We start from the raw sequence: 144,179 nt of genomic DNA, 5'->3' as shown, positions 1-144,179 counted from the left end.
GAGAAAACGATAACTACAAAACGTAAAGAGTTAGACGAATAAAATTTTATGCGCAGTTTTAACATCTGAAGTACAGATTTATATCAAATTTTAAGCTTAGACAGAGGAATTTTCGTATATGAGCTTGTTACTAAAATAAAGTTCTCTATCAAATTTTGATTAATACTGATAGACCAAAGAAAGAAAAAAATTCTGCTGAAATTGAATTCTCTCTTTTTTATTCGCTGTACTATCAAGTAGTTATGCGAGACTGAAAATAAAAATCCGAGCACTCGTGACGTTGCCGCCCTTTCTCAAGGTCCACAATTTTTATGCTGTAGGAAGGGGAGATGCATTCACGTAAGAAGATTTCGGCAAGACCGCTCTCGCTGTTTCATCGTGAAATACACTATAAAAATATTTTGAGAATCAGTTGCTTCAAAAATTTTTTTTACTTACTTTTAACTGACTTGAAAAGAATGACTGATGGTTGACATAATATATATATATATATATATATATATATATATATATATATATATATATATATATATATATATATATATATATATATATATATATATATATATATATATATTGCTTTTATTTTCCCATGGAAATTGTAGTGGCAACGGTTGTAATGAATTTTAGTGTCTCCCTCTGTTAAGTTTATGTAAGTGGTCTATGTAAAAATGGCCGCTTGCCCATTGTAGTTTGATTCGTTTATATTGGATTGCCCCAAACGTCCCGTTCAGATCGTAACGATTTTTATACCTAGTAAATTACAGAAAGAAATTTTGTTAGCCTGTCTGTCCATCACTCTGTTTTTCGTTTAGTACTTCCGTCTGTCTATATGTATTATAGCAAATCTATATATTTCTTTCCTTTTTTTTTTCTCCTCCACATAGCAATTTTTCGTATCACTCACAATGCAATGTACAGACGAACCTCCGAGCACTATAGCGTTAGCAAATATGCAGAGTATCCATAAAAATGTCCCGGTTATAAATTTTAATAGTATTAACCACAAGCGCTGTAGAGTGTTGATTCAGGGTCGCAATTACAGAGTAATTCAAAGATTTTTTGTTAAACGTATGCACGAATACTACACATGCGCGAAAAAAAAAAAAAAAAACCAGTACTACTTTGCTATTTTCTTGCTTTACAATGCCACGTATACAAAATGGCGATTCTTTGTGAGCAGAGCAATTTTTGTTCTGAAGTTTACTAAAACTGAATCTGTTATTTCAACTAAACATTTATTTCCTTTAAATTTTAATTGTGCTTCCTCATGTGGTAAAAACATCCACCGATAGTATAAGCAGTTCGAAGCAACGGATGTATTTGTAAATGGAAAAGCACGGGATTAACAAAAACACAGGAACATTGACCGTGTCAGAGCATTTTACCTATTTAGCCCTAAGAAATCTGTCTACAAAACAATTTTTGAACTTCAGTTGTCAAAAACGACGGTTTGGAAAGATTTAAGAATTGGTTTATATATCCGTCCATACCAGTTACAGTTTGTAAATGTTTTAAAGCCTTATGATTATGGTGTACGTTTTAACTTTGAAAGGGAAGTGTTTGATCGGGGAGATTACTTTCTTAACCTGTGGTATTCAACAATAAGTCATCTAATTCGGAAGATAATTACCCATAGTTTCATATTTTGGGATCAGAACATCCTCATGAACTTGTACAGCACAAAAGAGATTCCTCAAAATTAAAGTTTTCGGAATTAAAGTTCAGACCATTTTGTTTCTCTGTAGCTGCTGTAACAGGCTTATTTGGTTATTTGGAAAAAATAGTTCTTTCCCCAATAAGTAGATGGTGAATCTTTAAACTTTATTTGGTAATAAGATAAAGCTCTACCCTTCTGGAATCTCTTTAAATAAGAATGGTTGAATGTCGAAGTCCCAGGCAGTTGGATTTGTCATAATGGTCAAGATGATATATCTTTTCTTTTTTTTTTACTATGCTCTATATTCATCTGATATAACTTCATGTTATTTTCCCCTTTGATTGTTTTGAATATGTTTCGCCGCTATCTGATAATAATAAATAATTCTATATATCAACTTTGATAATTTAATCAGAGTTGAGATATAGAATTGAACAGGCTACTGCTTTTACTCCGGATTTATTAACTAAAGTATAGGAAGATTTGGACTTTAACGCTAGAACTACCGATGCTAAATATATAGGGTGTTGCCGAATACGACCGACAAATTCAGAGGGATGATAATAGGCATAAGGAGGATAAAGAATCACCATAGAACATGGGTCCCAAACGACTGAATGTTTAATTGATGAAAATCTCAAAAATATAGAGATTCGGAGAATTGTTGGAAATTGTAAAAAATTAATAAAAAATGACAAATGGTGTTTCAAGTACGAATTTTTTAAAAAGAAAAGCACATTCTTATAGTTTTTTTTTTTTCCATGTTGGTAACATGCGGATTTAATGATCTAGAGTGGTCGTAAATCATTGAAAACGAAAAAGTAGTTTAGAACTCATATTTGCAAAAATATTAAAACGAAGAAAAATAAGAACTTGAAAATATAAGAAATTTTATAGTCTATAATTCGATATAAGTGTGCTGTGTGTGAACTGCAGAGTTTTAAAGATATTCAAGAAAAACTAAAATGGGAACCAGAAAACATCTCTGCAACATCAGTACCGATATTCGCAGAGAGCGTTGTCAAATTCGAAAGACAAATTCAGAGCAAGGATAGTAGACATTAAGTAGATGAAAAATTACCAGAAAACATAAGGTTTCCGATAACATTTATTCAGTGAAAATCGCAAAAACAGACGTCGAAAAGAAAATGAGCCTGGCGAAGAGAATGGCCCTATGAATGCGAGGATTAGGAACAAGGCAATCGAAAAGAAGCCTTCTCGTATGTAAATTTTTCATTCGTTCGAGAAACATAAAAGCAGCGAGCAAGCATTCATTAATGAGCTTTGTAGAATTGATCTTCGTTATACTGCATTCGCAAACAAGTCAGATTTCACGAATGTAACTAAAATGTGCTGGTGCTACATTATGCATTTAACAAATTGTCGGTGTTCCTTGCAATAAATCCGGAGGAACGTGCTGGAAGGAAACAAGGTACATTTTGCCGCTGAGGTTTTCGGGCAGAAGATACGGTCCAAATAGTTGACTTTGCCCAGATGTTAATATCAAACTTGTGTTGCACGTTCGACGAAATAGTAAGGTAGGGATTTTCGAATGACTAAATATTTGCATTATGCGTGTTGAAGAGACCTCAAGCATCCAGCGTGTAAAATCCACAGGATTTGTGATTTTCATTGAAAAACCTGCGACCCTTGTTTTCTGGTAATTTTTCATCTACTTAATGTCTACTATCCTTGCTCTGAATTTGTCTTTCGAATTTGACAACGCTCTCTCCCAACATCGGACTGATGTTGCAGCGATGTTTTCTGGTTTCCATTTTAGTTTTTCTTGAATATCTATAAAACTCCTCAGTTCTCACACTACACGCTTATATCAAATTATAGAATATAAAATTCCTTACATTTTCAAGCTTTTACTTTTCTTCAAGTTTTAATATTTTTGCAAATATGGGTTCTAAACTACCTTTTCGTTTTCAGTTATTTACGACCCCCTAAATCATCAAATCCGCATGTTACTAGCATGAAAAAAAAAACCCTTTAAGAATGTGCTTTCACTTTAAAAAAATCGTAGTTAAAACACCATTTGCTATTTTTTTATTAATTTTTTACTGTTTCCAATAGTTCCCCGACTCTCTATATTTTTGTGATTTTCACTAATTAAACTTCGTTTGGGACCCCATGTTATATGGTGATTTCTTTATCCTCTTGATGCCTACTATCACCCTTCTGAATTTATCGGTCGAATTTGGCAACACCCTGTATACCTAGTTTTACAATACTCATTGAATTGATGGATTTTTGATCATCATGAATTGTATTGTAATTTTTTGGCTTTGTTTATGTAAATAAAAATATATAATTTAACAAACACAAAATTTAACTTTATAATTAATTAATTATTAATAAAAAATCAGAAAAAGTTCTTATTTGCATTTCTTGGGTATCGAGTTAGAGCTTTTAGTTAAACTGAATCATAATTGAAATAAAATAAATCCCATTATAATGGCTGCCGAACACGTCGGATCAATCAATATAATTTTGTTTGAAAAATGTAATTCAAATTTTTCCAGGAAATGCCTGAAAGCGATATATAAATGAATGTTAATACGCATTGAAATCCGCCATAGCATAGAAGATCATTAAAATATAAACTTTGAAACTGCTAAAGCAATCATCTTGGCAGATCTTGGCTTTAAATAGGTATATCGATCATACTGATTATAGAAGTTAAAGTGGCTGAGTGGAAATTGAATAGGAATATGCAATTGTTCTTATATTTCAATAAAAGTCGTCATGAAGTTTTAGAACAATACATATATTAAAAATTTTAAGTATGAAATTTGAAAACTATCACCATGACAGTCTTGGTAGTTCTAGTGTTAAGTTGAATGTGTACCGTATTACTAAGAGTACTTATTTGTACATTTAGTTATACGACAAAAATAGGTAACTGATGTACAAAAATACTGTAAGCTAACAAGTTTTCTAGGAAAAACTAGATTATTTTACTTTCAATTAGATGCCTGATTTATTATGATAAGTCTAAATTAAACTGTTATAATATATCTTAGAAACTGGGACATTCTTTTATGGAGACCTTTTGCTGCAAGTTCTGGTTCAGTCAAACCTTAAGCAGTGCCGGAGTGTTCTAATACATATGTTCCGAAGAAGAATGAATTGTAATGAGTGTTCGTGAAGATCAGCAGGATTACTTAAAACTATTTTTTGCATTAAAAAGTATAACTATTTCATCCAGATATTGAAAGCACGAACATATAAAATTTAAATAATGGGAACAAAATATAGCTTGTTGTTAATATTTTATACCCGAGTATCCGGCCTAATGTGGCAAAAGAACTGGCAGGATAACAAAAAAGCCGGACAGACTAGAGTTCTATGAACTCATTTTTTTCTACCAGTACCAGGTGACAAAATTTTTATACTAAAACCCACAATTGTAATGTGTATTTTCACACTTCTTTTTGAGTACAAAGCCCTCTATTTATCGTAGATCGTAGAATCAGCTGCCAGTAACATGTCGAATTAAAATAGGAGGCTCTGTGCTAGAAGCTTATATACGTTTATATACTGCACTGCATATTTCAAAAATCTTTACTGTGATACACTTAAATAAAAATTAAGCTTACCCAAGAACAATTTATGAATACTAGACGTACAGTGCAGTTATAATCAGGAACAGCGGCAACAATTGAGATCCGTTACACACTGACGGAACAATGAACAACGAGCAGAACGCTGCTCTTTTCTTGTCACAACTTGTTTGACACATAGGAGGATCTTAACAGACCCCCCCCCCTCTTCTAATGACTTGGCTATATTGTCAATGCAATGCCTTACCTTCCTTATTTAATTACGAAAAAAGAAAACCAGGCTTGATAGTACGGATATCTGATAGACGCGAGCCGGAACCTCGAGAGTATACTGTATTTTGATTTTTATCGAGCATTCAATAATTCAAAACATGAATATAAAGAAAAGGCAAAATAATAATTGTTTAAAATTAAGTTAATTTCTAGCTATACTAAAATTAAGAAGTTTCGCGGAAAAACGACGACTAGGCTTAGAAAATATTAAAGATTTTTCAGAATGAGTACATAAATAAAAGAAATTGAATGTTTGTAACTTCAGCGCTTTTAAACAGCTCCCCATCTCAACTCCTTGCTCGGCTTATTCATATTGTAACAGTAATCAGCGATATACAGTAATCTGAAGTATTAAACATAATCTATTAAAACAGTAAGGTTAAGATAACCTTACTGTTTTAATAGTTATCATTCAATAGAAGATATGCTCATCTAGATCGGCTGAGATATTATGAGATCAGATCTGAGATATTGTTAATATCTCAGATCTGATTAAATGTCACTTGGCTTTGTCTTGCCACCCATCGTTCTATTCTATCTCTTATTTTCTTGCACAAGAACCTTTATTTGAATCATTATTCAACAGTATGAGGTTCGTCCCCAAATAATCAGGACCGTTAATCTAACTAAAATGTGAAATGTGGAATCAAACGGTTTGATATAAGAGTTTTGGATTTACATTTCAAAGGTTTAGTTTAGTTTAGTTATATTAAAGTCCGGTTTAAAGCAACACTAGGGCTTTTTTGGAACTGACCTCGTAATTTTGAAAAACGGTCAGATGACGAGGACTGCACCTCAGCTGGCACCCCCTCTCCAAACTTTCATATCATACCAGCGGGAGGACGTTTGGCCTTGACGGATTTGACGTACACCAGACCCGCTTATGTGACGGTTCTTCGGTGGAATCGGATCTCGAACCCTGACATTCTTCGGTTCCGAAGTCGAGACCTTACTACTTTGCCACTACGGCTCTTAGGTTTCAAAGGAAAAAATATTAGATTTTTTTTTTCGAATGATTTAAATCTTGTTATTTTTTCAGATACCATAATCTTTGTCTTGCCATTGGTTTTGTTTCGATTTAATTGCTTTTAAAAAAAAAAATTTTTTTTTTCTTCTAATCACTACACAAACCGAAACTTTAGTCTAGAAACGTGGTCTAACTTCAAACTAGATATCCGTGCAATAATTCACAGTGAACACTTAACTTTAAGTAACACACTTCCTCATTCTTTCGATTTCAGGTGCCACCGATCAACAGAGTTTTATCTAACGAGTAACCTTCTGCAATGTTGAAAGCATTCTTATTCAAACCGGATAATCGAATGTTGTGAAATCTATCTCGAATGAAAGGCATCCAAAGCTCTGTGCATCGATGGGAGCGGAGCGGAAAAACCAAAAGATTCAAAAGTGAGATAACTGAGATTGACCCCGAGAGCTCTACTGACCTTATCTGAATATTTGCGAAGAGGGAAAAAAGGATGGTTTGAGTATAGGCCACTGTGTCTTCCAGTGATAAAGGTCTTATTTTTCTAGAATCGTAAATGTCAGCAGATGTCGTAATTCTTCGATGCCCCGAGGACTTCACAAATCTTTCTTTGTAGTTATATAAGACAGTTTAGAACATTATAGAAGAACTCGGTTCTGCTGAAAAACATTCTGTAATCAGTAATGTGTTACAAATTATTCACTATAGAACGCCCATCAGTGGTAGAGTAGAGTGATTTTCTCATTTCAACGAAATAAAGAACTGCACGTATTTCTAAATAAAGACAGGCTAAACCTCTTCGCACATGCATTGATAGAATTACTGAATTTTTAATTTTAAATCTACAATTAAATGAGAATACTGAGTCATTTTAAATGCAAAAATCTCTTAAGGACATTTTAATATCTCAAAGGCCTTTATATTATTATAGGAATTGATATAATAATAAATATTCCAAATAAGATACAAAATGTAATCTAATGTATGTCATTTAATTAGAATGTATGTCGTTTAACTAGGAAGTTATGTAGTAGTGGGTTCATTCGTATGTTAAGTGATTAAGAATTAAACTAATACAGAAATGAATGGTTCTCATTAAATTATCTCTCTGTTTAGTAATTACTAAACGTCTTTGATATCTACCTTGTTTGTCCATCGTTGAAATAGTATTGATTTAGTCTTGTCAAATAACAATAAAATTTGCAACTTTTCATTTTTAATAAACTGAAGTTACTAATAACTAGAGTATTCAATTAAAAAAAATAATGCCTTCTAAAATAAGTTAATAGTTATTTACAAATTGATATCCCATATTCTTTCCAAACACATTCATTTAAGGTATGACTATTATGCTCACAGATTACAGATTCCAAGTCAATTATATAAGTTAGTTAGTCATTATATAGTTTACTTCGTCAAATTATTTTGTCAAATCTTGCATTATATCCATGACGTCCATATTCGGAGTGCCTATTCCAGGTTGTTGTAAATTCCAGTCTATAGCTACGTCACTATAAACTCGTTGGAAGCGATATCACGACAGAGTCCCACCTCTAAGATCCAAGTTTAGATACTGAGATTTAAATTTCTCTGCTTTTCTGGTATCTGTCGTTTGTCAAGCTTTTAGGTGATACCCACGTGTTTCCGAAGAATGCTCTTTCTGAAATAGATTCTTATCCTTTAAAACCTCCACACTGGAGCTCCAATACTTCTTCACTACTTGCAGTGGCACACAATTATCCTTCTGAAAAATCTAACAGCGCTTGGGCTAAAATCAGAAAATACTCCGTTGTTTAATTTTAGATAAATTCTAGAGTGACTGCAAGCAAAAAGAGACTACAAGCACTTTCGTAAACAATCTCCTGTGTTGGTTCATAAAGATATTGTTTTGAATTCTCTTCTCCCATTATAGAGATACTTTTCAATTTCTTAAATCCCTATTCCTTTTATGTTGGTTAGGAAATTACTGGCACAGATTCTGCATTACTTTTTCTGTTTTAATTTTATTTTAAGTTTGTTCTAAAATTTCTCCAATTTTATTTTATTGTTTTATATTATCAATGATTCTTTTTTTTAATTCTTAAATTGCTTTCTCCTCTTTGCTTCAAAAAATCCAGTTTCTCTAAATTTCTAGGATATTTCATCTACTTTTCTACCATTTCTTCTCTTTTTTCCGTCCTCATTTTATAGCTATCTTTTCATGTCGAACGGTTTTAATCAAAGTTTCAGCATGTTCCTCTAAATCGAGTTTAGTTTTCAGCCTTTTTATTAAAGCCGTATTATTTCACAATACTTCACTGGAATGATTGCACTTCCAAACCGACCGTCAGTACGAAAGACCAGCCAGAATTAATATAACATAAAGGGAAAAGCTGTATATTCAGCACCTCCTAATTTTCATTAGTCCATTTCTATCACAACTTTTGGAATGAACCTTCACTCAATGTCAGTAGGGAGATGGAAACTTGAATTGCATGATAAGGGAAGTGCTATGCCATACTCTAAAGTGGTGCTCATGTAGGTCTGGGAGTGAAATTTGCGTGGAGTTTTTGGATTAACAACAACGGGCCAAACTGTATCGCCAAACTCTTTTCAGGACTTTTTTCTGCCAAGAATACCAATCTGTCTAAAATCATTATTACAAAGGACACAAGAATGCAAAAGGACATTCAAGTGCTTCAGTTTGCATATCATCATTCAAATACATATTTATGGCTAATGGCCTTCTTACATGTTAGACTTTTCCCTTCAATCCCTTGACCTACGAACTTATTTAAATTCCTAATTAAATGACATATCCTATTTGGACATTTATTATTATTTTAATTCCTATGATAATAGAAAAGGTTTTGAGATAGGGATGCGTTTTTAAGTGTTTTTTGCGATTATAAATTACCTACTGTTCTGACTTAATTGAAGTTTTAAAATTAAAAATGCAGTAATTTGATGCTTATGTCAGATTCGTCATTGCATGCGAAGGGACTCATAAAATGCCACTCGCATTGTCCTTAGCTACAAATGAGTTTCGTTAGAATCATCTATACTTATAATAAAGCTCAATGTGTGTGTGTGTGTGTGTGTGTGTGTGTTGGCGCTCTACAGGTCAGGTCATTTGACATACAGCTATCAAATTTGGTACATGTATACCTTAGAGGTCGGGAATGTGCACCTGGGGTCCCTTTTTTTGAAATTTTAATTAGAATTTTAATTATTAGTTAAAAACTAACTTTTCCGCCAAAAAAATCTTCCATTTTCCCCACCGCCAACTTTCAGTTATTTTTTTCTCCCAACAGAATTGAGGCTAGGGTTAACATTTTTCGGCCGATTATTTCAAACGATTCTGTTTATTTTCTTAATGTTTTATGCATTTAAAATTAAACATTGTTAATGAATCAATCTTTCAGATTCATTCTGAAGTACTTTTGAATTAAAATAAAACAGAATAAAGGAAATTAAAAATTTCTAATCCGCATAGCGTTACCCCAACTGGCGTAGAAAAAATCACGTATTTGCGTTACGTAACCGGCGAAGAAAATTCACGCATGCGCATTCTGTTCTGATTGTTGCCATGACAACGTTATCAATGGATGATTTAAATTATTTTTGGGTTCGTTGCATGCTTTTGTAAGTAAATTGTATTTATGTTAGTTATATATTTTTTGTATATGCTTATAGTTTTAAGTAGTTTTTTTAAAACCTTGTTTTCAACCGTTTATTTTAAACTATTCGTTTTATTTTCTTAGTGTTTGATGCATTTAAATTTAAACATTGTTAATTAATCGATCTGCTCATAATGAATCTAAGAAAATTTTGTTGACCAACTCTTGAGATATTACATAAATTAAAAAATATGTTCTTTAGTGCCCATAAAGTTTAAACGCTGAGTGACTCTATTTTCAGTTATCAGATTATAAAAAAATGCTTTGTTTCAGTAAAAAATATTATTATATTAATTGAAGATAAATTCTTTCCACTTTAATTTAAAGCATAAATTCTACCGTTTTCAACCGTTTATTTTAAACGATTCGTTTTATTTTCTTAGTGTTTGATGCATTTAAATTTAAACATTGTTAATTAATCGATCTGCTCATAATGAATCTAAGAAAATTTTGTTGACCAACTCTTGAGATATTACATAAATTAAAAAAGATATTCTTTAGTGCCCATAAAGTTTAAACGCTGAGTGACTATATTTTCAGTAATCAGATTATAAAAAAAATGCTTTGTTTCAGTAAAAAATATTATTATATTAATTGAAGATAAATTCTTTCCACTTTAATTTAAAGCATAAATTCTACGGGTGCTAACAGAAAATGAGAGAGATACATATTACGTTATGACTGAAGGCCTTTATAATATTATGAATGAATTATATGATAATCAAAATTTGAAGTTTTAAAATATTTTGATGAGGAAGTTATTAAAGTAGAAATTGCATAAAATATTTAATTATTAAAATTTTAACGAACATTAAGATTGGCGATCCGGCTGGTCGCCAAAGGCGGCTAGTTATTAAATAAAGAACAATTCTTATTCGTGGAAATATTAGTGTCAAATTTACATACTCTTTCATTTATTCAGGATCCTTTTATTTTGGAATATATGCGTATAACCTTTTTTTGATTCCTGATTTCTATACCAAGAACATCAGTCTCGTGTTAATAAGTATTATAAATATTGAGAGTCTTTTTTCTGCATTCAATTCCAACACCAATATCAATTCCGTCTCTGAATCGCTTTCACTGCAATAACATTGCAATATATTTACTTAGGTATATGCTACTTGAATCGAATAGAATTCATATAAAATTATCTGTATTTTCCCTTTTTACACACGCAGTTAAGGTATATAAAATCCCAAACACTACTGTTATGATATTTTCATGATTTTATACACTCTTCCAAATATCGATAGCGTCAAAGAGATACCGCATAATATCTCGTGCTAATAGAATATTTTCTTTGATTATGTTAAGCGTTAGAAAACCTGATAACCACCATTATCTTAAAAGTGCATGTTAATTATTCCAGGTAAGTATTTATTTGAATTATTTATGAAATTTTCATACAAGAAACCTGTTTATGGTAGTCGTGAAATTAATTTGTATTTAAATTAATTATTACATTACATATTTCTTAAACAATCAGCAAGGATATGTAAGTTTAAATGTTTAGAAAGAAAAAAAAACCTAGAATTCTTCTCGTTTTTTGAAATAATATCGTCTTAACTGGTGTAAAAGTAATAACAGGCTTTGAATTTGAGATGCAGAATTTTTTTTAAGGAGGGAGGAATGCATTCCTCATCGATAATTGATTTAGCAGAGTTAGCAGATTTAAGCAGGATATATTTTGTGCATTTTCAATATTATTATAATATGCTTCGTTTTATTTTAATATTAATTAATTATTTACATTTTCCCTTTAATATTATTATATAAACTGATTGAGCTAAATTTCACAATCAATTTTTAAAAATAAATCTGTTATGTTTAAAAACGTTTCGTAGGTTTAAATTCTTTTACAATTAATCTAATAGATGGCGCTGCTATTCTCCGATGTTAATTGAATGTTAGTTACTAGAGGAATGATAACAGTTTAGTCCTATTTTTCGATTTCTTTAAAATTACTCATTTTTCGCCATCTTATTATTATACCATATGAATATATTATCTATCAATAACGTATTATTCCATATCCATCCCTTTACTATGACACTCTGATTTCCCGAATCAAACTGAATTCTTTTCCCTAGGCCGATGATTCACTTCAGCAAATTCTATTAATTATTCAAGTCTGTCTGGAAAGCAGATATGAAGCGAATATTAAAATTTCCTGAAAGGTAATATAAATATTAACGTTACTTATAAATTAAGAATATTTCATGCATTGTTAATGTTATTTATCTTAATACTTCAATTATTTTTTCTTTTACTATTTAAATTTCGAGATGTATGTTTTGTCCGAATCTTGGATGCGTCTCTCAAATTTGCCTTTTCATTTGCGTATAATATTTATGGTCAAAAAATTCGTAAAAGATTTATTTCTCTGAAAATAAGCTTTCATCGAATTTATCTGAAAAATGATTCAATTTTCAAAAGTAAAAGAAGCATTACGGTTTTTCCAAATAAATAATTAATAAGAAATTTTCATAGATGCTTTTGACGATTTTCATCGGCGTTAGCCAAGATAACGTTAACGCATCCTACTCATTTTTAAAATTTTTTTATCCATAAATACGATAATGACAGAGGTGGCTTTTATGTATTGTTCAAATCGTTTTATATTTGAAATGTTTAAAAAAATATATAAATTCAAAAGGAGTAGTTTTTTTTTAAATTTACATGGATAATACAAACGTAAAATTTACATGGATAAACAAGCGTTTTCTTTACAAATTTGTAAAGAAGGAAAAAAAATGAAAAGCGAGAAAATGGAATATTTTGAAGGGGAGAAAATGTAAACGGTCAATTCAGTAATCCTTGGAAGTCATAGCCACAACGCGCATGATTTAATTGGTTTAGTTTAGCTATATTAACATCCTATTTTAAAGCAGGGCTAGGGCTATTTAGGGACGGATCTTGTCATTTTGAATCGTGGTCAGATGACGAGGACGACACCTGAGCTGGCACCGCCTCCTCCCTAAACTTCCACACCACGCCAGCAGGAGGACGTTTGATCCCGACGGATTTAACGTGCACCAGACACGCTAAATACAGTGTATTTCAAGGTCTTCGTTTGTAACCAACGGATTTATTTAATTTCGTATTTAAATGACGCATCTTATTTGAGACATTTATTACTCTTTTAATTTCTATAATAATAAAAGGGCATTTAAGTTAGTAAAGCATTTGAAATGATTTTTGCATTTTAAATTACTTAATACTTTAATAGTAATTTTAAAATTAAAAATTCAATCATTCGAATCGCGCGTCATTGCACGCGAGTTAAAAAGTGATTATCACATCCACCCACAGTTATAAATGAAATTCGTTCGAATTTTTATTAAATAAACGATGGTTCTCCTTCATGGAAATATTACTGTCCAAAAACACAAACTCCCTAATTTATTCAGACTCCTTTATTTTGGAATGAATGCTCACAGACTTCTTTGATCCATCAATTCTATGCCACAAGAACAATATCTTGTGCTAACAAGAATAAGTAGTGAAAATATTGACAGCAATATTTCTCTCAGTACAGAATTAAATTCAAAAATGTAGTCTTTTGATGCGCGAGTCAAGCTCGTTATTATATGCGAAGAATACTACGATAGGATGGGACACAACTTTATTAGAAAGAGTCAAGTACACAGTAAACAAAACAGCTGCAAAACTACACTATCTACCAATAAGTATTTAGACACCCATGCAAAGGAGGATATCTGGGTGATCTACGTCACGCCTTCTGCACTTAATATTCGTGTAGAGAATATCGTTGGCATGAGTGTTGAATGTTGCCACAAAATTCCGATCTGTCTGACTTCGAGAAAGGATTAGCTGACAGATATCATAGAAATAGCCGATCCTTAACCTCACGTATCTAGTGAGTTAAACATTCCAAAATCGATAGTGGCTTTTGTGATTAAGATGTGAGAGGTGAATGGTGATTGTCGATATATGCTTCGACCCGGCAAACTTACTAAACTAAAAGGTAGAGACCGATGAGGGCCGTCCATAGAAATTCGGGAAAACGGCACCAAACCGAAGGTCACATACTCCAGGAGTTCCAAAGAACACCCGGGACTGTTGTTCAGACAAATACCATCCGTAAGAATGCACATTTGCTTGGTTTCATGGTCGTGCTGCCATCCATAAACCTTTGATTACAAAATCCAACCACACTGCTCGGTTGAAATGGTGCAAGGCACGTCGAAATCGGACTGTAGAAGAGTGGAAACAGGTTCTCTGGAGTTATGAATCAAGGTTCAATCTCTACCAGGCAGATGGAAGAGTCTGGGTCTGGCGTATGCATGGAGAACGCCTTTTGCCAGAATACATTATGCCTACAGTAAAGTTTGGCGGAGGTGGAATGATAGTTTTGGGATGTTTCTAGTGTTTTGGACTGGGAAACGATACCAATTCATAGTAAGCTCAACGCCAACCATTACTCCACTATTCTAGATAACAGCTTCTTACGGATTGAGGCAATTTTACGGGTTGTATTATTATTTCCAGGATGAATACGCCACCTGTCATACTGCGAGGTCCACCATGGATTGGTATTATGACACTGAGATGAACCGACTGGCCTGCTCAGAATCTAGACTTAATTCCTATAGAAAACCTCTGGGAAGAGTTGGATCGCTGAATAAAGAAGTGCAGCAACCATCCAAAATGGGCATATCTTCTACAAGCCGAGTGGAAGAAAACACCACTCTCCCTCATCCAAACACTTGTGGGAAGCTTGCCCAGAATGTTAAGGCTGTAAATGCCTCAGGTGGAGACTCTATTAATTATTGAATATGAATAAATTGTTTTTAACTCTTATCACATGGCTCCAATTACTTATTGGTAGATAGCGTATTAAAGATGCCGGCTTTATTGTCTATTAGACTTCGATTCTTAAAAATATTTATTGAGCTGATCATGAACATCAACTTCTGCATAAGGGATTTAGTTGAAATAAAACATAATCAGTAGCTAAGAGTGCTCATTGGTAAACAAAGGAGGCTACTTTAAAATGCGAGGAGTCACAGGTTGCAGTGCTGCCAAATGCTTTCATATGTATTTCCATTCCATTTACTTTTATCCATTTATCCAATCCATTTACTTTTATTGGTTTCCATTCCTTTCAATATCAAATGAGATTACAGCAGAAACTGTTTGGTGATGTGATGCCAGCGTTTCACGGCAAAGAAATGTTGAAGGCCTAGAACGGAAGAAAATAATTCAACTTTTGCTTAAAAGATTTTAAATTATTAACTAGTTCTACAAGAATTACTTTTATTGCTTAATAGGGGAACTGATCTCGAATTAATTTGTTTTTGAGACTATTTTCTTAATTTTTGCAAAAAAAAAGTGGTTAAATAGGGCAGGGTCACTTCGTGTGAAGTTCACCGAGTTGCTAAATGAGAAAAAGGCGGAAACTCATTTTCTTCACGATTGATTGACAAATAGAATTGTGTTTGTTACGAATTTTTTTAAAAATTAAAATAACATGAAATACGCCGCTCTCACCTACCAACACTCTCACTTACAAGAGATATATCAAGACAAAATATAGATAAAATAATTTATTATTCAAGAAAGCATTTTAATTCTTAATACAGAATACTAGTTTTAACAATACTCCGTTATCAATAGATTGATTGGAGGTTTATCTAGTTGAAAGCAAGAGAGGTCATTTCAAGAGGAAATTTTATTTCACTGTCTTTTCTCTCAGTTTTGATTAGTTTTATTGTAGATCTCTTTTTATTTTTACTTTCTCGTATACAAAGTGCACAAAGAGACAGTTTTGGCGTCATAAAAATTCGATCTAGAGATTTTAATGAATTTTAGTTTCAATTCTCCCCGTTTAGTTACATTAACGTCCCGTTTTAAAGCAACACTAGGGCTACTTTGGGACGGACATCGTCATTTTGAACTGCAGTCAGATGACGAGGACGACACCTGAGAAGGCGTCCCCCCTCCACACTTTGATATCACAACAACGGATGGATGTTTGTCCTCGACGAATTTAACGTGCACCAGACCCACTTTCACGACATCCTTCGGTGGAGTCGGATCTCGAACTTGAAGCCCTCTGGTTCCGATTTCGAAGCCGAGGCCTTACTATCAAATATCCCTGGAACCAAAACAACCATTCATGGAACTATGCCCGTCTGTCTATGAACACGATAATTGATGAAATGCGAAAAAACTAGAAGAATAAATTTTGCATGCGATCTTCCCATCAAGACTATAAGTTTCTGATCTATTTTAGACTTGACTCGTCAACGAAACTCGAGACGGTCAGTCTGCTTTCTCATTCGAATGTGCATGAATAGGATAACTACAAACACACAGAAAGATGTGAATGAAATTTAGTATTTTGAATCAAATGCTTCTAAAAGAGGGTCGTCTATCGGTCTGTATATTTGCGTAAATTGCAAATGCAACAGCTCAAAAGCACAACAATTAAGATAAATAAAATTTGGTATATGTTCTTGCAACGAAACGTGTGAACATGTGTCACATTTTGGATTGGTCAAAGAAAAGGTTTCCAAAATGTTTACTGGGTTTATATTATTTTCCTCAGTGCATCATCCCGGTAAGCCCGATGACGCACGAAGATAAGTGGATGAAATTTGGTACGCCAAGACTCTTAATATCAATAAGATGTTAGAAGAAAATAGTCTCTGTCTTTGTGCATGTGAACATTAAAAAGCATAAAACTGATGTAGATATAACTTGACACGGTTTTTTTTAGATGAATGTAATGTCAAATTTTAGAAAAAATTTGTAATTTGATGAATCGTCTATCGATATATTTGTTTATTCCTATATGAGCGTGATAACTCCAAAAATCAGTAAGCTAGATGAGTGAATTTTAGTATGTGAACCTTTCACTCGAAAAAATTGGCGAGCTTTGAATAATTTTGGCCTGAATCTGTTAAAAAGATAATTTCTTTGTTTGTCCGTATGCATATGAATCCATACTCAATACAATAAACAAAATAAATGAAATTTGTCGCATTATCTTGAAGCCCAAACTCTAGATCCAGGTGAAAGATTGGTTGAAGTTAAAAATAAAATTATCCATACTGTATACAAAAATAGTACACAAAAATATCGCTGAAACATGCTTATTATAATAAAATTGCATTTATGAAATCTAATTTTTCTCTTTGCCATCAATGATGAAAAAATAAAGAAACTTTATAGCAACTGTTTCATCCGTACATCATCTATATCTGTCTTGATTATGTAATGTTTCCCCGTTTTCCTCACATGGTAACCTTCCGATCAGATGTAACGTCACCCGTTTTCTCACACATAGTTAAGTGCATACGGATTTCCAGATGTGGATCTTTTTCACTAGTCGAGTCATTGGGTCTGGTCATTTGTTGTATCCAGGTGAAGGGCCACAGATGTGTGTCTCGTCGTTTCAAATAGATCCAACATGTCTTCAAGGGAGAGGAATGTCAAAGCAACCAGATGCTAATTTTTTTTTCCTTTGAGAAGAGATTCCTTAAGAAACGATCGATCACCAGCAACCGTTGTCATTAAGTTCAAATCCAGGCGCACTTCAGCTGATGTTAGCTACGAATTGATTATAATTAACATGTGTTCAAGCGGTGTCGGCCACAAAGGTAGATCTTTAACTCCCACTCCCACGATCGAGTTGAGACAGTTAAGAAAGCGTTGCTGAACAGCTATTGGGTAATAGGGAACTCAGGTTCACTAATAAGAAACCAGAGGCGGATCTCTGATGGAAATAAAATGCGGTATTTTTTCCCAGAGAATAGGAGTAAAAGGCTTCGAATTAGAAAAAATTGTTCCTGATTTTTTGAAAAACTCCGTGTGATCGGTGGATTTCTGGAGAGACCCTAGAGTAGCCGTTTAGAGCTAACAGCCTGTTGGCGGTTATTTTGGTGGCTTATTCTCCGATTTGATCTAGGAACTATTTTGTAACTGAACTGTTGTTTGTTTTTTATAAATAATATTAATCTATATGAGAACAAGTTATTTTTTTTGGTACATATATAAGGCTGTAACTAAAAGAATTATTTTGTTACATCACTCTCTTATTTGGTCGGGTTTGGCCAAGATGTTATAATTGCATAAACTGTTATATTTTATAAGTGATGATTTTTACATCACGCAGTTTGATGAAAAAAAAATGACAGCCTAAATGTAAATATTAGTTAAAAGCGAAAGCGACACTTCTACTTTGGAATTGTCCGAAGAATGCGAACTCTTTTTAAATCACAACTTAGGAAACTTCACAACTAAAAAATTTGATTGAATACTGCAATCTGTTTAAATCAGTTTTGAAATAAAAATAGTATAAAATCAGTTTTGAAAAAAAAAATTATTAAAATAATGAGAAAAATTTGTTTGGTAATAAAATTGTTATCAACAGAAAGCTAATTTTTTAAATTTTAGGATGGTAAAAAAATATTTATTTTTTATTATACAGCCCGGAATTACTGCAGAAAAAAAGCGCTAAAAATGCAATCAATTTTTAACTAGTGAAGAAACTAATAAATATTTACAAAGCGTTTCTTAATGACTTTCTACTACCAAAAAGCAGTTACGGCTAAATATTAATAATTCTAAGTTTACATATCTGACCTGAAGAGCGTTGCTTTCTATACGATATATTTTTACATCACGAAATTTAATGAAATTATGCTTATCTATAAACAGGTTCAAATTCAAACAAATGGAATTATGAAAATATTGCGAAATTAGTCACATTTTCAATTAGTTTTATTTTACTCTTTTTGGAGTGATTATATATAACTACTTCATAAAACATTCAAAGAAACCATTTTTAAAATAACTCAAACCTTGCGGATATAATTGGAACAGGAAATAATGCATTCATCTCAAAACTGACAAATGAAGAATGTAGAAGTTTCAAAACCGTCGTTTCCGTTTTCAATTCGCTCTTTTACCGGTTATTCAACTCAGGCGTATTCAAAACTTCTTTTCTTTGTCGACAAATTAGCATTCAATTCAATGCTCGTATGCATGCAGTTTTATTTTCCATAAAAAGAGATATATCAGTTACAGCGCTTAAGATGTGGCATTTCCTTTTAAGGCAGGTGATTACATTGAAAAATCAATTGTTTTGCCAAAATATAAAATATTTTTTACACAGTATTCATAAATTTTTGAATAATCATCTTCATAAAACAGTATGATTTTTATTTCTAAGCTTTCAACCTGGATGTTATATTCATTTTTATGTTTAAGTAATACATATTTTAGTTTTATTTTTCATCTTTAAATACTACTTTCTCAACTTCTAAATTTGGTAGAATTTTTGCACGGAAAACATCGCAAATTAAAATATAATCCATATTTTTAATTCAAATATGATATAATAATTTTTCAATACGTTCTGCAGCTCTTGAACTAGAGAATAAGCAACCTGTTTATGAGAAAAAAAATTGAAAATTTCATATTATTCGTGAGCCGAACCCTAATATTTCAAGATTAGAAAGAAGAAAAGTTTCTTTTTTAGCTCAAGAAGTAGGAAATACATTTATTAAATTATCTGCAAGATTTTGAGCAATCATTTGATAAACTTTTAAACTAAAAGGATTTTGATTCGTACTTATTTAGCCCCCCCCAGAAAAAAACACCCCTTTTTCAATTTATATATATATTTTTTTACATTTAACAGGTATATTTTGGTTTCATTGATGTTTTTTTAAAATCTATTTCATGCAAAAATTCAAAAATATCACAGTATCGAGATGGATTACGTAAAATTCCTAATGCAAGCGTGACAGCAACTGTTAGCAGTTCGTTCTTGACTATTGATTTGTTCTTGATTATTGTTAGCAATTGACTGTTGATGTGTGCTTTGTATGGGCCCTACCTTACCTTAGCATGCTTTACTGGTGACATTATTTTACAGTACAGTGGCTGTTCTTAAGCAAACCTGCTTGTCTTATGTGCAGAGCATATGACGGGCAGTTATGAACATCGAAACTGACAGTTTACACGCAGCAGTGGAAAAAGTCATACACCGCATGCAATATGTTGTACACAGGGAAGATCAGCATATTGAAAATGTTGCACGGTTTCCAGGGTATCTTAATATTGATGAATAAAAGATTATTTTCTGTGAGTTTCATGGATTCATTCATAACTGTTCTCTCACAGCGCTAGAATTTCCTCTATTGGCAACTTTCAGTACCAATGTTTTTTTTCTGTGGAATTCTTCTTCCCATGCCTTCCACGGTCTGTATATGAAATGTGGTTTCATTTCGTTCATTCGTTTTAGCTGCAGATACCGTCAAACAAGGAAAGTTATTTTATGGCCACCCTGTATATCTTCACTTGTAAATTTTTCTAATTATCGCAAATACGGAGCATGCAATGTGAAAGTCTTGTAGTCGTCAAAAAAATTTGCACTGCAAATCTCCACGTTTAAGACTTGCCAGAATCCGAAGAACCATCTTTGGAGACATTTTGATCATATCAATGTAGATGATCTTCACACCAAAACAGCAAATATCTATTGAATTGTGAATGAAATTCATCAACAAAAAGTCTAACAGTCCTTTCGACTTCAAAAATATGCTTCAACAGTTAAGATTATGAGGTATATTTGGACAAGTTCGTACGACATCCTGCAGAATGGTTTATTCATGGCTATCTAATCAAAATTACTGATGTGAATGGAATAGAAATTTTTACAGATGGTCCGAAAGACGATAATAAAGTTGGAACTGCATTAATAATTTGCTGCTATGGGATAGAGATAGATAAAAGTCTTGGGAAATTATCGAACCATGCCACAAGTTTCCAGGCCTCTAAAGATGGCCATTGAATATTGTGAAAGGATGGACGACTGGCAGAAATGCTCAATTTTTTTTTTTCAGATTCTCTGTCATTCTTGTGAAATTATAGAACCGTGCCACAAGTTTCCAGGCCTTTAAAGATGGCAACTGAAAATTGTTAAAGGATGGAAGACGGACATAAATGCTCAATTTTTTCAGATTCTCTGTCAGTTTTGTGAAATTACCGAGCCATGCCACAAGTTTCAAGCCTTTAAAGATGTTAATTGAATATTGCTAAAGGATGGCGGATGCACAGAAATGCTCAATTTCTTTTAGATTCTCTGTCAGGTCCTACAAGCCACACAATCATTTCACAATTGTAACAGGGAAATATAGACCATAGAAAAAAAGATTTTAAAAAAATGTAAAAATTAACAAGCGGATAGAGTTAAAATGGATTAAGGCCCATATTAAAATATATGTCAATGAAAAGGCGGATCAATGTACAAAATTTGCGGGGCAGAAGGAGAGTGTTGATGTAATTGTCCCTAAATCAAATGGTGTCTTAAAATAAGAATTGAAAGAATAAATGAGGCTACGATGGTTTAACAGATAGTATAAGTCCAGAAAAAGGAAGAGTAACTTATGACTTTATTCCGAACTCAGAAATTAAAATAAGAAGATAATATTCACTGATATTCCAAATTATGTCCCAACATGGGAGCTTTTTTGTATACTTCCAAAAAATTTGAAGAATTCTGGAGAATGAATGCATCTGTGGAGAAATTGGAACTGTTTATCATTATTTAAAAGATTGCATAGAAGTCTTGAAATTTAGAAAGAATCGAAAAATTGAAAATAATGACTTAAGTCAAACAGCACCAGAAAATTTTAAAGCACAAAAAACATAATATTACCAACTTATTAAAAGTTTTAAAGTATTTGCCTTTCTTTTGTTGTGGAACGAAAAATAGGGAGTAATATTGAGAATTTTGAGGAGATTTTCTTAAAGTAGTGCTTGCTCTTTGTTTAACTGGATGATAGGTAGGTGTACGAAAGGTGAGGAGGTAGATCAGAGATTGGCCACTTTGTGGTTGGGGATCAACTGCCTCGAAGAGAATGTCAATTCGGTGAATCAGCTGGTGTTATGATAAAGACAGAAGTTGGCCACAACAAATCCTGTCGATACTGCTTCGTTCAGTGGTGGCTGAGGGGTCGACTTTACAGAATAAGGAGCCATTTTGTCGTCATCAAAGAGAATGATGCGCCCCAAAAATGGAGAAAACTTCTCAAATGAATTCATCATTTTTTTAAATTATTATTTCTAGAACTGCAAAGCTATATTAGGTTTTGGAGCAAACTGGCCAAAGGTCAAACAAAAAGGGTGGCTTTAATGGTATAACAATGCTCTTTCCCCCTCTTCTGTGGAATTGAAAGGGGTGCGTGATAAAACTACTGCGAGTGGCCTTCCCAAAAATTTTTCACGGGCTATTTCCCTCCCTTCTTCATAAAAACGCAAACATGAATGTTTTGCACTTTGCAGTTTCGTGATGAAAATAAAATATGCATTTTGGAGGCCTTTTTACCCTAAGCTAAAAATTTTAAAAAAATTGACACTGAATTACAATTTTAGCAACACAATAAAAATATAAAATTTCACATATCTAAGTCGTTGCGTTTTTTGAGTTATCATATTTACGAATGTACAAGCCAAAAGAGGATTAACCCGTCGATGACTTGTTTGATAAGGAGGTGCTTTTTACTCTATACGATAAATTATATCCATCTAGCTTTTTGTGTTTTGTAGTTATTGTGTTCATTTGTACTTATTTATTTATTCTTTTTCTGTCAGAAAATGTTATAAAAAGAGGATAAACTATATATTATTTTTGTCATTATTCCTTTTTATCTACTCCTTTATCAATAGATATGAGGTTTTACCGATGTTGGATATAACACACTCATCCTGTTAAAAAACTGATTTTGATTCGAAATTTGGGCTAACAAGCATTTTATTTCACTTGTGCCAACTTACCTAAGTTAGGTAAAACGCTTTGGAAATGGAAGTGAAATATTCTGTAGGGAATGATTTATTTAATATAAATAATAGGCAAAGTGATATAATCCATGAACGCGTGAAGGCAACTCATTTTTATAACGGAAAGTGGATCCGCAAAGCAGAGGATGACCACTAGTGAATGATGCTGTCAATCTTTTGCCAGTACATGAAGTTAAAGCGTATAATAAGGTTTAATGAAATACAAATTTGCTTCACAAATGTACGAATGACATAAAAAATGGAAAGCAGTGTGAAACGCACAACGTCAAGTAGGACGTGTATCAAGAATAAACCTTTGGACTCACTCGAGTTAAATTTTCAAAGGATGGAGTTGTTGCTCTTTTAACGTTTTGTATTACATTCATAAATCTGTGTTATTTGTTTTATCTGGCTTACAATTTTTCCCTTACTAATTCAATGTCAGCGAGTTCTCAGAAGGTGTCATCTTTGTGACCCCGTATTAATCTATTGCAACAAGATGTCTGTTATGACGCATAGATAATCCATAGAAGTTTGTCGGTAGAGTTCCAAGACACCCTGCGCACTTCGTTGAGTATTTAATTTTAATAACCCAACAAAAGATTAAATAATTTTATGAAGGTGGGAAAAGCAGGTTGAATGTGCAAAGTTTTCGTTGGGTTTTACTTGCAATCTTAAGTATATTCTTTATAGGCATGCTGCCTATTGCAATAGTTTCTAAGATTAGTAACATAAACTGCAGATAAGAAAACTAGTATTAAACAATAAGAGGATAGAAAAGCCAATGAAATTTAGCAAATCGATAATCTCTCATAACAAATAGCTTTTGTACTGAATGCTTTTCCATACCTAGAATTGTTTAGAAATGAGGGGCAAAAAGGGGACTTTTTTGTACCCCACCTTTGACTATCTTTAACATAAAAATGCTTAAATAAAGGATATTATATATTAATTATGTGATGCATCGTCATGGGATATACACGATGCAAAAAAGATTCAGAATCTTTATAAAGTAAATCATTTGTTCTATACTTACCAAATTCAGTCTACAAATACTTCTTGGATAGTTGGAACTCACTGAGAAGGGGTTTTTCAAAATTCTCATTAAAATTTTAATCAAAAATCTATCGACATTTTAACGTTTTTATTCAATAACTTGTGAGCATATTATCATACATAAATAGAGCATCAGTGGCATCAATTTTATTTTCAAAAATTATTTCGTTTCATTTTAATAAATGTTTAAACATACTTTTCATTGTTTTGCATGAAAGCGTTAATTCTATATTTTTTTATGTGTTTACGTATTTGTTGTGATAATTAATAGTAATTTTTTTAAAAAAATAATAGAATTACAGACGAAGCATTACCATGCTATTATTATGTTTCGATTCAAATCACCTCTGAATTTTCTAACTTAAACAGAAACAACTGTTTAAAAAACTCTCATTACAGTACACTCTCGAATATCTGGCCTAATGTGGCTGAAAGGCAGGCCGGACAACAAAAAAGCAGGATAGGCCGAAGTTTTATGAACTCATTTCTTTGCCCATCAATATCAGAAGACAAAGTTTTTATACCAAAACTCACAGTTATAATGCGCATTTTCTCACTTCTTATTGAGTACGAAGCACTCCACTTATCTGTAGCCACGTAGAATGTGGACGCGACAGAGGCCCGGTGAATCATAGAAGCAGTTTCCGGTTACGCGTCGAGTTCAAATAAAAGGCTCTGTACTGGCAGTTTATATATGCTTGTATACTGCACTGCATGTTTAAAGAATTTATGAGAGAAAAAATAAGTTAAAGGATATAAACTGTTCACATTTCACCATAAATTATGTAATACCCAACTTAAAAGCAGGAAATATAAACAAAGCTTTAACTTAAATTATAGACCTAGTTCTTAAGAAAATTGACTGAAACTGATTTTATTTTTTACTGATAAATAATCACATAGAATATTGTAGACAAATACTGTACATACTGTGCAGTTAGAATCAAGAACAGTGGCAACAACTGAGGTCCGTTGCTCACTGACGAAACAATGAACAATGAGCAGAACGCTGCTCTTTTTCTGTCATAACTTGTATTTTGCGCACGTCATGTCCGAAGATCGTAGCAGACGTCCGCTTCCAATGCCTTGGCAATGTTGCCAATGCAAGCCTTGCCTGCCTCATTTAATTATGATAAAATAAAAGAAAACTAGGTCGATAGTATGGAAGGCGGGTAGCCGCGAACCAGATATTCATGAGTGTACTGTATTTGCATTCTCACACTCCCTCTGTCATCGACATAATTCCAACTATTTTGATATAGCAAAAGAAAATAAAGCAAAAATGATATTAATTATTTTGGGGCAAATGATATCTGCATTCGCCTTGCATTCAATTTTAAATATTATTTAATGTTATTTATATTTAAATATTATTAAATATCATTTATATATTATTTATATAAATTCAAATTAAAATATTAAAATTTAACTCACAGTGATTCATTTCACAAACATGAGTAAGAGCTCAAATGGATTTCAACGTGCTCCTAGAATGACGAGTAGAAATGTTAGTGAATAGATGATGATAGGGAATTTGAAGAAGCAAATAAATAATAAAATATCCCGCTTTGTTTCCTCCTGTTTAAAAGCCACATTCGTAATAACATAGCTTAATCACCTCATTTTTTGCTTACTAAAACTATTAAAGAAGGCCTTATTAAACATGTGCCAAAAGATGATATCAGAAGATTGAAAAATACATCCATTGATATCTGGGTTATCAAGATTATGCAAACCAAGAGCACTTTTTGATACTGGAAAAACCTGAACGATGCAAAAAGAATGGAGAAAATCCTCATCTTTGTGTATGATGAATAGGATGAATCACGTGATAAAGATATGTATAATAAAAGTACACAAGTGAAATGGGATATATTTGTTAGTTTCAAATAATCATCCACCAAAAACCAAATATTAAAAAAATTATCCAGCTTTCACTCAGTTTAGCTCACTTTTCCTCAGTTGAAACTGCGACAATTTGACATCTATTATTTTAAAAGCATTCGCACATTTATCAAAATTAAAGAATGCAAGTATGATTACAATTCACATTTGACTATTATCCAATTTTAATTAAGAAATTGATTTTTTTTTCGGAAAAGTTTCTTCCATGGATTCCTGCTTGAATAGCTGCATCCAATCGCCATTAAATTGCTTTAGTATATGAATAAATTCATCAGGAATAAAAAAAAAGTTGCCTTTTCATAAAAATATGCAAGAAAGATGAAATTGAGTAAACTGTTTTTGTCACGTTTTCAACGTTGGTAAGGTGAAACTTATTTTTACTCAGTATTTTCATGTTAAACCTCGAAATTTTAAACATTTACGTGTGATTAATGACAATATACTATTTCTATATTCTCAAAATTTAGTCATCAATTAAACGATTCCTTTAATTAAATTTTGCTCCCAAAAACTTGGGGCCACCTGGAAATGAATCCAAGAAATATTTGGTTTCAAGATTTGGTAATATTTGTAAACTACAAAACGCTTACTAAATAGTTGCAAATACTGAAAATAAAAAAAAATCACGTTTATTTAACATAATAATAAAAGTGTGCATTTAATTTTTTTAGTAAATTTATTCTTATTTTATTGGTAAAAGCATATCAAAATTGTAGTTATTTGATCTTTTATCTACGACATTTAGAATATTTTAGTACTTCATTACAGTGTAGCTATAATACATCATATCTATATTTAATTTATATTTTTGAATTTCTAAAGATGAAATCTGAAGATGTCAAATCAGACGATTCAAGGAATTTCGTAATGTTGAAAACAATTAAAGAATGAATTCAAGAAACAATCAAGATTGTTTTTAATTGATTCAAATGTAGATCAATTCTAAATAATCAATGCAAGAAGACTTCTTTGCAGACACATTTAGCATGAAAACTTTCAGGTGTCTAGTAAATTTGCTGTTTAATTCAAGTTTTGACCTGATAATGTTTATAAGTTGAATACGATAAGTGGATGACTTAAAGTGTCACGTAACATGCTTGACACGAAAGTTGTTCAAAACTTTGGGCAGGTTTAGTAAAGGCTTTTCAAAATTGCAATTAGATTTTTCAAAAAAAAAAAAAAAAAAAAAATGTAAACTTTTTTTTTCTTTATTATTTTAGAATATATTAACTTAGCTTTTAGGTAACATCAATTTTATTTCCATGCAATTATTTCTGAAATTTTAATAAATGCTTAAACTATTTTAAGTGCAGTTTACATCACTACTTATTGTTTTTTTTATTCTACATTTATATTCACGCGTGACAAGAAGATATTAAATATTTTCTTCATTCAATGACTACTACAAATAAGTTTTTAGAAATAATATTAAGATTGGAAAATCAAGCTTTAAATATTATCGTGTTGCGATGTTTCGAACTCTTTTTTGATCGAAATCGAGATCGAAACTCTTTTTTACTGCCATTTAATAATTAAATCTTCCTTCAGACAAAATTTCAATGACTTCGTTTTTATAAAATAAAAGAAAGCACAAAAAACAAATGTACAAAATATGTATCTTTATTTTTTCCCATAACGAAAAGAGCAATATTTTATTTTATTTTTACAACGGCAGAGACATGTAAATACACACAAATTATTTTTTAACAAATAAATTAGTTCTTTAGACAAATGTACATTGTAATTCTTCAATATAATATGTTATTGTACAAATTTTCTTTACAGGAAAACAGTGTTAAATTTAATATTTTTAGTAGAAACTACATTTCATGTAAATTTTTCTTTGCAACATTTTTAAACGCACGATTATGTCACACATTAATCTTAATAGCTTTTTGATCATAGGGAAGACTGTGAAATATCCTTCTATTGCATCCATTACAATTTATAACATCGCTTCTCTAAAGCTTTTTATTACAGCAGTAGTAGAGAAAATTCAGTAAATCGCAAGAGTTCTGAACATAAAAGCCATTAAATAAGATTTTGAAATCATATTTGAAAAACTTCGAACAAAATGCATTTTAATTAAAGTCGAAAATTTAAATGTATCTTTTGCATTATAAAATATTATATCATTTATAAAAAATTAAAAAAATGAAGGCGATGAAACTATGAGAAACTTTAAAAAAAACTTTAAAATAGTAATAAAAATTTGCACTGTCATATATATTTTTAAAACTGCATATCAAAAGTCTATTTCTTATAAAACTGATTATGATGAATATGCTTTTCATGACATGACTTAAAAATATTAAAAAACACTTAAAAAAGTAAAAGATTTTCATTTTGTTTTAAATTGGAGCAATTTACCGTAGTGTTGTTGGTCGAAAATGATTACCATTTTAAAATGGCCATTTTCTGAACACTAAATTTTCTTTTCCATCTCTAATATCCATTTCTTCGATAAAACTATGGCAATTTCAGCCACCATCTGTAAATTCTGCAATCATCGAGGTAATTCATATACATACCTACATGTATATATATATTACCTACTCATATCGCTTGAGTGCTGTTCCCGATGAATTCAGGAACACAACACACATATTTTTTTTCGAACAGCAATATATTGAAAGTGACAAAATGCAGAACGATTCAAAGCAAAACACAGAAACCTGACTCAAAACTATCGATATATCCAGAAAAAACTGGAAAAGCATCTCAAGATAGGGAGGGAAATGAACCGAACAGTCAGTTAACAGTTTCTTGTGGCACATCACTGACGGTAGATTTGAAGGGAACGAAAAGTAGATCAATTGAATCTAATACTGCGTATTTAGGGGGAGTCTACGGAATGGAGATTCTACAAAACTATGCCTGTAGTCCCTGGGATCGACTGGAAGATCGAAGTATCCCGATCTTCTCCTTTCTTCGTTCGGTGGCGGTAGATAAGTAGGTCTAGCACTTGGATAAGGCTCTACAAACCTAGAAGGGAAAGCTCTTTCTTGTCGAATGTCCGTAGAACTGAGCTGGCGTTGTCTTGAATACATATCGTGTGGGGAAGGTTGCCGTTCGGGGGACCTGAATTGCCTGACACCTACGGGGGACGAAGATAAGGGACGGGAGTCTCGGAAGTCCCTGTCGCGGCTTGGAATATGGGAAGGGGAATGTCTGTCACCATATCTATCATAGTTGGCCGGGTACCTTTGGATCGGATTAAGATGGTCACCCATAATGTCCTGCGATGGCCTATCCCCATAGTTCTGACGAGGCATGACGTCCATATACTTGGTACGATGGTCACTTGCAGGTTCCAAGTTAGGTCTGGACTTACTCGGCCTTGGTGAAACTGGATCGATGACCGCAGTGGGGTAGGAGACGGGTCTAGATTCTCGCTGAATTTTCTTTTCGAGAGGATTGCTGTGTCTTCTGTATACTACGTCGAAGTGTTTCATGTGCTCGGGTTCTGGCATTGAATTGTCAGATCTTCGTGGAGTGGCAGGCATTTTGACTGGCGTCCGATGAAGTTCTTGACTGGCAGGCGTTGGAGATACCGCTCGACGTTCGAATTTATCAACAATCCCTCGCACTCCCCTGTGTACCCGATTTATCCTATGATCGTCCTCGTCATCAGGGGATGATCGACTACGCCTGTCCCTTGGAACACCTGAAGATGCAGGTGCGTATCTAGGGGGTCGACGCCATTCATACGAGGGAATCACTTCCTCTTCGTCGTCTTCATCGTCGTCATCATTGAGCCCAGAAGCATCCGGCCAGTCTTCCTCGTCATCCGAGCTCGTGTCTGGATCGATTTCTTTGCTTTCGAAATCCGGATGAGAGGAGACCTCCTGGATTGCTGAACTAAGTGCCTCGTCTGATCCGATCCCGCTACTAGATTTGTTGCTGGATTTGCCACCAGACGATTTTGCACTCGTGGCGTCTTGGTTCTTGGAAGGGGATTTTCCACCGCTCGTCTGATGGATGAGTGGGGATGGCGTTTTGGTCAACCCTACGAGATTGTAGTTGGTACTGCGTCGGCTGTCTATTCCATCTAATTTCCCTTGTCGTCTGCTGACAGTGTCATAATCTTTTGGAGGGAGGAGGATTGGACAACTGTTGCGATTTGTGAGTCGCTCCCGCAGTTCGGCAGCTAAGGAATCGTAGAGGCTGGCGATGTGTTCCTTACGCACACCTACTTCCCTTTCAGAAGAACCTAGAAAAAAAATAATACATAGTTATTTAAAACAACAGTTATTTTCGTTTTTTTTTTTCAATCAAAAATCAAAAAAATCAGTTCTTAAGTAAAAAAAAATGTTTCTGCAATTCATTGTTAAACTAATCCAACAATTTCTTTTGATTCATCTGATGCTTCAGAAATAAGTCAGACAGTGGTGTTAATAGAATAATCTATTTTATCAATAGTTTTTTGATGTGGTTCGCATGATGTGTTTGTTGTCAATGGCGTGGTACGGTTAAATGTTGCCTAGAATATAATATATTTTTTTTCTTCGTAGTCTTAATCAACGGCATAGCAAAGCTAAGCGGCGCTCGGGGTATGATATATTTTTTCGGTGTCTAATTTTATTCTACTTAAAAAGGGACATAAACGCGCTAATGTTTTTTGTTTGTAGTATCTCTGTCTATCTAGTCCCCCTCTCCTTCCTCCTATCATTAGCCATTGTGTATTCTTATTTTCTGACTGAAAGAGAAATTCTGTATTATGCAACTAATAATGATGAATGCGCTTGCTTTAACTCTAATGAAAAGAGTAAATTAATTTTACAAAGACAGTACAAAAAGGAATAGCACAAACATGTTCAGATTAGAACTAACGAATTTGATAATGAGGAAATTTCTGGTTCTTTGGAAATCTTAACAGAGAATTTCATTTCTAATTATAAACACATGAATATATCATTAATATATAAATATCAACGTACTGAATCTTACTTCACATTCTTTTAATAAAAACTGGTACATCTTAATAGAATTAAAATATTATTCAATCATATTAATTGCATTTTAAAAGAAGCATTTTTTTTTTTTTTTTGCAAAATAGAGAAAAAAAAAACATGAACTAAGTTTTTTTTAATTTACAAATTATGCACATCTTGTAACAATATAATAAATATGAAATGGAATAAAAAGTTTCTTGTAATATATGCACTCACTAAAAATTATCTTTCGCATACGGTAACTAAATAATTAACGGTTTTATGAAATTTGGCAACAGTGTTGTGAATTTACGTTTGTTCAGTTCTAAAAAAACTTAGGTATTCAAATCCTATTTAGTTACAAACCATTACTTAATAAAAAGGAAAAAAACAGCTGCCTTCATCGTATAATTTAAAAGGTCACAGATTATAATTTATTTAACAATATTCAATAACAAAAAGAAGTGAATTATTTATTTTAGGCAAAGCAGTTGATATCAAGATTTCAGGAAAAAATATGGATAAAGCAAAATTCCTCGAAATCAGAGTATGAGTATTGTAATAATAACATATCGAAATAAGCAGTAAATAGCATAGATAAAAAATCAATTAAATGAAACATAAGCATTTAAAATATGGAACATAAGAAAAAAACGTTTTTAGTGGCAGATAATTCCATTTTTTACAAAAAAAGGGGGTAAAAAAGTTTTATTTGTTTTCTTGTTTCTCAAAAAAGTGCGTCAAAATAAAGAATGGATGCCCGAGTGTGTGTGGGTTAGCCCCCACACTCACGCCAGTAGTTCGTGACACGCAACTTCGCCACACTCACGTAATTTCGGTACAAAACAGAGCACTTGGGTAGTATTAAGTGAATGATTTTATACCGCTTATGAAGTGTTGCGTGCAAACACATCTGACAAACCTATTATTATTTTTTCTAAGCAGACAAGTGATGACTTCAGCAGCTGTATTTGCAATAAAAAGCTACTGAATTGAGGATCAACAGGTTGGCAACATTGTAGAATTTCGTTAGTCTTAAATTGTTAAAAAAAATTTTGATCATCATCACGACTGAGGGGAGTTGGCGCACTGCATTCATTCATCAGTACTTATAGAAAGTTAAGTAACCCAGAAGGCTCTGGCATTTTAAGCCATACACACTAACCATGGCCCTACAATTAAGTTCTAAGCCGTTACATATATATATATATATATATATATATATATATATATATATATATATATATATATATATATAAAAGGGATGATTTCAACTTTAAAATAACAAAACTATGCAACTACCATTCCAATCTAAACTCTAAAATTTTCAAAAATCTAATTTTCTCACAAGTTAACAGGTTCAAAAGGGTTTGCAATAATAAAAATTCTTATATTGAAGCATCAAACATCCTCCTTAAAATTTAATTAAAAATGATTTTCCTAGAAATTACTGTAATGTCAATTTTTTAATTAAACAAGGTATGGTTTGGGATTAATCCTTTGGCTTAAATAAAAATAGAACTTTACTTGCATATTGGATCACTCAATAGATGGCGCTGGGTGCCTACCTCTGTTTACATAATTTACCGTTAATTTTTTTAAAAACAGGAAATCACAATCGATTGTTTAAAGTTTCCTTGACTGTTGGATGGTATGTTCTGGTCTTTTCGTTTTTAATTTTAATTTTAATGCTGTTTTTGTTTTTATTGTTATTTTTGTTATTGTATTTTTACTTTGTTGTGGTTATTTTTTTCTAATTTGTTATTTTGTATTTCCTTTCTGTTAAAATGGTATATCTCTTGAGCATAATTTCAGGGGATTTTCGGGTCACGAGGAATCATTATTAGACAATGTCTGTATGTCCTCACAGAAAAAATCCCTTTATTTGAATCCCTGCCTGAGGGTGACCCTTAAAAAAGTCTTCAGGCCGGATTCTTTTTTTAATATTTTTTAAATAATTTTTTTGGTTTAATTTTTATTTGATTTTTGTTTTTCCTATTAACTTGATTCTAATACTTTTGTATATATATATATATATATATATATATATATAGGGTGGTCAAAAAAACAAAAAAAACTTCCCCTATATATGAAACCCAAGCGGCCTATCCACTCAACCAATCGAACCAAAATTTCAGACATGGTTGTTTGAAGATATGCGCTGGAGAATGTGATGATTCTAAACAACGCAGAACTCACGGTTACGGTTACAGTGAGAGAATTTCGAAATTTTCGAATGGCAACACCCACTTTTTCCTTGCGCAAATTAATCAGCGTATTGAAAAACCACAAATGACGTTGGAACGATTAAGATTGTGGACAACAACGTCGAACGTAACATAAAAGGAGGAATCTGCATAACTTCACACGTGTTATTACATCTTGCAATTCTGACACATCTCGTGGACCAGGCGTGTACACCTTAGATTTCAGATAAACCCAGAAGCAGAAATCCATAGAAGTGTGGTCCGGGATCGCGGTGGCCACGAAACCGCAAAGTTATGAGAGATAACTCTATCGCCAAAGTGTTGTTGCAGCACTGATCGAACACTTTGGGTGACGTGTGGAGGAGCCCCATCTTGCATCCATTCCATACAATGCCACTAATGACATTTCGTTGCTACTGTTTAACCCTGTGAATTATGCAAGGTACGTCAAAGCTCCTCCTCTCTGTGTTGTCATTATTCCTTTATAATGCTCTTCTTTGTAAATGATTTACGCCGCTAATTTACGTCACACGCTAATCGTTCCAATTCCATTTGTGGTTTTTCAATACGCTGATCAATTTGCGCAAGGAAAAAGTGGGTGTTGCCATTCGAAAATTTCGAAATTCTCTCACTGTAACCGTAACCGTGAGCTCTGTGTTGTTTAGAATCATCACAATCTCCAGCACATACCTTCAAACAACCATGTCTGAAATTTTGGTTCGATTGGTTGAGCGGATAGGTCGCAGGGGTTTCGTATATAGGGGAAGTTTTTTTTTGACCACCCTGTATATATATATATCTATATATATATATATATATATATATATATATATATATATATATATATATATATATATATATATATATATATATATATATATATATATATATATACACCTCCAGCTATAGTAATGTTCTAGATGGCGTTAAGAATTGCGTTTAATCGTTTGGATGATTAAATGTACTGCTAAAAAATGACGTAGTCTAAATTTTTATGCATTCTTCCGAATATTTTAGTCATATTTAGTTAAATAATATGGACACAATAACATCTTAAACCATATTTTTTATCATTTAAGCTGATCTATTTGTGAAGCTTTGAATACCAATTTTAAAAGATTGAAACTATTTCTACAGTTGCCCCGAAGAAAATCCGTCAATCAAAGCTTGGAGCTTCATCGAGGCAATCGTTGATTGGCTTAAAATAAACATTAAATTTCATACAACAAAATCTCAAAGTTAAATTTTTGACACAAAACTTGCCTTCTTAGCATTTATAAAGTAAAAAGGAAATAACTAAAAAATACCCATAAACGCGAAAATTCATTACATGCAACGTAATATAATAATAAAAAAAATTTAACTTAAAATTTTTTTTATTTTATAAAATATCAAAATGTTACGATATTTGATGTCATTCAGGTAAAAGAAAAGTTAAGTAAATCCATTCAAGTGACGTCACAGCTACAAAAATATACAATAGTAATTGCCATTAACTGCATGTTGTTTTGTTCTTTTATCTTAAAATGTACTTTAAAGGCTCAAAGCTGAAATTATCATGGCATATTTGATAGTACAAATGTAAAAGACTAGTCCATTAGAAAAAACTGACACATATATAAAATAGTCGTTAAAATTTGAATTCCCTGCTTGAAGTGGCAGACAATTTAAAAAAAAAAAATATTGATAAGAAAAGTAAGAAATGTTGAATAACTAGAAATTATTAATAAAATATTTTTTATTATGAGACAAGTAACATTAAACTATTTGTTTCTATATATTTTGATTCAAAGAATAAAATTTTTCTGGAATGTGGCCTAGTGAAATAAAATGCAATTACAACAATTTCACTAAAATTTCAAATAAAATTACTTTTTTGTTATTATCACAATAAAGTTCTTTAATATAAAGGCATATTATTAAAAATTCAATTAATAATAATCTTGAAAATTAGTAAATTTCAAGACCACGAAAATCCATTTCATATGCGGTAATAAATTATTTCCTAACAATAAAAATATGGCACAAAAATGGCTGCATTTTTCTTATTTTTCTATTTTAGGTTGAAGAAAAATTAAATTTTAATTATTTTTGCCGCTATTTCAATTATTTGCTGCATTTAAGAATTATGCATCAAATGTTTACAAAACATTGAACCTATTTAAAACTCTAAATAAATAATAAGGAAATGACAAAAGAAAAATCCTGAATAATATTAGGGGACCTTTTGAAAGAAGAGGCAGTGTAAACTGAGACTGTTCTGATCAAGAAAACTGTTAAACCGTGAGCTAAACAATCAGTATGACTAATTTCTTATACGTTCAAAGAAATTAAATGAAGAGAAGTGAACATTAAAAGAAGAATATTTTCTGGTAAACTTTTCTTAGTTTTCGTAAGCAACAAAGTAACAATAATAATAATGAAGAAAATATTAATTTATTGTTGCGCGCTAGAAAGAAAGTTATTTTCATGTTGTTTAATCTTTTAGCTAAATGTTCATCTTAAAACAAGAGAAAAAAAATGCAAGTCTTTTTTCTGTCTTTTTCTTTTTGATTGTATAATACTAAACTATATAAGTGAGTGAGTTCAAGCGAAGTCACAGCTACGCAGCAAACATAACTCCGTGTGTCTTCTAGCATCTAAATACACATTATTCGACACTCAACAATGATGCCAGCTTTTCTTTTGCTTCCAGATTCGTAATGGATTTATAAATTAAATTGGAGGGGAGGACATTTCATCCAAGTAAAAAGCGCCTTTTTAAAGGTATTATTTCCTAATCAAATATAAATTCAGAAGAGATGCATGAAAGTTTTATTATATATATAAAATCCCGGGGGTTTGAGTCCCGGTTCGGGCATGGCTGTTTTTCTTCTGAGTTCTATCTGCGAGGTGTGTGAATGTGCCCCCTATAAAAAGGAGCTGTGCAAGCGAATGTGACGCATGAAGTAGCTAAGTCGAACTCTTGGACCTACTTGGCGCTACTGAAAAAACAAGAGACGTTCACTCGGTTTAAATCGCCGATAATAAACTAGATTACACATTTTTTTTAGAAACACTTGTGGTTTGCTATAAAATATTATACGAAAAGAATACATAAGCTTTAAAAAATTAAAAATAAGTTAATTTTTCGTTAAATACACTCATTTATCGTCAATGATAGCAATATCCGAAACACTTTTTTCTTAAAAAAAATTTTATTAGCAAAAAATTTTTATTAAAAATTTAAAAAAAAAATATTAAAAAAATTTCAATAGCAGCAATGCAATAAAGCAGCAAAGAAAGTACATTATTATTTCAACATTCTTTTACGAATAGAGAATAAAAATTTAAATTTAATTATTTTTCAAAAGCATGTATAGTTGGAATTTATTAAACACTTTTTAGAAAAAAAAAAAAAAAAATGGAAATTCAGAATATTTTCTTAAATTGAAAAATAATAAAAATAGAGAATAATGAAAAACTCATAACTATTATTTGACGTTTGTTCATGTAAAAGTTTAAAATATTAGTTAAAAAATTTTAATTTGTTTCTCAGTTAAAATAAAACAACAGTCAAAATCAATATTTTATATTAAATAAATAATATTTTCCTTTAACTTATAAATTTCCAGTAACTTCAATCAACTTCAAAATATGGTTTTATGAAACTACTTCTTTAATTGTACTTAGGCAAACTCTCCCACAAAATTGACAGTTAGAAAGTTAGAAGTGAAACTTTCATGCCAATTTAATTTCACATTCCAATATTAATTAAATTTATCCTCTCTAGGTTTTTATTAAAAAAGGTTTTTAGATGTCCAAAATATAATTTATATCTGTAAAACACTTATTAAAAATAAAATTCGCACCAAATTGCGTATTTATTAAACTAGCGCATGTAAAGCTTAGCTATAATGTCTAAGCTGGCTGTGTCTAATGAAAAGAAACAGAGCATTTCACTCATATCATAAGGGTTAAGAAACTAAAAGAGAAATATCGATATAACTGGCATATGTATCACATATTCGAAGTCTGTTGGTCAGATACCCAGTTACTTGTTTATGGTATTTTTATTCTACTTTTTGGCACGAAATGGGAAAAAAATCCTTAACAATGTGTATTTTCCCGATATCTTAAGATTTTTCCATCGAAAGAAGAATTCCCACGATTCCACTAGAAACATTGGGGAAAAAAAAAAAAACATTTTACATTGTTGGGATTTAGGTCAAAATGAGGCAATATTTTCGCCGTTGATGGGCGGTCAATGACAATTTGCCGTCCTGTTTGTCGAAGGCGCGGCGGGCCCAGCTGAACTTCACACCAGACCTACTTTCGGCCTCTGGATTTCTGCTCTTCTTGTTTTTCGTCGGCTGATATCCTCCAAACATATATTCGAGTCGGCATTCCAATAATTACTGGTTTTCGATGTCTTCTTCTGACCTCGTTTCAATTGAGATTGGAGGAAGATGAGAAATCCAGCTGCAATAGCAAGCCACATTTTTGATGATGAAGATGTGTTAGAACGGTGAAATGTTCCCGAATAGTAGAATTCTAACTTTCAGAACCAGCCTCTATTAAATGCTGAACATTAGTCTAAAAATATATCCTAGAATCTCCAATCACATACTTCTTATACGAATGTGATCAAAATACGCATCACCGGTGGACGGTTTAAAACCAGTTTTGAAAGGTTATGCGAAGTAAATTTCCCAATACAGAAATTATTTCTTAAAATCGCTTTATGTCCGTCCCGAATCACGTATAAAGGCTGCATTTTATGTTTCTTTATATAAAAAAAAGTATTCCAGGTGAAAATATTTCTCAAAATTTGCCAACTAGTAGGCCCAGATGATTGACCTCTTAAATGATTAATATGGAATAGTTAAATTATAGCGATATCCATCAAGCCTATTTTAACTTTCTGTTTGATAACTATTTCTTTATTTCTTTTACAAGTTTCACTGCCTTAAAGGAATGTCAGTTCTATTCAAAGTCTTTCTTACAACATTTTACAGCTAAATTAATTAACTAAACATTGAATCACGCGCAATTATAGAAACATTCAATCAAGCATTCTGAAAAGTTACTAATTACTGAAAATTACAAAGTTACTAATTTGTTTAAATTTCACTGTTGCCATTCAGCAATAAATAAATGGAGCGATTTCTGTGCCATATACATAAACGTATTATATGTATATACAGATGATCAACATCTTTACTTTCATTATAAAAAAAAAATGTTTCCCAAATTATTTAACTTTCCTAGACATACAATAAAGGCACTTGTTTCGAATATTTGGATACCTTTATTTTACTCGGAGAAAGACATGTTTCTTTAATAAAAATATTTCTATGAAAATAAAACTTAGACATATTAAATTAATGTGTGACCTTTTATGCAATTATTTGATAATGTCATTATTTCTTTAAATCGTTTAAAAATGAAAAATATCATGAACTCTTGATGATAACGGAGGACACCGTCCATCATTACTTTGCGTCGTATTTTCGTAGTTCTGACAACAGTATCTATATCCATGTGCCATATTTGTATTTAAAGATGTACCAAACATAAGCACAGTAACATCAATATTGAATAGAAATACGGAATGTTTTAATGATAGATTTTGGATAATTTATTTGTGTGCATGAAAAAAAATCGTCTACTTTACAAAATGCTTTGATACTACTTAAAATTTATATGAAGCATCTTTAAAGTTAAATTATATGATATTGGTAGAAGAAAACAATAATATGCTCCATTAAAGTTAATGAAAGTTAAGCCAGATTTAATTTCTGCAAATTAAATATTAGCAGAGCTTTTCACAATATTTATATGCGAAGAATTTCTTTTCAATTGCTAAATGATGTGAGAGCATATTGATTTTATTTGTTAAGAAAGTAAGACTTTCCCATTCCTCTGAATATCTTGAAGCTATTGATTCATTTTTTTCACACACAATGCTACTTTATTTTTCATATTGAGTTGTTTTTGAGATGAGTTGTGCAGTTATGTTTACTGGAGAAATTGTAGATTCTACAACTACAATTGCTTGTTCCTAGCATCAGTGAATGTGGAATTGGAAACAACCCATTTGATTTTGGTAAAATAGAAATTTCTCGGGACCAACATCTGGTTATACGCTGAGCTCAATCGCTCGCACATTCCTTTGTCTACCATAGCTTATTTTGCATTTATTTAAATTAGAGTTGCATTTTAAATAATTTGGTGCTCTTTACAGCTGCAATTACAGAAATTTGTATATCCATAAACGAACTATCCAAATGGCTTCTTTGTTGATACGACTTTAAATAATTAATAAATTATGTCAACATTTCAATAATTTCGATAAAATAATTAAAAATTATATAATAATCCGTAGCATCGTTCGAATTTTTTAGACATTGCTTTCTACCGAATTAAAAAATTACAGGTTTGTTGTAAAGATGCAAAGAGCTAATAATTTTGTAACTTACTTTTTTATTTCATTAAAAATGAAAAAAAATTATGAAAAATATTTTTACGTTCGTTATTTAATAATAAATAGCAACATTTGAAATTATTAGTATCATTTTTCATATTTTAAATTATAATCGATAAAATAAGTGAACTTTTAGAAAGCGTCTTGAAAGAACACTTGCAGGTTAAAATCTATGTTGTTAAAAACATCATAATTATTAGATAAGTTTAACAAAAAAAATGAATCTGTTTTCAGAACAATATCAAAGACTTCATTTCAAAGCGTAATGACATATAACATAAGAATACTACAATTCATATAGAAAAGGTTCATATCTTAGAACAAAAATAAAGTTTTCGAATTCTGTAATAGAAAATTGTAGAAAAGTATTACTCGATTTGTTGCCATCCATTCAGAATCTTTCCGGAATAAAACTCTGGACAAATTAAAAATTATTCTAAATTAGTAAAATTAATAAATATTATAAATTATAATTTCCCAGAATTTATTTTTAAAAAAAAATCCATTATTCCAACGAGAAAATGAAATTTGTACGCAGTTATTAGTCGTCTACAAATAATTTTACATCGTTATTTAGTCACAATAATACAGATGGAAAATTATTAAAAACATCAAAAATAACAACAGTTTTAATAGAATTTATATAAAAAAGACCGATTGGATATTAAATTGCAAACAAAGGAATAATCGAAGTTGATGAAATTTGGTGCAATATCTTGTAGGATTTGGCAAACTTAAAACATAGCTAACAAAATTCTAGAATAGTGCATAATATTTTCTTAAAATAAATTTTCATTAAATTACACAGATATTCACAAGTAAATTTGTTCCAGTACTTTGATTTAAAATGTCGTATAAAGACGAATATACAATGATTGGGATAATTAACGAGCACTTCACAGGAAATAAACATTTAATTTTCATGGCTGTTAGTTTTTTCAAATAATTTTTATAAATTATTAAAATATTAATTATTTCATTTAGAATGAAAGAATTTCAGAATACTTATTAGTTTTCATTATATATCATTAATACTTCATTTTTAGTGATTGAGTTAACCCTTTCTAGGGCCGTGGGAAGTATGCTTCCCACCAAATTTATCAATCTTTGTATGAAATTATGTAGGTTGGCATCAGTTCGGACAAATTTTTTTAGAAAGGCAGAAATTTAGATGCTTCAGTTCTTTATCTCACACAAAATGATGTGTCTTGATTTGTTACTTAATTATTAATTAACCAATTAATTAATTAATCAAATTAAATTTATCTAAGCTAAATGAATCCCTTTTCTTATTCTAATTTCAAGCCTAAAAATATTTTAACATAATATGACTAGAAAAAAATGGCCCTTTAAAGGGTTAAGAGAATTATAGAATGTTCAAATAAATTGTTCGATATATCATTATTTTATTTCTGACAATTAGAATGAAAGAATTCCAGAATATACAATACAATATTTTCTTCATTTCTTTGGACATATTTTAGCACGCCACCAATAATTTTTTGAACAGTGACCTTATTTTCAAACAGAAAGGAACATTCTCACTTTTTTTGTCATTTTAAGCGAAAACATATTTGCTACCTAAAATACATATCAGAACAAACTGAAAACCTCATTCTATCTGAGATGAAAAATAAACAGTTTTCCTCTTTATTTTCAGTGATAGACAATTAAGGACGCACGGTGCGATTATTCTTGTCCGAAAAGACGGGAGATTAAATTCTTGAGAGCATTTTTCCAGAGCTACTGCAAGTGTCATTCGAAAGTTCGAAATTGCGAAATTGAGTGCAAAAAAGTCACTCATCACCCTAAAGAGGGCAAGTGAACGCTAAAAATATTAAATCGAACACAATAACAGTAATCGTGAACTAGTTCAAACCAGTTATTAGAAATCGTTAGATTCGCAGTAACAGCTCTTCGTTTTACTTAACACGTTTTCCTCTTGGTGACCAGTCATTTTTTTTTTTTTTTTTTTTTCTCTTTTCACATTCCTGCGCTGAATCTCGTTTTTGGTGCTTGCTTAGAGAAAGGCTAAATTTGAGAAACAATATGCGTTTGTAATATTGCTTAGTAATGCATATAATACTCATAAAAACAATTCCACAGATATTATCTTTCATTTAACTGTACCAAACAGGGTATCTAAAAGATGTTGATGGATTAAGTAAATATAGTAATGCGACTTCAGTTCGTTGTTAAAGGTAAAGATGTCCTATGAAATCTTGGCTCAGAATGACATAAACTATCTTCTTTGGCACTACAATATAAAGATATAGACTCGTTTCAGATGTACAATGAAATCTTGGTTCAAAATGAGATAAATTATCTTCTTTGGCACTACAATATAAAGATATAGAACCGTTTTCGATGTACTATGGAATCTTGGTTTAGAATGAGATAAATTATCTTCTTTGCCACTACAATATAAAAATGTAGATCCGTTTTGAGTCAGAAATTTTATTTAGTTATTTTAATATCTTACTATGGATAAATTGAATGTTAGTATCTTTTTAAATATTTTGAAAATTTCAACTCATAATTCCATAATACTTAATGATTATTACACAGCATTTTCGTTATGAAGATTTTTTTTTCTGTAGCCATACATGCTTATCCTTTCGGGAAATTTGATGACAAATTGCAGACTGCCTCTAATGTCAATAATAAATTCATTCTGTACAATTTCAAACGAAGTTGTACAGATGTTCAGAGGGTGAACTCCAATTAACATTAAGATTTACAGAGAAAGCGGAAATGGCAAAGATAATAAAGGAAACATATTTTAAATGGTTCTCAAAATTTGATTGTGAGGAAAATATCATACCATGGAATATATCGATAAATGAATGAATTTTTTTTTTTTTGAAATTGAATATTATTATAACAATGTTTATACTGGATCTATACAAAATAATAGAATTGAATGAACTTTTGTTCTTCACTAAAACAAGCAAGAAATAGATCACAAAATATTTAGATAAGGCGATTATTTCAATGTCACCTGGCGGAGCAGTTTCAATGGGGAAGATTTCTGAGTATACTATAAATAATTAGATAAAAAACGTCAAAAATATATTAAATTTTAGATCAATTCTTATTTTTTTCAATTCCCTGTTTGAAAAAGGAATTATATTAATGATACCAAACTAATCATTGAAAGACATCAATATAAAATTGAATTCTCATTAGTTAAAAACGAATATGGGATTTTCTGGAACTAAAAGGGCAAACAATATTTAAAAAAAAAATGCAACAAAAAGTTCAAATGACATCAATTTCAATAGACCATGCATTCAAATTAAAATTGAAGAGAAGATAAAAATCTACAAAAATCCACAAAAGGTATATGAACAAAAAAACTTCTTTGATAACGTCTGTACCAAAAGATCCAAGGAGATTTTTACATCAACCAATTCACATTATCTTGGTTATCTTAAAAATAACCAAGTGCTTGGAATCATTTATATTATGAAGTAATCGAAAGATTTTTTAACTGATTATTCTTCGGACAAAAAATATTCACCATACAGGAATGTATGAAAGATGCGTTTTTATAATCTTTTGTTAAATCAGAGTCTTAAAAAAATAGTTCGGAATTTCAATTTTTGATTTGTTTTCGATGTCGCTGGCATTAATATAATTTCTGCTTAGAGTAATAGGTTAAAATTATAGCAGCTTAGACTATAGGTCAAATATTATAAAAGCAAAGGAAATATTCATAAAAAATTAAACGAAGCAAATATTTAAAAATGTTGCTATTTATTAAATATATTCGCATAATTAAGGTATTTGTTTTGTTGTATTTTTCAGTGTTAAACTATTAGCAATACTCTTTATAATTACTTGCAATTTCTCTTCTTAGAGAAGCTGAATAATGGTTGACTCATGGTTAGTCAACTAATGAATCTCATCTAAAAATTCCCATTTGAGAGAAGGAACAACAAAGAAATTCGTTACAAGAAAAAGGAAATGGACTAGAGCTTGTAAGTAGAAAAGAAAATTTTAATTTTCCAGTCAAGTTTTTTTTTAAATTTCAATCATCATGACCATTCTATTTGGACATAACTACGATTTTTCAAAGCATACCTGAAGCGAAAAGAAAAATATTCTTAAACCTGATCACTGATGCTAATGCAATGTTTTTTCTAAAGAATAATAATGTCTTTAAAACTCTAGGATCCCGTAACATCATTATAATGAAATAGTATACAACAATTTCATTGCATTGCAAAGGAATAAAAAGTGACTAAAAGCAATCATATGATTGGGTCTTAGAAAATGACATCTTTCCTCCTGTGTAATATTTTCACCAATTTGTAAGTCTCTTTTGATATATCGTTTCCTTCCAGCTAAACCAAAATTTTATTTTCATAAAGAAAAAGATAAGAAATAATTAGAAACTGATGGGAAAAGAAACTAAGTAAAGAAAATCTTTAAGCCTGATACGGGTCATTGCCATTTCTTAACTTCATGCAATTTGAATGATGCTAGGAAATATGTTTACGCGATATGAAAAAGGTAAAGAAATGCATTGGGAAAAAATAATAATAAGTGACTCATTCAGAGAAATGGCATAGAAGTATAACTTGAAGGTTAAAATTTCGATTATAATGTTTATCTTGGAAGTGAAAAAGTATTAAGTACACGCAAACCTTAAAACATTCTCACGAAATTTTCAAGGATTTTAAAGTGCTTGACTTAAACATTAATAGTTAATATTTTGGTGACTGACAATGCATAACTCGTTCTTTACAAATTATACAATAACATAATTTTAATTCACGAATTTCCTTTATCTTGCCAGTTTAGATATGGAATACATGCAATAGATGTCTGTAGAATATTTTCTTTTTTCCTTCTTTATATAAATGATTTGAAACAAGCTTATTTTTTGTTTTGGAGTTGACATCTAATTCATATACAATACACAATATGTTCAGATGAGAAAGAACTAAATGCCAGTAATTTAAAACATGGACTGTTTAAATTACAGTGCAAATGCTACAAAACGCTAGATTGAGGTAAAATATTCAGAAAAAAGTAGACACTATAATGAACTTCAAATGTATTTCATAAATAGAAAATGACCTTGACAAAAGATTATTTTCAAAGACAAATAAAAAAAATTATTTATTTCTCTCCAAGTTATAAGCATTATATAATTTATTAAAATATTTAATTTCCATTTAAGATAACAATTAGTTATAAAATTTCAAATTAATTTTTTTTTTCAAAATCTTTTTAGTACATTCGGCAGTAAGTTTTATTGTTAAATCACGCTCCTCTGTAGAATTTGAAAACCTCTTTTATATTATTCTTAAATTAATTAATTAATTCTTTATCCTTAAGCAACATAAATACATTATTGTTTTTTGTTGCACTTAATGGGGGGAGGGGATACGCTTGCATTGTTTTCTAATAATCACGCATATCCCTTGAGCTACAAAAAAAAATCATTATTCCAGTTGCAAAATCCTAAAAACAATCGCACTACAGTTAAGAACCCAGTTGTCATTTTAATACTATTCATTATTTTCATGACTTTAGATAGTCCTTTTTTATAATTTAAGGCAATGAAAAAAAGGACTAAAGAGCAGTAATGTATTTAGATATAAAATTATTTATTTCTTCGAAATGCTCTTGCTTAAACAAATATTCCAAAGTAATTCGCAATCATGTCACTGTTACAGAAAAATTTTAGCTTAATATTGAGGTTTTCATCTTAAAATTATGAATCAAATTCCCTTTAACTTGTTGATATATATAAAGTTACACTTTATAAGAGTGAACATGAATTATCGAAATACAGAATCAGAAAAGAGAAATAAAAATAACTAAAATTCGAAAATAATATTTTATTGCCTTGAATTCTAAGAAAAAATAAGAATTTAGGGCAAAAAAAAAAAAAAAAAAATTTTTTTTCTAAAAATTTCTGAAATAATTTTAAAAAATCAATCAAAATAGTTTTTTAAAACGTACTTTTACATAAATGTTTTAAAAACTGGAATTTCACTTATTTAATAATATTTTACTTTTTTTGTTTTTAATTTATAATCCTATATTATAAATGAAAGAAATCATGAAGTTAGTTTTCTCAAGCTCAGTACCAGATGGTGCCATGCCATGAAATTAAAATTTAATTAATTTGAAACGATTAATTAATTATTATTTTTAAAAAAATATTAAGCTAGTATATTATCATCGAAAACAAAATATATAAACATAAATCTTCGAAATTTAAGAACATAAGAACGCCAATGAAGACTTTTATACAAAATTCCTTATTTATAGACATTCAAAAAGTTTTAAAAGTATATATATGTATATAGAAACATGGCTGTTCTGAATATTATTTGTTTATATTTAAATAATTTTTTGCAGGAAAACCTTAATTTTCTGAAATAAAAAAAATAATCTTATTAAAGTTATTTTCAGAAAACTGCAACAATTTTATTTTGTTCTTAAATGCATTGCATTTCTCAATCTAATGGTTTAAATTTTATACCACGACACGAACTGTATAAAATCGTTGAGTAACAAGACCTCCTTTAGAATACATCCTGAAATCCTGGGGAAGGATTACGGTTACGAAAAACCTTGTCCTGAAGAAATTAATCCCGTATTGGCGATATCGCGTGACAGCCTTGTGCCGGAAAAAGTACACGAGGCCAACAGCACGGTGCCGTTCCTTGAGCATATGTAATACCTTTTAAAAAGCGTTCAGGATTTCCTGCATGTATTTGACCCTGACCTAGCACAGTGTCGTAGCAGCACGGATCCTCAAAAATGCAAAAATTCTACTCAGCTACTTCTTTTATTTTTAATTTTTTCGGATTAACTGTCAGAACGTGGCCGGGTTTTTGAACTGACTTTATAAGAATACTTCTAATTGCTGTGGCTATGCGGTAAATAAGGTTTTAAAAAGACCCAGAGGCGTCAGGAATAAAGACAGGCAATTGAAAAAACGTGATGTAATATTCACAGAGGAACTGAATGAAGCAAATTTAGAATTTTCTCTATTTTTATTTAAAGGTAGATGTCATCTTGAATGCCGGCTGCATACAAACAGAAGAGTCTGGCATGTAATCCTAGTCGTGATCAATTTTTAAAAAAAATCAACAAAATGCCAAGTGACGATTAGCATAGTAATTGGTTTTTAAAAGGATTCCCTAAAACTAATTCCTACAGAGATTATTATGCAGTTACATTGCAAATTATTTAGATTTTCTTAGACCAACTTTATTTGTTAAATTTTTGTTCTATTTAAACAAGTGGTAATATATATTAGATAGGAAACGTGAGTTGAAAATTTTATTCTTTAATTGTTAAATATTTTTTTATTATCCTCTGCTATAACCGCACTATATTATCGTTGTCACTTCAAAATGTTACATATCAAAGAATCAAAACATATAAAATTTTAATGTGGATAGGCTTGTCTTTAGTTAAAATTAAATATGAATGCATTTTGTAATAACATACAACAATCGCATTCACACATTATAATCTGAGGCAGATGTAGCCAACCTGTACAAATGTTTTGCATCAATAAATTGTTTTTGCAAACTTGGCGCACATCTCGATTTAATAGTGACGACGCAAGATATCTCAGAGAATAAGAGCATTTAATTGCTTATACTGAGTAATAATTCAACAGGAAAACAACATGTGTGTGATTAAGAAAAGACTCCCGATATTGAACTTCGGATTTTATAGCTACAGACCAGAGCTTCATAAACTCTATAATTCGCAGCACTATTTATACTTTCTTGTAGACAAAGTATACAGAGAGAAGGTATTGTAATGGTCAAAACATTCGAACTCGAGAATCACGAATCTCCATGTTTCAGATCTCCCAGAATTCGAAAGCACATCAAAAACGCTTTGAGAAAGACGTTGAAATTTACTATGGGGTCTTAACACCAAATATATAAATTCAATCATATTTTATTATTCATTTAGAAGGAGCAGGCTGCAAGAATAGAGAACGAAATAACTACAAAACAAACTGGCCACGGTGGTCTTGTGGTAAGGTTTCATCTTCGGAACAGTAGGGCTTCAAGTTCGAGACCCGATTCCACCGAAGAAGTATGGTGTAAGCGGGTCTGATGTACGTTAAATCCGTCAGGGTAATACACCTTCCCGCTGGTGTGGTATGGAAGCTTGGAGTAGGGTTGGCAGCCCAGGAGTCGTGTTCATCATCCTACCGGGGGTTCGAAATGACGAGGTACTTCTCAAAATAGCCCTAATTTTGCTTTAAAATGGGACGTTAATATAACTAAAATTAAACTAAACTACAAAAGCGAAAAATGCATGACGGATAAAATTTATGATCTAGATTTTTCATCAAAATTGTAGATCTTTTATTCAATTTGGAATCACATCTATCAAAGGATTTGCCGTTTGTGGGTCTGTACGTTCACATGCATATAGACACGATAATTCAAACTGATGACTTAAATGAATAAAATTCAGTATATCATCCAATGGCTACAAATGTAGTTCTGTGTCAAAATTTTGGTTTCATTCAAGAGATAAAGACATCCAAATGACGTATCCAGTTCTCTGGTTTTTGCATATCAACGGAGCCAAAATCGTCAAATTCAATCTTAAAAAAATAACCGAAGATTGCACATTAATAGGCTCTTTTGTAGGTATTTTCGCCAATGGCATGCAGTTAAGAATCTGCAAATACCTATTTTCTCTACCATACTACGATGCAAGTAATTCTCACGCACCGGACTCTAAAAGGAAAAAAGCATTCGTGATGTTCGTGGCATGGAAACTTTTTCACGGTTTTTTTTTTAAATGTAGAAACTGCTTTTGCATAAAATATCATCATAGATCAAACCATTTTCATATTATCGCATTGAAATAAAAGTGAGATTCATAAAATAATGTCGAATAGTTTAAAGTCTTAAGATTGTCCCTCAAAGGAGAGTCTATAAATTTTCATATTTGCAAATCATCTGAGCTAAAGTTCCTAAAGAGTTGTACAAAATGAAATCGGTATCGATGGAAAAATAACATTTTTGGAAAATTCAAAGTTTCTGGGAAAATAAGAAAAAAAAAAAAAAAAAAAAAAAAGAGCTTTCGTTTGAGGGATTGGATTATGTTTGCTTTTAGCCATTGTGAAATAAGTACTTTTGAAAAAATGAAAACCTGACAAAAAATATGTATTAAAATAAAACACAATTAAAAAAAATAGAAGTACAGTTGATGAGAGTTAACATTCCTTTTAACGCGTTTCATTTTTTAATGGATACAAACTGAAAAAAGATTTCTCAAAATGAAATCATTGAAATGGAAAAATTTTGAATTTTAAGATGATATGAAAATATTTCTTTAAGATTATTTGCTCTGAAACAAATGCCAGAAAGACTGAAAATTTTCAATTACTTTCTAATTAAATGATTATTTCATTAACTTCTGCAGTTTGAAAAGTCGCCAGTATTCTTCCTCTTGTCTTAACGAATAAGATCGCACTTATTCGTTAAGATAAGACAGTGCTAAATAAAGGATTGGTAAAATGTGTGCTACAAAATTAAAAAAAAAATTTGAAAAACAAAAAAAAAATTAATTTTAATAACGATTTAAAAGAAATGAAAATTTTTAGTAAACACATGAAAAGAAAAAGGATATACTTATTGCAAACCTATTTAAAATGCAAATTCTCTTTGAGTTCGAGAATAAACCGCCGGAACGATGATTAAAATGGAGAAGTATTTTTAAAATATTAGACCTCTGTAAGAAATAAAATCATCAATATACTCCACAAATATTATTACATTAGAAGTAAATGAGGAGAATCTCATAATGAAAATTAAAATGCTTTCAAAACATAACTTTTATCATTTTAAATTCGCTTTCCCATCAATAATCATTAATTTCAAATCATAAAAGTTTTCTACGATTATTTCGAGTCTCATTAGCTTTTTTTCTTAGTATTTTCATTATTCTTTTACAATTCTATTTATTTATTCTTCTATATTTCTTCATTCTTCTATTTATTCTACGATTCTCTAATAATTCAAACGACTGAAATGTTATTAAAATTTTCATGATTATTTGAAAGATGCCAAATAAAGCTAAGAATGCAGTTTTTTTCTGGTCTTATACGGAATGCACAGAAATCTTCATAAAGATTGATCCTAAGACTAAATCCGTGATCAAAGATTTCTAACGGAACTAAAGTAAGTTGGAAATAATAAAAAAAAACAAAAAAATTTTTTTTTTTTTTTTAATGAAGGGAAAAATGGAATTTAAAACTTAAAATAAACAACATTTAGGTTTAAAACCAAGTATATTTCAACGAAAAGACACTGCTTTTAAGGGTATTTTCTTTCTTGAATGGCTAATATAAATTTTTTGAATTTTCACGAGTCAACAAGCACCTATTCAATTTGTTTTTAAATCAGATAAGGGTACAGAGATAACAGGATTATTAAGATTTTCAAAGAAATTCCAGCTGAAAGTGAACTTATAATTTAAATATAATGTGTTTTCCAATATATAATGTTGCAATAGACTGTTACCAGAAATAATTCAATCGAAAAATAAGTTAACTAAGTAGGTTAAGGAAAAATTGCTTATGAAATAAATTCTTTTTTAGCGATGTGATCTTTTTTGCAATTTTTAAGAAGTATCATAGTTCAGGAAACTAGTAAATACTAAACCGTCGTTTTCCGATAGGGGTTCATTCGTTTTTGTATTTAAATAGCTATTAATATGCACGCGTTCCCATGGTATGGCAAAAGGAAATGTACAGCAATATCAAAACTACGAAAGATAAAATAAAGATACGGGTGATAAAAGATTCATTAAAAGATTAAAATCCCACCATCTGAATTTACTTTCTCTGGCTCAAAGCGTGTCAAAAAAGCAAAAAATCGTTGTAATGACTATTTCGCTCTCAATTCAACAAGTGTGAGCGGCTGCGAGAAAAACACATAAAATGTACTGAAGCAAAACGGAGCGAATAAAAATTCTGAAAATTCCTGGATCTTAATTGCAGGCAACAAACGTTAGTATTTATTTGCAGTTCTGCTGCATTCAGTGTTGTTGTTTTGAAATAAATACGCCTGATTGAACAGTTTTTTTCCTTCAAAGAAATGGAAAACTATGTCATTTAATTAGAAGAATTGGAAAGACTATAAATATGGCGATTTTTTTCAAACACTGTTAAAGTTTACAAAATCATATTTAAAAAAAGATTTTGGAAATTAAATTGTTTCAAATTCGTTAAAAGTGGTCGTCATTTACAAAATAATGGATGATTTCTTTTTTTCCTTTAAACTATCTGTAGAGGAAGTATCTGTAAACTATCTGTAGGATCTGAGTAGGGAAAAAAGAAAAACTAAATGACTATCGCGGAAAATGCATGAAATAAATGATTAGGTTGGTCACTCATTTAAAATTTTATTTAATTTCGTTAAAGAATTCGGGGACATCTGTAATAAACAAGAGTTAATAAAAAAGAATAAAAATAGAATGAGGCATTATATTTCTTTACAAAATCTATAGTTTATGAGGTCTTATTGTTTAAAAATAACTTTGAATCTCAGTAACAGTAAAATGAAAGCAATTAACATATGGAATTTCAGAAAATATTTGTGAGGTATTCATTCGAATCTTCATAGAAAATTTTAAAATAAACACTGAAAAAAAACTATAGTTTAGGTAATAATTAGCTTTTTAAACATAAATATGTTTTAAATTTTGTTTGTAACATGGAAAATTTTGTTTTTATTTTGGAAAAAAAAAATATTTTTCAAGTTTCGGTTTTAAATGATCAACCAGTTAATTTAGTATAAAATGAACTGCCTCAATTGCGTAGCATATGTTTAATTGTATGAAGAGTAAATACTAATTTAAAAATAAGAGTTTTCTAAGCATAATGCCTTTTGAGACAGTATTAGAAACAAGAATATAATTTAAAATCGTTTCTCCAGTTTAACATTCCAATTTAATCCATACATCCTAAAATGATTTTATTACAGCTTGAAAGAGAATAAGAGAGACTAACCAATATTTGAATCTCAGAAATTTACTTTGAAATAAAATCTGAATATTTCTATAGTACAGATTTCGCAGCATTTGGATTACATTTATTAAAAAAGTACTTTTTTAAAGAATAATTTTCTTGCTCGTTGTAATTTATTTTTCTGCCAAAAATAATCGAGAAAAAAAAAGATGAGCAAAAATGTCAATAGATGATCATATTTTCAAATTAACACTGAATTCAAGAAATTTCAATTAAAATTAGTTATTTTTACTTTTAAACATAAATAAGATAAATTTATTTAAATGTCCATTCTATAACAAAAGTGCATCATTACTAAGAACACCAAACTTAGCATAAATATAGTTTGAAAGTGGGAATACGCCCTTCGGAACGATTTTTTAAATTTAACAAGAATTTTAATTAGTTTAAATTAAAAGAAATTTCGGCGTTTTTCCGCCATAGCATCCGAAAATATTAAATGCAAAAATGATCTTTATATCATCTAGAAATACAAAAAAGTATCATTTTCATGATGGATACCAATTTTTAAAATAAAAAAATATTTTAAGCATATTTTACAAAAAATTTAATTCACATAAAATAAAAATAAAACTTAATTTGCCAGTAAATTAAGCATGCATGGAAAAAATTAGCTTTTATCAACGTATTGCCATTATGTTGGCAAAAGATAAAATTAAAAACTTAACTCTTCCAGCAAAAGAAACCTAGAAAAGTTTAATTTTTAAAGGGTGTCTTTTTTTAAAAAAAAATGAAATACGTATGAAATATTATATTTTCTGGAAAGATAAGAGCTAGCAAAAAGACTTCTGTGAACTTCTAAAATATTTATATTATTTATTCAATAATTATGTAGTGTAGTGTTTAAGGCAATATATATATATATATATATATATATATATATATATATGGTGTATATACATATATATATACACTCTCATTGAGTCCCAACACTTAAATTCTAGATAGTTAGTACATATATCTAATCTATATTACGCATATATATCTAATAAGCATTACGCATATATATCTTAAAATGACCTACATGAAATAAAGAATACTATTTTATGCAGTTTGAATCAATAACTGTTCTGAGGTATTATTAATTTTTTTATTTTTATACAAGCCCTCGGTTCTATGAGACGCATTAAATAAAATAATTTTGGGACCGTAATTTTTTTAATAAAAAGAAAACTTTTACTCTATTTCAACCACAACTGAGTAAATTACAAAAATTTTGAAAATTACTCTCTCATAAAAATGTGGATTTTAGACTACTCCATTGACCATCTCAAAGAAATGCCTGGAGTTTCCCGAAGGCTAATTTATTGATTAAATTATTGATTGTCCTAAAATAGTGACTTTTAGAGATTCGCAACTGTCTCAGAACTGGTCGCAAAAGATAGCAAAGCTTTTTTAATATAAAAGTAGAATTATCAAGAATATTTCATTGGATATAATTCCTTAGGACCAAAGAATTGTATAAAATTTAGGCCATAACTTTTTCAGAAGTACGTTTATTGACTAAAACAGAATAAATCATTATTTACATTATATAAATTATAAAACATATTATGTAGTATACATAATACTTCAGAGATTCGCTGATAATTGTGTTTTCTGTATACATGTTTTTTAAAAAAATATCTTTGAAAAAAATTGTATAAAATGAAATTACTTCCGCTTCAATTTATAGTTTAGATTTTAAGAGTATCTGACAGAAAATTAGAGAGATACAAAGTACAATGGACAGAAAGATACAATGCTTCAATAATAATATGAATTAGACAACTATAACTAAAAATGCTTAGAAATCTCTTTCTTTACTCAATATCATAAATCTGCCATTGGCTCAATATTAAGATACACATTTAATACATTGTCGAGGATCTCAGGTCTCGAGGCACCGACTCACTCCTCTCTTACCTATCCGAAAAAACGTCACATACTGTAAGGTAAGCACTTGGAATTTTGCACTTTTCCTTTTTTGCTTTCATGTCATTACGCAACTCATCCCATTTCAGAGAACTTTTGCACTTGCAGGAACTTTTTTAAGCACAAAAATTCAAAAAGTATACCTCATCTATTAAGGTTATCGTTCCTCTAGTGTTCTAGACACAACGAAATTGGAAGGACGATATTGTGATGCAAAGTGCATTCGAATTCAGTGGTCATGACAAAAAAAAAAGTCTGCTCAGAGTGGGTCATGCCACCCCAGTTCGCATATCTCGGTGTGGTACGGAGGTCGTTCTAATTGACACCTGAATAGAAAATTGTATTTTAAGAGGGGAGTTCAGAGGCAGGAAGTAACAGAACCGAGAGTCGTGACGTTCTTTTTCTGCACCTTTCCATCTCAATTGTTGTTGTTGTCGGGTTGTAAGTCATCCTTGAAATCTTACGGTAATAGCGGGTGTCAATGCAACGTAAGAGTTGTGTCAAGCAATAAGGAAGCAAGGCAGATTGCGTCACTGAGAACTCAGGTTTGAGGTATACAAATGGGAGTTGTTGTTGAAATGTCAATTTTTTTAATGAGCTGGTGAACAAAAGAAAGAATACATTGTCGAAAAGAGAATTTTAGCGTTATTATTTATTAATTAAAGTGGTATTGGATTGTTTTGATTCATTGCATTACATAGAAAGACTTTTGTTGAAAGTCCAATAACTCTTTCATACAATGCATTCGTGTAGATAATGGGAACTTCATATATTTTTTTAATTAATATTTCAGGGTCTTTTTTTTTTACATTTAGAATACAACTCCTTGAACTATAAATCTTAATTCGAGTGAAAACACATATATTGAAGTTGTAGTATTTAGATAGCTAAAAGTTCTATCCAATTCTTCAATATAAGGAAACGAATTAACATAGATAATATTTAAATGAGTAGCGTTTTATTAAAATTTCAAAAATTTTCTCTGTTGATTCTTAATGAATGCTCATTTTCTTACTGACATAAAGAGTTGATATTGCTGAATATTTTGGCTTGCTAGTGGATTAATATACGAAAGACTACTTTAAACTAATGTTCTGAAAGTATATTCAGCAGTATATTTCCTTTTATTTGTAATTATCAAAAACAATATATGAAAAAATAGTTATTGTTCTTTTTCTAGGAGTTTCCATTGGTGCACTTACTTGATTAGAATATACATCGTAAATACGCAGAAATAAAAATGAAAAAATTGGAAGAATTATAAGCAGATTATTTCTTCGACTAAAGGATGCTTGAATATTTAAAGTGGATACTAATCAATATTTCAAAATCCCAACAAACAGCAAAGTCATATTTCTCAGGAAAAGATTTCTATTATGTAGCATAATCATTTTTAGTTGACATACTTGCCATAAAAGAGTAACTTCAATAAATAGACATCATTCATATTATCAAAACTAATTTTATTATTCTTGTTACCTATTAGAAGAAACTTAGTGCTACTCCTTAATGCAAAGATTTTACTGTAAATTTCATATAAACTATAAATCTTAAAAAAATCTTTATCTATAAATAAGTTAATTTTTCTTCACTATAGTCCAAAACAGATACGATGTCAAATAGTGTCAAGAAGTGCATTGTAGCTGAAATAGGAATCTGTAAAGATCAAAGAAAATTTTATAGAAAAAAAATAAAACCTTTTCTCGCAATAAGATTAATGAAAAACCATTTTGGTGAAATGACTAAAAAATGTGTTCGGTTCTTTTTCGATATTAGCTTTTTACATTATATTATTATATATTATATCAAGTATATTGATCTCACAAAACCTTTCAAGTATTACGCTTAGAATTTGATTCTTATATTAGACGTAAAATAGATAGGTTATTACGCATACATTAATTAAGTATAATTTGAGATCTTCAAAACTGATTTTTAAAGATTTAATTTTGCATGTTCATTAGTATTATAAAAAATTTATTTCTATTTTCACCAAATTTATTTCTTTTATTTCATTTTGTTTAATATCAAACTACTTATATTAAATCTATATTTAACATGAATTTAAGAACGAATGTTACATTACAATTGCGAACATCATTGAATAAATTATTAAAAAAAGATTTCTATTAGATTCCGATGCTAGAATTATTTTCAGCATTTTCTAGTATTATTATGGCAATGAATTAATTCTTTCTCGAGATTTAAATGCGTTAAAAATTGGAAAGATTTAATATTTTAAAATGACAAATCTCATCAAAAAAAATTGATAAACCGACACAGATAATTTTTCTCTAAAAAAGTCATTTTAAATATAAACACAAAAGCATTTATTCATATCTCTGGAATGAATAAATCTAATTTAAACGCTATATGAATCATTTCTAAATACTAGAACAAATCATAAAGCGTTTTAAACTTTATAACAAAATTTTAATTATATAAGCCTCTTAATTTGATTTAAAAGTATTTATTCCAAATCCATGTAAATGCAAATCTGTTTTGTTTAATAGCAACTTTCTTCAACAAAGTGCTTAGAGAGAGTTAATAACGGGGAAATTCAACAAAGATTCTATGGAACAGGTTTTCTAATTTGTTATGAGAAATTCGTCGAATTCACTCTGAATAAACTCACCGATTTAAGAAACAGTCATTGAGCTATTTTTTTTTCATTTGCCAAATACAATCCGAGCGCTATTAGTTTTTATGACAAACATTTCTTACTATCTATTATTTTCTATAAACGAAGAATTAAAAATAACAGTAAAGGAAAATATATATATATATATTCGATTGAATTTAAATTGAAGAAAAAAAAATGCTGTTGACAATTTTAGCTTAGATTTATTTTCTAACTTAGTTATAACCAGAACATAAATATGGCAGCCATTTCATGAATCGAGATCCGTTTTCAGATAACAGAATTCAGATAAACAGAAGATATTACAGAAATAAAAAACATTAAATTTGGTAATTCCAAAGTATCCTCCAACTACAACAATCGAAATGGGAATGAACTTCAAATGCACATCTTCAACCAAGAAACACACCCGCATTGAAAATACACATCTTGAAGTTGGAAATTGAAAGATTTCCTTCGATGCACTGTTACCTTAAATGCTAAAAATAAATGAAATAGGAAGCTTGTCTATATAAATATTTTTGATTTCGCTGAATATTTGAATAATTATTCACTTCCAGTAACATTGGAATAAGAAATAGTTATATATCAACTTATATTTTCAGATTTTAAACTGAAAACTGTATCTCAGATTAAGATATTTGCCTTTCAAAAATCAAATCATTAAGATATATGTTTTCCCAACAGACAACTCTAAATGTAATATCAAATTTTAGGAAAATGTAGAACAAAAAATTTTGTGCGAAATGTTTCCTATAAAGAGTTGGAGCGACTTTCATTTAAGTATTGTTGTTTAGAGCTCAGAAACGAAGAATATAATGGGGACAAATGTAAGGAATTTCGTATATAAGCGTATATTACTTTGGTAAAGATAGGTGATTTTATTCTTTAAAAAATAATTTGCATTTTCGGCACCAATCGCCAAGTAAAAATAAGGAGAATAAAAGAAAGGAAGAAAAATCCTTAAAAAAATGGAGCATTTCATGTGATTGATTAAAATTTAATGGACATTTTAATATGTGAATTTTTAATAGTTTCATATTCTCCATTTAATAGAAGTTTTACATATTTGCAATCCGTATTGAGACCTGTAATTTATTGTACTCAACCTTTTCCCCTTCATTTCATATTTTACAGCACGTATCTTTATTTCAGCAGTGGTGCCATGCTCATTTTCAAACTGAAATCGTTGTCCTTTCCTTTTAAAAATATTTTTATGCTTACTTTACTGCTCGAAATCAATCTCAATTTCCGAAGTGCCAAATACATTATATAAATCGGTTCTCTATGGTTCTCTCACCCACAGGGCCATATTCGGACAAATTTTGTATCCCGGGTTCGAAGGTCGCCCCCGGAGAGCACTGACCGGAGGAAAAAGAGAGAGACGGGGTATGAAGAAGCAAGGAGAGAACAGTAGGGAACACCATGTCCAGTGGTGTTTGTTGATGTGTTAGAAATGACACTTGGGCCACCAAAGTTGTATATTCCCCCAAATATTAACCCCTGTACATAATGTAATTTAATTGTAATTAAATCTATAACCTAGAATCTGGCGTTTGGTTTTTATTTATGCCGACATCCGCACTATATGAACTGACAGACTAATTAACAGAATGGACAACCCGAGCCGTTGTGAAAGCGGGAACTCTTCGTAGCTGGACGGGAAAAATTTACTACATTAAACAAGATTTCGTTTTCCTCAATATATTCTTTGTCATTGAGCTTTAAACACCTCTACATTAATTTAGGTCTCCATATATTGGTTCCTTATTGCTTTGCATGAGTATGTCCAATATATTTGTTAGTGAACACCTGCTGTCGTTAAAAGATTACAGATTTAGAGAGGAATTCATGCATTATCGAAAAGTAAACTCATTCTTCAGAAACCAATTATTCCTCCCATTTCTTTCTTCCTCGTCCCCATCGCTGACACATCCCCCTTCCTCAGATAAGCATCACCCCAAAGGGTAAAGTTGGCAGTCACCCTCGACTGCGAACGCAAGGAAGCTATTCATCCCATATTTAGATGCAATGAATCGCCGGACAGTGCCTTGTAAGACTAATCAGTTACGCTGTCGGCATGCTCGTGCAAGGTGGTCAGTGTAGCGTGGTGAAGGCACTAAATTTAAATCCCGGCATTGTTTGAGGGCTGTTGGTGCTTGACACATGCCAATTAGATCAAATCGGAAGTTGAACTCGCTCCTGGTGGCTGGTAAGAGCGAGCAGCCGGAAATTTTTCTGAAGGAAATCGCTCGGCTGTTAAATGACGCGATTCTAAAAAAGGACGCCGAGCTCTTGATCCATGGATTCTTTTTCCTTTCCAACTCACTTAAAATTCTTTAAAATGAGAGCTTGAATAACTAGATTATGAGATGTAAAGTCATTCATTGCTTTAAAGATTGGTAGAGAGTGTTGTTATTAAGAGATACCATTACATACATATTATATATATTTAATTTAAATCCTAAATCCTTTTTTAATTTCTATACTAAATTAGCCTATATTATTTTGTTCTTAAAAATTTCTTATATTTCTTGTTCCGAATCCCGCATTTTTATTTCATTTTTTCCTACATGCGCGATAAAATAAATTATGACTAGGGCATTTCTCACTCACCGAGCGAAGTTATAAAAATCCCTAGTATACAATCCCTAACATGCCACGCATTTCTTTGAATGATAAATAAGATTCCTGTTCCGAAATAGACACTTTTCAAAGAAATCCCGGTAAGAATATCTTAATAAAATCTTAGTAAGAATCTCTTAGTAAAGTACAGGGGAATAGTTCAATCACTTTGCTTTTGGCTTCTTTATCGAAAGAACGCATTCCCTAAATGCAAATAATGCCTCACGTGGAAAAATAAAGAAGTTTTAGAAAAGTAATAATAGAAGTTTAATCCAAAAGTGACAGCCAAAACAGTGCTATATACGAGCATTGTTTTCAGAAAAGGAATGATGGATGTTATATATATATATATATATGATTCTTACATAATCATTCCTTATCCTTATACCATCATTTATCATTGTATTATATATATTTTTTTAATTTTAAATAGAAATGACTTGAGAATCAGTTTTAAGAAGTAATTTTTTTAATATAATTTATTATAGTTATTTTATACAAGACTAGTGCAAAATGATAGGTGTCAATGTATGATTTATAATAATATTGAAGCTCTTTATCTTTATTTTTTCTTAACTCATCTTCAAAAATTTGCTGTTTACAAAGAAGTACCAAACAAAACTAAGAACAGATAAAACGTAAACGTTCTTCCAATTCATTGGGTTATATTGCGTAAAGAATATTTTATAATGCTTTAAAATAGGAATATTGGATGAGGAACAAACTTAAGACAAAAATTTAAAAAAAAAATGGTATCCGTATGAGAAAATTTGAACCATCAAAAATTATTTTCGAAGCTCAGTATCTGTTATTTGTTATGTTGTAACATATAGTCAAATAAAATATTTTATAAATGCGCGACAAAGTAACTTACATTTACACCACTTGGTCTGAGTCTAGAATAAAGTGGTTCAATTTTTATTATTTCAATTAAAACTGTTCTGTATTTCGCATACAATATAAAAGACCTTTTCTGCAGCACATATTTGGGGGAACGGGAAGTGAAGGAAACATAGGACATGAAAATGGAACAAATAACTTGTTTTCAAAAACAATGAAATAAGTAACTACAGTTTGATACAATTAATAACTGTTTGATAATTTTTCTCTTTTACGTTTCATTCTGCCCAATGAAGTCCGTATTAAAATTCCTAAATGCGTATGAATTCAAATAATAAAATTTGCACCAAGACAAAAATACTTCGACAATTAATAAATATATAAGCATGGCCAAAAATATTTTCGGAATATGCGATGGCATTCCCAACGCTCAGACTGTATCTTACACCGTGAAATTTACTTCATTCCAGATTATCTGAATTTTGTAACAGCTGGAATTTTGTTTTGGTACCATTTTAAAACATCCTATTATTATAATCCTTCGATGATCAGATTGATTTCCTTCATTCCATTTAAAGCTTTAGTGATCTGTCAAGCTCTTGATGGCTTGTCGGTTTCAGAAAAAATTTTTTTTGAGAAGAATGTCTTTGTTTTTCAAACCTTATATTTCATATCACTGCGGGTTATTCATAAAACCGTCAAGAAAATTCTAATTAGAGTAAAGCTAAATCAAAAGATTGTATTAGATTGGATTCCAGAACATTCAAATATTTCTTGGAATGAAGTTGTGGAATCAAACTTATATTTTGAATGGATTACTCTTAAAGATATCACATATTACCAGAAAATCTTGTTTCACATTATGTATCAAACTTATCAAAATAGCAGATAACAAGAAACTATAGGAAATATTTCTTCCTTTTATTCTTTATTTCAAGTTGAAGTAAAATAAAAATTTCATTTCGTGTCAACTTAAAGGAAGAACATAATGTCAACAAGCCTAATTACCCGGATGGTTAATACTCAGACCTTACCAAATAAATTGAATTTATGACAATCCTTATTGACCCTCTTGTAACAAAAAAAATTTCAAAGACATCTTACCTTGCGCTGTTTGAAATATTCAACTCATAGAAGAAATTTGAACTGAAATAAAAAAAAAACTTGAAGCAATATTGATTACCAATCAATATAGTTTTTTCAAATTTTTTCTTTTTCTTTTTTCAAACTGCTTTTAGTGAGAGTCATCGGCAAATTCTTTTTTGAAATTCTCCACTGAAATTTTTTGATGAATACTAACTTTAATTTAAGGCTATTTGGGAATGGCAGCATTTTTTTACTGAAGAGATTCTTATCAGTAGGGCCATTAAGTATCTGAGCGAAAACGCCTAAAAGTTGACTTTTCCTGACATTGTAAATCTTGATGTTAAAATTTAATGCCTTAAAAACGCACCATGAAACTAGAAACTCCACGTTTCACCACAGTCAGTTATATGTAACAAATTCTAGAAAGGGAACTCAAATCTTAACTAGTATAAATTAAGCATTGACGTTAAAAATTCTTTATCCGGATGTTTTAACTTATCCCTTCTAATACTTAATTAGAAGGGTAAAGCTTCAACTTTTTAACCATTGAATATATATATATATAAAAAAATGTATGACTTTTAAGAACGACAAGAAAGTTTCGCTTTTTCTTCACACACACACTATACTTATTTTATATATATGTAATGTAAAAACATATTTTTTTTTTATAATTTGAGTTTGTAAGCACAGAAGACCATCCTGTCGACTATTAAATGTAAAACATGTATTTTCGAGTAGTTCTGTGCCCGAAGAGAAAGAAGACACTTTTGATTTTTTCAACTTCGCTTTATTTCCTCCTGGAGGCACAATTTATGTGCAAGCAAGAAGCGACGAGGTACGTCAATCTACATCACAATACAAGAGCGAAAAGAGAAACGAGAGAACAGAAATATTTTTCTCCTGTGATTACATATTATGAGATTCTGATAAGTATGTCTTTACATGTGTCGATTTAGGTAAGGGAATTATAGGTATCTTTTAAAAGAATTTGTTGTAGATTGACAAATTTTTATCCCTGCACTCGGAGCGTGAGAACCGCTTATTTAAGCATTATTACAGTGCCTCTATAGCATTAATTAAATGACAAAGAATGGAATTGGATAAGGAAATAAGATAATACTTTAGATTTAAGTTAATATGGGTTAAATTAAGATAAAAATTAGAAAATTATTTAGGATTTAAATTAGATTTTAAAATATCATTACACACACACACATATATACAGAGAGAGAGAGAGCGAAGACGAAATTAAGAATACAGGGGTTAGTATAACATACAAATACTTACTTTATAACTGGATTAATTATTTAAAAATACTTTGCAAATGAAATAAACTGTTACTTTTAACAATTATATTAATTGATTACAATCATATCATTGGTTAATTATTTAACAATAAATATCTGATTTCAGTGTTATCATTATTGAATAAAAATATCATAGTCTGATGACGAGTGTTTTAGCCACATTTTTCGTCATTTTATATAAAAAGAATAAATAGGTGCATTAAAAAGGAGAAATTCTCTTTACAAATGTGATAATGATGGGAAGAAAAGCTCTTTGCTTGTAAAACATTTTAATCATTTCAATAAGCACAACTCATTTTTTTTATTCTGATTTATCAAAAGAATTGATTGAACCAGTTACTTATACATTTTAATTGGAGCTTGATAAACGGATATTTGATTAAATTAAATTTATATTATTTAATTAATGATGACTTATCGATTTCGATCAATTTTTAAAAATATATGAACAAAGATTTTGGTTTAACGAGGTTAAAATGTAGATATAAATTCTTTCTTCCGAATTGGGTTTATAAAATAATTGAACTTAAGAGATAAACGCTAATTATACTCATGACCGACAAAAAAAAGTTCTGAAACTGGCAAAAGAGTTTCTTTATCGAAAAATGAATCGTAAATAGTAATTGATTGATATTATTAATGAATGCATAAGGTATATGTTACGGATTCACAAAAAAGTAAGATTTTATAGCATTAATGTTCATCTTAAGGCGAATAAGTGATCTAATGACAGACATTTTTTTGCTGCTCTTAAGGCGGGTTAAGAACAAGCTTCTTTTTTTCTTCTCTTCAAGCTTCTTTTTAAATTTTAGTACTGCTTTAATTAAATACCGCTTATCTTTTTGTATTTGGCAACAGTAGATCTAACGGTCGTAAAATTTTACAGCTTTTTATCCTATTATTTCATGACATAAATGAGTTAAACATTTTGTGACATTTATTTATTTCCTGATTTCTAAACCGGATATTGTATTTATTCCGTAAAATTCTTTTTTGTTATAAATAATGTAATTATTTTAAATTGTAAAATTAGCTGATTGTTAATATTAACAATTTGATAGTTGAATTTAAAATATTTACTTTTAATATTAATTGCATTATGAACTTACAAATAATACAATGTTAATATTAAATATTTTCAAAGAGCTTTCTATTGCTTTTCAAAGAATAAGTTGTGATAATTTACAGAACTGGATGCCCAAAACAATTTTTTAAGTTACAAAAATTTTAAATATGAAGAATGCCATTTAATTCTCATCATCAGTATTGCAAAACACAGGCTTCATATTTCTGAATTTTCATACGGTTTCCATACTTTTTTACAAATCGTGAACAAAAAAAAAAAAATTATTGCTGTTGTATAGATTTTTAACAATTCAAAAACGTTATTTTATTTTTATGGTTATTTTTTTTTAATTCTGGTTTCATTTTATTTTTCACAAAAAGAAAGACCATTTAATAATACACTTATTTATTAAATGGTTAAAATTTAATAGATTCCTAAGATTTCGATTTAATATTAGACTTATTATTGTATCTGAATTCATTCCATATATTTAATAATGCACTTATTTTGTATTTCAAAACATGGATATTGCAAATTAAAAAAAAGTGTCCGTGTTTGAAAAATTACCCATAAATAAAACAACGCACTTCATAATGTTCTCATCAGAATCCAAATATAAAACAGCGCTTATAATTACCTATTTGGCATTTAAAAGCACATAATGAAGCTTTTATAAGAAGATCTAGTAAAAACACTCAGATTTGAAGTGCTTGGCATTCCTCGGTATCACCCTATTTTTCTCATTCAACCTATCATTCTTATTTATGCAAAGAAAGTATTGTATTTCCCATAAAACGTATCAAGCTGGTTCCCTTTACTTTATTATCATTAATAATCCTATAATGACGTAATGAGGAAATGAGCGAGGCTGTTTTAGAAACAACGGTGCCACCATGAGGGCGCGCTGAAACGACGAGCTATCATTGCATTTGTTTCACTTTTTAAAGCCCATATCATGATAGAGGCAAAAAAAAAAATGTTTTATCCATGAATTATTTATCCGAGACATGTTACTATTTTTTCCGATTGATCCCCCCCCCATTGATTCTGATTTCGGATCATAGGATCATAAGCAATATCGATAACACCTGAATCAGATGTTACCACTTATCAGAAGTATTGTATGTATAGTGAAGTTAAGTGAACATATAAAAACAAGTGTGGATTTCTTTAAAAACATCAGCAAAATGAAAAATAATCCAGCTAATTTATAATGGTTAGAAACTACTTTTCTTCCTTCGCCCCTCCTCGATATCAAAAATGATGTGACTTGTTAAGATTATGCATAACATTTAGCAATTTATAAGGTGAGAAAACTGTAAACTCACTCGCTTTTTCAATTGTCTAACTTTTAAACACAAACGCCTTATTAATTTCATAAGCAACAAAGATTAGTATTTTTATTTGTCACTAGCTGGTACCCGGCACGTTGTTGCCTCCGAAAAAATAATTTTGGAAATATCGTTTGTAATTTGAAATAGCTATCTTGTTTAATTAGGAATAATAGAAAGAATGATGTTTATTTTCTTGTCGACAGTGAATGCATTCAATGAAATTGAATGATATATAAAGGTGAAGCAAAAATAATATTTATTCTATTTTTTTTACTTTATTATTCAAGTATATTTTAGGGTAGACAATTTTTTTTTCTCCTATTTTTCCGTCTTCAGCAAAAACAATTAAATTTCTTGTCTGCCCGATCCGTGATCATCCAACACACAACTGGCCATGTAAAAAACGTAGATTTTCTAGGTTCAAAGCAATAAATTGGAGAAGTTTTATTGCCATCGGATGAATAACAGGCATCGCATAAAATATGAGCAAACTAAAATTCATTTTTATATATTACATTAAACATCTTATCTTATAGAAATTGTACTTTTTTCTGAAAATTTGAGAGACAACTTTTATTCATTTCATTCGTAACCTTTAAAGAAAGCTTTTTCATAAAATTTTTAATAAATATGAAAACGATTTTCATGATTAATATAAAGCAAATTTGTCTCATAATACAAATCCACTTAAAATTTTCAACAATACTGTTTTTATTTTTAACCGATTTTGCAGTTGACATTTTTAATTTTTTTTTTGTCTATTCATAAAAATAGAACAGATTATGTCTCATTAGACCTTTTCTATGTCTTATTTCTTTCAGGTATCTTTTTCGAAACTAACCTTGAGAAACAATGAACGTAATGCAATTATTCACCCGAAACTCCCAGACAATGCGATTATTCTAATCCTTTAAACACTTCCCGTTCCTACTTTTTGAAATCATGACGTAATTTGGAAGAAAAGAAGGATTGCATGATCTCTGGAGATACGGATTTGCAATTCAAAGTAGATATATTTGATCAAGAAGTCCCCGTTTGTCTGCAAATGGACTATTTTTAGTATGGCACTGATAAATATTTGTAACAATTACTTGCATTGCCTTCCAGTTAACAATTCATAGGCAAGTTCCGTTTTTAACAATACTTTACAAAGAAATCATAAATTATTCCCTGGATTCAATATTTCCGTAAAATATAATTTTACAAAAGTATGAAAACAATACACATTGAGGTTGCAAGAGGTCTTCAACAAACTTAAGAAATGAGAAGCCTTTAACATCTGCGCATAGATTTTGGTGTAAGAGAAGTGGCATTGTACAATGTTTACTTTAAAATATCTTGAAATGTGTCATAATTAAATTTGTCAATCTGAAATAAAATTTAGCGTCAGCAAGAACTGTCTGATGACTTAAGGATGATGATTGGAGCCGGATTGAAATCTTATTTGAGGAGATTTGTTTTTGTGTATGGAGGCAAAAGAACATTTAAAAACTTTTTATAAGGAAAATTACATTGTATAGTGAAAATAAAATGCAACAGTATTTTCCCCAAAATTAATGGTGTTCAAACAATAAAGTACGGAACAAATTCATAGAAGACATGATCTTGCTGAATTTTATTTAGTAATTTAAAAGATTTTATATAAAACAGTCTACATCCTGAAAAATATTTAATAGACTTCTATAAAAATACAATTGATTCTTTGGATAATATCAGAACATTACTTTTTCACAAAGCGATTCCATTTTCACCGTAAAAAATAAACAAATAAAAGAAAAATTTAACTGTTTCTATCCGTGACAAGAAAGTTTTTCAAACCTAAATATTTATCCATATAAACAGTTTTTGTGCACTTAACAGAGCTACATTTAACGATTTTTTCTAATCCGGAGAATAATTTTTAATTCTGTACTTTTTTAAAATTTAAAAAATTATATTTTTAACTTTAAGACATAAGTATTTTTAATTAATACATTACACAAAAGAGTACTAAGATTTTTCGAATGAGGAGTAGGGAAAAAAACTGCTTGCTATAAGAAAACGTTTTAATGGTTAATTAAGATATTTCAACATTTTAATCATTCAAAATAGATACATCCTGCTCAAAAAAAAAACTGATATAAATCATGGTTTCTTTTCTATTTCAAATATTTACTACTTCTATTCCAAAGAAAGGTAAAGTTAGAAATAATAATTTTGCTCTTAAAATTCAAATATATCTTGTCATTAAAAGTATATTTTCATAGCACTTAAGGAAAAAAAAAGATTTTTATCTGGAGAAATATGAAACAATCATTCTAAATATACCATTTTAACATTTTAAGCAAGAATAGGAAATGTAAAAGCCAGTTCAACCTTAATTATCGACAGAATGAAACCGTGTAGCTCTCTTTTATTTACAATATATATATATATATATATATATATATATATATATATATATATATATATATATATATATATATATATTGATGTAGAATATTGTCAAATTTTAAGACAACATTCTAGAGACATTTAAAAGACATTATAGAGACATTAAGATGAAATTAAGACATAAGAGACATTCCACTTTAAGACGTTACCCCTTAAGACACAAATTGAGACTTTTGATAGATGAGATACCTAGATTTTGAAAGACTACATTTTGAAAGACGCAAATTAAGACTCCACATTAAGACCTTCTAGAGACATTAAGACATAATTTTATACAAAATTCTAGACATACATCTTTTGAAAATTATCCTGGAATATTATCGACTAAATTTCATGAAGGAAATAAGGTTCAATAAATTGACGCTAAAAGTCCGAATCATAATGGATGGTATTAAAAGTTTTATTAAATGAAAACTTCCATATCTATAAAAAAAAACATGAAAACAATATAATATTACGCATTTAATCATTAAAAATACGCATTTATCGTTTTTTTAAAATAAAATAATAGATAAAAACTAAGTATAACTTAAAATTAACTTTCTGTTTTGACTATACGTTTTGTTCAATATATAGACTATTTGAAGGAAAGCTGGAAGTGTAAATTATTAATCTTTTGCTGTGAAAGTGCAGCATAAACTCCCTGTATTTGGATGTGTAACTTATCTATGGTTCTCATCCCAATATGTTATTGAAAATAAATACTTCAAAACAGTTAAAAAAGCGAAATTTTAACACATTAAAACGAGAACAAAAGACCGATTTCTTTTACTTTTGTAAAAAATATAAACCAACAAATTTATAAGTAGAAAAAATCTATTGTTTATTAAGTCACAATTAACAATGCTATATTGTTGAAAAATCTACTGTTTATTAAATCATATTAAACAATAATATTCTCTATTAGCCCTCACTATAAATAAAAATTGTTCAAAATATTTTACTGTTGATTTTGCTCATTTTTGTTTTATATACTAAATTTGCTTTTCCGGGCTTTTAGCGTCCTCTACGTCTGTGGTTAAGAGAATATTATGTAATTTGGTGGTGGTTTTAGGTCATTTAAAATGTTTGAGTTAGTGTAACTATATTTATTTTTGTACGTACAAGTTATGTTACGCACAGACACAAATGATCAAATTCAGTTACACACAAAGGCAAAAAGCTTTCCAACCATTCTCTTTCGAGTCTTTTCTCTGCACTGGTTGATGTGGTTTTTTTTATTTAGATGGTTCAGTAACCATGCGCCAGGTGACGCTTCAGTGTCACTGGTGAGTCTACGCGGTTCTTCATAAAGCGTTACAATACAAATTTAGAACAATATTTTGTTTCTAGATATCATAATTTATAAAATTCATTGACATTTTAACATGCTCAGAAATAATATCGTTAACGTTATTCAATATTTATAACACTCAAGTTCCACCAAATTATTTTTAGTTATTACTCAATAAAATTTTGGGAGTTCATTGCGTGATTTATCTTACAAAAAGAAAGTACAATAAAATATTTTTAAAAATATAGGTTAGCAATGTAAATTTAAGTAAAACGCTAAGGATATATCAACGATAGTATTCCAGTAAACGATCGGGCTTCATTTAACATCAGTATTTGAAATTCCCGTTAAAATAAGAAATAAAATTTTTTATTCGTATTGCGAAAAATTGTCATTGCTATCAAAACATCATACCCATTGTGTCTCTTGGGATGGCGATTAATAGAAGTTCGAAAATATAAGTGCCTTTTCTTTAATGGGAAAGTAATTGTAGGTGTGCAATTTGTTACTGGCAATATATTATATTACTATTTTATTATTTTTTTAAGTCTAAATATGTAAATTTCCTCCTTCTTTTCTTTTTTAACTTCATATTGTAGAAATGTATATCGAATTCTAAACATTCCTTTTGCAATAATTATTTAATAAAAATTAATATTTACCATCTCGTTACTATAGTGACAATGGAGACTGAATAATAAACTAATATATTTTAACAATAATAATTGGATGGAGAAATGCAATTGGGGATACAAGTTTTACGATACAACTGCTTTCGCAAAACATCACAGTAAGAATACTGATGTTCCATTTTTTTTTTTTTGAAGTTAAATTGGCATTATAAGTAGTTTGCCATGCGATGCAGTGTAAATTATTTAAGTTAGCTCTGCAATTGCACACATCTGAATGCAGTTTTCAGTATTGAATCTGAAAACTTGGAAACGGTTTTCAATCCTGGATTGCATAAATATATCTAACTGTCATTCTACAGAACAAAACACACACGAAAAAGAAAAATGTTTTTCATTTTGATAGACTAGGAATAGAAGAGTGTACATACCTCCAGAAGAATCTTCAGTTCTGTCCGATCCATCGGTCCTGGTGGATCTACCATCCGAATTGAGGCACCTGGACGGCAATAAACCCTTAGCCGCCAGTCGATTCTCAATTTCCCTGAATTTTTTCTGATTTTCTGGCCTATCAATTAAGATCTGCAGCTGAGACCTCAAAGTACTGGCCGTCTCCACCGAGTCGCACCTGTACGCGTGCACATGGACAGGGCATTTCGTTAAAGGGTTGTAGATGAGCAGGATGCAGCACACCACGTCGTCATTCGGTTTGGATTCCTGCATCACGCACGTGATGGCATGGTGCGGTATGAAGTGCTTTATCTGCTCCGTCTTACCCTTGTTGTTCTTTCTGGGAACATTCTGGATTATCTTTATGCCCTTCGTACTCACCTGTAACGTCACTTTCATGGGTTCGAGCTCGCGTTCTTTGTCTACCAAATGTCTAAGAACAGGCCTAATATATTCTTCACCCCTCAGGCCTTTGCTCTCTTTAGCACCAAGAAACCACAAATAGTAGGATTGCTTTTTCACGTCTTTTCGTTTTCCGCCACGAAAAGCCATTTTTGATTACTTTTTCTTTCAAGGAATCTGTAAAAATCCGAAGTGCTTAAAAAAATACAAATGCTAGAAGTCACTGATAATTTCACAAGAACACATGGTCGAAACAGTAAATTCCACTAACAGTAGCAGTATTCCAGAGATTTAAACAGAGCACCACAATTTGAAGTTGTCAAAGAGTTATAAAAAAAAATTCCATGCGAAGCGATAGGGGCAGGGGAAGAATTAATCCTGTCGGTTGTAACAAAACGGTAATTAACAAAAGATAGAAAATTCCATTGAAAAATTTGTTTGAAATGCTTTTCACCAATAATACACTGAAAAAGAAATGCACGTGATCTTCAATGGCCCAGATATTTTTTTTTAGTAATTTTTTTCTTTAAGCTCGAATTTTGGCAGGATATTTCAAACAGTGGGCTTCTATTGTATCATTCACGACTTGTTGACACAGAAGTAATGAAAAACGCAATATTTCTCTTTGAATGACAATCCTTTTGATAATATTTTATGGAACTTTAATAAAATAGCACACTTGTTAGGATGTACTCAAAATACAAACATGGCAGTGTTATTAGCAGTTGGAGAAGCCTTCACTGATGAACTTGCTGGTTATTTCGCCGACAATTATGACCCCAAAACCGGCAATGAGATAAAATTAATGATGGCTTGCATAAGAAAAACACACCAGCAGAAGAGAGGCCGCGTTCCTCGCAATCACCGCATATCGGTCGTACCTCAGCAAACCCACAGGCAGAAAACAGAACTCGCAGCGAGTCCTCGTTTTCTAGTTTCGAGTTCTAGCAGCTCCGAGACCGGTTGTTCGTCCAGTTGCTGCCTCACTGGCAGTGGTTGTTCTGTTCCAAACTGCGCGAAGAGCATTCCACGATCCTCGCCGTAGGCGACCAATAATCATCGTCGAAGAGTGGGTTGAGTGGAGTTGCTAGCTGCTCGCCTCGTGTCGTCAGCATTTGATGAAGGAGCCAGTCTGCGGGAGGAAATCAAAACAAGATGGTTTAGAACATAGTGCCGCGCTTTTTAACAGGTCTTTATGCACATAAAAATCATCGTTACTTGTAATTGGGGGAGGGAAAGCACAGTTGAATTATAATTTTGCTGGAAAAACCAAGTAATTATTCTTCTTGTTAACAGTTATCTTTGCACATAAAAATTACCATTAGTTGTAATTGGAGGAGGGAGATCTCAGCTAAATTATAATTTTGCTGGAAACCAAACAAATATTTCCCTGTCATTATTAAATCTATATATATATGATTTTAAAATGGCGTAAGTGTTGAATGAATTAAATTATATAAAAATACAAAAGATCAATGGCTACAACAATATAACAAAAATTTGCATTTATTTACAGTTACTAGTGGATATTTCGATAAACTGCTGATTCTGTTTACAACTGATCCGTCTTTCCCGTTGTTCCCAACCCTTTTTGTTAACTTTTTCTTTAAACTAATAAAAACAGTTATAATTTCAAAATCAGTAAGCATCCATTTAATTATTCATTTTTTTTTAATATTTCTAATTTTAAGAATTACAAATATTAAATATTTCGAAAATAAACAAGCACTTTATATATATTCGTGTTTCAATTTTACTAACTCATGAATCATTTTCGTCCAAAACTGTGGTCCGAGTTCCATTAAAAATAGTTTTCTCCCAATTCTAAAATTAAAAATTAATTTTAAAAATGGATTATTTAATTGAGACCCATAGGAAATGCTATGAATAATAGTCACAAAAAAAATCTTAGAATTTTTAAAAAAATTGTTAATTATTATTCTTTTCAACTGTTCAAAAAATCTAAAAAAAAATGACCTTTTGTGGGATTTTATGATCTATTTTAAAAATAAGGAAGAGTCTTACTAGATGCTGTTGTATCATTTCAACCTATTTCGGTAGTTAAAAAAAAAGGCGAGTCAGATTAAAAAAGTCACAAAAATAACAATGCAATCCTTAGTTATAAACAATAAGTCATACATTTTTTCTTACATTTTGAATACATTAATCTATCACCAAGTTTAATCCTTCATTTTTCAGTCCATTAAGTAACGCCAATTATTTTATATCTGTTTCATTTTTTTATTCAAATTAGCATCATTGAGAATATTAATTAAGAATAATAAAGGAATGTCGTTTGGTATATCTATTAGCGGAAATATCAGGATGACTACATTCTTTTATTTAGTTTAATTTTTTCTAAAGCTATCATAAAACTCTTTCCTCCCCCCTCCCGATTTTTCATGTATTTTAACAGAATGTTTCGTATTAAAAAATCCACACATTTAAATAAATTTCATCGTCAAATCCATTAATGAATTAAATAGTATTTTAATCATCCGCTAAAATATATTCCTCTTTATTATTTTCATCAATATTCTTTTTTTATTATGAAGTCTTTTATACGGCGTTTTCAAATTACAATGGCTCATAAATTATGCTGACAGAATATAATACACGTTACTGGCATTTGTTTTATCACAAATTTATATTGATATTTTTATATTTAATTTTAATTTTATCCTTTTATTTTATTACCGAGTAATAAAACATAAAAGTTTTAAAGCTTGAATTGACGCATGCGGTACGCTCTTTAAAAAGTGAATAAAAATCACAATAAGGAATAATGAAGGTATAAATCTGCATCACTTTTTCTCTTCAAGTAAGTATTAAGAGTAATTTATTATGGAAATTATTTTATGACTTTACTTATTTATATAATTTTGCAAACTTTGGCCGTCATACTTAATATTTGTTGTAATATTTTTTTTTTCTTTCGAAAAATGATTGTAGTACAGAAATGTTCGGTGCATTTTTTCTACTTTCTCCTTAATAAGAAAATTATGAATGACCCCAAAATTATAGAAAAATAATTTCTAATGATATTGTTAATGAATATATGAAGAAAATCAACAAAAATGAATTCTACTTGGAGTTTTTTTTTATTGTCCATATTTTTCAATTATTTATAGAAACCGTTCTGAAACTAAACACACAATAACATATATACTTTATATGTGTTATTATTTATATATGCTTCTCTTGATGTATTTTCAGAAGTCTTATAATACGTTTGAAGTTTTTTTTTTAGTAGATTCATTTATGAAAATTTTATATTGGTTATTTTCTAACTCGATACTTACAATTTACCTTAAAGTTAAGTACATCTATGAGTTACTAGGCCTATTTCTTAAAGTGGATGAAAAAAAAAATCTGCTTTAAACGTGTTTTTTGATATTTTAGTAGATTCTGACAAACCTAGGTACTTCTTCAGGGGTAATAACACATTTACAAAATGTATTATTTTTGTGTTTTTTAAAACCATCGAACACTATACTCCTTTCCAATAGGCTCGGACTGCAACTGCGAGTCAATGGTCTGTAACGCGTAAAACGTATCATTACGATTCTATATTCTGTCCTCGCCTTCGTCGATTATTTTCACACTTGGTTGAGACTAGTAATGAATATGACAGGCTATTGTGAGGTAGGAAAAAGAAAAAATTAAATTTCGAGACTGAGACGCGTCCTGAAGCACGAATGCAAAACAAAGCAATCCGAGGAAAGAGTTGGTAATTTCATAATTACATTCCGCGCTGCAAATAATATTCGACATTCAATGAGTTTGCAATATACGTTTAAAGAGTTGAATTTTACTATTTTCTATCATATATTTGACAGAAGGAGCTAAATTTATTCTAATGACATTAAATTCTAATTATCAATAAATGTATCATATGTATCTTGCTAAATTTTCAAACAGAAAACTAATAGTAAGCCGAAGATGACACTCTTTGAAGAATGATTTAACTTTACTGTCATTATTGTTTACGTACTTTTATTTTAAAAAAATTAGGTCAAATTGCATCGTGATATGCCTCAAGTCACGCGCTACGGAATAATTTTGAAATTCATGGCATCTCTTGTGGAAGGATCGTCACTGAACAACTTGAGACCGCGTATATTTAGTTGCTAGATGACACATGAAATCCCTTCCGTCACGTGATTTTGATGTCTTGAAGATAGACTCGATTGAATAATTTCACAATTTTCTCTTTAAACACGAGTATTGGTCAATCCAACTTTCCTTAACAGACAGTTACAGTTACTACCATACAAATTTTAGTAATCTGGTTGCACTCCAAAATTAACTAAAATAGAGACGAATTAAGCTGGGAGAAAATGAATTATTAAATTATTTATCAAGGAAACACTAGGTCAACGGCTAGATGCTTGCATAAACAAAGAAGTAATAAAATGAAGTGTCGGATAAAAAAATGAAAACTTTACTGGTTTTTTTTTTTTTTTTTTTTTTGACATGATATAGAGTTTAGTCCATCTACCAAAAAACGAATCATAAACATGATTAGATTTTTAGTTGATCATGGAGAACTCTTCCAATGAGATTAGCACAATCCATTTTTTCAGGGCGCCACTTAATACATCTCGCATTTTATTCATGGTATATCTTTAAGCCCCCTCAAGTAACTGGTTTTTATAATTCCTTGATATTTTTACTCATATTGTACATAATCATGTTCATTCACCTAGTTTTATTGTACTCCCGATATTTTTCATTCTAGTTTTTTCATTTCTTGCTATATTATATGTATTTGTATTTTGTCCTTTGTTTATTTCAAATGGATTGTTTCGTATTTTTTCTTTTCAATAAAGTTCACTTACATCTAAACCAAACAGGAAAGGGGTCACAGGAGCTCTAGAAATGAAGGTGTGGTGTGGTGTAAATTGTTAAGTGTTATATAGTTTAGTTGGTTTGATTGATGGACAAATTAATTTAATTGAAGCTATCTCCACAAAATGAATGTATAAAATTTATGTGATGTTTTAAAAATTCGTCAACCATTTTTCCTTCCCTGCTTTTTTCCTTTACATTTAGAATATTTTAAGACTAGGAATCATTCGACAAGGAATAATTTTTGTTGTTCTCTTTTTTCCAACTTTTATGATTTCTGAACTATGAATTTTCAAATTTCACCAGTGATAATTATAATGAATTTGAAAATGAAAAAAAAATGTTTTTAAATACTGATTTCGTATTCGTTTCGCTTTTTCTAAAGAAAGGAGATGTATTCTCATCATAATACAGCACGCGAGTTTTGCTGAATACTTTCGATTCTCGCATGAGAGTTCCTCCAGTTTCGTTTTTCGACGCGACTGCTTGCTTGGCCTTTGCGATTATCACAATGCGGCGGGCATTTCGCTCAAACAAAAGGGATCTATGGACACAGCAGAAAACATTTGTGAAGACACTGCTTATATGCTTATACACTGCCCAACAATGAATAGCAATCAGCAAAAGTCACCATTGAATTAGACTGCATCACTTACTACAATTTGAAGTTCGCCCACCGAAAACAATTATTTGAATATTATTAAAATCTAATGAATGTATACAAAAATATGACATATAAATTACATATCTTATTCCTAACACTTTTTGCAGTGCCATGGATCATTTTATGTTTTCTTTTTTAAATACAAATCTATTCTCAGTATCTATTACGTGAAGGCTTTTCAGAATTTTTAAGATCCTTTCAGCGTTGAAACTCGTATAAATATTGAAATTTTTATGAATTGATTTTGACGATTAAAATTAAAACCAAAGTAGAAATTGCAGCCAATCAACGTGAAAACAAGATAGATTCAAAATTTAAAAATAAATGATAAATTACAATGTATTATTTAAATATATAATTTAACAAAACAGCATAAGGAGCTATCCTTACAGATGCGATATATATTTTCAGCATTTTTTTTACATTCTTATTTATAGAAATTAAAACGTTCAAATTAGTTAGAATTATTATTAGAATGACGATAATTAAATTATTAAATTTGATTTTAAACATTCCTAAGTTTATTATTCTAATTTTTCCCGAAATATTATATTATCAAGTAAATCTGAAATTCTCAACATTTCTTATAAGACTGAATCATACCGCAGCTGAAGGTAAGTAACATCTCAGTATCTCTCTCTCTCTCTCTCTCTCTCTCTCTCTCTCTATATATATATATATATATATATATATATATATATATATATATATATATATATATATATATATATATATATATATATATATATATATATATATATATATATATATATGAAACGTTAATGTAAACGAACCATGTAAACAAACCATCGTCAGAAGTTCTGACTGTTTCATTGAACACTTTTATACCTGCTTCAATGACAATTGTAAAATATTATTAGAAATGTTCTGAAAAAAAGCTCGCAACATTATCAAAATATCTATTCAGTTAGAGGAAAGAAGATATATAGAAAAAAAAATCAAGAAACAAGTTTCAATCAGAAAATTTAATCAACTGCATAAATAAGCTTACCTATCACCAAATCAGTAATCACTGTGACCTGTTTACGGAAACCGATGTTCATATTTTTCATTTTTTATTATCTTAAAACTCAAACATTATCTTTCTATTGATATCATTTCCATTTCCATCGATTTTCCCCTTGATATTCATAATGCTTTCAATTCAATTCGATACACTATCTGAAAGAATGCTTTTAAATATTACGATGGAATTCGAACACATCCATCAAAACATTCAACGCATGCTTTTGCTCATCATTCACTCTGTAGTAGGATTTTCACTCCTGATTTTATTTCATAATAGGTACACTTTTTAATTTGCAGAAAATAATTCATGTTTTTCAGTCGTAACAAATAACAAGATGAATTTTTTTTAACAAATGCATTCCATAAATCAAATGAACAGTCTAAAAAATCAATAATCTGGACGATCCAATGGATCGCCATAGACGGCTTGTATGATAAAACGTCGTTATTTCTTCAGCAAATGAAAGCGGTTTATACTTAAGAAATATCAGATAACACTCACTCTAAGTTATAAAGTTGCATTTACAGTGGCCCGATGATTTTTATTCAAGTTGCTGGCATTTCTGGATAAAGTTGTTAAACAATAACGCTTACAGGTGGTAATAAAAAGACTGCTGCAATTTTCGCAGCTGCACCCGCGCCTTTTAAAGAGTAATAAAAGAACGGAGAATAATGTGATTTAAACGATGGGTAATTGTTGCGTCACAATAAAGAGGAACAACATTCAGATGGCAGCATTATCGACAACCGTTTTGAATAAAAATCTGAACGAGAACAGGCCAAAATCTAAATATACAGGAAGATATTTTTACTGTCATTATTATTCAAATGAAGGCAACAAAAAATCCTCTTCTGCTGATAAAGGAGCAGACACTTTGATCTATAAAGGAAAGTTCGCATTAAAGTTGGTAACCTAAAACCCATGCCACTTGTTCAGAGGCGATAAGAATCAAATCTGCAAGAAATCGGTCAGCCGTCTCGTTTAAAATGACTCAGGGACGGCTATGCAAATTTAGGTGTGAAAAATTCGACTGGACCAGATGATGGAAAAGCACATCACGATTTTGCATTGTTCGAATGGAAAAAGAAAACTCATCTGTTTATCACATGCACAGGTGTTCCCACCCACAAGAAACATAAAAATACCAGAGCAGCTTTGTATGTGTGATTTTTTTCTCACGTAATATCATTACGAATGCGCATTTCACAGCATTCACTAGACTTGGTATGCATATATTTTAGCCTTCAGAAACACGGAATCCTGAATGGATTCGATAGTGGTTGAGTCCATTCACTGAAGAAAGTCAAAGAACGAAATATGTTCTCACGAAATTCGAAAAAAAAAAGAAGAAGAAAGTGCTAGTCGAGGCTGCAAGCTATTTTTGCTTTCTCGTATATGAAGTATAAAGTACAGTAATCGTCAACTCGAGATCTTCACTTTTTAGATCCCTTCCTATATTCGAAAAACATATTCTAGGCATCCTGTCTGTCTAACTCAAAAATGCTTTGAGCTAGACGGATGAAATATGGTGCATAGTCTGTACATCAAATTTGTAGATTGATATCACACTTTGAACAAAATTTATTTAGAGAAAATGTACAATGTCCGGCTGCTTGAATATAAGTCCACGTGATAACTAGAAAACGAAGAAGAATAGGATGAAATGTGTTGCACAGATTTAACATCTTTAATGTAGACTCCGTTAAATGTTGAGCCAACTCCAACAAGAGGTTGAACGTCTATCGGTCTATATTTTCAGAAGCATGCAGACGCGATAACTCAGAAACGCAATGACTTAAATACATCACATTTCGGATGTGATTTTGTGATCGTAATTGTAATTCTGTGTCAAATTTTGTATTCAAATGGTTGCGAAAAAACGCATTTAAAACACGAAATCACCTTTATTAGAGAGTATGCGAGAAAGTTTTGGGGTGACCATTCCCACTGATTCCGTTTAAGTGTCAAATAGGTTTCGGGGAGATTTGTACAAAGAAGGGCAATGATTTCATGATGGCAGTAGAAGGGAATAATTTTGTGACTGATTAATATATTAAAATGTGAGATATTTTAATAAGGTAATGAACTCTTCGTAGGATTATTGGCCGCGGTGTCCTGGTGCTAAGGTCTCGGTTTCGGAACCGGAGAGTTTCAGGTTCGAGATCCGATTCTACCGAAGAATCGTTGTGTGAGCGGATCTGGTGCACATACATCAGGGCCAAACATCCTCCCGCTGGTGTGGTATGGAAGTTTGGAGAACGGGGTGCCAGCTCAGGTGTCGTCCTCTCATCTGACGGTGGCTCAAAATTCCGAAGTCGGTTTCCAAATAGCCCTAATGTTGCTTTAAAATGGGACGTTAATATAACTAAATTAAACTTCATATGATTAAATAAACTTTACGAACTCGAGTGGAATGCTTTGTGCGTGTGTGTGTGTGTGTTTTCCAGTATAACTTAGAAGACAAAATAAATGAAATACCAAAAAAAAGATCACAGTATTTCTTAAAGAATGATAAAATATAAAGAAGGCTTTTATTGTTTCTCACATACATATCAGTATCATCTGATTTCTTAAAGATTTAAATCTGATTAGATTTAAAAATGATTAACTATTTTATTAAAATCCTATTTCGATTAAAATACAGAAAAAGTCTTGGAGAAGTTTTTAATGGCCCTTTCCTCAAATTTGAAAGATTACAGCAGTTGAATTTAATATTAAATTAAATTTAATACTTATTATTAATATAAAATTTAAATGCACAATTTAATTTCAACTCAGATAATTAATTTAAGCACTTTGTCTTGTTTTATCTAAAACATGTACATTTCCTTGAAAGATTAATTTTGCATCTGATATTAACCTTAATTAACCTAATCACTATCAAAAGTAATATATAATTTAACATTAAATTAGGTACTTAATTTGAGTAATTTGTTTTGTTTTGTTTAATATTCTTTTCTAATTTTCCTTTGATAAAAAACTTAATATCTCACATTCAAGTATCATTTATGTTTAATAAAACCAATATTGATGTAATGGGAACTAGATAAAAGTTTGAATTTTTTTTTATTTTAAAATAAATAAATTTGAAACAAGTTTTTTTTAATAGTAGAGTCAAATTGTCTAATTAATTTCAAAATATTTCGAAAAACATTAAATGCCTGAAAAATTTGCAATTTTTGAATAACGACATGCTCAATGTTTCATTAAAATAAAAATTTACGAATTTCTTTAAAATTTAATTAAAACATTTAAATGCCTTTTTAATTCATCCTTTTTCGAACATTCATTGTTTCTAGGGGAGGGGGGGGGGTAATAACACAAATAATTATAATAATCGACACACTTTCAATGTGTTATTCAATCATTTCAAAATAAATATTTCCATTTTTATGTAACTGTATATCATCTGATTTTTGGTACTTTTGAACATTTTCGATATACCTTGATAGCTACAGTAAAGATTCCAAGTTGATTCCAAATAAAATGCTCCATACTGAACTCAGGAAAAGCTCGTTAAAATTTTGTTCAGTTAATTTTGCAATCAATTTCCTGCTATAGGAAAAAAATCGTAATAATTTTGCTATTTCCTTAAAATTTCAATAGAACATTCTACCTAAATATTCACTGAATCACTCAAATCTCAGGGGGAATATTGCCCCAAATCCTGAGTTGCATAAATAGGGTTGCGCTGGACTGGTGATACATTTTTGTCCCATCGCAGAAACTAGATACCTACGACGCCATCGAACATCTACTGCATAGAAAGGTGATATGAAATTCCCTGGACGAACTTAAAAAGTAATTCAGGCATACAGAAATAAGACATTTTTACAACAGAATATCGGTTTATAAATGAAATTTTTAACTGCTATAAGTGACACTTTGATTCTAAGTGAAAGGAATAGATGTATCGGATAAATATAAGTTTAATAGAATGCAAATTTACAATAGTACAACACATTTGCACGAACAGAAACAAATAAAGCGAATATAGATTTGGCAGGCAACCGCTTTGAACATATATTTTTAATATTCTAACAATTTGTACTAGATATTGAGTCTGACTTGGCATGAAGTGATGATGTATATTGCTTATAATATTGTAAATTTTGATTTCATTAAAACTGCATTGTATACTTTTTTAATGGTTATATTAAACGTTCCGTTTCAAAGCAGAACTAGGGCTATTTTGGGAAGAACATCGCAATTTCAAAGATGACTAGGGCGACACTTGTGATAATACCCCTTCTCCATAGATCCGCGCCACATTAGAGGGAGGACATTTGGCCCTGACGGATTTAACATGTACCAAGCTACGGCGGTTCTTCTGTAGATAAGGGTCTGATCACGGAATTATCCAGTCGCGAAGTCAAAATTTTACCACCAGGCTACAGAAGACCGGAAATCGTTTTGGAAAATGGAATTGGCTCAGGTTTCTTTTATCTGTATCCAAACCTTAACATAGAGTAATTGATAATCTGATATATGATTTTATAAATACAATAACTTTTTTGTTTCCTTTAGATTCGAATTATGACAATTCTATTAGATTCATCGAATTGCGACATTTTTAATTTGCAGTTACTCAAGTCTTATTATGGATTAAACCTGAACCACATGAATGAAATGGAACACCCGAAGCTATTAGAAGGGTTTATATTTTTAAAAATTAACAAGTTTTTCCAGTTATCTAACGATTAAGCCACCTAAAAGTCTAAAATAGTTTTCTTTATTACTTATTCTTCGTTGCACAAGCGTCTTTTGTATCTGTGATGCCGGCTGCAGTAGTGGAGCAATCGATCAGTCAGGTTTCCAAGCAGCGCTGGGGGATAAATAGGACAGAACCTTCGAGAAAACGGTTACGATCCCAGCATATTAATGAGAGAGAGCTCCAGGTAAGGCTAATGCTGGAATGCGGTACTGGCGCGCGCGGCAATCGAAACGGAAGAACGACTTCCTCGACTGCAAGAGAGACAGATAATCGCTCGATTAGTTTTATGGAAAATTAAGAGGTTTTGCAAAGACTGTAACACCAATGTAATAACTGTGTCAATATTCATTAGTGCTACATGTCAAAATAGCAGCATTCATTCTATTATAAAATGTTTCCTGAATTTCAAGATATTCTTAACTTTGAAAATTTCACATTTTAAAACATTTTTGCTTTAAAAAAGATGAAAGGGAAAAAATAATTTTTTTACCAAGCAGAATAGCTTTTTATTCTGGTTTTTGAGCATCTAATGCATAAATATTGCATGCATTAAGGAATATCTTAAAATTATTAATATGATTCAATAAAAGTCTGGTCATCACATATATTAAATATCACATTTTCCACTATTTTGTTTGCTTTTTATTTCACTGTAAATTTTACTGTCTGCTAATTGTTAAGATTTATATAAGTAATTTGGTTTTCACTATTTGATATCCAAGTTTTATATTTTGATATGAGTATTTAGAAATTTTAATTTGAAATCTATTTCGTTGCGTATTCAGTATTAGAAAATCATTACACATATTTTTTTATTATTAATGAATAACTAATAGATATTATTTACCTAATTTTAAAAAATGTGCTCCAATTTTTCTGAATTTTTAAAAATATAAGAAAATTTTAATTATATTTCAAAATTTTATTTAATTATATTTCTTTTTATTTTAATCTTTTTTGTGGGAGAAACAAAACTATTTTCAGCATCTGAAATTTCGTCAACTATCTTTAAAGAGCTCGAATGATGAAATCCAACTAATTATATTTAAAAAAGATGTTTCAATTCCCATTTTATCGTTCTGGTTATGAAAATTTAATCTAAATTATAAAATTTATTGAAACATTTTGCATCCCTTTCTCATTTGAGTAAAACGAAATTTCTTTATCACCCAAAATTTTGATTGAAAAAATAGTCTGTTCACTCATATTATTCATTTGTTAATATAACAATGTTGAGCGTGTGTCAGTGTGTGTTGATGTTCCACAGGCCCATTTGACTTACAACTACGAAATTTGGAACACATGTATACCTTGGAGGAGGGACATGGCCAATGTAGAGCGATTTGTTGAATATTTAAGTGGAATTTTAATCAATTAAAATTTAGCTGAATCTACAGGATTTTTCTGTAATAATTTACTGAAACGTTACTTTTCAAAAACTGTTTTTACACGTTTCAAAATTCAAAAAATAATCTTTTCAATTATACTAATTTAAAAATCGGCAAATTTACCAAAAATTGTAACATTTTTTTAAAATTATTTTTGCTTACTTTTCAATAATAGGCTGCATTGTCTTGAAATTCAAACTATTTTTACAGTATTATCAAATATTTAAATAGGGGATTTTCTTCTGTTGTTGAAAACTAGATAAGAAGGAGAATTGTGTTCGCAGACAGAGAGAAATAATTCCAAAATTATATATTTCGGACTCAGGAAAGTCTGAAACGTAAAATTTTTCAAAATTTCGGATTGGAATTTTTTAAAGAATACAAGGCTTTTTCTTTGCATAAGAAACAGGAGAAATTAGAAATGCTAAAATATTCGCAAAAGTAGCTGAAAATAAGTTTAAAGTTGTTTAAAAACTAAAGTTTACCTCAATGTATCTCGAGTTTAGTTTAGATATATTAACACCCAGTTTTAAAGCAACACTAAGGTTATTTGGGGACGGACAACGTCATTTTGAGCCACGGTCAGATGACGAGGACGACACGTGAGCCCTACACCCTCTCTCCAAACTTCCACGCCACACCAGTGGGAATATGTTTAACCCTGATGGATTTTGTGCGTGTGTGCCAGACCCGCTTTCATGGCGGTTTCTTCGGTGGAATCGGGTCTCGAACCTGAAACCCTCTAGCTAGGGAGCCGAGGCCTTACTACCATACCACCGCGGCCAAAATGTCAATTGAAAATGTAATTAGATCTATTCATTCCATTTGATTTTATTAATTCAGTAACGGCGGTGCTTGCATTAATAATTTAGATGCCAACAACTCAACAACGGTTCTGTTTACAGTATCGTATTAATTACCGCATATAATTGCAATCATATTATATATGTATGTGTGTGTGTGTGTGTGTGTGTGTGTGTGTGTGTAAGCATTATTTTGTTTGAAGCAGAATACACTTTCGAATACATAGAAGAGACATTTTGCATTTTTAAGTTCGCTCCATCCTCGGAAGGCATAGTTTATTTACAAGAAGGCGCGGACAAAACACGTCCGCCACAGGGCGAGACAAGAGCAGAAGTGGCCTAAAAAGAGGGAGAAACAAATTACACAGGGATCTTTTGGAAGAATTTGTAAAGTCAGTGGTATTTTGTCCCTTCACGCAGAGCGTGTGAAAGTGTCGGCGTTTAGCCGATTTTGTAATTTTATAAAACTTCCCTTGAATTAATTAAGTAGAGAAAGTGAAATTGGATCAGGAAATAAGAGAATGAAATTACTATGGGCTAAATTAAGATAAAGCTTTGGAAATTAATTTGGATTAAATTAGGATTATATATATATATATATATATATATACGCAACTCGGTGATCCTGCTTTGAAATCAATTTGCATACCGTTTTCCATTTCAGTATCATCACTGGGTGTCTTCTTGAGTCATCTTCCGCAGACGAAACAAAAACCTTTTTGACAGGTGTTGAAACGAAAGTCATTTTCACGCCCACCGTTCGCCGGCTCCCTTCAGGGTTACAGGTGGGATCAAGGTATTGTCGAACCTGGGTGTCGATGACGGAAAAAAGAAGCCCACTAGCGGCGACCTTCGCGAGGCTGTCCCACGCTCGAAGGTTGTTTAAAAGGGAAGATTTCGCCTCCCCCCACTAGCATGATAAAAAGCTACATAAATAAATGCGTTCTGTCCCACGCCAGTTTCCAGTTGAATTTGAAATGAACTTTCTGCGGAAGAAAAACACGAATGCCTGATCTGAAAATGAGAATGGATTGTTAATCAGACGGAAAAAATGGTTTTTGTTCATATATAAGAACGAACGAATATTAATGGAGGAAAATGTGCGCATATAAATATTTATACGGGAAGTGCTACAGTTATTTTCTTTTTAGTTGATTTTTCTTTCACTGAAAACTTTTTTTTGTATTGTTAATCTACGATACACTTTCTGGCAAATAGACCATAACTTGTTGTTCCATTATTGATTTCGAAGCATAACCATTTAAATTTCAGATTTCATATTATAAATGAATTAAATAATGTTTTATTATATATGTTACCGTTTTAAAGTGCATAAATCAGCTATTTTATAGAATAACTAGATATTTCATGAAATAACTCATGTTAGACCGTTAAAGCGAAAAATAAACAATTTTAAAGTTATTTTATAAATTAATTGATCATAAATAACTAAAATCTCTCGCTATAGCTCTCCAAAAATACATTTCATCCCCATTGCGGATGATTAATTGATAAATAATAAGAAAAAGCAGGTGATATTATTTATTATTTTTCATGTTGCTAACATTAGTTAAACAGAAAGGAAAAAGAAAAAAGAATATGTTGCAGAAATAGTTATATTTAAATATCATCAAAAAATACATAAGCGGATCAAAACTATCTAAAATTAGCTAGAACTGATTCAAAGAAATGCCGTATTTCACACTTTAACGATCAAGTAATCTATGGAATACCTAGTTAAATCGTAGAATTCAATAATTTAGATACTTTAACTGACTTGTCTAGTTATTTCATGAAATACCTAGTTATTCAATGGAATAAAGGATTTCACACTTTAATGGTAACATATATAATATCAGTAATGAATCGGCATTTTTCAATTTAATAATAGTTATTAAATTTATTTCATAATACAGTGCGCAAGCAGGGGAAATCATTTCAGTTTCTGATTGAGCAGGATTCACGTTATTAGTTTCTTGAATAAGGCTTACAAGTTATATTTCTTTGCGAATCTTAACAATATTTTCCTTTCGTTTTATCTCAGAGTCTAATACAAAATTTAAAATAAAAATCCCTAGAATCTTTTTCTTTATTTCAAAAAAACATAAATTATGCATGAAAAATAACTGTCTTGAATTTCACTGAAGTAATTTTCTGTACAAAATAATTATAATAATGTTTTAACAAGTTTTTTTTTTCAAAATTTAACAAATATAGACTAGTATTTTGGATTAAACTGTTAGAGTTTAAAAACCCTAAAAATGTTCGTCGAAATAAACTTCTATTATTATCTGAGAATTAAATTTTAAAAAATCAGAAAGAATGAAAACTTTTGTTGTTATTTATTAAAAAAAATAAGGAGTAAAAATTTAGAATAAAAAGTCAGGAATGAAAGGAGATATATTCTAAATTGTTTTTCTTAAAAATATTCAGTTTATAATCAATCAAAAATATAAGCCCTTCAATGCAATTTAGAAATTCAATTTATTAAATTACAATTTACAATTAAAAGCAATAAAAATCCAGTATTCAATTAGTTTAAACATAGATTAATAACTCTTCTCCAATTCCTAAAGAAACATTAAAAATATTTTTGAATTATACAAACATTTGTCTTACTAGTTTTTTTTTAACTGCTTTTTTTTAATTTACCGTTTCTGTAATAAAAAAAATGTTGAGCTTATTTGAACTACAATAAATAAAAAAATTAAACAAAATAAATCTTCATTGTTAAAATACATACTTTAGCTCGTGATCGCTAATTTTCCTCCCAATAATACCTAAATATGTTAATTTGAACAAAATAATAGAAAATAATAAAAATCAATTCATAAAATTTCACTTCATTTCAATTAGATCTTGATAAAAAAAATAAAAAAAAAGTACCTTTTTAATTTTTTTTCTGCAAATGGTAATGTTTTGTTCTGAGATATCAAATTATCAGGAAATATCCAATTTCAAACGGATAAAAAACCCTCATCGATCAGCTTCTATATAAAAAGTCCAATATTTTCTTTTAAATTACAGGGATTTCTTGCATATTCAGAATTAAGGAAAGTTCAACGAACAAGGAAAAGCCGAAAAGAATTCTGTTATTGTTTTATATTTATCTATATAATTATATATACTGTTTCTCTACTTTCCGTTGAAAACTTTAATGTCTCGGTTTATAAGACAAACAACTGTTCACATATCAATAAATAAGGATTTGAAAAATAGCTTTGCTGTAGACTTGATGGATTAGAGAGATGGATGAACAGTTTTAACCTTAATCAGGTAGATTAAGACAACAACGCGCAATTTGTACTTACAAAACATTCTTAGCAAAATGGAAATTTGAAAATATTATTGGTAGTAGTGCGTTATTTATAAAATTCTATTTTTGCAGTATAAACAACTTTCAATTGAAAAAAAAGGTAAATTAAGTAGATATAAAAAATATCTTTCAGATTTGAATTCATGCCTAAAAAGAATGTTATTTCAAATTTTATTCCATTTTGACACCAAAAAAGCATTCAATATTTTTTTAAGTATTAAATATTGTCTTTATTATAAACCCTTTTATATACCAAATTATCACTTCTGTATTTTTTTATTGCCGTTTTTATCAAATAATCAAAAATTGGTTGTTGTTTTTAAAAAGCAATAAGAAAATTTAAATGAATTTTTTTACACTTTTTTTATTGTTTATTTATAGACTCTGTAATGCCATGTAACTTTTAGAATCCATCTGTCTTGCAGCATCTTGTCTTCAACAGATCCTAAGTCCAATGTTAACTGTCTATACTTTGAGTATCAATTTCTGCTTGTAGCAATATACCGCCCAATAACGTAAGACGAGATGCAGTCTGCAACATGTATGATGACATTTGCCACGTGACTGTGACGTAATACGAATCTCCTTCCTATTTGAAAATGACATGACTCTCGAAGATAAATATCATCCATACTTAAAAAATTTTACATGAAACCGTACCATTAGAAATTTAGTAAATAGCCATAAAGACAATGAGCACAGAGACTGACAGAATGAAGTGTATTCAACATTGAGTACAAAACCGAAAAATCATTATTCATGTTATTACAAATTGTTATTTTAAAAGAAAATCAATACCCATATAAGACTGTATATCTAAACATTTCAGATTTTTTTTCAAGGAAAATAAATAGAAGATAAGAAATAAATTAGCATATCTTTATCTTAAAAAAAGCAAACTTATCAATAGAAGGAAGCTATTATTCAACATCCAGCACTGATCCAAAATGTACTATAAAAATGCGACACATTACCATGATATAAATCACATAAAATTTAAAATTATTCATAAAACTTCAAAAGCATATGAAAAGGGAAAGAAAGAGGAGAAAATAATGCTATTTCGGAGAAATAAAGAAGATTGTTGTTTAAAATTCCAGTGATAATGTTTGCGGTAAAGATTCCAGAGAGTGGCACTCCATGCGAAACAAATCTCTCCAAAATGTCGTCTGCAAAATCGTGACTTAAGATGGTGTTGCCATTCCGGCAAATGTCTTTCTACCGACTTTTTTCTCTCCGCCTTTAAGGTGCATCGTGAGTCATGACACGACCTTTAAAATCATTTTGTCAGAGATACGGGCGTAAACCCCAATTCAAATGAATGTTCTACTATTGCTAGGCCATTTTTGCTACTTTCAGAATTATAGAACCCCGTTATTACTCTTTTATTTATTTTTCTGTGATTGCCATTGTTCGTCTTGGAACCAATTTTGTTTATCAGATCTGATTCGTTCGCAGTTTCACCCGTCATTGGAAAACGGTTTCACGGCCGAAGCTTAAATTGGTAAATCACGCGGTTGAACTTCTTGAAGAACAGTTACATGAAGTGTTATTCTGAAGTTGCTACCGGATAATGATTTGATGTGCTTCAAACGTAGCTTCGTTAGAGAACGGTGGAAATCCTACATCCTTGTTCTAAGGAAAAGACAAAGCGGCTTAACAGAATAAGGTGTTCTATTTCCGCAAATGACAATTCTCGAAGTTAATAGTATATTTCTAATGACAAAACCTATTTCCCCTTTTAAACTTAGAATCAAAAATTAAATGATTAAATCGTAGATATTTAATCTTTTAAATCGCACGTTATTTTGTTTTACAGATTTACTAGATAATTTTACTGATTTTAAAGATGATATGGTGAAAAATGATAATATTCCTCATAAAAAGACTATAAAAAGTCTGAAGATTTCTGTTCTGTTATGCCAAATGCAATTATCTTTTTTTAAATGTGCATAAAGTTTCTAAATGTATTCATATATATTCATACAAATGTGACCTCAAGCGATAAAGCCATAGTAACAATTTATGACTTTCGAGGTATTAAAAAAATTCAATAAAAGAGCAAATTTTATATTAATTCGGTGCATGAAAGTTCAATATTTGTTTTTCTACATACTTTGTTTAATTATTTTAGTGTTTCAGCATTTAACTTATTTTTGGACATTTTTTCTTATCTATTTGTGGATTATTTGGAGGGTAAATAATTTAGATTTGAGCAAAATTTCAAAACTATTATTTGTTACATATTATTTCACTTAAATCGGAAAAAGATTTAATAGCTCAGCAATTTTTAAATTTAAACTTGTGTATGAATTTTAGCAATGTAGGGTATTACTATTGTGCAGAGACACAATTAAAAAATTTAGAACTATATATATATATATATATAATGCTTTCGAATTTAACAGACAGTTTATTTCAATAAAAATAATTTTGAATTTAGGAATACTGGTACTTCCTGAGATTAAAAAATTGGCGATGAAGAAGCTAAATGGTTTAATAGTTAAATCAGTTTTGAATAAAACGTTTTAAGAAATTTATTAGAAATTAACTTAAAAAATATAAAATATAACACGAAAAATGTAGTTAGAATGTCATTTTCAAGGAATTAGTCATCTTAGTATTAAAATGAAAATATTTGTAAATAAACTTCTTGAAACAAGCATGATTTAAACTGGACAAACTGTTCGAGTCTTAGGAAATATAAAAAAATATAATTTCATACAAAAATAGACCTTTAATATGAAAATTAAAACAAATATATGTAAGAGATCAAAATTAGCCAAGAAATTGCACGAACTGCTATCGCAAAATATATAACAAATAGTAATTGAGTAACTAACAACTGTATTAATAAAAAGAAAATAAACTGAAATTGTACGAAATAAATAAGCTACAATTAGTTTACAAGAATCAATTAGCTTTATAATAAATATAAGAAGTAAAAATAATTAAAACAGGACGCATGAACAAATGATTATTATCTATTGTTTTTACAATATCAGCACTATATCACCTTAATTTTCTTCGACAAAAGTATCTTGTAATCAACTTGCAAATCGAAATGGCTGTCTACATCTTTTAACCAATTTAATCATTAAACTACCCCAAAAATGGTTGAATTTTCTAGTATTTTGTTTTTTTCCGAATCTATCGTGAGACAAATGGCGAATTCGAACTTTTATGTTTATTGCTCCCCATAAAAAGAATGACAATGCAATTCCACTTAACTGCTATGCCTACACTGGTCAATCAACTTCTTAGCGGTGCATTCACCTAAAGTAAGGTGGTTAGCACGCCTTTGTGAACGGCGCCTACCTGAACTTTTTTAGTCGAATCCAATCTGATCAAAATACTACGAAATGCTGCTTTTTTCTTTTTTTTTAACAAGTACCAAGTTTCACTTTACAATCATTTTATGGATGAAGCAGTGTGGGATTGCTACTGGTTTAGGTTTGGTAGAAGAAAAGTGGAATAAAGCTTCGACTAAATTGAAAAGAAATGTTGTTGCTGTTGTTGTTTATCCTTAAAAGATCTAAATCAGCTCCAGTAGGTTGTTGAGCGCCAAGAAATCTATAATAATAAAGGGTTCAGATGTTAAGTCTCTCTTAAAAAGTCCGATGCAACCCAGAATGTGATCCGGTGAAGCTGGATGGTCACAGCATTTTTTACAAGTGGGATGGATTTTTCCACCACTTTCAAAGGAATGATACTTTTAGTCCAGTCAGAGCAGTCTGGGAGCTACGGTCACATTTGATTTCCAGTAGAGTGCCAGAGAATGTTCCCGTGTACCATTAGTGCGCAAGTGGAATATGCTATATAAATTGAGTTTTCATTTGAGTATAGTTCTTGATAAGTAAGCGAAGAGCCAGAGGCAGTTTCATTCTCACTACCCTCTTTGGTCAATCTGTCAGCGACCTCATTACCACTAATATTTACGTCTGATGGGATCCATTGGAGGTGGACATCGTGGTTCTAAGAGATCTTCCTCAGTTGGCGCAGAATAAATACGCTGTTTTCATCATTTGCAGCGTACCAGCCACTAAGATGTTGCAGTGCACTGCGGATGTCCTATAAAATCCACAGTTCCCCAAAATCACAATCACAAGATATGATAGCATCAAGCCCTACATTAATCGCAATTAACTCACTCTTGAAGACAGGGAGAGTGTTAAAGAAATTCTGTAGCGAATCGAATCTTGTTTGGACTTACAGAAAGGAAATAAAAGTTGACAAAACGTCCAAGTCACGAGAAAAAAAAACTAATAAATTAACAATTACTCTTTCTCCGCACATAGAATCTCAGACATATATTTCAGACAGCATTTACAATTCTCTCATAGTTCCTCAAATTTTGCACTTTCATTTGCTGAACTAGATTAGAAACAATTCCAAATTTTCAATTCTAAATTATTACCATGAACAGTTTTCTCTAATTCAGAAACAATTTTCCTAGCAATTGCTTATGCTCCAAACATTTGAATATTGTATTAACCTAAATGGATAAAACAATTTTTAAAAATAATCGAGAAGAAATTCAACTATAAAGTCAAAAACATGTTAGTAAAACATAAAAATAGCGTTTAAGACATTAAAAAATATATATATTAAAAACTTGGAATAAAATGACACTCATAAGCTTGGAAAAATAGACATTTTTGGATTGAGCAAAGAGCAGCTACAAAGTATATTTTTTAAATAAAGTAATGTTTTTCTTTTGTATTTGTAATGTTTTGAGAATACATCTGATATTCTTAAAACATTACAAATACAAAGTCATTCGATTCATTCAATTCAATTCATTCATTCAACTGCAATATATATATATATATACTTTAAACTTGATTTTCAATTTTTAAGATAAACACATGATTTTCTATAAAAATCACCATGTTTTATTTTAGTGCTTTTGTAAATAATACTGCAAATGATCAATGCTTATGTCTTCATGATTTTTTTTAGCTAACTGCATTTTTATAAAAAAAATCATAACAATTTGGAAACCTTATATTTGATGTCAGGGCAATTTATTCTTTTTTGGAATAATTTGGTGCTGGTATTTTTAGAAAAAAAATGGCAACAAGTGAAAAAAAATTGTTTCGGGATCGTTGCTCTTCGATAGATAGAACTTTTGAAAGAAGAAACAGAGAAGAAGAATGGCTTTGTTTTTGTGAGTGAAATAACTCAGCAGAACAGGTACAGATGACCTTCTCTTGCAGGGAGGTAGGAAGTCGTTGAAAATAAAAAATGGATCACAGAACTGACAAGAATTTTAAACTCGTTTGAACACAAATTGCACAGAGGATTCTGAATCACAAGCGGTTCATTCCAAATCAGAAAAGCATCTGTGTCATTAAGATATTGTAAATTGTTGTGTTTTTAAGAATTTCCAGCAGAGTAAGAGACAATACTTATCTTTAAATAGAACAAAATGTATCTTTACATTTCTTTCAATGGAAAAATTGTGCTTGTTTTGTAACTGAGGTTGAAGTAATTTTCCATGAATTTCATTTTTATAACAGCTACCAAACAGCACCAGATTTCATATTTAAAAAAAAATTCCACGACTATATTTAAGAACATATGCTGACTTTCATTTTAAAAAATTAGAAAACACATATTTTCAATCCTCAATAAATTTAAAGGATGGGGAACATGTATAAAGCAAAAAATATATTACACAAACGATGCTCTAAAACCAAATATCAGAGGAATGACCACAACATGGCAATCGATTAATCACCTATACCAAGAGCCTTTCAAAATTCAACTGGACTCTGATACTCTGGAATGTGATTAACTCCTTATAAATTTCGTAACAGATTTCATGAGATATTTAAGAAACTTTCTCGGTAGTTATCTTAAAATTTTGTTTTTAAATATATTCAAAGCATTATTTTCTTACAAATTTTCAATAAAATTTAACTATTAAATAGATAATTTCGAATTGATGACATGAATATTTTTCAAATACTTTATAGAACATCTTCTATAAAAAGTTTGTTCTGTTAGTTAATATAATTCCAAGATCAAAATTATTAGAATTAAACACATGTCTAGAATTTTTTTCAAATCTAATTCTAAACAACAAACAACATAAAAGTAAGTAGTGAAAATTTCGAAAGCTCTCTTCATTATGAAATAACGACCCTTTGGGAAGAAACACATTCCCCTATAAATCAATAATCATTGAAACAAGAAAAAGATATATTTCAAGTTTTTAAAAGCCAATTCTAATTGAGCAAACAACATTCCACTTGAACGCAAAAGGCCTTTTAGAAGCCTCCTTGGTAAGAACCACTCTGTGCAACCGTAATAGAAGGAAAGCTTTTTAACTTTCACTTAAGAAATTCGATGCGTTCCAGAACGGTGGTTCCGAAATGTTCTTGAATGCACATTCGAATGTCATTCAAATGCGATTAAGGCAGAGGGGGGAGGGATTGTGCAGGAAGGGATTCAGATTACGGCCCTTAACCGAAGTAAAGTGTTCGTAATTGCAAATTCACAATACTAAAGCCTTTTAAAGTGGGATTTGAATATGATTCGGTAAAAGATTAATGAAAACGGACAACAGCGTCGTTAAGCAAGCAGAAAAGCCCATAATGCATTTCCTGCGCCTTTGAAAAGTTGACGCTACAGTTAAGCCGCAAAACAAATTTTGTCTCATTTCTGCAGTCATTGTCTTAGTTGCCATTTTCCGAAATAAAGCGTTGAAATGAATGAAATACAGGAAATATTCTTGAAGCATATAGTAGTTTTATTTATTTATTTATTTTTATTGAATTGGATTAACATTTTGTAATGAATTGATTTATTAAGGTGACAACAAGAGTTTAAAAAATAAATCCACTCTAATCGTAACTCAATAACTGATTTTAAAACCATCAAAAATAAGCATGTGCTCTAAATGATATAAAGGATGATATTTTATATTGTTATGTCTCTATTTGTATTTCTAAAAAAATTGCGATGTCTACATTTTATATACCCCTCCGTTAATATTAGTCATCTTCTGTAAGATATTCTAACATTTTAAACAAAAAAGTTCTTTTTCTGCGTCCAAACTCATCAAGTTATGAAGTTTTAAATATCACAATTTTAGATGATTTTTAGACCATTTTAGTAGTATCTGAAAGGAAGATTTATCATCCAAAGTACGGTTCTTCTTTGAGCCGGACGATGATTAGTCTAAATTATTCAAATTTAAAGTTTCCTATTTGGGGCAATTTCGTTCAAATAACAATGAAATTTACTTTTTAAAAATTATTATTATGACAAAATTATGACTAATAGGACAGAAATATTGTATAAAAATGTAAGTTAAAAAATTAAGTTGTTAATTTTTTCAATAAAACATTTATTATTATGGAAACAGCATGAAATATACAAAGGATGTTTACACATTTTTCGAATGATTTTCGGGGTCGCTTAGTAGTAAGTTGATTAAAATATAAAGACTTAAAAAATGCTTGATCTGATAACTTTTTTTTCTGGATTATAAGTCTTAAGTATTTCCATGATAGAAAGAATTTTTATAAAATTGTCAGAATACTGAATTTTATTCCCATTCTATTACTTTCCACAGTCCATTAAGTTTGTAGATGTGCAGATTTGAGCTTCGAAAGATTTCTTCTCAGCAGGGCACACAGGCCGCGGTGGTATGGTGCTATTGTCTAGGCTTTGGAACCGGATTCCACCGAAGAACAGTCGTGTAGCAGGTCTGAAGCACGTTAAAACCCGTAAAGGCCATCCGCCCTTCCGCTGGTGTGATGTAGAAGTTTGGAGAGAGGCTGCCAGCACCGGTGTCGTCCCTGTCATCTGACCGCGGCTCAAAATTACGAATATAGCCCAAATAGCCCAAGTGTTGCTTTAAAACGGGAAGTAACTAAACTGAAAAGTTATATTAACTAAACTATTATATAGACTCACTATTTTAAAGTACCAAAAGCATTAGTCCATGTTGAAACCATAGAGGAGTTCACAGGAATATGTTGAAGATGTCTATATACAATATCTGTATCCAGTTCTATATTCTCAAAGAATGCAGTGGTACTTTTCAAAGTACGATTTGCAATTTTGTCTTGATGAAATTGCACTCTTTGAAAGACATTAAAAATACGATGAGTTGATTTTAATATTGTTTTTCACTTTCCTTATTTTTAATTTCTTATTTTGAGAGAGCCCTTAACATAAAACCTTATTGAATCTTTCTTTGCATTGACGGAGCCAAGTTTGTACATTTTTTTTCTCTTCGTTTTCTATAATTAATAGACTTACTTTTTGCTGCAGCCATTAAAAAAACTTATGCTATATCAAGAGACTTTATGCATTTCCATTTCTACCAGTTAAATATTTTCCCACTGAGTTCTACAAATTATTCTGTATTAAGCTACATGCCTTGGAAAAAGTGGTGAACATTATGCTGTTGTTCTTCTGGCTTTTTTGAGTTGTAAATCTCTGTTTATTATTTTAACTATAGTTGTTACAAACGTATTTAAAGATTTTGCAATTCATTTCTGTGTTGGAGATTTTCTCTTTTTATCCACGATTTCACTTTAAAATTATTTGAAACAGTAAGTACTTTTTTCGGATTTTCATTTAGAATCTCCTTTCCATGCAGAAATTTTTCTGATTAATAATATTGCGTATTTCATAAAAATTTCAATCTCATACATTTCACAATGTTTTAGAATTATGGAATAGAAATACTTATCTTCAGAAAGAGCAGAAACATATCCATCAATCTTCGAAATTTTGAAAGAAGAATAAACTTAAAAGTAAGTGATGATAGTTCTCAAAACTGATTTTCAAATAATAAGCTGTTGCCAGAAATTTTTATTCCAAAATATTTGTTTTTTTATTTTTTTATTTAAATTGTTTTAAAAATGTATAAAGATGCTTTGTAGTTTGTTTGGCATCATTTAGATCAATCTTCCAATTAGAAATATATGTATATCTTTAAAGGTTTATAAATCTGCTGTCAGATCACAATGAGAGTATACGCAATGAAGATTAAATTACTCAATGGTGACAGTTCATGATTTAGTGTCATTTTTCAAGAGCATAGTGCCAATATTATTTTCGAATCTATAGCACGTGTTGCAAAAAGAAAAACAATGCGAATCACAGAACAAAAGACTACAAGGGTTTCGATTATAGATCTTCATCCATAATCAGTGCCTATATATATTATGCATTTTAACCACATTTCCACTTATATTATTTTGGATATCCTATGAATTTGAATAAATAAGATTTATCTAGCGATGCCATGCATCACATCTGTCTTCTACTGACTATTATTTTTTTCATCAGATTAAACAATTGAATTTAGGTCATAAATACGTATATTGATAGAAAAGATAAATTATGAAATTAAAATTACTTCGTGCCGAAATTAAAATGATTACTACTTTTCTGCCTAAAAATGGCACTTTAATTTTGCATCCATTAAGCAAATGTTTCGGGTGAAAGGAGTAATAACAAAATTATTCTTTTCATGGTATATTTTACACATTATTTTGTATATTTTACACAAGGGATTCCATACGTAAGAATTTTGGTAAAATGAGTCATGTTTAATATACATTCATTGAGTAATATTTCGTAAATTCTTTACAGCGAGTCAAAATTTTAGCTACATGTTACTGTTTTAGATGCAGTTGATATAATTACAAACATACACAGAATTTATCTTCTTTTCAAAAATCGTATAAAAAAATTCAACAAAGTAAAGTTCTGAGAAATATTACATCCGTTCACAGAACCGATGTTTTCAACACTTAACGTCTGCATGAACTAAATAAAATAATTTGTTTTACCTAATGATTGAAATCTGAAACAAGAGTGAAACAATGGGCCGTGTGACCGTTACTTAAAAGAATAAATAAGATTTTACTTTGAGTGAATTAAACTGTAACCGCACCAGAATCCAGTTTAAAATCGAACTGCTTCGGCTGTGAAAGTATGTCAAGGAAAACTAACGAGGATCGAGTTTTGCTTCTCGAAAACCTGTAAAGACCAGATGAACGAAACGGGGACATGGGATAATAAATTTTATAAATTTATTTATTGATCTTTCTCATTGTAGGGAAATGAAAGCCTCAGACACTTGCAGCAGTATGCAGATTCGTCGTCCGTACGTGTAGAAATAATAAAGCAGAGTTTGCTTAAAAGCTCGCAGGTGTAGTTGCAGACTTCCTGATCATTTATAATCTATTTAAAATTCATGCGGCTGGAAAATAATAATAAGAAATTATTCCTTTCAATCAAAGAAGTCAAACATGATTGTTTAATCTACACTTTGGAGCGTTTGTTGTATTTCTTATCAACTTTTACAAAATTTATTCCAAACTGCAGCTCATTAAAGCATTTTTTTTTTTAAATTGCAGATTAAATAAATGTTTCTCTTTTTTTTCCGTGTTTGTTGAAAAATAAAGGAATATGCTTCCAACTTCTGATCAACATGATCTTTAATTTCCACATTTCTCTTTTAAATAATGGACTATCTGGTAGAGATACAAATAATATTTCATGTAGCAGAAAAACACGCAAGAATATTTTTTAACATCCATAGAATTTTTAAAAATTTGAAAATAAATGTTTACAAAATGTTGGAAAAAGGTTACGATGGAAGAAAATTCTCTTTTTCTTGTAATTGTAATATATTAATATGATTAATGATTTATTAGCATGTAAGAAATGTGTATATATTTTTTAACATCTCATTTGTATGGCTATTGTATGACCTTTAAAAACAATCGCAGGCTTAAAGCATTTAAATTTTAAGATTGCATCTTCAACCACGATGTACCTTGTTAAACTCATTTTCTGTAATAAAATGATGAATTAAAAACATTTTCGATGATTTCATTTCAAGCAAGAGTTTTCAAGAGTAAAAATTATTTTAAAACTGAAGGTACTGAAATTGAATTGCATCGAATGCCAGATAGGAGCGATGATGGATGGTGAATAATATTCAATAATAATGTATTGATCTTCTTCTTCATTTTTTTTTTTTTTGCTACTTTATTTTTACTTTTTTATTTTATGTTTACCACACAAAAATCTATATCTTATAAATTTATAAGAATACAAAATGTATGTTAATACTTAAAATAACTATCAGTTGCATAAATGAATTGCATTTCGTAAGTATATTAAAAGCTGAAATGATCTGTGAAATGGAAATTGACAGTTGAAATTATTTTTGAATATTTAATGTACGCAATTGGAATTGTGTAAATGAAAAGTGATTGTTTGAAGATTGGGGTAAAATAACATACACACACACACAATATTTTGCATTACTTAGGAGCAAGCTGCAGGCTCAAAATGCTCTCTCATTATCTTTGTCAGAGATAACTGAAAAAAACATGTTTACAAAGCTCTTAATGAACAGTGAAACAACAAGTAATAAAAAAAATATTTAATTCAATTTCTACTTAGATCAACAAAGAAAAATTTTATTTTAGTTACTTTTTATTAAATAATTATCAAAAAAATTATTAAAAATCTAAAAATAAGCATAAAATAATTTTTGATTTTCGCAAGAAGTGAACTCGCATTCTTCACCTTCACATGAAAAATACAGAAATCCTGGCACTTTACCTATTGAGATACTGCCAGTTGACGTCAATTTTCATTATAAACTGCTAAAACTCTATTTAAAGTATTAAAAATGAATTTAATTTAATTAATGAATTAATATTTGAAAAACATTGTATTAACATCAACTGTCATCCACTACAAGTTTAAAAAAATGTATTTGAACTTGAGTGGATGAATAAAAAGTATTTTATTAACGATTGAGAATTTGAACAAGATATATAAATATATATAGGGAGAGTGTGAACTAATAGTAAGAATGGAAAAACACTACAATCAATTTATTTCTTTGTTTCTAACTACTGGGAAAGTGGAAGTGGTTTAATAAAGTGAGTAGAAATAGCAACTAAAGATATTTTGAAATAATGATACAAACTTTGCAGTGAAAAAAAAACATATATATATTATTGAAAAAACAAACTTTAAAAAAAACGAAGAGCATTCTCAAGCTCATTGAGGCAGTTGAATATTTAATATAATTAATAATTTTCAGTTTTTATCTTATAATTACAGTCAATAATCTGAATGAGATTATAAATGAGTATTCTGAAAGAAAGATTTAAATTGCGATGCATTAAAGGCTAAAATAACAAAAAATTCCAAATGAATATAATTTATAAAGTGTATCTATTGACAATTTAATATTTATTTATAATATGCGATGGTATCATATTCCTTTCTCCTAAAATATACACATATTTAGATTATAAAATTTATTAGCATAACGCACAGGTACAGAAAGAAACTTAACTCAATAGCGATTATAATTTTTTTTCAATTTAAATAAAATTTTCATGTTTAACAGTGATTAATAATTATAAATGTAATAAAATTATAATTTTAAAAAGTATAATTTAAAAATTTCACGTTAGAATATTATATGGCCAATCGAATAATAATCTGAAATATAAACCACATACATTCCACTTATAAAAAATTTACTCTAAATAATTAGCAAAAACAGAAATATAAATATTATTTTATCCTCAATCAAAAAATAAAATTGGTTTGATTCATTTATTGATCAGAAATTACTTATTCATAATGCTCATTTGAATATTTTCATTGCAAAGAACAGTATCACGTGTATATTAACAAAATGAAAAAAATATTTGTTTATGCGAAATGCAACTTAAAAAACATTGCAAATTAGAATGTTATACAGGCAAAATTATGAAAAGCCCCAATGAGAATGACAGAAAAAAAAATATTATAGGATGGCATGCATGTGCATTGATAAAAATACTTCCTCTCCCAAAATTAAATAGTTTTTGAATTCAAAAGGATTAAAAGTTACTCAAAGATTCAAACTCTTAAAATTAAAAACAAAATTAATCTCTTCAAACATCGCCGAGGACGATTAACTGTCAAAGCCCATTTCTTAGATAACTTGAAGAGCATAAAACAAAGACAGTGACTGATATAAAATATCACCCATTCCTCATCGAATCCATCGAGCCAATTTTCCTTAAGGAGACATTCATAAATAGCAACTTATGGTCAATGTTTGTACTTCCTCCATTTCACAATGACATTATCTAGGCCGTAAAAAGATTTACTTTTTTAACCCGGAACGTGAATAAGAAGTCTTTTCACGACTACAATGGAATTCTTCGCAAGATAAATAAATATAAAAATTATATTCTTGACTCAGAGTTTATTTTTTATTCTCTAAGCTGGTCGTCCCGCTCTTTTGAGTGGACAAAAGAATATGTGGATTCTTCTAATGCAGATTGGAGTTTAACCCAAATAAAAACAATTTTGCCTTCAAACGGCATTTGCAATTTGAAGCGAGAGAATGCGAGCGTTCCGCAAAAGAATTTTGAAAAATTTCCGAGCATAAAAAGAAAAAATGCGACAGAGTTTATTGAATCAAACCACAGATTGACTCAGAATTGTACATTATTGCATGCGGTCATCGTCTTTTAAAGAGGCTAATATAATTCGGAGGTGTTTCATCATAAAAAAAAGTATTAAAAAAAACTTGTGACAGAACCGAATTTCGCATATGAAGTGTATCTCAATGAAAGTGTGAAAATGAGGATCAACAAATATGTTGTTATCGAAGCATTCTTTTCTGAGGTAATACTTATTTGCAAATAAAAGGATCTGGGTTATTCTTATTTCATTTAGTGCCATGCTTCAGCAAAATGCTTACTTTTTTATTTAAAATATGTCATATTCCATTAAAATGCAAAATGAACATTTCTCTATTGTTCTTTTTATTCGGTTAGTGGAAAATATAAAGAATAATATGAATTTTAGTTTAAATTAGCTTGCATTATTTGTGAAAATTGAAAGAAATATTTCGGAAAATTTTATGAATTTATTTTTACAAAACAGCAGAAGTAACTCATCTATATTGAAAAGCAGAATTATTTATGTATTTTCTTGCTTTCATTTTATTTTTTTCTCTAATTTTTAACTAATAAATCTAATTAATCCTATGGTATCTAATAATTTAAACTTTCATTACTGTCACTTTTGCTTTTTTTCAATTAATTTAGATTAATTTCATAAAAATTTAATTGTTTACTTATCGCATATTTGGTTTAGAAGAAAAAATGTTCTTTAGTGAAAAACTTTTATTTTTCTTAAATTTTAACTTAAAATCAACTTAAGTTTTCGTATAATTTATTCTCATTTAAATTGCATCATTATTATATAACATATCAATTATATTAATGTTTTACAATCTTTAACTTAATAAAAAAAAATTTAGAATAAAATAAAAGTAAATTTCATCAAATTAATTTAATCAAATAAAAAATAGTTTTCAAATCCCAATGTATTTATAATAAGGAATTAATAATAAAAAAATTAAAAAGAAAAAAATAACAGAGATTAAAAAAAACTCTTCTTTTTTATACACATATAAAAGTGTATTTTTTAAATTTATTAAAAAATTCTTTTCATAATTAGTATTTTACATTTACGATATTTTACAAATTTTTTATGATGTTTATTAATAATTGTTACAATTTTTGAATGTCTCTCTTCCAAAATTAAGCTTTATGGGATGCATGTTCGGTCTTTATGGTAGTTCGTAATGCCATTCAGAAAATGTCATCTGAAAAGAGCTTTCATTTCGTCCTTTTGATTCGAATACGCGTGAAATCATTCTAGCATTTTATGTTCTCACTCATTCTCGGATGCTCTTATTGCCAACTGCCAACACAAACTTTAACTTCTGTATCATTGACGTCATAAGGCTTATGAGAACTTACATTTTCCCGATATTTGAATACAGAGCGAAGCTCTTTTTAATGCATGCCCGAAAAAGGAGTTCTCTAAAATGCAGATGTCTCACGAGTATTTGCAGAATTCGTATTATAGAAGTATCTACTATGTGAGTGTAAACTGGAATTGCATTTACTTTTCCAACTATGTACATTTATATAGAATGCAACCTTGGAATGACTTGTTTCTGTCTTTATTTGCTTCTTAACTTAGGGAACCAGATAGTGCTTTATGAATACCTTATGCCAAACAAGTAAGAATTCTAACTCTATTTTCTTTAGACATCTTGATCATATGAAAAGAATTAAGCTATCCGAGAATTTTACATTTCCGATGTTTAAAATGAGTCATTAACATAAAATTATATGATTAAGTTCTCAAACTATATTATGAAATGTTTTTTAAATGTGCAGAATTCGTAATTTTGGATTCAGATGAAGAGGACTGCAATTCTAGTTTGCCTCATCATATTTGGTCCACGATGACAGGTGTAGCATAATCTGGTTTCACATGCTGGGTTTTAATTTACCTTAGTTTAGTTATATTAAAGTCCCATTATATATATATATATATATATATATATATATATATATATATATATATATATAATTTTTGCTTTTCTCTTGGTATCGCTTTAGTGTTAAAGTATGTACATTTTTTTCCCTTTAACCATTAAAATCATAAAAAATTACTGAACTTGAAATATGCTTATCTGTAAGACGGAAAGCTGGTGAACCGAAAATTTGTCTTAAAGGTTATTGCGGTAGAATCCGAAAAATCTCTGCTTTAGGGTTAATCTTCAGTCAAGGAGCAGACAAGAAGAAAAAGCTCCAGAAACACACTCATAAAAAAAAAGTACAAGAGAAGAGAAAGCCACACTGCCAGTGGAAATCCCAGTCACCGGTGGTTATTGTTCGTTCAACTGCAGATTTCCACTTTGATGAGTCAGTGAAAGGGAAACAATGAACCGTGAGGGACAGCCCGAAATAAAAACAATCTGAGGGATGCTTAGACTCCCCTCCTGGCATATTTAACGGTTCAGTGCTTCACCTTGAATGACTTTCGCGCCATTGATGGAGGTACCCAGGAAACTGACCCGCATCCAGGGGGGAACGGAGACACCTGCTTGGGAAAAGGTACTGTGGTGATGGACGTGTCAAGTTGCATCAATTCATTAGAAAATGATTGCATAATTCTCGAATGTAATGCAAGGAACGTTTTACCGCTGATGGAAACAATGCAGATATTCATTAGCAAAGTTGGATAAGTACAAAAGTATTTCTATAAGCAGTCGCAACAGGTGGTTTGTTACCCAACTAGGTATTCGTTCAGCAGACAATTCCCAACAACCGGGCACATTCAACTAGTTATTCGATTTTTAAATTTATTTATCTATTTTGAAACATAACATGACTATTTCGAATGTATACGTGAGTTTGTTTTTAAAAAATAATTCTGAACATTTTACGTTTAAGGGGACAGCGGATTTTGAAATAGGCAAAAGTGGACGAAAGCATGAAATTTTATTTTCATCGTTTCATCACTAAAATATATGTTTATATTCAACTAAAATAATGTTATAAAATATATTATTCAATAAAATAAATGATTGATGGCTTAAGAGGGAAAAAAATATATCTTAATGATTTTTCTCAAAACGATAGTGTAACTAAATTTAAATATCCTTGAAATATACCAGGTGTCTTAATTTTTCAAGAAATTAAATGAAATTGATAATAAGAATTTCAATCAAACATTAAAAGAAAATAGGGCATGCATTTTATGTTTCGAATTCTTTTAGATAGTTAAAATTAAATTTTAGTTCGGAAAAACATATAATTTCTTTGAAAATTCAGTAAGTGTGCATGAAAATATTTAAAAAAAAAATAGCATTTAATTAGAATTACAAAGTCGTACACAGTTTTGTTCCAAATAAATTTAAATTGGGTAATAAGAAAAAAATGATAGAAAAAGTTAAAATTTTGAGTCACCTGAAATATTTTGAAAAATTTAAAAATTATATATCTTTTAAATTTTTTAAAAATAATATGTTTTTTTTAAATGTTTTTTTTTAATTTGAAGTATTTATATTTTTATACATATACATAAAAAATTTCATAGCCGTAAGTGAATAATTCACAAAAGTGTCTAATAAAGTCCCCTTAAGAGAAAAAGATTTAGCAGCAAGCTCAGAAATATGCCTAGAGGTATTTGATTCCAATTCAATAAAAATTAGTTTAAAAATGGCTTAGATATAAATTTGAAAGAAATGTATTGTTATGCAGAATGTATTCTAAAGTTTTATTGTTAAAAGAAAAGAACTAAAAGTTATATTTTATAATTTTTTAAGTAAACAAATCTTTTGTGTAAAATATTAAAAAAAAGACTGTAAGAATTAACTTGTTAGTTAAACCTAATGATGAAAAATAAATTAAAAAGCAATTTCAGTTTTCATTACTTCGGAAAAAATCGTATAATTTTTATTTTGCATGAATAGCCAACTATGCATGTAAAAATATCAAGTTAAAATTAAAATGAAGTCAAAAATTAAAAAAGTGAGAAGTCCCTTTTTATCTTCATTTGGAGAATTCTGTCCAGAAAAATGATTTAAAGTAATTTAAAAACATTATCGATATATTTCTTTTAAATCTATTATTCAATATATATATATATATGTTGTGTATAATGTTTATAGTCCATTGGCAGCTGTAGAAAAATTTGAAATTATAATAATAAAATTAGACGACGAAATTATACTAAAAAGCCAACATGAATTATAATATAGAATATTCCTGAAATTGATGCGCATGAATTATACAAGTCTGTTCAATAAATGTGTAAAGTTTATCACTAATCAATCACAGCTCAAACCAAATATTGGAGTTATTGCATTTGAAAAAAGAAACCTTTATACTTTTTTCTCAGAAAAGAAGAAAAAATTATAATGATAAATTTTCAAAATCAATATTGTAATGTAATTTCCTTTTAATTCATGTAATTTTTGTGTTTTAGGTAATTTTTTAAAAAAAATCAATTTTTGAAACAAAATTCAGGCTTCTCCATAGAGGCTCTTTGCTAAAATAATTTCAAAGAAGCGGTCAATGCAGTAATAAGTTCAATTTTAAATTTCATTCTAACATCTGTTTAAAATCAAATTGTATATAAAATACATGTTCTCTGTGGGGCCAGACTTCAAACAACTAAACGAATTAGAAGTATCAATTAAACTTGCACTAAATGCTTGAGTGGCCTTGAAATTACCTCTTTTTCCAGATAGCGAGCTTGCGAGTAGGAGTGTCGTGTTTCAAAAAGCTTGATGGATGCCCTCATTTAGTGATTGATAAAAATAAAACATCATTATTTAAATTTCATTCATCCTTTCAAAGGTGGAAAATGAGATTCCAATGAAAAATGATGTAACATTTGAAAAGTGTTCATTTTTTGCCCCAAAATATTTGTCTATAAATTTCTTCGTATTCTTCCATTTGAAATATCAACAACAGTTAAAGCAAAACGCAATGTAATTGTCAATGGATCACTTTCTTAAGAACATGTAAGGCATATCTTTGGGGAGGGGAGAGATGGGAGGTAGAAAAAAATTTCCGGATCCGTTTTTTTGTGCCACGAAAACTCTGTGTTTCAGGGTTAGTTTTTATGCATTAGATTCTTCTAGGGTCAGTTTTAAGGGAAAAGAAAAACATACTAAATACTGAGGAAACATTATGAATAATTATTAATAACCTTTTTGGCACTCAAAGAAATGAAATTTCCATAAAAATATGGCATTAAAAAAGTTTTTGAGTAATATGATAATATATATAAATCTTGTAAGGGGATTTTAATTATATCTCCTTTTATTGATTAAAAGGTGATTTTTTTTTCATTATTTTAAATAAATTATTACCATTACGTATTCATCCAGCCGTGTATTTAATAAATGGAAGAAATATCGAAATTATTAATAACAGACAAAAATCTGCGGTTCAAAAAATATTAAAAGAATCATACGGATAGAAAATGGATTCCCTTGAAATATAAAGATTCTACTTCCCACAATAACGACTCAAGCGTAAAAAGCAATGAGAGATCAAATGATAAGTTCTTTGTATTTCAGTGCTATGAGAAAATTTTCATGAAATTAAATAATTTTTATATAAAATATAGAATTTCACTTCACTTGCAATTTTTATATCAAATATAAAGTTACATTGAACAGAGAAAAGATACCTCGTATTTAAATCAAATTATGTTCATATAAATATAAATTATTTTCCAATAAAATTCAGTCATATTTAGATTAATTAAATGGGCATAATCATATATCTCCATCAGCTTTCACTATAAATTCAACCTGACTTATAAATGACAACGACATGGATGGTATGAAAACTGTTTTTACAATCCCACGTTGTTTTGTTTCAATGGGGAATTCTTTCGTCACTGCTGTAACAAAATATATATATACAAATATATAAAAAAATATTATTCTGTCTGTACATATGTAATTTCCGATAATATTCTTTCAGTAGAGGGACATTTCTTTTCTGTCAAATTTGACTTTTTTTTTTACTTATAATTTCAAAAGTTAATTTAATTGGCATATATGGATTTTGAGTCGTGAGCTAACTGTCAAATTCAAAATAAACATTAGACAGATTTCCAATATATCATTGTCTGCTCACCACATGTTAAATTGAATTACGCCTGTTTTACTGTTAAAAAAACCCACAATTATCTCTTAATTCGGGAGAGACACCCTACCTATGATTAATGACTGCAAAAAAATATAGCTTTTGAAATAAATACTGAGCAAGGAAAATTATTTTGGCTACAATTGCAATCTCTGCCTTAGCAATTAATAATTTCAGAATTACAAATGCAATCTCTGAATTAGCAGTAAACTATTTCACAATTAAAGTGAGTTAAATGAAAAACTTGAATATAACGTATGGTTGAAAAACTTGTCCTCGCTTTAATATATGAAAACTTATTTTGGAAAAATTAGCTTTTTCAAATAAATATAACAGGCTGTTATATCTATAATAAGCTTAAAGAAAACTTCAGTTTCCTGGAAGTATACACCGCCAACGTTCCTTACTCAAGATCAAATTGGATATTTTTTTATTCACAAAGAAATTCTCATTTTTTATAAAACGTGTTCGGCAAACACTATACGCCCCTGCGCTCCCAAATGGGAAGTACTGTACCCTCACCCACCGTTAAGTGGATACTGCTTGAACTCGGTTGAACCAGCCGTCTTCAAAGTACGCACTTTTTTTTTTTTTCTGTATAGGCAAACCATCCATTGTTGAGGAAGGGAGAGGAGGAATTCCCCTAAATAGATGTGCTTCGATGGCTGTCACACCCACGTGCTCTGGGGCTCCGACAAGGGGCTCTCGCAGAACTCATTAGAAAACCACAAGAATCTCCAAATTACGAGGCATGAAAAAGACTTTCATCAGTTTCCATAACAATACGTAGGGTGACAGTTGAATAGTCGTAAATTTAAGAATTATCTCTGCCAAAAGATATCAAAGATCTCATCACTGTAGGTACCTGGATGATAATTTCTTCTTTTATTTTATTTATTTTTGTTAGAATCAACCACGTATTTATCGGCGAGTGAAAGGTAATCATTCTGTTAGCAAATGCACTAACACTTGAAAACAAAATGTACATCTGCTGTAAGAATATAAATTGATGAATAATAAAAATAAATTAAATGAAATCATATGTAACTCTGCCTGACATTGTAGATTGAGCTATTTGATCTTATGTGTCTTAGAGAATAATGTCATTTCTTTAAAAAAGAAAGAAAACAGAATTACAGAAAAATTATCTACTTGAAATAAATTAAAATAAAATATTAATAAAATATACGATTAAAAAAACTAGCAAAACAGTTTTAGCATCACATATTTAGGTGGCAATTTTATAAATTAAAAATCACAAAATGTCTTACAAATGCATTCTAATAATTTCATTTTCAAACAATTTTTGCATTAAAGCTCATTAAAACAATTACAAATCTTTGTACGTCGTAATATTATTCATGTTTTTATCTTATTTATTTATTTATCTTTTTTTTTTTTTTTTTTTTTTTTGCGCAGGAACCATATTTATTTGTGCTTCTTCCAGAATTGAATTGTATTGAATAAAGAATTAAAGAAGATTTTCAAACCTCTGGTCCAAAACTTCAAACCTCTGGTCCAAAACATTGAAGAATGATAAAATTTTCATTCCTTGACTTGTCTCCATCTGACTTGTTTGCAGCAACACTAGCATTTCGTGCATTCTAATTTTTACGTGACGTCATTTAAGAAAGCTTGCTGGTATAAAAACGTTATAATAACAACTTTTAACTAAATCAGGAAATCAAATCAGAAAAATTGAACTGCGGATAATGTTTTTTTTAAATAAAAAAAAAGTAAAAATGGGATTTTCAGCTATAGAAGACAAGCGAGTGAGCGTCCTTTGTGAGTATGTGTGTGTGTGCTTATGTGTAACATGAAAGGTCGCATTATTTTATTGTATATCAGTTTTCAACATTGTTGTTTATATCCCATTCATTTATCAACGGAAAAAATTATCGCAGTCATTTATGTTATATATTTCTCTACAATAGATTTTTTTTATTTGCCAATTTCTATTAAACCTTAAAATTATATTTTAGATGCATTTCCATAGACATGAGTGTTGAATTATAATCAATATTCAGCTATTTCAGAATTTTTGATGCTGTTAATGTTAAATTACAACTGAAATTGTTACAATATTCTAAACTTAAATTTGCTGTTTGCCTTTAAGTCAGTAGGCAGTTATTTGGCAATTTTTTTTCAAAATATTTGTAACTCGTTAAAACCCGTCAAAATAAATAAAAAAAAAAAAATTAAAAAAAAAACATTGAAAGAAACTTTGAAAAAGAATACGAAATGCCCTTTTTTCCGATTACAAGCTATTTCATCACTAAGTATTTTGGTATGTCAGTTAAATCTTATTTATGAATTTAAAAAAAATCTAGTAACTGAATGACAAGGCCAATTAAAACGTGTTTTAAGAATAAAAGAAGTTAAGGTACGATTTAAACTACAAAAAGATGATATAAATTTTACAAGCTATTGTTTTATGAGCCAGAAGAAAACGAACAAGACAAACCTCCATTCTAAACTAGAAGAAACAAAAATGTGATGAGATATAACGCCGCTTAAAATTCTAGCGTAATCTTTTTTCTTTCCTTGCTCGTTTTTGAACTATTAATACATATTCATATCAACCCAATATCTGCAAACCAGCATGAATTTTTAAAGAAACATTAAAAATTTGAATTGGAAAATAGTAATTACAAAAGTCTATAGCTAATGCAGTGAAATATTCATATTATTCGGAAATATCGTAAAATTCAAGCCCTTTTTTTTTTTTGCTACATCCTTGTAGTGTGTATTCTTGAACTTCTGAAACACTGAGTGACCTGCTCTAATGGACGAAAAAAGCCTTTAGTAATTGTCGCGTGGTGTGAGTTAAGAGTCCAAGCGTTTCGGATCATTGCCTCCACATGTAAGTAAATAACAGGAATATCTTGCTTTTTTTTTCTTTTATCACAGTATTGCTCCTAATTTCCGTATATAATTCTTCGATTGTAGCAGCTAGCATAAAACGTATACAGATGCCTCAGTGTCGTAAAATTCTCTTAAAAAGGTATAATAAAGTTTGGCACAACACAAGTCACATTAATAAGGTTACAATAATAAGTTCTGGCATCGCAGCAATCATGCACGAAAAAAAATCTTACCACAACAAATTTATGTCTACATGATAATTTTACTTTTTTTTTTTTTTTGTTTTTTTTTAATATTAAGGTACATCCTTTTTTTATCCTACATAAATCAATTGAATCATTTAAATTGTTTCATATTTCTCAGCCATTCATGTCTAAAATCATTAGGCTATTGGTGGACTATTAAAATTACACGATTCTTTTATATATCATGAATATCTATAAATGGATCAGCGGTTACTTAACCGTTACGTACATAAAGGTATGTGAGTACGTTGAGAATGATTTTTTTTTGAAATAATGAAAAAGTTATATTTTAAAATTTTTGCATTTAAAAAAATAATTAAAAAGATTATTTATGATACCCCAAAAAATGATAAAAGCCTTTTAAAACTGAAAAAAAGAGCTTCCTTTTTTGGCTAAAAAAAGGTATAAAAATGAAAATTTTTAAATTTAGAGGTTTATCAAATGATTTCCTAAATGACTTTAAAAATATATTATACAATTCCTGAACTAAAAAATTAAGCCCTATTTCTATCCACTCTAAATGCTGGGGTTCGACTGTTAAATAACATAAAATATTCAGTTCTTTTCGTATCGTGAATTATTAAAACAATGATAGAATATTTCTAAATAAATAGATTATTTATTCTCTAATTTAGGAACACCAGAACATATTGAGAATTTATTAAACACATTTGAACAAAAAATGTGCATTAGATTTTAATTTATGAGTTTTTTTGTAACTAAAATTTTACCAAAGATCGGAATTTGAGAAAATAACACTTAAAGATGTAAACTGCCATTAGAACGCATATAAATGCAAATATAAAAATAAGTGTGACTTTCCAAATATGAGCTTAGAAACAAAATTCATATGGTTTTATAAAATAAAAACTTGTTCAAAAATTAAAAATAAAAAAAAATCATATTTTTGAAAAAAAAAATCGCTTTTTTAACATAATGACTTACCTTAAATTGAATAATAATTATATTTCAAATTAATAATAGTTACGCAAAGTATGCTTTAAACTGAAATAAAACATATTTTGATTTGTGAAAGGAATTGAGTATTTATTTAATTTTGAAGGATTTTAATATAAGGTTTCAGTTTAAGGCAATAAAAATATACTAATTTTATGTAAGATATTTTCAAAGAGACCGTAATGACATTTTTTACAGAAGCTGTTAGTGCAAACCGAAAGTAAGATTAATACCATAAATTATGATACACGTACATTGATAAATACATAGGATTTTAAAATTATACTGTACTCGATATCTATTTTGATAGACATGAATCGTACCATTATAATTCAAAAGATTCAATTCAATCCAATGAGCTACAGAATACTTATTATTACGCTATTACAATGATTTTCTCGTAAAAACAATCCGAGTGTAGGGAAATGCATTTTTAAAAAATTAATTCGGAATTTTGAATGTTTAGTCAGCGATATTTTCCCTTGGAAATGTAAAAATTTGAAGTTTATATATTTTTAAATCAAATAATTTTAGTTCTTACATTACAGCTTAAAATATAAATGGCTCTTATTTTTAATAGTCTTTAAATATGTAGGAATTAATATATAAAATAAATACATACGCTTATAACATAATTATATTACAAATTTAGACATAAATACATATGTTTTAATATAAATACATTATTATACGATATTATTATATATACAATGATGATAAACAATTTACTTATCACGTTGGAAACATTTTTGCTAATTATCCCTTTAAGAATACAATTAACCTCAGTGGTAAATTTCTCTAAATTTAGGACGCATTTTACTACAAGTATTTAAATTATTCCTTAAATTTTCTTTTTCTTAAAATAGTTAATATATACATTTACAATAAAAATAATTAATATAATATTTGGGAAAATGTTTGTTTCTAAAAGAATCTAACATGCAATATGATGACGGCTATCAAAGACATTGTCACAAATCACAATATATTAATTTATTTTAGCTAATAATTATATTTATCAGCATCTGGAATTTTCTTTTCCTTCAAGGAACACGATGTATACTTGATTTTTTCCTTCGAATTTTCCCGGCCTTTAACAGCCCGGGATTATCAATGGGGAAGCTTGACAAAAAATTTTTGGAAGCAGTCGTCTCTCATTTAGCCGCTATACATGAATAACAACGCATTCCGTACACATAACACGCACAAAAAAAAAAAAGTGTATACAACGAAAACAATGAAAGATGTTGAATGAGCGACACAACCCAGACTAAATCAGGCATGTTTAGATGGCAAGCGCAACTTCGTTTCTCATGAGATTGGAATTCCTCATGAATTTATTTCCCTTTTATAGGGTCAATATGATTACAAAACTCATATACATATCTAACAAGATCTAAGAGTAATGAAATAAGTTTAATGTGTATGTTTTTTTCTCTCAAGAGGTATGTGAAACATTATTAAATTCATATTAAATTTAAATTCATTTCACGCTCTAATATTCGCGTTCCGAGAAAAATCTGATTCTAATTTTGCAAATTATTAATGAAAAGAGTAAACGAGCCATACAAAATCTCGCATATTTTCTATCTTCTACACAACATAAAAATCTTGGCATCTTTTAGAAAATAAAATTAACTTTCGTGTTTTCATATTTAATATGACAGAATTTAGATGCATTCTGATGACGTGAAGAAATAACTTATTTTGATTTCCGTCATTCCATTGCAAATATTAAATTTAAATAACAGAGAATCTGATCAATGAAAACACATCTGAATGAAATATCAATAGCAATAATACAAATTTGTATTGAATGATAGCATATAAATTTTGAGTAGTTTTACGCGAAATATTTTATTCTGAATTGATATATTTATTAAGTTATTAAAAGGTATAAATAAATAAATAAAATAAAAAGCTTTGACGGCAAGGATAAAAAAAATTAAAATATTAATTTATGTTAATTTATTTTTAAATTTCCTGATTGATTAATATATAATATATTTAAGAAATGTAAAAATTAATGAACGTAAACAGAAGAATTAGACTTCATTGGGATAATAAATATTAGAATTATGCTACTTACATTTTTTATTCGTAATTTATTCAATATAAATACAATGTTTTCGCCTTTTAATATTTAGTTTTCATAGTCTGCGTGGAATGCATTATGCTTTAAACAAAAACTAACTTTACGATAAATCTGACATAAAGCAAACACGTTTTTTTTTTTTTTTTTTTTTTCTAAATCTAAACGCAATATTTTTTTATAAAATAAATAATAATAATAATTGGAAAAAAATATCTTGCAAAACCGTGGAAATATTTTAAAATTAAAAAAGCTTTTCTCTTTATAATTGAAAACGAAACTGTACATCCAAAACTCCGTGACTCTCCACTGGTCAATCCTTTCAGATTAAGAATATCGCCCGACCGCCGCCGGCATATCTAATATTGAAACGTCCCACTGAAAGAACTAGGATTAGAAAAATTTACTTAAAAAGCTCACCTGCTTTGCAGGGTTAAAAAAACATCCAATCCGATTTGTTATTGTATAATTCCTCGCTTGCGGTAGTGGAAACTCTCTGTAGGGATGAATGGGTTATAGGCACACAACAGAAGAGAAGATTCCATAAGATGAATTAGCCTTCGAAAGAGTGGAACAATGCAGTAAAGACTGCAATGCAGCGCATGCTTGAAAGATCTTTTCAGTGGAAACCGGAATATTTGCGGAAATTCATCTTCAATCGAAACTGCTTGCCTACAATAATTCTAATTCATTTAAAATACGAGCGGGATTTTTTTAGACATTTATCTCCTTTTCTTTTTTGTTCTGTATGAGACGAGAATGGAATGAGATCAACGGAGGAAAAAATTTTATTTTCGCAATTTTGGAATATTTGTAGTAGGTGCTATAAAGATTAAACGTATCAGCAAAATTGTTGAGATAAAATAAAAGAGTCCGAAAATGTTTGAAAATCACAATAGTTAAAAACTGGTTTTCATTTTTTGGAAGACTACAAGCATGCGCAATGCGCAAGTATTTACTGTCCAAATTCACTTGTGTCTGAAGCAAGCAGGTGGTTCCGCGCATGCGCCACACTCTTAGAGTGGACTACCTGTACCTGAAAAATGGCGGTGTCCAATCAGGGGCTCCCAACCGGCAAGCAGATCTCTGACCTGCTAAAGCACGCCATGACCGCATCATAATAAAGGATAAGGAGGGGTGTGGGGAGGAAGGACATGTTTTCCTATTCGATTATGTTCTAATGTTCTACTTGAAAAATAATTGTTAGGAATTCAGCCAGATTGAAAGTTGTTGCAGGAAGTTGTTTTCACTGCGGGGAAGAAATGTTTTGCTGTGAAAATCCAAATTAAATTATTGAAAGAAAATTGAATTTTGCAGAGGACTCTGTTATTAATGATGGGTTCATTTGATAATAGTAGAATAAAATGCATAAAATTATATCATATTGCTATCGTTGCTTAGAAAAACAATTAGATTATATCCGATGCGCAGAGAAAATATTACTTCAAGGCAAAAATATATTCTATTTATTTTTATTTTTATATTAAAAATATTTTTAATTCAAAAAAAGCTTTAGTTAACATCTTATTTTATTTGAAAAGAATTATTATGAACACAGAAAAATAGGCACGCATTTTGTAAGCAAATCTTCCAAATTTCTTTTTTATACATTATATGTTTAATGATTATTATTTTAAATAAAATAAAAATTTTAAAAAAGTTTGCAAATATTTATATTGCAATGAGACTTTTTTGGCAATTATTTATATTGCAAGTCATATTTAGACTTAACATCAAAGTTAACTACAGATCATGATTCAGGAAAGAATAAAGCTGCAAAAAATATTAAATAAAACATTTTTAATTTTATTGAAAGAAAATTCCCCTATTCAGTATGAAATTCTTTGCATTTTAATAAATAGCATTAATTGAACAATTTAATTCAATCAATGAATGAGCACTGATCCAAAATTATTCCCCGCAATATTTTCATTTTCATATCTGGAAACAATTATCAGAGAGACACTAACCTTATTTTACAAGCGAATATCTAAAGAGAAAGGATTCAAGATTAAAACCAAAGAAAACATTTTAAGAAAAGAAATTATTATATATATATATATATATATATATATATATATATATATATATATATATATATATATATATATATATATATATATATATATATATATATATATATTCTGAAAGAACGGAGAAGGATATCAATTTCTGCTTTTTCCTTTCATTACAGAGGAAACAAAATGCTGTTTTTCTCTATTTATACGTACCATGCCTACTCAGCGATTTTGCTCGCAGAGTGAAAATGCTTTGGACTGAACCTCAGGTTTTATCCGATTTCAGATGATCTTTCATGAGATTACAATCCTTTTGCACAAGTAAACTCCTGTTGGAGGATTAGTGCATGCTTAATCTGACATTGATGGTCAAATGTCCTTTCGCTGGTGTAATTTGTAAGATTGTAGATACAATGTTGGATCAGGCGTCATCTTTCTCCTCTTAACATCCTTAAATAAACCTTTTGTTCCTTCAAAAAGGGTTAATATAACATTTGATTTGCAATCTGCTTTAGCTTTGCAGATGTGCAAGAAGTGCAATAAGTTGTAAAAGCAATCATTGTTCAATTTTTTTTCATGATTTTTTTAAAACATTTAATTTGTTTTTAAAGCTTGATTCTAATGGATATGTTTTTTTAGAATTTTTAAAAATTAAGTAAGAGAATTAAAGTGAATTGAATAATGATTGTGGGCTGTTGATATTTGTTTCTAAAATATGACGAGAAACACTATAAAATAAATATTTATTTGAAATTCTACTGAAAAATATATTTAATTAAAAAAATTTTTCGCATTAATTGTCAAAAGTATTACCTTACAAAAATCATTTGAATCATTACAAAAAAATTTTAAAAAATATTTTCAATAATTTCAATTTAATTGCCTTCCAGTTTTATTCTTAACTTTAACAAATGTTTAAATATTTTGTTATGGATAATTTGCAACAATACTTTTGAATGTTACGAACAAATTTAAACTATTTTACAATTTTTATACGATTATTTAATTGATTCTTCTCTTCTATTACTGAAAGTTAAGGAATGACGATACTGTGATTAAGGAAGGAAGACTGTGGTAATATCGTAATAAATTTTACTTTTTATTTTATTTTATCATTTTTTTTTGTACCATTTGTGAACAAAATCTTTTAAGCTAGAAAGTATATTGTTCAGTAGGTTGTTGGCCATGTTTACTATTCTTCAGTGGTTTTTTTCGGCATTTTTAATCCTGCTGAAATGCTTCTGGGAGTGAAATTAAGGACATGATTTAACGTTGAAATTGTCGATTGCCTCTGTTGACTGTCATATCATGCATTAGATATTGAGAACTACATCCTGAGAGTCGATTTGTTAGGAATGTGAAATGTAAAGAACATAGATGTAAGATTGTTAGAATAATGTGGCTTGAATTGAAATTTAAAATTATTTTTTAAGCGAGCCACAAATATCAAATTATTTAATTAATTTTATTAAATTATTCATTTGCAATAAATAACGAAAGCAATAATTTCTTCGCCATTTTCAAAGATTTGCTCGATTATTTCAGAGAAATCACACTTTCCTTTCGAATTTAGTAATCAATATTCTATTTGATATAATCTTTTGTGGTAATCTCTCAGGCGAACTGTATAGTAAATATAAGATAATTGTTTTCGAAATGCCGCCTAAAATGTTACAAATGACTGATAAATGTCAAGCAATGATCCGAAGCAATTAAATGGCTCGTGAGAGTAGAAGCGAAAACAATACAAATCTGTCTCATATTTCCCATTCCTTCCTATCTATGTAGGTAGGAAAAAGCATAATTAATGTTTATAGGTTGGTGGGAGCGTATGAATTCAATTATCTGAAATCTCAGCTCCATTGTTTGAGGAATGAAATCGAGCCGATATTTGATTCATGTTTATCCGTATGGCCAATTAAATATTTCCTTGTTTTCTATTAAGTAGGAGGACTTCCTGATTTCTACCGGATGTGCCGCCATTCCGTTTTCTCAACGTCTCACTTTAACTGAAATGAGGATATTTGATAATCCTTTTTTCGCTAATTTTAATCAGTTTTATAACTGGAAGAATAAAACTGATTAATTGACTTCAGAATTGGAGACCGAGTTGTTTTTTATGAGTTTTTTAAAAATCTGTTTATTGTTGTTAGCATAACGTTCCGTTTTCAAATTCCACGAAACATTTTGAAACTTGCGTTCAGATTGCAAACTCTGGTCAGAAGACGAGAACTACTTCTTACCAACATCAATCTCTAAACATCGACATCACTCTCACTTGAGAACTTTGTGTCCCCGACGTTGGATTTCATTATTTATTACATCGTGCTCCGCCAATGATCTTTAGAATTTGAGCTGGAATTTGTGATCCTTTGATCCTAAAGCACAGACTTAATATTGAGCCACAAGAAAAATCATACTATAAAATTCATCCGACAAAACTTTTTTTAAAAAATCGCACAAAATGGTTTAAAAATTATTTTTCGAAAAAAGAAAATATTTAATAAGAATTAAAATGTAATTTTTTTTAGGTCTTATTGTTGATCGTTTATTCCAAGTCGAATAGGCAGGAAGAATCTATTTATAAAACTTCATATCAAACACATCTAAAGAGCCACACGACTGCGGTTGAAAGAGATGAAACTGCTTTGAAAGCATAGCATAAAACAACGAGTCCTTAATTGCAATTCGACATAGTCAGCAGCATTATTCATACGACTATAACTTGGCAATAATCGATTCCTTTTAATTTGCAAAACCATATATTAATAGTATATAAGTTATAGAAAAGATATTGCAATGATGATAGTCACAAAAAAAATTATTAATATCTTCGAAAAAAATTACTAATATCGCTCCGATTTATAATTGATATGATAAAATTTTAATTTTCTAAAAATATTTCTATACTAAAGAAGTAGAACTGAACACTTGGAAGGCTTGCCTTCCTCTTTGCCATATATTTTTTTCACCTTTTATTGATTTGGTGGTGTCATCGAATCTAAGTTTGATTAAAGACCGATTGTATCATCCGGAGTGCCTTCCTGTTCTTTCTTGATCGGATTATAAATAATTCAGAAGGAAATCTTAAACGACCCAACGATGTAGAGCAACTCGCGATTTGAATAGTTTGAATTGATTTATGCAAAAATGAGCGCAAACAGAGGAAACTGATTTAAATTTATGAAGATAACCAAGGTGTAAGAACTGAAATTATCAACAAATAGTATGCATCAGTGAGGAAAGAGGAAATCTTGTGACTGCGCATCAAAGGAAAGGATAATACATTAAAGAAATCATTCGATCAATTTCAATAAATTATTTAACAATTTTTTAAAATTTCTGCAAGAAGATGGAAATTTGAACAACCGTCATTATTAAAAAAAATTCAATCCAAAATAAATGCTTATCTATCCAACATTTTTTACTTACTACTATCAAAAAATATATCGTTTAAAGAGTACAAATGAATTTTGATTTGAAGAGTTTGGGCACTTTTCATTGTTTCCATTCTTTTGAATTCCCCTTTACCCATAGCCTTCAACAGAAAAGTTTCATATATATATATATATATATATATATATATATATATATATATATATATATATATATATATTATATAATATATATAAAAGTTTCACCGTTAAAATTTTGCTTAATTTTTAATTAGTTAAAATTCTAATCACAATTTTCTAAGATGAACATTCTTCTTTTTCAGAGTTACGCTTCAAGTTTGGTAACTCTAGGTCAAACTGTGCAGCCTACAGAGCTCGGAAAACAGACAGGTACACACACATTCATCTTTATTATAAGTAGAGATGTGCTGTGCATCTAATACTTAGGTCTACGATTGTTTGCCTTCTTTTAATCCGTGGATTATGCCTCCGAACATTCTTAAGATTCGCGCAATTTTGTTGCCAATCACAGGAGAGAATTAGCCATGCTGAATCCAGTAAATTATTTTTCTCATCTGAAGTCAACATCAATAATAAATAAATAAATAAATATTTCGTGATTATTTTCACCTGTGCTATGCAATTAATACTCAAATACCGATTTCCTTTAATCTGCATTACGAAGTACACAACTTTAATATATAGTTTCTGGCAACACCTTCATTACAGGGTATGAGAGAATGTTTTGGGGTTCCACTGCCGTTGGTTTAATATTCAATTAGTGATGGTTCTAACCTTCTGATTGAATGTTCTGTCGACAGAAATGACATTAAGATAAATATTTCCTTAAAATCAGCTGAAATAATTTTTTGAAGAAAGTTAAATTGGTTTGAACTTTCAAGTGGTACTAGAAGAAAAAGTAATATTCATCTGAAATTATGTGAAACGTTTTATTTCTTTTTACACAATTTTCGCGTGTAACATTGCCATTTTATTTTTTCAACCCTAATAACTCTTATTTCGAAAGAGTAGGATTTAAAAATAATGACCATCAGCATAATGACAGATGAAATTATTCTTTTTCAAGGTAACAGCCGAAAATTATACGTGTTATTTTCCAAAAATAACTTTTTACCTTCTTTACAATAAACATGCTTGTAACATAAACTCGTTAAAATCTAATAAAAGCCGAAGAAAAGGAATTATTTGTGACATTAGCAAACGGAGGAGGGGGTGTAACGAAACCTGTTCTCGTCTGTTTTGAAACACGAGTACCGGCGAGCACAGTTCTTTCGCCTTTGCGTCCTAAATGGAGTTTTTATTCTCAGACGATTTCCGTATGTGGGAAACCTGTCTGCTTTTGCCTCTAGGGGAGAGTTATCTCATTCGGTTAATCGCTGAAAAATCTCGTTCTTCAACTTGAGACAGAGATCTAAAAATAGAAAAATTGATAGATTCTTTTCTTTTTTTTGTGTGGGGGGGGGGGGATTATTCTCAAGAAGATTCCGGGTTTGTTAAGGTGTAATGAAGGCATTTCGGATGCTTGTTCTTTATTAATATTTATTTTCTGGAAACAGAGGTGAGCTCGTTATCTTCGAGTTGTATTGAATTTATGTATATTCTTACAAGATTAAATACATGCTCAGAATTTTTATAAGGAAGTGGCAAGGGGGAGAAAAAAAAAGATATGTTTACTTTAAATATGAAAATAAATGTTTCGGCCAATAAATCAGCGGACTAATTTTAAAAATTTTATTTTCAAGTAATTCAATTAAAAAATTAAATTTTAAAAAGTCAGAAAAGAAATTTTTTTCTATTTATGTTTTGTGCAAGATAAGATTCAAAATATAAACAAAATTATTTTCATTATCATTAAACTAATAAGCTATAAACAAATTTCACTTTCTTTCATAAGAATAAGCTTTTTCTCGTTAATGATATGATAATTCAGTTATCAGATTTCAGTTAATTCCACTTATTAGAGAACTATTGCATATAATTTCATTCAATATTTTTTATTTCCTCGTTTGATTGATATAAAAATTAATCGACACTTTTAATGATAAAAAATAATCGATACTTAGAATTTAAGTAATATTTTAAATTGCTTATAATTTTCTTTTAGAATGATTATATCTGCCTCTAACCTTTCTGACAAAAATTAAAATGCAATTTGTATAGTATATGTCTCAGAGAAATCTATTGATATTCAAATAATATACATAATATTGAACATTATGCTTACATCAGTTATATGTTTCAAGGCTATTTATTAATTTTAAGTGATCTTTACTGTATTATTTAATTCACTTGTAAGACCTTTTCGAATTACTCTGAATGAGATACTTTAACCATATGCTTGGCGCAGCTCAGCCCCCCTCCCCCCCCCCAAAAAATGGCCCCTGCGTCTCAAACTGCGTTTTGTTTCTAATTCTGTACGATAATCACTTTCCAAAATGTCATCTGTATTTGAGAAATCTGGGCTATCATCATTTTTATTATCAGTAGGAACACATGAGAAAAGATTTTTGCTGTTCACGTTCTTCTCATGTCAAATGCCATAATGTTAAATGAATCTGAAACGCTAGCACATGCATGGGTCAATTTAACTTCCATTCTAAAAAATGAAACATTTTCATTGATTTCTGCTGTTCTAATCTTCTTCTTTTAGCTCCGCCACGGATGTATAGGAAGTTACAAGAGTAAATTTTTATGAATTCCTAAAATTTTTAAACAAAAGAAAAAGGTTGGTTGATCAAAAAAAAAAAAAAAAAAACACGTGCTTGTGCTGATGGATTATTACCTCAAGCATGTATCTAAATTACAACCACACATCTCTTTCGCCTTCAAATTTGAAAATATGTTTTATACGGTCCATTAAAAAAAGAAGCCAAAACTTGACATTTTGCATTCAGCAGTTAATTTGTACCTCTCCGCCACTCCCGAATATCTCAATTCTCCTCTGAAAGAGCATCCCTAATCACCCGTTTTGCATTTACTTTTTACGTCCCGAGGTGCCCCAATCACCGGGCACAGCGTGAATTTCGAGGATGCAAAAAGGAGACTCCACCGAGTCACGGGCACCCTGCCCCCAAATCGTGGGAAAGCTAAAAGAGGTTGGAATGTTGTTTTTACGGAGCTCACCTTCGCCAACCTGACCCGATTCTAACCTCGTGGAGCGCACCTTCTGGAATGCAGAGACTGCCAAGCGATCAATTTTATGCGGCCGCTACTGAACATCTCGGAATTTTCATCGAAATCCATCCGCGAATCAATGCCAAATGGAACAACGAGAAATATCCAGGAGTAAACGCAATATATACTGGGGATCAAGCTCAATTTTGGTTGCTCTTATTTATACAAAAGAATCTGCTCTGAAGTATGATGTCGCCAACTGTGAGAAATCAATGAAAACTGACGCTTCTGAGTGGCGGTCTTCATGAAGATTTATTTTAGCGAAATGTTGAAATGTATCTCATCCGAGACAGAAGTCATCAGAAGTCAAAGAGCAATTCATTTTAATCTGTTAACCGGACAATTAATTTTTGTTCTATTCGTTTCACCTGGCGAACAAGTTAAGTAACAGTCTTTAAACCCTTGACCTATGAACTTGTTTAATGTCCTAAAAAATGACACACCCTATTTGGGTCATTTATTATTATTTTAATTCTTATAATAATATAAGAGGTTTTAAGATATTGATGCGTTATGTGATTTCTGCATTTTAACTTTTTTGATGCTTACATTTAATTTAGGATTTAAAATTAAATATTCAAATAATAAGATGCGTAAGCCCAGACACGTTATTGTATGCGAAGAAGTTATTGAAAATTTATTTTGACAAATTTAAAGTTTTTTTAAAAATAACTTTTCAATAAGATTAATTTAAATTTACAAAACGATAAATATGCCGGGAGCGATTTAAAAAATTTCTAATGCTGTTGATCGAAAGTGTGTTAAATTAATTAAAATTTGGTGAAATTTTGCTTTAATGTATGAAAGAACTAAAACGTTAAGCTTACTATTTTCAACTGATCAAAATTAACTGCTTCTTTTCAGCGCCTGTGCAAAGATTCCTGATATCTTTAATCGAATAAAAATATATGCTCTCTTTAGCAAATTTATGCGCTTTTACATTTGCACTTAAAGATTCACATGCATAATGGAGCATAATATTACCGAATATAAACAAACTCGATACAAAAATTTCCTAAAGTGACAAAAAAATTGAATTGCTTTAAAAGAAAATTTTCTCAGAAGTATTCATTAATTTGCATTTTAAACATCAATAATTCATTATCATACCGATTAAATATACAATTATAGTTGAATGCATATTGCAATCCAGTATTTATTAAGAGGGACGGAAATGTGATAATTGCTTTGTTAAAGATAACAGTTTTATTAGACGGTCTCTTTGTCGAGGTGCTTTTAGTCATTTGCTAAGGGTCAATTCTCAATAAAATAGCTTTCTTAGTTGCCTCATTCAATAAATAAAAGAAAATCAAACCTTCGTATATTGTGTCGTGATGCACTAGAGAATAGAGTTGCGTTTAGTTTAATTTAGTTTAGTTATATTAACGTTCCGTTTTAAAGCAACACTAGGGCTATTTTAAGACGGACCTCGTAAATTTGAACTTCGGTCAGATGATGAGGACAACACCTTAGCTAGTACCCACCACTCCAAACTTTCACACCACGCCAGGGGGAGGAAGTTTGCCCTCGACAGATTTAACGTGCACCAGTCCCGCTTACATGACTGTTCTTCGATGGAATTGGGTCTCGAACCTGAAAGCCTCCGGTATCGAAAAGCATAGTGTTGCAGAAATTTTACTACGTAAATTTATTATTAGAACGACGTATCAATTAATCTAAAGAAAAAAATCACTTGCATCTCAAATGTTAAATAAAATAATGTACTTAATAGGATGATTAGGATGTTAAGTAAGTGTCTGAAGCTTAAATGATAAAGCATGTATAGCTTTCTTAGAAAGTCTTCCAATTTCTTATGAGTATGCAGTTTTTATTGTGAATATTATAACAGAAACATTTTAAATACCATCTTCTATTAATTAAGTTAATAAAAATATTCCTCACAAAAGCAGAATTGAATGAAGAATTTAATTGATTTAAAGTTGAAGGTGTTCTTATTTTCATAGGTCACTGAAAACAATCTGATGTCTTTAGCTTATTAATTACTAGCCGCCTTTGACGACCAGCCGGTTGGCCAATCTTAATACACGTTAAAATTTTAATAATTAAATATTTTATAGAACTCCCATTTTAATTTCTTCTTCTTAAAAATATTTTAAAACTTCAAATTTTAATAGTCATATAATTCACTCATAATATTATAAAGGCCTTCAGCCATAACGTAATATGTATCTCTCTAATTTTCTATTAGCTCCCGTAGAATTTATGCTTTAAATTAAAGTGGAAATGATTAAACTGCAATAAATATAATTTTTTTTTTAACTGAAACGAAGCATTTTTTTTTTAAATATGAGTACTGAAAACAGAGTCTCTGAGTATTTAAACCTTATGGGCACTAAAGAATATTTTTCTTAATTTATATAATATCTCAAGAAGTTTTCAACAAAATTTTTCATTCATCATGAACAGATCGATTCATTAACAATGTTTAGTTTTAAATGCATCAAAAAATAAAAAAATAAACAGAATCGTTTGAAATAATCTGTCGAAAACATATTAAGCCTTCAAAACCAAGCCCGTATCCGTTGTCAACAATCAGAACATAATGCGCATGCGTGAATTTTCAACGCCAATTATGGTAACACAAATGCGTGAATTTTCTACTCCAGTTGGGGTAACGGCATGCATATTAGAATTCTTTAATTTCCTTTATTCTGTTTTATTTTAATTCAAAAGTACTTCAGAATGAATCTGAAATCGATTCATTAACAATATTTAACTTTAAATGCATCAAACATTAAGAAACTAAACAGAATCATTTGAAATAATCGGCCAAAAAATGTTGAGCCTAGCCTCATTGCCAAATGAGCCTTACTCATTTGGCAATAGGGAAAATAGAAAGATTTTTTGGCGGGAAAGTTAGTTTTTAATTATTAATTAAAATTCTAATTAAAAATTCAAATAAAGGAACCCCAGGTGCACATTCCCGCCCTCCAAGATATACATGTACTAAATTTGGTAGCTGTAGGTCAAACGGTCTGGCCTGTAGAGCGCCAACACACACACACACACACACACACACACACACACACACACACACACACACACATACACACACACACTGAGCTTTATATAAGTATAGATTATAGAATGCAACAGCAATATTTTTGATTTTGTTAACATAGGAAGCAAAAGCGATATCAGAAATAGATTTCATTAAACTCTATTTTTAAAAATATCCTTTTATTAGTGCATTCATTAATTTACTATTTAAATGTATTTATATGTACCATTTTAGTTTTTCTTCTAGTTTTTAATCTTAAGCTAATTTTTTTTCTCAAATTCGTTATCAAAGGAAAGACCTGTTGACAAATATCACTTTAACTGAATGAATGATCCATTCATAACCAAATTTTGAAAATATTAAAATATTGCATTGTTACCGAGAAAGCACACCAGTGTGTTAAAATTTCAAAACTCTAATGAATAAACGCTCACTTACGAAGTTCTATCTATACAAGATTGGAAAAAATAAATTTAGATAAAAATATTTGAAAAGAAAACCAAAATTTGGTTGAAAAGAAACCAAAAATTCACATAGCTTCCCAATTTCAACTCAAATTTCTTAACAGTTAACATATCTTCAGTATATTTTGTAAAAGATCATTATAAAAGAAATTCTTTTAAGCTCTAAACTAAACTAGAGGTTTTTAATAGAAAAGATTAAAAAACTGTTACTAATTAAAATGTGGCAATGAAATGTCCCTACGATTTTAAATCACAGAAAATAGGAGAAGCTGGTATTTCATTTCATTCTTTGCAAATTGAATCCTAGGTCACCTCAGAACGATGATATTGTCTCCATTTTTATCGTAAATAGAAGTTGAATCATGTCATATATTTATGTCAAAACCTCAGTAAACAGTATTCAAAATATTGTGAAAGTTTGATCATAAATGTGTTTTTCTTACAACGGTAAAAACTTGTTATCTTTTCAATGCATCTTTACTCTTATTTTTTTTTCTCGGGAGAACTGATAATCTGCAATTAAGTTGCAAACGAAAAGGAATTTTCGTGATGAAAACGTCATTTGGTTCTCACCTTAAACTGGTTTCCAAGCACTGCAATGATAACATGGCAATTAAACTCCCCACGAAGTAAAAGGTTCGAAAATAAACTGTATATGTAGGAGTCTACAAATTTGGCGACTTTGCATATAAAATTAAAGAGCCATATCTAAATTTCCTTTGGCACCAGGAACACATGAAGCCTTATGGTATCCCATGCATGAAGTTTAATTTGAAAACACCCTAGTAATCTGAAACATAAGAAACATTTGTCTCGCTTTTAAAATAGGATAAAAAAAAATCTAAATATTAATACAAGAATTTCAAAATGAAGCATTGTATTAATGTATTATTCAAATTCGATTTTTGCAAGTGAATTAAAGATAAAGGATTTGTAATTTTCACTTGACAATTATTTAATGCCAGTGTGCTAAACTTACTATTGCTAATATGCTATGCTTTATATTAATGTGCTAATCAAATTTCCTTTTGGCAAGTGAATTAAAGAAAAGGGATTTATAATTTTCACTTTAATAAACTTCAGTATTAATAGGACTGATATTGAGAAAACATGAGAATTACGAGTCACGAGTTTTATTTTCCACAACATTTCATGATCTTGCATTAAAAGCGTCATCAAGAAAACTGCAGAAATGAAACAAAAGAGCGTGAGAAATGTTTTCCTTTCTTAAGATTTTGAGAAACGGAATTTTTGAATTATGTTTAAATAAAATAATACATTGTTTAAAAAAGAATTTAAAACATTTAACTCAGAAAATTCAATTAAATTTTCATCAGTCTGGCATAAAATTATTCAAATTTTGGATGCTAATAGAATAAATAACAAGGACCGGCTCCATTTGTAATGGTCACGATGTTGTCTTTTATAATATTAAAAAAAAAAAAAGGATATATTTCAAAATATCCGTAGCACAATTTTGCTATGGAAGAATAGTATTTATAATTACTTTTTGCCCAAATGTAATAGTAAATAAGTGTAAGGATGAAATATGAGTTAATAATTGTATCAAGATTTCGGAAAGTGAGATCATATATATATTTTTTAAATACAGTAAACAGACATCGTAATCTACATAGCGATACTGGTATTGAAATTATGCAAGAACTGACGAGCTCACTTACCAAATAAAATATGCAGTTTAGGCAGATTTGATAAAATACTATAAATTGATACCAAACTGAGCACAGATATACAGAGCGAGTAGGCTTAAGGAATATTTGGTGCTCAGAACTAATCAAGGGAATGCTTCATGGTTAGATAGATCACTGCATTCAATCATTTTCTGTAGTCATTCATTGAATTTATTTTCTTGCAAAAAGAAATTATTACAATCGTCAAAAAATTTAAGCTCGGGACGCTGATGAAACAGATAATTTAGAATCACCGTAATCAAAAAGTATATTTTTTGGTTATATATTTGTGTCTTTTTCAGTAAGTGATTAAATTCGAAAATTCCATATAAGAATGAATAGTCGAAAATGAATCTTTAGGCTAAAATCATTGACCAATATTATATTTTGTAAAATATTCGTTAATAGAAAGTCTGTCTATCCTTCTGTATATATAAATACCAAGCTGTAATAGAAAGCGCTAGGCACGAGAATGAAATTGGCATATTGTTTCATCACTAAAATTATAAATCGTATAAAATTTTGGACCAAATCTGTAAGAGGAGTTTCTCTGTTGGTGAAAACGTATGTAATAATTTAGAAATGCAACAAACCAAATGTATGGAAGCTAGCCTTTATGCCTTTTACATCGACTATGGGGATCTGTGACAAGGAAATCTTTCCATATTCGATCTTCACTATGTTATGAAGTTACACAAACAAGTAATACTTTGCATTCAAAAGAGGCTAGGGGAGAATGGCCTTAATGCTTTATAAGATAACTCAGATTTTTTTCCCACTAAGAAATCTTGTCAGAGGATGTAAATGCAGTTTCATCTTCATATGCGCGAAATTCAAATATTAGTTTATTTTGTTGAAAACACATGATTTTAAAACTAAAAATGTTTGCTTTTTTTTTTTTTTTTTTTTTTTTTTTGTAATTGAAAAAGATGACTTTTATTCTGTCACTCAACTTTTGGCACATGATTTTTATACTCTTCTAGAATGGAAATGTTTTTTAAAAAAAGTTTAGTGTAGTTTAGTTCCATCCTTTTATGAAAGTCTTTTGTAACATTCAGAATGGAGGAAATGGATTTGTTAATGAATTTTAGATTGACACAAGTCCAAATTAGAAAGGAAAAAATCTCAATCAAGGATTTTTTTTCGTAACAGAAAGATGAAGTTGGTCGACACGTTTCATTTTTTGTTTACTTTGAAAAAAACGTACGAGTTCCTAATGATTTTGGCGAATTGAATAATGACGAATTATATCAAGTTTCTCAGACGTAGTAAATGTTTTTAAAATAAAACTATAAACATTCATATGATGTAATACAAAGTACTTACAGCAAAAGAACTGTCAATATATTCTAGTTATGTAATGCAGCCGGAAAAATAATATCGCGTAATGGAATGTGTATAATGCAATAGGTGCATATACAAGGTATTTTAATTGTTTTTCTCTTAGGTATTCGCTGCTGTTTCACACGTGAAATTTCAGCAATAATTTGCTAAAATTAATCTACTTCTTTATGTATAATTCCTCCATAACAGAGTAGTCCTAATAGAAGCATTAGCCATACTCATCGTTTACAGACTACGCGTTAAACTGTCAATGAGAGAAAGAAAGAAAACTAATTTTACTGACCAAACTTCACGTAACAATTTTTTCTTTCTTTCCATCTACTAACGAAGAGTTATCTCACAATGATTACAACTTATATGTGTGGAGACCATGTTTTATACTGATCATTAAACTTACAACCAAAGAACATTCTTCAGACGATTTATACAAATGGAATAGAATTTTATTTTTGCCAACCAAACGTGAATTTTTTATAAATAAAACAAAATGTGTCAGCATTTTTCGCAAATTTTTGAGGCATTGCGTTCTAAAAACATTCTTTTGCTTATGAATGGAGAAAGTAATAAGAACAAATTGTTTTCAATTTTATGATGCTTGATTTCTCAAAAAGAACTAATTATACTAGTATAGAGTGAAGCAATTTCTATTTGATATGAAATCTAGCAGCTGTTACCTGAGCTATGAGAAAATGGTAAGAGAATTCTTTGACTAGCATAATTACTTGTGAATAGAAACGTAAAGGAAAACTAAACGGAGAGTTCATAAATATAGTATAACTAATAAATTAAAACATCGAAATATGTGCAGAAAATGAAATTTTATTTGAATTTTGAAAATTAAAGTCAAAATTGGTTTGCAGTTTTTATTGTCAGATTCCTATTTTAGTAATATTCTACTACTTCCATTTTTGGAAGCTTTTGAATGCAGAGCAGTGTGCCTATTCTTTTTTTTTAATTAATAAAAGAAGATAACTGAAATAATGTACCTGAAGAAGTTGGAATATACTGGTGATAAAATATTAACTTCAATATATAAAAAGATGGTAAATATTGACAATCATATCCGTATTTTCTGTTCAATCCCTAATATTTATCAATGAAAGAGGAAGAGAGTTTTATTTTTTAAAAGAAAAATGTTTTGTCCTTCTCGTACATGGAATAGTGTATAAGAACAAAAACATAGATTTCCTGGTAACTGATACTTTAAACAATCTTTTACATAGCGATTTTTCGGTACAAATCCTTTTTAACCAAAAATATATTTGACTATAAAAATATCATAAATTTGGGGAGGTAATACGATTTTAAAAGCACAGATTACATCAATACCTACACAGGCACATTAATATCTATATAGATGACAACAATCTAGAAAAATTCATAGATTCTATTTGCAGCACGGTTTCCATCAATTCAGTTAACCAAGCAGAACGTCATCGGTAGCCATCATCTGTGTAAATATTTAAAATTGCATGAGCTAAGGCTCCCGACTTTCAAGTTTAATGGACCTTTGACGAATCATCAGCAAGGGAAAAAAGTCAATAACCTTGACCTAATAAAAAATTTTCAGGCACAAATCTTCCACCATAAAGTAGAGCAAATGCTACAACATATACCACTAATTTCCATTTTTTTTTTCTTTTTTATTCTTCTCACCCAAAACGGGTATTCTTCCATAATGTTCTCCACAGTTATTCTCCTGAGCACATTTCTCTCAATAATTGCCTCTGAGAAGTGTGGATTGGGTAATTATGAAAAACAAAGATTGATTGTCGGTTGCAGCAGCTGCCTTTGGCGAGAAAATTATTCTCGATTAACTGGGTTATCTGTGATAAAAGCGACCAACTAGGGGCGTGGCTTGCTTGAATATGAATCAGCGCTATAAAGAGATTAAGAATTTTTGGAAGCCAAAACCCGATGCCAAAAGCGTACCCATTGCCCCCGATGTCCTCAAAGAATAAATGGTCAGCGCAGACTAAACTCAGCTGTCGCGCGGATGATGATCGTTCGAATGATCAATGGTTGTCTGGGTTGATTATCCTGCTTTTCCATAGATGTGCGCTCGTGGCCATTTCTAAAAAGGTTTTTCATCCATGACATTTTAATCTCTCGTCAGAGTTACGGAATGCTAGAAAGGTATTATTAAAGAAACCCGATCGATGCCTGGCGAAAGGCAATGCCTTCATAGAAGGAACGCCAAACTGGCTGGCAACTGCCGATCATCGTCATTTCCACACAGGAAATTAGAGCATCTATCCTGAAGTCAAGATTGTTGTGGATAATAATGCAAATGAAAAAGAGTGGGCGGAGCAATGGTGGCTAAATCATAGCCGGTTTTCTCCATTATTTGATTCTTTTAATCAAAAGTTGTTTTCTAAGACAGAAAAAAAATAGACGAGAATACGTCATGAAATTCCTATGAATGTAAAAATTAATAAACACATTTATTGATAATGGAAGTAAATATAGTGGATAATGAGAAGTATAGAAGTAAATATGCCCGAACGTATGTGTAAAATTAAGTTTACGACGGAAGAAATCGAATGATAAGTAAAAAGGGGGAAGCGGAAAAGATTTAGAAATTTTATTGTACACGAGATGTAGAGAAAATATTGCAATGGTCAAAAAAATTCGAAGTCCGTCAGTCTAGCTGTTCGCTTATAAGTTAACACGATAACTGCAAAACGAAGCGAACTAAATGGGTAAAGTTGGATACACAGTTTAACATTTGTATTGTAGACACCTTTCAAATTCTGATTCAAATCCGACAAAGTGCAGAGCGTTCTGCCGCTCTATGTTTTCAGAGCCATGCAAACGAGATTTGAAAAGCGCAATAACTTTAATAAATCAAATTTGGTAAGTGATTTTATGACTGCAGTTGCAGTTCTGCATCAAATCGCCTCTAAAATGAAAATTCGTCTTTATTACAGAGTCTGCGGGGATATTTGGGAGAGACCACTCCAGCTGGCTTTTAGTTAAGTAGAATTAAATCATAAGTGTGAGCACTATCTTTCATGGAATCAATTTCGAAGGAGAACATAATCATATCGACAGGGGAAAAAAATGCATGTTCATATCAAAGACAACTAGTCGTCAATGTGAAGTCATAAATACTTCAGAATAAAAAGGCTCATTAATAAAATTAAATTTGTGAGAGAGAGTATTAAAACACGAGGATTATAAAAACTTTAATCTGAACACAGTTACAGCTTTAAACAATTACACAAAGGATTATTGGAATGATATGCCTTGATATACAATTATATTAAGTATCTTTAAAAAATCCTTTTGTGCTAAATACATTAAAAAGGTTCAAAAATATTTATAATCATTTTTTAAAGTTTTAAAAATTGATTGATTTTTTTAAACCTTATTTTACATTATTGTTGATTAAAATTGCATTCTGAGCAAATATATTCATTATTTGTTTTCTAAGATCTCTGTGTGTATTCAAATTTCGAGTTTTTTAAAAATTCTTATTGACTTTTAATTATCAAATTGAAATGAAACTAAAAAGGAATACACAGATTTATTCTATAACAGAAAGTATGGAAAAATAATTTCATATAATTTCCTTAAAATTATATTAAAACATAAAGAAATTTCGTTTATTATTTCACCTTTTCCGATTATTTTGTCTAAAAAGATAATACGTTGCATACGAGAAATAGCTCTTTCCTTAAATCCAATGCAATTTCGAACAAAAAACGAATTTTATTGGTTCTATATCTAAAAAAAAGGGGGGGGGGTGAATAAAATTAATATGCAGATTTTGCACAGTTTAAGGATAAAGACTGATTATTTTAAGAGGAATAATATCTTTTTTTTTTATCTTTATCGTTTTTTTAACTGATAATCTTTATTTCTCAACTTCAAAGGATCAAAATTAAAAAATTATTAATAACTCTATCAAGAAATATTCACAAAAAAAAAAAAAACAAATGTGTAAGATAACGGAACTTAGACATTAAAATTAAATAATTGATAGATTTCTAAAGATAATAGCTAAAAAAAAACAAGTTGTAGTATTCTTTATTATTTCCATTTCATTTATGCGATTTAGCAATCAAAAAGGAGGAAATGGTTCTGTTTTAGTTTCTTAATACGGTAAAAGAAATCAGTGAATTTTGATTGAATCTATCTGAAAGACATCTATTTCGAGTACTCATTTAAAGATTAGTGTTTGCTTCCTGGAGACAGCGTCTTAGTCTAAAAGCAACGCTTGTTACAACTGTTTGAAACACAGTACCCGCGGGCAAGAAACACTGTCAACATGTTTCAGTTACGAGTTTGAGGCAGTCAAACATGACGGTGATAGACACAAACATGGTCCAAAAATAACGCTTCCTGCCTTTCTGTATGTCTTCAGCCGTCATTCTTCTCACTCTAGCTTTTCTCACGGTATTATTCAATTATGTTAAAATCGCGTGACGGGCGATTTTTCGGCCCATTCTCTCAAAGAGAGGCGACGCCGTGTGCAGAAAATGAAACGGGTGAACGTTTTCATTACATGCCTTCATTTCGTCTCAATGCTTTGTTTTGTAAGACAATTTCTCTTATTCGCTTAGCATTTTATTTGTTATGAATATAAAAAAGGTATGTTGAATCTAATGTGAATTCTATTAGTGTTCCTTGAGGCATAATCTGAGTTGTTTCGAAGTAGGCGTCTGACTTAATGCAAAAATAAATAAATAAGCTTGAAATCAATTAGCATAAATTAAAATTAAATAGGATTTAATTTACTTACATAATCAGCTAATGCTAAATTATAATTAATAATTAAATTTATTTTAGTAATGTATAGTAAGCGCCTTTGGCTACCATCTAATTTGACTGGGATTTTGATTATGTTAAATTCTACCTAAATCGTTTAAATTTATTTTCTTGTCTATGAATCCACTAAACTGTCAGGCATTAAATTCATGTTATTTTAATTGTCATGCATATGCTCGGTTCACTGCGTACATGAACTTTTCCGATGGTGACCAGTCCAATGACATCATAGTTCTATTAAAAACTTAAATGTTGGATTGATCTATCTTTAAACTTTCGCGAAATTGCAAGTTCACTTTTTTATTCTTCTTGTAGGCGGGGCAGATAATTAACAGGATATCTTTCTTCTTTCGCTTTCAACTGTGAAAGAAAATCAGGCAATTCAATATTTGATAGAGCAATGGAAATGATTTCAGAGCAACAATGCAATTTTTTATTGAATATTAAGCAAAAAAACTTTTTTAATTGTCAAATTTAGTAAGAATTCACTCAGTCATTAAATTGGTATAGTTAGTCAGATAATTTTTGAAATTCCGAAACGGGCTAAAATTTATTTTTTATGCCATAATATTTTCGGAAATTATTGTAGATAAACGCCTAAATTTCCCTTGACTTTTGGTTAATTAAAATTTTCAGAAAATTGCCTCGAGGTGTGCATTTCCACCTTCCAAAGTATATATGTGCCGAATATGACAGCTCTAAGTCAAACGATCTGTAGGGCATCAACACACAAACACACTCATTCATCTTTATTGTTAGTATAGATTTAAATTCAACTTTAATTACTTAATTATATACTGTGAGGTTTCAATTCATAATTTAATGAAATTATTTTGATGATTATATATTTTATTTAAACTCAATAACTAACTTTATATGAAAAAATAATTAAATTGTTTAATTCTAATCGAATGATGCAAAATATTTATTATGGCCATTTAGATTACCTATTTGAGAATGAATAAATAATGATTAGTGAATAAAATACGGCGTTTTGAAAATTTTGTAAAATTAAAAAAAATAAAGAAATCTTCTGAAATAGTGACCTCAAAAACATATAATTGAATTTATAATGCCGTAGATGAAGAAAAGCATCGTTTTTATAAACATCAGGTTAAATTTTAAAAAATGCAAAATTCAAATAAAATGCTAAGTTAACCAGGCTATTCCTTTAACCTTTCCATACGTCAACTATTTTGATTGATTTACTTTTAACTCTTAGAAATTAGGTTTTAATTGAGTAAATCATATATATATATTTTAATTAATTAAAAATCTCAAGATTGCAAGTAAGTTTTTACACAAGTAGTTTTAGGAAAAAATATAAAGCGCTGAAAATATCTAGTTTTCAGTAGAGATGAAAAATAAGGCAACAGTTCATCAGCATAGAGAATCAACGTAAAGTAGTCATTTGGTAGTTAATTATATTTCATACATTCCCATTTTTTTAACTGTTGTATGACTCACAAATTAATAATTATTGGTCATTACTGATATATAATTTCTTGCATTTCTTGGATATATTAAAAACCTAAAGTCTTGACTGTGGGTTTCAGATCCAGTCTCGTTGATCTACTACAACCCTGAAATTAATGTAGAAGAAGTTTGAAGAGGATATACTGGCTTAGGTGTTTTCCTCGTCGTCTGATTATGGTTCAGAATTTGATGACCTTTCCCGAAAACTCATTCGTTTCAAAATGAAAGACAATCCTGAATTAATCCGAAGTATTGCGTTTCTCTCGCACGCTCTCACGTTGTGACACATTTAGGGAATTTAGTTTCGTCACAAAGTAAAGAAAATCAATAATGCATTTTGGAAGGACACCTCTTGAAATTATTGATTTAATCCAAAATTGGATAGAGGTCTATAATTTTAATGTTAAGTGCATCCACCAATTCTTCCTGGCCAATTTGTTCCATTTTTGAGTTGTGTTCGATGGACAGAAGTACTGATGGACAGTTTTCACGTCAATGAATTTTATGCAAAATTTGGTGCAATCTATAATTTTGGTGGAAAAACAACATCAAAGATTTCAGCAGTTCATGACTGATACATAGACATTTTTTACAAACGAGTGATTTAAATAAGAAGAAAGAAGACTGGCGTAAAAGCATAAATAAAGACGACAATAAAAGCATAAATAAGCTATTAAGTGTGTAAAGTTACAACATGTATGTATTAAGTTTATTTCGAGATACGCCGCTATTTTTTGTCTAACTTTAGAAGTTAAACATGCTGTGAAGATGAAAAAAAAAAATGGAAATGGAAGAATGGAATGAAACAAGTGAAGATACAAATAGGTTTTATTTGATAATTTAAGAAAAAATGGCAGTTTTAAATATTCCAGAATTGTTTAGAATTATTTGTAGCACGAAAAGAACTTATTTAAGCGCTGACTGAATAATTTAAAAACTATTTTGAACAAAGTTTATTCTTAATAAAGAAGAAAAAAACTCTTTTGTTTTTAGAGATGAAACGAAATTTCAGTAGAAAAGAAACATATTTTAGAAACTGAATCAGCTCTTTTCTTAATCAACATCAATTTTGCAATTATTATCAATGTTATTGTTCATAAAATGCATTTAAGATAACACATTTTTTTCCCAAACAAAGCCATTTTCAATTTTATATTCGGTAAAAAATTATGACAGACTTCCCATTGACAAAAAAAAAAAAAAAAAAAAAATCGCTCCGATTTTTTTTTATTAAGAAAATTACTTCATTCTAAGCTATAAATCTAGTGGACGCGAAGCAAATCTTAGCCAATTTCTTTTCCCCTTTCGACTCATTGATAAAAGAATTTATTTCATTAATAAAGGCTAGCTCTTAACTCCCGAGTTTCTTTTTATCTTTTTAGAAGTCTTGGTACCTGTTACGCCCGGGCAATAAGATAAGAAAAAAGACATTCCTCCGCTTTCTTAACAGATGGTTGTGTGCACGCGGAAATGTTTGCCATTTAGCTCAAAGCGGTACCGGAAACCTAGGAAGTAAGTATTATTTACGCGTGTGCAGAATTTAAAAGTGAGTCGCAAAGGTATGATTTTTTGCCAGAAGTGAAAAATCATTATGAATGCATGATCTCTTACTTTAAACACACAATGGTCGTGTTTTCGTGTTTTAGGAATTAAGAATTACTTTCTCATACGCATACTAATGGAGTGGGAAAAAGGAAGTTGTTTTAGTTGGCAAGTCTTTGAATATTCTACTGTAGGCTTAAAATCTTGTTTAACACTTCTAAAAGCATCTATTGGAGTCATTATTTATTTTTATCAAAACTCTTTTTTCCTTGTTAATCCAGACTCAAGTTCACAGTGGAGTCAATTCATGTTTAAGTAACGCATGTAAAGTGTGGCTATCTCTTTGCAATATCTTCTAAATAATAGTCTATTTTTTCGTTCATATTTATTTTTTGGTAGTACAGCTTTCAAATATATTTTGGAGGTGTCATTCTAGTCATTATATTAGAATTACGATTAATTGTCCGAAAATAATAGAAGTCCAATTTGACTTTTATTATTTTCTGATTTGCGTCTGATTTAATTAATATCATTTACTATTTTAGTTAGAATCGATCATTAATGGAAACCGATTTTAAATGGGAGTGTCGTCTTTGGAATTTATAATATATTATTTTTTTTATAAGAACACTCTTTATTTTTTTTTAATTATCGGGAAAGAAATATGAACGTCAGAGAGTTGGAGATATTGTCAAAATAATACAGTACAGATATGTTGTCATTTCGCAAAACTGTTTTTTATCATAAATATCATTAAATCATTAAAAGAAAATATATTGTGTAGGAATGAACAAACATTTCAGAACTTCTAATAGGATAAAGTAATCGGTGAAATACGAATTTAAAATTCTGCAAAAAATTTATATGTACAGAAAAACAGTAAATATATGCTGAAAGGAGAAAAAAATAATTTCATATCTGATTTTCATATCTGATTATTTAAAAATTAACACTTAAAAGGAAATGATTATGAAAGATAACAAATTAAAATTCTCATTAAAATATGAGAAAAATCTAACGCTACTGCCTTTGGAAAGTTAAGATCTCATTGCTATTCAGCATAGTATAAGTAGGATGGTTTTTTTTTTTTTGAAATGTTAGCTGATGTGCCAGGCGTTGAATGGGATAAACAGATTTTAAAATCCAAGTTCTTATAATACAAAACTGAAAGTTAACAAAACAGCTTTTTGTTGGCCTATCTATCATTATTCCGTCGTTCAGTAGCTAAATTTTGCTTTTCATTTTGTCTACATACTTTGAATTCACTGATATAAGTCTACTAATTTTGGATTTCTTTTAACTACCCATTATAGCTACAACAGACAAAAATTCCTTCGTTTTATTGCCGTGACTCGAAAAGCCATTTTCTTTCTTTTAGGATTTGAGTGCCTGAGTGGAATAACACTACACTGTGTCCCTTCTTTTCCTCCTTGAGTCTCTATCCTCGGAGGAACAGATATCTATAACTTTAAAAGACTTCACACAGTCATAAAGATAATGTAAAAACTTTTGAATATTAACTTAAATATCATATAATAATTAAGTTAATGCCATTAAAAAGAAAACTGTAGGATATTTAAGTTGATTTATAAATCATTCTTTCGTGGAAAAACCATTTCAGAAATTATTGGGGGGAGGGGGGTCCATTAAAAACTCTAAAATTTTGTTTAGTTTTTTGCTATTTAGTTAAAGATTTCTAAATAATTGCGTTTGAAATTTTGGGATTACATAATTGACCTATTGATGTATTTCAAAAATAATGCGTTCAAATCCTTTGTCGCTTCTGCTCACCGTTTTTGATGCAGGTTGAAAGGCAAATAAATACATGCATTTTCTATTTTACATAATACATAATACAATACGATAATTATTTGAAAAACAGTTTTATACCTACTATTCGATGAATTGAAAAAATTGTTTTTAATTTCCGAAACAAGTTTTTCATCGATAAAGTTTCTTTTAAAATCAGCAACTTTCAGAAACAATTACTTACTAGTTTTTCATCTTCTATTTCAGGACATTCTTTTGCCAGGTCGAGTTGTTTGATTTATTCCTTACAATAGAGTGTAATCGGGTCTTTTGAAACGGAACTATTCAAGTGGTGGCATCTTGCTACCTTTTGCAGCGTGATTCCACGTTTTTGAACTAGTTGCAGTGTAAAAACTTTCACGAAGGATTTAGTATCATCTATGTTTTACAATTTCGAAGATCATTCTCAAACTTTTCCTTTTCAAAGTTATAAAAATTCCTCATGAAGTGAACTCATTACAGTGCATTTTGTGGCAAAAGGGGAGAGAGAAAACAATTTTGACTACAAAACAATTCTGTCTTCAAGTCTTCTTCACATAGAACGCATACATGCAAAAATTTGATACAGATCTTTTAAATGGATGTAGAGTGCCCGATTACAAGATTAGTGGAATACCTTCATAAGATATGAAAAATAGGGTTTTGATGTCTGACAACGTGAAGAAATCATGGACATGAAATTACCTCTTAGCGATTTAACTGGAATTAAATTAATCTAATATTTCTGGAAAATCAGCTGTTACTTAAAAATGTATTGAATAATCATTTCAAATATCCATGCTTAAAAAGTATGAAAAGTAAATATTAAAAAAACAGTTGATCCCTATTATGAAGATTACATTTAGTGAGCAAATTTAGTGCAGAATTATTTCTTCTGTAAATTGTTTTGTTGGATATTGTTAAAGAAAAGTAGGCTCAAAATTGTTCCAATTCATATTAAAAATAGCTACATCATTAGACATATTTCCAAAAGAAAGAAAAAGAGTGGACATTTTCTGCTCTGCTTTATAGTTCCGGTTCCACTCTGAAGAATTTGGAATTCTTAATGATTACTGAAGAAAGAAAATGATTTTCTTCTTGCTGAGAAATATTTATATTCCTAAATTCCATGCAGGAATGAGAGTCGAATTTCCAGCGGACAGGTGGTTTATTATTATTAGAAGAAGAAGTAGTTAAAATTGGAACTCAGATTATAGAAAATATTCATTTGCATAAATCAAAACACAGAAGTTTAAAATTATTATTTTCTTTGTGATAAAATTGAGAATAATATTATTTTAATCATTTTTAAGCAAATCAACAATTTTTTTATGATGGTGAATACTTTTCTAATTTTGTATATTTATCGTTTTTATGTAGTTCTTCGCATTGTATTTTGAAATATGAAAATCAATATTCTGTCGGCACTAGAAAAATCCGAAAAATATGTGGCTACGCTAGATATAGAATAATCATAAAAATTATAACTAATGTGTTACTTATTAAAAAAATTCTGAAGCTATTAAAACCACACGTGAAGTTCAAAATTGAATTTTAATAACAATATCTTTTATATTTCAATATTTAGTTTAATAGCATCCAAAAACTTTTAAAAAACTAGAAATCGATAATCTGAATTTCGGAAAAATATTTCAATTCTCAAGATGAGTCGTAAAACTCTCGTATTTCCTACTATAAGAGAAAAGATAATAGAAAAATAAATATCAAAAATTTACTTCCCAACGAATTCTATAAAATTAAAAGAATATCTAGAAGCATTTTGATTATTATTTTTTTAATTTTAAGATTTTTTGTCTCATGTAGCACACCAACAAGGACTAATTTCTTTCATTTTTTTTTTAATTTTAAAATCTCTTTAAAATTAGTTTTTATATTTTTATAATATATATGTTTACATTACCATATTAAGCTTATTCATAAATCTTGATAATTTATGTTATCTTTGAAAAGTGCATCATTGATAGAAATTTACAAAAAAAATTTGCCATGTCTTAAATTTTTTTCAATTAGAATTTTAAAAAATAGTTTCCATGGTTAATTTACGAAATCTAAATTAAAATAATTTCAAGCAAAATGCGCAACGGAAAATTTTGTAGTTTTTAATCAAAATATTATAAGGTCAATATTTTTCAAATGTTCAAGAAGTCCATAGTTAAATTTTTCATCCGTCTCAATAATATATTTTGATATTAATACAACAGTTGGTTTACAGTTCCAATTTCTTTCTTCTATGGTTACTTGGTAATTGATTCATAAATTTAATTATTCAGTTATATTATTGCTTTCAACACATATTGTAAATAGGAATGCTGAAAACAGAGAAAAAAAATGGTTACTATAAATCAATGTTAAATCTACATATTATGAAAAAGATGTTACACCCATATATATATATATTTGCATGCCCATGTGTATAAAATCTGTATGCGTGCATATTAATGTATTTGCTCGTTTGATTTGTGTGAATGAATATGCACAATACTAATGCTATGTCATCTGGCATGCTATACATTCATTGTTTAGTAAATTAAAAGTTATTCAAAATGTTACCATTTTTTTATCTTTTCTATTCAGAAGAAAAAGCAATTTTTTTTTTGATTAAAAGAAAAAAATGCAAAAAAAAAAAAAAAATCAGATACTTTCCTAGAATATATCAATATTTTCCTTTGTAAACTTGCATGGGAACAAAAGCATATACTTTAAGCTGTAATGTACTAGATTAGAATTAGAAACAATTACATAATCATAAATGCATTATTTCTATTTCCAAATAGCCCTTTTCTCTTTTTATAATGCATTTATTCAAATTTTTATTTTTTTATACATTATTATGCTTTTTATAACCTTCGACTTATTTGGCTTAAAAATAAATAAATTGCTGCCAGATGCATCTTTTTTTCCAAACAATGGAAGCTATTATCTAAAATCGTCTGCCGCTCTTAAGTTCAGTGAAAAGAAATCATCGATGACAATCTCACAAAAGTGAAGTGAAGATAAATGATTTTTTATGGAATCTCGAGTGGAAAGAGCAATGGCTTCTTGTATGTTTTTTAACAAGAGAAGGAGATTTACTATTGTACTATTGAAGCAAATATGCTGGTTTATAAACTGAAATAATTACTGTGGTCTAGTAATCAACGATAATATTTTGTATCTGGAATTTTTATTCTGTTATTTTGCTTTTTTCTTAACTTCAATCTTCTCTGATGCTATAATGTTATAATCAGTTACAAAAAAGAATTTTCAATGTCATCTTTAAAAAAAAATTAACAACAGAAAATATTTACTAATAAAAGTTAATTGCTTAATTAAATATACATTATTTTAAAAAGCAAAAATTTTGAAAAACAATACAACTTCGAAGCATTTTTTTATATTTTGAATAATAATTCTTCGGTTGGAGTTTACATTATAGTTCTACTGAAACGTACAGCTCATATATCTTCCAAATTTTGCAATATTATTACTTTCCTTTTTTAATTCGTCTAGCATTTTACACAGTTATTAAACTTTAGAATGCTTATTCTTCTTCCTTAGCTCTCAATTACGCGTTTTAATGTTTGATGATTAGAAAGAAAATCAAGCGATTAAATATTTGATGAAACGTTTAGAGCTCCAGGACAATAATGTAATCTATTGCTGGAAATTAGGTAGACAAAAAAAATATTTTTAAAAAGTTGATAAAATTCAACTTAAAAAAAAGAAAAATTGCACCCAGGAAACGGATTTTCCTTGTTAAAAGGAAAAATTGCACGGAAATGAAATTGGTATCATTAAAATAATTAGTTTTTTTTAATTTTTAAATTTTAAAAATTGAGTATAAATTAATTTTGTTTTGTAATATTCTTGGAATGTTAAAAAAAGCATCAGAATTTTACTTAATTTTTAATTAATTAAAATTATTTTTTAAATTTTCAAAAAATTGTTAAGAAGTGTGGATTTACACATGTTACAAATATATATATGTGTGTGTGTGTGTGTATGTGTGTACTGATATTTTCAAATTTCATTTAATCCTAATTAAGTTCCAAAGTTTTATCTAAATTTAGCCCATATTAACTACATTCTAAAATACTGTCTTACTTCCTGATCAAATTCAACCTTTTCTATTTAATTAATGCAACAGAAGCTCTGTAAAATTGCTGACATCGACAAGTTCCCACACTCAAAGTGAAGGGATAAAAATTTGTCGATCTAACATATTCTTTTAAAAGATCCCTATATTTTCATTACCTAAATCGACACGAGTAAAGAAATCCCTATCAGAATCTCACGGTATATAATGACGGGGATAAATATTTCATGAAGTTTTCCTCTTTTCGCTCTTGTGTCGTTCTGTGTTGATGTGCTCGTCGTTTCTGCTTGTACATAAATTATGCCTCCCGGGATGGAATAAAAGCGAAGTTTAAAATTCGAACGTAACTTAATTCGAACGTAAGAATAATCAAATTCTGGTTGTTTATATTTAATTATTTGTATACATTTAATATAATGTTTTGTTCTGTATAAAAACTTATCATACATATAATATGGTACAATAAAGTGATATATTTATTCTTATTGCACATAATATGTAATATTATTGATTTCGGATGATTTATGCGATTAATCAGTAATTATTTCTAATAATCGGTTATTATTAATAACTAACCGTCTTTAACGATCAGTTCGTTGGTTGGGATTGAGGGTTCCTATAATTTTAAATGAAATTTTGATAGATATGCAACAAATGCTATTTTAGAAGACTTGCACTGTTCATTATGCTATGAGTCCCCTATTTTTTCTGTCATCTTATTTGAAATTTAGATTTCAATTTGAAATGCAATTTCATCTTGCTAAACACTTGCTAAAAAAGTTTAAAAATTTTAAATTAAAAAATTTTTGCCATTGCTTGTAAATGAAGTTAAACCTTAATTGTAAGTTAATACAAACTCAAAAAATCCAATGCAAAAATACAAAATCAGAAAGTACTTATCATGTAAAAAATAAGCCTATCATTATCAACAATGAAAAAAAAACACACAGGAGGAAATATTTGTAGTAATAATGAAAATGATTTCAATTCCTTCACAACGATGAAATATTTTTAGTTATAAAATAAGGTTTAAAACCTTCTAAAAGTTAATTCAAAATTGACAAAAATCTGTATAGAAATTAAATTGATATCATTGAAAAATTTTAAAATGGCGTCAAATACATTTTGTGCCTTAATATTTTTGTAAGTTAAAGCATAAAAATGCCAATATTTCATTACATTTTTATTTATTTAAAATTTAAAAATATCTTTTCTAGGTGCACATTCTGATCTCCCAAAGTATATATATGCCAAGTTTATTAGATCTAAGTCAAAAGATCTCGGTAGTGAGCCAATACATACATACATCATTATTTTTCATACGAGATAGAGAAAAAAAACACCTGCCGTTATTAATAAGAACCAATAAACCCAACTGATCGAAACATTCGTTAATTTTAATTTGAGGTTTCATTCAAAATAATTTAGTCATATTCAAAATGTTCAAACACTGGATTGAGTACAAATAATTTGATTTTCATCGAATTGGCAAAGAAAAAAGAAAGAAATGGTCTTTCAGCTCCAAATACTAGGCCGATTTTGTAAATTTTTACTTCATACGAAAACCCTACATATGTCTTCAATGATTACTAACTGATTTTTCTCTAACCCCTCTACATAAAAATTCCATGAAATTTCATCTTTTCTAGATATTTTATCAAAGGTCGCCTTTACTAGAGAAATATCAAAATCAGTATCTCAATGTACATTCTTTATTTAAAAAAAAAAGGAAAAGTCCTCGACATAATCTCCAGCCCCAATAACTGTACCGTTTCCACCAATTTTAATCTTGCCGGAAGTCTCATGATGTCTAATCATGAGTGATTGCATGCTCCCTCTATCCGCTCTTTTCGAAAGATATGGCGGAATTAAATGTTGATATAGAATACTCTATGTACATTGTGAAAGTATATTTTTTAAAAAAAAAATTGTTGTGTTAAAATGCTATTAGTCAAAATCGGTTTAGTTTAGTTATAGTAACTTCCTGGTTCCAACCTAAAAAATACATTTTTATATATACAGGGCGGCCTTAAAAAAAATTCCCTGCTTGGTGGCTTCTATAGCTAAAGCGAATGAATGAAAGAAAATCACATTTCATATGCAGACTGTGGAAGACATAAGAAGATGAATTCTGCATAAAAAAATAGTACTAAACGTTGCCGATAGGGAAAATATTGGCGCTGCTGGTACGAACAAAGAAATTTGCATATAGAGATGGATAATGTCAAATTCCTAGTGCGTGTGCGACAGCAGAGCCAAGCATTCCTTGTAAAAGGGGAAGAGCAAACGATCAGTAAGAAGTTCGCTCTTGATTATTGATGTGTTCTTTACTATTTGCGATTGACAGTTAATGTGTTCTTAATATGGGCCCTATCTTACCTCAGCATGCTTTACTGGTAAAACTGTACAAGTGTAATGCCGTGCCTGCCCTTAAGCAAATCTTCATGTCTTGAAACAGAACAGGCTGTTATGAACATCGAAACTGACGGTTTACACGCAGCAGTGGAGAACGTCATAAAACCGTATGCAATATGTTCTACCCAGGGAAAGTCAAAGTATTGAAAATGTTGCACGGCGTCCAGGGAATCCTAATACTGATGAATAAAAGATCATTTTTTGTGAGTTTCATGAATTCATTCATATCTGTACTGTCACAGAGCCAGTATTGCTCCTATTGGCAACTTTTGGTACTAATTTTTTTCCTTCGGAATTCGTTTTCCCATGCCTTCCACACGCTGTATATGAAATGTGGTTTCATTTCATTCGTTTGTTTCAGCTTCAGATGCCTCCAAACTGGGACAGTTATTTTATGGCCACCCTGTACATTTTATAACATAGACTACATTTGATCTGGTATTTTCCCTACCCAAGTCTCTATGCTTCCATACTAGTGGGAAAACGTTCGACTCACAATGCCAGATTTAGTGTGCATAAAACCTTCAGTGGAATTAAGTGGAATTTAACTAAAGACCTACAAGACAACCGAATTCTAGAATTTTTTCTTGCTTTTCATATTTTGTGTAATACTTTTTGGTAGTCAAAAAAATTTTTCGTCAGTATTGGGCGGTACAAGATTAAAGTTATTAATATGGTAGGTGAACAATTGGTTACTGAAGTTCAGTTCGTTGTTTTATGCAATTATACGATCAAATGAAAAAATATAAAAAGAGTTTCAAGATGAAACAAATTACCAGAAGGCCTTTTCATATTGCAAAATAATATTAATTTTCAAGATAAAATGCATTAAATATAAACGTCCAAAAGGGAAAATTTGCAATGTGTGCATTTACACTTCGAGAGGATTTCCCGTGATCTCGAGATAGACACTCGCAT

The 144,179-nt window shown here is 29.8% G+C and overlaps 1 protein-coding gene across 1 annotated transcript; it reads right to left on the bottom strand.

Annotated features, from left to right (window-relative positions):
• Positions 1-27,561: 27,561 nt before the first annotated feature.
• On the bottom strand, positions 27,562-112,599 carry LOC129975899 (uncharacterized). The gene is made up of 3 exons (XM_056089182.1): positions 112,463-112,599; positions 69,159-70,711; positions 27,562-30,139 (listed from the first exon to the last, which is right to left on the bottom strand). Exons 2-3 carry the CDS (start codon positions 69,727-69,729, stop codon positions 28,749-28,751), a joined length of 1,962 nt encoding a protein of 653 aa, XP_055945157.1. The 5' UTR covers positions 69,730-70,711; positions 112,463-112,599; the 3' UTR covers positions 27,562-28,748.
• Positions 112,600-144,179: the final 31,580 nt, after the last annotated feature.

This window comes from Argiope bruennichi, chromosome 1 (assembly GCF_947563725.1).
Source record: "Argiope bruennichi chromosome 1, qqArgBrue1.1, whole genome shotgun sequence".
Taxonomy (NCBI): domain Eukaryota; kingdom Metazoa; phylum Arthropoda; class Arachnida; order Araneae; family Araneidae; genus Argiope; species Argiope bruennichi.
The sequence above is the reverse complement of the archived record's forward strand: the minus strand, read 5'-3'. Positions and strand labels throughout refer to the sequence as shown.

What these genes read in the sequence shown, in the direction of transcription:
- LOC129975899 (XM_056089182.1), bottom strand. Translation starts at nt 69,729, where the DNA reads ATGGCTTTTCGTGGCGGAAAACGAAAAGACGTGAAAAAGCAATCCTAC. An exon ending in AACTGAAGATTCTTCTGGAG is followed by an intron (nt 30,140 to 69,158) that starts GTATGTACACTC and finishes TTTTTTTTCTAG; the next exon opens with GTTCTTCTGAAAGGGAAGTA.